The 143,065-nt window shown below is 42.9% G+C and overlaps 7 protein-coding genes and 1 long non-coding RNA gene across 13 annotated transcripts in view; 4 read left to right on the plus strand and 4 right to left on the minus strand.

Moving 5' to 3' along the window:
- The first annotated feature begins 33,366 nt into the window (after positions 1 to 33,366).
- Positions 33,367 to 47,887, plus strand: mtif2 (mitochondrial translational initiation factor 2). 2 transcript variants are annotated; one of them, XM_024443726.2, is made up of 14 exons: positions 33,367 to 33,526; positions 34,650 to 34,815; positions 36,297 to 36,411; positions 36,646 to 36,817; positions 37,144 to 37,304; positions 37,670 to 37,846; positions 39,346 to 39,485; positions 39,934 to 40,058; positions 40,317 to 40,521; positions 43,113 to 43,365; positions 43,587 to 43,727; positions 45,255 to 45,419; positions 46,265 to 46,405; positions 47,505 to 47,887. In XM_024443726.2, exons 2-14 carry the CDS (start codon positions 34,657 to 34,659, stop codon positions 47,672 to 47,674), a joined length of 2,124 nt encoding a protein of 707 aa, XP_024299494.1. In that variant the 5' UTR covers positions 33,367 to 33,526; positions 34,650 to 34,656; the 3' UTR covers positions 47,675 to 47,887. The 2 variants fall into 2 exon arrangements, with proteins under 2 accessions (XP_024299494.1, XP_024299502.1); XM_024443734.2 differs by having other exon boundaries at positions 33,369 to 33,526; positions 34,757 to 34,815.
- Positions 47,888 to 62,213: 14,326 nt separating this feature from the next.
- On the minus strand, positions 62,214 to 93,049 carry rrbp1b (ribosome binding protein 1b). Of its 3 annotated transcripts, none has more exons than XM_024443711.2 (28): positions 92,658 to 93,049; positions 83,714 to 84,402; positions 82,052 to 82,203; positions 80,576 to 80,698; positions 79,890 to 80,042; positions 79,378 to 79,496; positions 78,743 to 78,896; positions 75,789 to 75,927; positions 75,298 to 75,485; positions 72,850 to 72,887; positions 72,642 to 72,752; positions 71,700 to 71,769; positions 71,400 to 71,522; positions 71,177 to 71,217; positions 70,872 to 70,959; positions 70,688 to 70,780; positions 70,294 to 70,386; positions 69,890 to 69,988; positions 69,534 to 69,623; positions 69,141 to 69,233; positions 68,959 to 69,030; positions 68,694 to 68,786; positions 68,311 to 68,394; positions 67,561 to 67,626; positions 66,550 to 66,633; positions 65,928 to 66,008; positions 64,189 to 64,332; positions 62,214 to 62,697 (listed from the first exon to the last, which is right to left on the minus strand). In XM_024443711.2, the coding sequence occupies exons 2-28, from the start codon at positions 84,366 to 84,368 to the stop codon at positions 62,659 to 62,661; spliced, it is 3,285 nt and encodes a 1,094-aa protein (XP_024299479.1). In that variant the 5' UTR covers positions 84,369 to 84,402; positions 92,658 to 93,049; the 3' UTR covers positions 62,214 to 62,658. The 3 variants fall into 3 exon arrangements, with proteins under 3 accessions (XP_024299479.1, XP_024299470.1, XP_024299487.1); XM_024443702.2 differs by lacking the exon at positions 92,658 to 93,049 and adding an exon at positions 87,617 to 87,721; XM_024443719.2 differs by lacking the exons at positions 67,561 to 67,626; positions 92,658 to 93,049 and adding an exon at positions 87,617 to 87,721.
- Positions 93,050 to 106,246: 13,197 nt separating this feature from the next.
- Positions 106,247 to 107,515, minus strand: LOC112223002. 3 transcript variants are annotated; one of them, XR_002949224.2, is made up of 6 exons: positions 107,487 to 107,515; positions 107,224 to 107,368; positions 107,034 to 107,070; positions 106,845 to 106,903; positions 106,705 to 106,767; positions 106,247 to 106,628 (listed from the first exon to the last, which is right to left on the minus strand). It is a non-coding gene; the product is annotated as an uncharacterized LOC112223002 (long non-coding RNA). The 3 variants fall into 3 exon arrangements; XR_002949222.2 differs by lacking the exon at positions 107,487 to 107,515 and having other exon boundaries at positions 107,224 to 107,466; XR_002949223.2 differs by lacking the exons at positions 107,034 to 107,070; positions 107,487 to 107,515 and having other exon boundaries at positions 107,224 to 107,466.
- Positions 107,516 to 109,196: 1,681 nt separating this feature from the next.
- Positions 109,197 to 110,684, plus strand: LOC112266304 (protein PET117 homolog, mitochondrial). Its single transcript, XM_024443692.2, has 3 exons — positions 109,197 to 109,485; positions 109,930 to 110,082; positions 110,550 to 110,684. The coding sequence occupies exons 1-3, from the start codon at positions 109,390 to 109,392 to the stop codon at positions 110,553 to 110,555; spliced, it is 255 nt and encodes an 84-aa protein (XP_024299460.1). The 5' UTR covers positions 109,197 to 109,389; the 3' UTR covers positions 110,556 to 110,684.
- kat14 (lysine acetyltransferase 14) lies at positions 110,577 to 119,587 on the plus strand. The gene is made up of 10 exons (XM_024443684.2): positions 110,577 to 110,835; positions 111,163 to 111,284; positions 111,578 to 111,699; positions 111,940 to 112,121; positions 112,490 to 112,915; positions 113,305 to 113,891; positions 114,171 to 114,304; positions 114,834 to 115,009; positions 118,037 to 118,227; positions 119,029 to 119,587. The coding sequence occupies exons 1-10, from the start codon at positions 110,577 to 110,579 to the stop codon at positions 119,200 to 119,202; spliced, it is 2,373 nt and encodes a 790-aa protein (XP_024299452.1). The 3' UTR covers positions 119,203 to 119,587.
- A 499-nt stretch (positions 119,588 to 120,086) lies between these two features.
- dzank1 (double zinc ribbon and ankyrin repeat domains 1) lies at positions 120,087 to 135,009 on the minus strand. Its single transcript, XM_024443674.2, has 21 exons — positions 134,705 to 135,009; positions 134,481 to 134,597; positions 134,144 to 134,297; positions 133,754 to 133,883; positions 133,321 to 133,369; positions 132,720 to 132,826; positions 132,227 to 132,309; positions 131,974 to 132,091; positions 131,478 to 131,591; positions 131,133 to 131,225; positions 130,031 to 130,153; positions 129,617 to 129,781; positions 128,916 to 129,159; positions 128,165 to 128,268; positions 125,450 to 125,533; positions 125,113 to 125,230; positions 122,966 to 123,060; positions 122,453 to 122,536; positions 122,061 to 122,188; positions 121,625 to 121,699; positions 120,087 to 121,283 (listed from the first exon to the last, which is right to left on the minus strand). The coding sequence occupies exons 1-21, from the start codon at positions 134,742 to 134,744 to the stop codon at positions 121,112 to 121,114; spliced, it is 2,397 nt and encodes a 798-aa protein (XP_024299442.1). The 5' UTR covers positions 134,745 to 135,009; the 3' UTR covers positions 120,087 to 121,111.
- A 131-nt stretch (positions 135,010 to 135,140) lies between these two features.
- On the plus strand, positions 135,141 to 140,768 carry polr3f (polymerase (RNA) III (DNA directed) polypeptide F). The gene is made up of 9 exons (XM_024443669.1): positions 135,141 to 135,316; positions 135,761 to 135,878; positions 136,033 to 136,100; positions 136,209 to 136,276; positions 136,627 to 136,739; positions 136,918 to 137,061; positions 137,438 to 137,545; positions 137,956 to 138,147; positions 140,561 to 140,768. The coding sequence occupies exons 1-9, from the start codon at positions 135,261 to 135,263 to the stop codon at positions 140,636 to 140,638; spliced, it is 945 nt and encodes a 314-aa protein (XP_024299437.1). The 5' UTR covers positions 135,141 to 135,260; the 3' UTR covers positions 140,639 to 140,768.
- A 1,138-nt stretch (positions 140,769 to 141,906) lies between these two features.
- Positions 141,907 to 143,065, minus strand: part of rbbp9 (retinoblastoma binding protein 9) — a 4,055-nt gene continuing 2,896 nt past the window's right edge. The window contains exon 5 of the mRNA XM_024443670.2: positions 141,907 to 142,505. Coding sequence (XP_024299438.1) covers positions 142,282 to 142,505 — 224 coding nt within the window. The 3' untranslated portion in view covers positions 141,907 to 142,281. The remainder of the gene's footprint in view (positions 142,506 to 143,065) is intronic.

A 143,065-nucleotide genomic window follows, 5' to 3' on the forward strand; every position in this document is an offset into this window, starting at 1 on the left:
ACACTGTATATTCAATAGGCAATGACTTGAAAAACTACAAACCTCAGATTTCCCACTTCCTGGATAGATCTTTTCTCAGGTTTTTGCCTGCCATATGAGTTCTGTTATACTCACAGACATCATTCAGAGTTTTTTTCTATGCATATTCTAGCTTTTATGGCTGAGAAGCAGCTTTTCATCCAAATGCTGCTTCCCTACCCTAGAGAAGTTTTAATCATGTCACATGACCCAGATTTTTTTATTTACCCCCTTTTCTCCTCAATTTCATGGTATCCAATTGGTAGTTAGTCTTTTCTCATCGCTGCAACTCCCGTACGGACTTGTGAGAGGTGAAGATCGAGAGCCGTGCGTCCTCCGAAACAAAAACCAACCAAGCCTCACTGCTTCTTAACACAAATATATACAGTTGAGCCTCACTGCTTCTTAGCCTTTCGTTCCAGTACTCTGCTGCCTGTGACTGGAACGAATTGCAAAAATCGCTGAAGTTGGAGACTTTTATCTCCCTCACCAACTTCAAACATCAGCTATCTGAGCAGCTAACCGATCGCTGCTGCTGTACATAGTCTATTGGTAAATAGCCCACCCATTTTCACCTACCTCATCCCCATACTGTTTTTATTTATTTACTTGCTCTTTTGCACACCAATATCTCTACCTGTACATGACCATCTGATCATTTATCACTCCAGTGTTAATCTGCAAAATTGTAATTATTCGCCTACCTCCTCATGCCTTCTGCACACATTGTATATAGACTCCCCCCTTTGTTTTCTACTGTGTTATTGACTTGTTAATTGTTTATTCCATGTGTAACTCTGTGTTGTCTGCTCACACTGCTATGCTTTATCTTGGCCAGGTCGCAGTTGCAAATGAGAACTTGTTCTCAACTGGCCTACCTGGTTAAATAAAGGTGAAATAAAAAAATAAAAAAATAAAAATGCATGACATGGGTGTCAGTCCTTGCATCTAGAGCATGGTGTACATTTGAGGTGTTACAGCCATCACTCAGGGGAATTCGAGAACGGATTTAATGTCAAAATGCATCAAATGATTGCACCTTCAGTATAGAGAAAAAAATATTGCAAACACAAAGTAAAGGCATTGTTAATCTTGTGGAGAAAAAAATCCCCATTTGAGTGGGAATATAAAATAAATCAAATATCTATTGACTCATAAATTCAACAAAAAGTGATATGAAAACAAAACACGTGCAGGAAAGGTTGTTGATGAGTATGTCTGTTGCTCTGCTCCAAGGGTCCAACAGATGGAGACAATTCATTTATGTAACTGCAACAATGAGATGAGTGGCATTGCCAAGTCATCAAACCAACTATGATGCAACAGAATCTTCTGAAATATGATGCCTTGCCGTTTAGAATGCTGAGCTACAATGGACCAACCTTTTCACTGCACAGTCAGAGGTTTAGTTTATTAGGATTACCATGAACTACTGCACATGCAGCACTCTTCCTGGGGTTCACATAAAACATAAAAATACATGACCAAGTACAGAAGAGTAAGACAATAACATAAGATATTGCATTCAATTCAAAATACAAAGAGTTACATATAGGAAAGACACCAAGAGAAAACAAAAATACTTGACATTTGACACTATTCATATATACAGTACAGTTAAGTGTGTTAATTGGAAAGAGGAGAGACACTTTGATACAAGATGTTTTTTAAAGCTGAACTTGCTTTTTGCCTGTGTAACCTCTTACGGCAAAGCATTCCACGATGACATGGCTCTATGCATTAAATCTGTTTTTGGTTTGGGTACTGTGAAGAAACCCATAGGGGCATGTATGTCTGTTTGAAGTGTATGCAAATATATTATACAAGTGGTTATAACTAGAAAGACTAGAAGAGAAGTAGTAAATTTCTCCTCAACGATGTAAGTTGTGTGTGTTAAGGGCAATGTGTGCTGCTTGTTTTGAGTTTTTCAGAGTAAATAACTCATGGACACTAGAGAAGCTTAACCAAGTCGTTTACAGCTGTAATTCAGACACACAAAAAAACAGTTCACACAAGCACTGATATTTAACCCTTTCTCCTAGGCTTAGTCTCCTCCTCCACAACCTTAATGATATCTCTTCTTTCTCACTTCATCTGACCTGACCTCCACCCAAACTCAAGGCTTTCATGGTTATTGATACCAGATTGTCTCTCTTCTCCTCCCAGAGGATCCCTGATGGCTAACAATAACATATCCTGACACAATGTAAACGTTATACATTACCCCCTCTCTCCTCAGTGACATTGTTAGTTTCTAAGATCTCCACCCGTCTCCCCTTATCAATGCCTGCCACATGTAATCACTTCTCTGCACTCAACACATTCCAAGCTTAGTTGCACCCGCTATATACCTTCCTCCTATTACCCTTAACTTTTGTTGTAGACCCTCAACCTTAGGACTCCATCAGTGACACGAATAAGTAACATTTCATATTCTCAGAACCCAACACCTGACAGTAATCAAGATGGGACAAGATCAAAATCTGAACAACTAGTACAGTTGATCTTTGTGTCAAAACACACATCTTTCATAAGACATACTGTACCTCTCCGCATCTCCACGACTTGACCATAATAACTGGCCATCCAATGTTCCCTTAGATAAATTAATAAGTACGTTTTGAGTCCTTAACTATTTTGAACCCTGGACTTGATTCAATGCAATGACTGGCAGGCACATTTCTTTTTAAAGACATGGTAATTCTACAGAATTTGGAAACCTACTGTAACCCCCCAAACAACAAGCCTGATGTGGCAAGTAATAAACGGCCATTGTGTTTTTAAAAGTGGGACAACTCTCACCCTATTGACATAAATATCTGCACAAATTCCCATTTACCCTTAAGTTGCTTTATCGGTTTGCTTCTACCCTTGAGTATAGATCAAATTATGTAGGTCTATACCAAATTGCTGCTGTAATGTTTTCGTCACATAGCTACAGCACTCATGGATAATAGTTTTAAGAGAAACTATTTTGATTGCACAAATTTAATTAGACAAATGTTTTTAGAGTATATCGTGTTGTAGGCTCCCTAAAACAATGGATAGAGTTAACAGGTAATTTTTATTCAGTATTTTCCCTCTACATGTTAATATACATGACCTTGAACAGCAATCTTCTGTCCACTATACAGATAATGGAACACATATGCTCCCTTGTATGATGTATTTGTACATATTTGAGAGGCCTAAAACAGGACTAAAATATGGCCCCTGACAAACATTAATAGGCTATCTATCACCTTTCCTTACTGTGGTTATAAAATATAATTTATTTATCTGTTATTTTACCAGGTAAGTTGACTGAGAACACATTCTCATTTGCAGCAACAACCTGGGGAATAGTTACAGGGGAGAGGGGGATGAATGAGCCAATTGTAAACTGGGAATTATTAGGTGACCGTGATGGTTTGATTGGGAATAGACACCCAGGACACCAGGGTTAACACCCCTACGATAAGTGCCATGGGATCTTTAATGGCCGCAGAGAGTCAGGACACCCGTTTAATGTCCCATCCGAAAGACGGCACCCTACAAAGGGCAGTGGGATATTATTTAGACCAGAGGAAAGAGTGCCTCCTACTGGCCCTCCAACACCACTTCTAGCAGCATCTGGTCTCCCATCCAGGGACTGACCAGAAGCAAGCCAGCAGTGGTATGCAGGGTGGTATGCTGCTGGAGAAATATATTTAAAGAAACATGATTAGGAAGAACTATCAAACAGTTTAGAAACAATATATTTAGCTAGATAAGCAATTTAAGCCACCAAAGACCTAGGCAGGGCTGGATTTTGAATGACATGGTGAAGAAAAAACAAATCCGTCCAGGACTCAAACCGTAGTTCCTTCGACTTTTCCAAAAAACATTTGGCTAACAAGGTTGGTAGGGGTGGCACTAAGGTCGCTACACTTAGCCCAAAGATGTAGGCCTATAGAATATCAGAAACCTACAGCATGAATGACACACACTTATTTGCTTTCCTTCATGTTTTCCTGTCCACATCCTGCCTTTTTTATTCCAATCTTCTGACAGAAGATCTTTCTCCTATTTCCCGTTTTCGTCCTGTTTTCTTTCTTTGTGGACGTTATTTACATGCCTCACCAGATGAGCCTTCTGAGTGAATCCTTTACCACATACTGAGCAGACATGTTGTTTCTCTCCTGTGTGAGTCCGAATAGAAGCTTTTCCCACAGTCACCACAGCTAAATGGTTTCTCTCCTGTGTGGGTTCGAATATGTTCGGTTAGATCTCCCTTCTGAATGAAGCATTTCCCGCAGTCTCCACAACTAAATGGTTTTTCTCCTGTGTGAGTCCGTACATGGTTGGTGCTGCTTGCGTTTGAAGCTCTTCCCACAGTCACCACAGCTAAATGGTTTCTCTCTTGTCTCTCCTGTATGAGTAATCATGTGCCTGGACAGAACCCCTTTGTATTTGAAGGTCTTGCCACAAATGGGGCAGGGTTTCTCCACGTGACAGAGTCGGACATGGGCTTTCAGTTTACAGGTGGAATTGTAGTGTTTTTTGCAGAATCGGCATTCCCTGGGTCTCATCTTGATGAGAGTCAAATGCCTCTGCAGGTCAGCTTTCAGAGCGAATGTTTCACCACAGTCATGGCAGCATAGTTTTTCTTTTAGATGTGGTGTGGCTGGAGTCATTGTTTTGATTATTTAGGGAGGTCGCATTGCCGAAAGGTTTGAGATCCACTGGTTTAGAGTCACTCTCTCCGTTCTCCACAGTCTGGGTTTTGAGAAGAGTCAAGGACTGAAGTGGATCCTCCTGATCACATTCACTTTTCACACAAGGAGGAGTGCATTTGAACTCTATGATATCAACCTCCATCACTTGAAGCTTCTCTTTCTCCTGACTGGTCCAGAGTTCCTCCTGTTCCTCTTTAATCTGTATGGGCTCTAGATCCTCCTGCCCCCGTCTGGTGCTCCACTCCTGCTCACAGTGCTGCTGCTCAAAGGGAACATCCTCTTCAGAGACAGCGAGTTGCAGGGAGTCTGAAGGGAAGAATGGAGCAGATATTATCTATTCAGCCTTTAGACATCAGGGTTGGGGTCAATTCAGGAAGTAAACAGAAATTCAATTTTCAATTACTTCTCAAACTTGAGAAAAAAGCTGAATTCTTTGTCACTTCTTAGTCATACACACACCCCCAAATCTCCGCTCAACTCAACTTCAAAGTCCACTATCACAAGATTCAGAAACTTCAGGACCCTTCACTTGAACACATTTTTTATGTTACAGCCTTATTCTAAAACTGATTAAATTTCATCAATCTATACACAATTCCCATAATGACAAAGCAAAAACAGGTTTAGAAATGTTAGTAAATTTATGAAAAAAAAAATATATATATATATATACGCACCTTATTTACATAACTATTCAGAACCTCTGCTATGAGACTCGAAATTGAGCTCCGGTACATCCTGTTTCTACAACTTGATTGGAGTCCACCTGTGGTAATTTCAATTGATTGGACATGATTTGGAAAGGCACACACCTGTCTATATAAAAGGTATCACATTTGACAGTGCATGTCAGAGCAAAAACCAAGCCATGAGGTCGAAGGAATTGACCTTAGAGCGCCGAGACAGGATTGTGTCGAGGCACAGATCTGGGGAAGGGCACCACAAAATGTCTTTAGCATTGAAGGTACCCAAGAACACAGTGGCCTCCATCATTCTTAAATGGAAGAGGTTTGGAACCACCAAAAGTCTTCATAGAGCTGGCCGCCCAGCCAAACTGAGCATTCGGGGGAGAAGGGCCTTGGTCAGGGACTTCCTCTGTGGACATCGGAGAACCTTCCAGAAGGACAACCATCTCTGCAGCACTCAACCAATCAGGACTTTATGGTAGAGTGGCCAGACAATAGCCACTCCTCAGTAAAAAGGCACATGACAGCCTGCTTGGAGTTTGCCAAAAGGCACCTAAAGGACTCTCAGACCATGAGAAACAAGATTCTCTGGTCTGATGAAACCAGCGAAGAGCCCGGATCTCAATCCTATTGAGCACATCTGGGACTTGCTGGAACGGAGGGCTAGGGCCATTCCCCCCAGAAATGTCCGGGAACTTGCAGGTGTCTTGGTGGAAGAGTGGGATAACATCTCACAGCAAGAACTGGCAAATCTGGTGCAGTTCATGAGGAGATGCACTGCAGTACTTAATACAGCTGGTGGCCACACCAGATACTGTTACTTTTGATTTTGACCTCCCCTTTGTTCAAAAACACACTATTCCATTTTTGTTAGTCACATGTCTATGGAACTTGTTCAGTTTATGTCTCAGTTGTTGAATCTTGTTATGTTCATACAAATATTTACACATGTTAAGTTTGCTGAAAATAAATGCAGTTGACAGTGAGAGGACATTTCTTCTTTTGCTGAGTTTATTTCCATTGTTAGAGGGGTCAGTTGACCATCTTGTCAATATAATAGCTCATCTTTGGTGAAAGTGATGACCCTTCTGCTTTACCTTTATTTAACTAGACAAGTCAGTTAAGAACAAATTCTTATTTACAATGACGATCTAGGAACAGTGGGTTAACTGCCTTGTTCAGGGGCAGAACGGCAGCTTGGGGATTCGATCTAGCAACCTTGCAGTTACTGGCCCAACAATCTAACCACTAGGCTACCTGCCGCCCCATATACTTTCTCATATTGTTGTGAATGGGCTTCAAGATAACTAAATTAATGAAAATAAGCTGAAGTTATTTTAGATCAAATTATATTTTTTAATTATATTTTTTATGGATGCATTTACTTCTACCAAATGCCTTATGAAAATGTTCAATTGTGTTTTCATATGACCAAAATCTAGACGTTAAGATATTTCAACATGTCCAGGCGATAACCCGAGCTTGGGTCCCAAGTTTCTAAGTCATACCCAACCATCTTTGGTATAGTGTGATCATAGTCATTATTTTAGCGATCCGATAGTAGATGTCCTAAAATATCCCCCAAGCCTGCAGACGAGACCTAAACAGCGCACTTACACTTGATGGTTTTAGGCCAGGCTTTGACAAATATACAGTACCAGTCAAAAGTTTGGACACACCTACACATTCAATGGTTTTTCTTTATTTTGACTATTTTCTGTAATCAATGCAAAGGGTGGCTACTATGAAGAATCTCATATAAAATATAGTTTGATTTGTTGGTTAGTACATGATTCCATAGTTTGTCTTCACTAGTATTCTACAATATCGAAAAACCTGGAAATTAGTAGGTGTGTTCAAACTTTTGACTCGTACTGTATATATAGTATTTGAGTTGAAAGTCTATCCACAAATGTTTAAAAAATGTGATCAAATCGCTCCAGAAGGTATATGGCTGCCGTTTTACAGGCTGCTAACCAATTCGGCGTCTTTTCACATTGTTTCTGATACCGTCTTATGACCGAAAAGAGCTTCTGGTCATAGAAAACAATGTTTAAAAAAAAACACAAAATATCACAATTGGCCAGGAGCTCGTAAAACGGCAACCATCCCCTCCGACACCATTCTCACATTTGAGATCGTGTCTCAATGTCATCAAGGTATGAAATTATTGTTATTTTCAAATACAATCTCTTTTTGGGCTTAGTTGGTCAATGTGCAGTGTAAAAACATGACCGACATAAATTACAGATGTGGTGATTTGTGCTTGTGCACATAATTAGGCCTACATAGCCGACAGTCTAAACTCCACTCCAAGGGTGAAGGAAGTTGACTCCACCAACAGAGGGGAGCAGAGACCAGGCTTTGTGGAATCTAACTGACTACATGATTAGCCCAAGGTCAATACTTCAAAATTGTATAATTATGAAACGCCTGCCTACCTTGTACTTATGTTTGTCCTCTGTAGTTGTGTGCCTTTCTTTGCTAAAATACATACTTTTTCAATAAAGGTTAATCAAATACAACCACTAACTGTTGATTTAATTGGCACATGCGCTTTAGCGCCGAGTTTCCATCTTAGAGCAACAGGAATGAGCAAACAGTCCGTGGTTGCATTTGATTAAGCTGGTATTTTGGCAGGTTAACTAGCAACAAACTCCACAACCAAAAGTATGTGCTCATCGAACATCTCATTCCAAAATTATGGGCATTAATATGGAGTTGTCCCCACTTTGCTGCTATAACAGTCTCCACTCTTCTAGGAAGGCTTTCCACTAGATATCTGAACATTGCTGCGTGGACTTGCCTCCATTCAGCCACAAGAGCATTAGCGAGGTGAGGAACTGATGTTGGGCGATTAAGCCTGGCTCGCAGTCGGTGTTCCAATTAATCCCAAAGGTGTTCGATGGGGTTGAGGTCAGGGCTCTGTGCAGTCGAGTTCTTCTGTATGGACCTCGCCATGCTGAAACAGGAAAAGTCCTTCTCGGAACAGTTGCCACAAAGCACAGAATGCCATTGTATGCTGAAGCGTTAATATTTCCTTTCACTGGAACTAAGGGGCCTAGCCCGAACCATGAAAAACCGCCCCAGAGCATTATTCCTAATCCACCAAACTTTACAGTTGGCACTATGAGGGAAATAGTGCTGTAACTGGTATTACACTACTGTTTAGAGGTGGGCTGATATCAAGTTTTCATAACAATCGGAAATTGGTATTTTTGGACACCGATTTGGCCTATTTTGTTTTTACACCTTTATTTAATCTTTATTTAACTAGGCAAGTCAGTTAAGAACACATTCTTATTTTATATGACGGCCTAGGAACGGTGGGTTAACTGCCTTGTTCAGGGGCAGAAAGACACATTTTTACCTTGTCAGCTCGGGGATTCAACCTTACAGTTAACTAGTCTAACCACCTGCCTCTCATTGTACTCCACGAGGAGCCTGCCTGTTATGCGAATGCAGTAAGCCAAGGTAAGTTGCTAGCTAGCATTAAACTTCTCTTATAAAAAACAATCAATCATAATCACTACTACACATGGTTGATGATATTACTAGTTTATCTAGTGTCCTGCTTTGCGTATTCGCGAAAAAGGACTGTCCTTGCTCCAATGTGTACCTAACCATAAACATCAATGTCTTTCTTAAAATCAATACACAGAAGTATATATTTTTAAACCTGCATATTTAGCTAAAAGAAATCCAAGTTAGCAGGCAATATTAACCAGGTGAAATTGTTGCACGCAGAGTCATATGCAACAGTTAGGGCCGCCTAATTTGCCAGACTTTACGTAATTATGACATAACATTGAAGGTTGTGCAATGTAACAGGAATATTTAGACTTTTGGATGCCACCCGTTGGATAAAATACAGAATTGGAATTCACTGAAAGAATAAACGTCTTGTTTTCGAGATGATAGTTTCCGGATTCAACCATATTAATGACATAAGGCTCGTATTTGTGTGTTACTATGTTATAATTAAGTCTATGATTTGATAGAGCATGACTTCAAGCCTATCAACTCCCGAGATTAGGCTGGTGTAACCGATGTGAAATGGCTAGCTACAGTGCCTTGCGAAAGTATTCGGCCCCCTTGAACTTTGCGACCTTTTGCCACATTTCAGGCTTCAAACATAAAGATATAAAACTGTATTTTTTTGTGAAGAATCAACAACAAGTGGGACACAATCATGAAGTGGAACGACATTTATTGAATATTTCAAACTTTTTTAACAAATCAAAAACTGAAAAATTGGGCGTGCAAAATTATTCAGCCCCCTTAAGTTAATACTTTGTAGCGCCACCTTTTGCTGCGATTACAGCTGTAAGTCGCTTGGGGTATGTCTCTATCAGTTTTGCACATCGAGAGACTGAAATTTTTTCCCATTCCTCCTTGCAAAACAGCTCGAGCTCAGTGAGGTTGGATGGAGAGCATTTGTGAACAGCAGTTTTCAGTTCTTTCCACAGATTCTCGATTGGATTCAGGTCTGGACTTTGACTTGGCCATTCTAACACCTGGATATGTTTATTTTTGAACCATTCCATTGTAGATTTTGCTTTATGTTTTGGATCATTGTCTTGTTGGAAGACAAATCTCCGTCCCAGTCTCAGGTCTTTTGCAGACTCCATCAGGTTTTCTTCCAGAATGGTCCTGTATTTGGCGCCATCCATCTTCCCATCAATTTTAACCATCTTCCCTGTCCCTGCTGAAGAAAAGCAGGCCCAAACCATGATGCTGCCACCACCATGTTTGACAGTGGGGATGGTGTGGTCAAGGTGATGAGCTGTGTTGCTTTTACGCCAAACATAACGTTTTGCATTGTTGCCAAAATGTTCAATTTTGGTTTCATCTGAACATAGCACCTTCTTCCACATGTTTGGTGTGTCTCCCAGGTGGCTTGTGGCAAACTTTAAACGACACTTTTTATGGATATCTTTAAGAAATGGCTTTCTTCTTGCCACTCTTCCATAAAGGCCAGATTTGTGCAATATACGACTGATTGTTGTCCTATGGACAGAGTCTCCCACCTCAGCTGCAGATCTCTGCAGTTCATCCAGAGTGATCATGGGCCTCTTGGCTGCATCTCTGATCAGTCTTCTCCTTGTATGAGCTGAAAGTTTAGAGGGACGGCCAGGTCTTGGTAGATTTGCAGTGGTCTGATACTCCTTCCATTTCAATATTATCGCTTGCACAGTGCTCCTTGGGATGTTTAAAGCTTGGGAAATCTTTTTGTATCCAAATCCGGCTTTAAACTTCTTCACAACAGTATCTCGGACCTGCCTGGTGTGTTTCTTGTTCTTCATGATGCTCTCTGCGCTTTTAACGGACCTCTGAGACTATCACAGTGCAGGTGCATTTATACGGAGACTTGATTACACACAGGTGGATTGTATTTATCATCATTAGTCATTTAGGTCAACATTGGATCATTCAGAGATCCTCACTGAACTTCTGGAGAGAGTTTGCTGCACTGAAAGTAAAGGGGCTGAATAATTTTGCACGCCCAATTTTTCAGTTTTTGATTTGTTAAAAAAGTTTGAAATATCCAATAAATGTCGTTCCACTTCATGATTGTGTCCCACTTGTTGTTGATTCTTCACAAAAAAATACAGTTTTATATCTTTATGTTTGAAGCCTGAAATGTGGCAAAAGGTCACAAAGTTCAAGGGGGCCGAATACTTTCGCAAGGCACTGTAGTTAGCGGGGTGCCAGCTAATAGTGTTTCAAACGTCACTCGCTCTGAGACTTGGAGTAGTTGTTCCCCTTGCTCTGCAAGGACCGCGGCTTTTGTTGAGCGATGGGTAACACTGCTTCAAGGGTGGCTGTTGTTCCTGGTTCGAGCCCAGGAAGCTATACTGTTACACTGGCAATACTAAAGTGCCTATAAGAACAACCAGTAGTGAAACGTTAATGAAATACAAATGGTATAGAGATAAATAGTCCTAAAACTTCTTACCTGGGAATATTGAAGACTCATGTTAAAAGGAACCACCAGCTTTCATATGTTCTGAGCAAGGAATGTAAATGTTAGCTTTCTTACATGGCACAAATTGCACTTTTACTTTCTTCTCCAACACTTTGTTTTTGCATTATTTAAACCAAATTGAACATGTTTCATTATTTATTTGAGGCTAAATTGATTTTATTGATGTATTATATTAAGTTAAAAGAAGTGTTCATTCAGTATTGTTGTAATTGTCAATATTACAAATCAATTTTTAAAAATCGTCCGATTAATCAATAGGCTTTTTTTGGTCCCCCAATAATCGGTCGCCCTCTACTACTGTTAGACCCATCATTGAATATTGACGGATCATCTATCTGCTAGTCAGATTAGTATGGCCCATGTTCTTTCTATCTGCTGAGAAATCAGTATAATATGTCTTCTAACCATGGTTCAGTCTGTACTCAGCATAGCTGATGGGAGGACTTGAACTAAGTGGGAAAACTGCAGGAACGATGGACCGGTTTCCTTCAGGTCCGCTTTTTCCTGTTAGAGTGACTATGACTCCTGACTGAGAGATCAGTACAGTAGAGGTCATGTATTCTAACCTGCCCACAAGTCTATGACTATGTTCGGGCGGAAGGATGAGGGAAATAGTTCCTGTAACTATATTACAGTGCTATTATAGCTCACAGCTGTGCAAGGGGAGAGGGGTGGAGGTGCTAAGGAGTGCATTCACATACACACAATTTTTTTTTAAATATTTGTATTTTTTCTTCCTCTCTTCTAGGTCTGCTTCAGCATTATGGACATGGGTGTATCTGTGGTCCATTTGGCCTGTCCCACTGCTTCCTTGAGTGGCTCTGTTGATGAACTTCTGGCCAATGATTGACTGTCTATTGTTGATTGATGTCAGTCCAGATATGCTGATGTATCTTGGTAGTCTGTAAGCCATTTTTGCTGCCATGTTTTGGACTATCTATAGCCGATTCATCTGCTGCGGTGAAACTGTTATCCAGGCTGGCAGGGCGTATTCAAAGAGGGGTCGGATGTAGCTGATGTAGACTTTCAGCACTGTCTGAGGTGAGGCTCCATATTTTCTTCCGCACAGCGTTTTTAGGTGGTTTAGTCTTTTTCGTCCCTCACTCTCTCTCTCTATGTTCGCTATATGGGTTGTCCAGCGCATGTTCTTCTGGAAGGTGACTCCAAGGACTTTTGCTTCTTTTTCTACTTTTATTGTTTCACCGTAGAGTTTGAGATCTATTGGTTTCCTGTTTTTCTCTGGTGCTTCTTGTGAAGAGGACACATTGAGTCTTTTGTGGGTTCAATTTTACTCGCCACATGTTAGACCACGACTCGATCATTTCAATAGACTTCTGGAGTTTTTTTGCAGCAAGTTGAGGGACTTGACCTATGGTGGGTGGAGGGAAGAGGGTAGAGGGTAGTAGATATCTGATATGTAGAGTAGAAAAAGTAGCGGGCTTAGAACTGCCCCCTGTGGGACACCTGCCTCCGGGGTGAAGGGTGAGGATATTGCTGTGGAGACCTTTAATTGTACGGTTGTGGAGAAAGCTGGTGATGATGTTTCTGATGGAGAGCGGTAGTTTGAGATTGGAGTCTGCGAGCCGGTAACACAGTCCATTGTGCCACATCTTGTCAAATGCTTTCTCTATGTCAAAGAAAACCGCCAGGAGTAAGTTCTTTTTTCTTGAAGTTCCGAAGGATGTCCTCTGACAGTCTTAGAATGTTATCGGTGGTTGATCTTGCTTTCCTGAAGCCAGCTTGGTGGATTCCAAGGAGGCCCATTTCCTCAGTGTGGCCGCTCAGTCTTTGGGTGAGTACTCTCTCAAACAGCTTCCCGACATGACTGAGGAGGCTAATTGGTCTGTAACTTGTGACGTTGTATGGGTCTTTGCGACAACTGCAGATTTCCAAGGTAGGGGAAAGTAGCCTTCCGTGAGACATGCTGTGAAGAGGTTGGAAAGAAGGTGCAGGTATTCGTCAGGTGCTTGTTTGATGAGTGTGCTGTCAATGTTGTCTTCCCCTGGTGCTTTGTTTTTTGTTTTTTTGCGGATGAGGGGATGGTCTGCTGGTGTCGGATTTGAGGTGTACACTCTTTTCTGCATTTCTCTGTCCGATGGTTTTCCAGTCTTTGTCAAAGAGAGGATCATCGGGACAAGAATGAACATTTTGTAGGTGGTTTCTGAATAATGTTGCTTTTGTTTCGTTGTCTTCGATGAGTTGGTTTTGAGACTTTAGCACAGGTATGATGTTATTGGTTTTGTCTCCATTGATTGTTTTGATTTTTTGCCAGAAGGTCCGGGGGTTGGTGTCTGTATCTAGCTGGTGATAGAAGGCAGTCCACTGTTTCTGTTTGTTGAGGGTGAGTTGATGTCTGATGTGATTCTGCAACCGATTAACTTCTGTTTTCAGGTTGGGTGCTCTTGTTCTAATAAAGTCTCTCCGGATCTTTCTTTTCTGCTTGATGAGACTGAGGATATGTGGTGGGAGTTGTTGTTGTAGTGGTCTGGTGGTGGTATGTGAGATGTTCTCTTCCCGGGCCTGGATGAGGATACTCCCTATTCTCTCCGCCAGCTGGTCCAGATCTTTGGGGTTCTGCGTTGTTACTGCAATATTTGTTTTCTTGTCTGTAATGCAATTTCTGTATTTTTCCCAGTCTGCTTTCTTGTAGTTGTATCTTTGCTTTTCAGGTGCTTGTTGGAGTTGGAGAGAGAAGGAGGCAAGGACGGGAAGGTGGTCACTTCCCTCGTCGTGGCTGACAGAGAAGCTAAGAAGCTTAGCAGCCAAGTCCGGGGAGCAGAGGACAAGTTCAAGGATGTCTGCCATGGAGTTTGAAGAATAGATGTATAGATGTGTGTGGGCTCGTTGGTGTTGAGGATGGCCAGGTTTGTGCTGTCGAGGATATCCCTTAATACTCTTCCCGATGTGTTTGTAGTATTACAGATGAAGTCGATGTGTTTGGCTTTAAAATCTCCCATTATGATGGTGTGGCAGATGTTGTCTGCAAGGGTGGCGATCAATTTTTCGGAGGGTGTTGTTGCGGCTGGACAGTATATGGTGGCTACCAGAAGAGTAGTTTGTGCATTTTGGCGTATTTTCGCTGCAGTGTACTCATTGTTGTTGAGTTCTTCTTTGGTGAGGTTGAAAACGGCTTCAGAGTACTCTATTCCTTCTTTTAAAAGCAGTGCCACACCCCCTCTGCATCCCTCTAGTCGATCCTTCCTTAGAATTTTAAAGCCAGGAATACGGAATCTTGCATTAGTACTTCGGAAGGTTTCGTTGATAGAGGCAATGCTGGTTTGCTTTTCTAGAAGAAGTTGCTTCAGCTCCTGCTTGTTTCTCCTTAACCCTCTGATGTTGATATGTAGAACATTTATTGGAGTAGCCATTTGGTTTGGAGTGTAGTTAACTTGGAACTGCCTTCTACAGACTTAAGAGGGGCCATCTCTGTGTTTCCTTATGCTGTCCATAACTCTACCATTTCTTCATCTCCGCATATTCCTTTCAGATCCTCCTGCAGGTGAGTGGTGCTGGTGAGAGGCTGGGGGCCGGAGAGGCTTGGTGTTGTGGGATGGTGTGCCGCCACAGTTGGCACAGCTGGCATCATTTTTCTCTTTGAGGCACTCTTTATGGTGGTGGTTTTCAGCACATCGCAGACATTTGACCTGGTTTTTGCAGTCGGTGGATACGTGGTTGAATTCTTGACATTTGTAGCACTGTTTGATAATGGCGGGGGGTGGCCATGCTTTTTCCACCCTGAAGTGGAAGTAGTTAATGTAGAATCCCTCTAGCAGTAGGCCAGGCGCGTCGTCCAGGTTGCTGAGGTGAATACGGATGAAAGTGGTCGGTTGCTGTGTGGCTCGGCTGACGATCCTGTATACTTTAGTGGTTGTAATGCGCTGCCTCTCCAGCTCCTGCTGGATTTCGTCGCTGGTGGTTTCCATTTGGATGCCCTTGATGATAAGCTGTTTAGTGGGTTTGTTGTCTTGGGTGATTTGGTTTCCTCTCTGTGCCTACCTACACTTTATCATTGTCCCATTAAAGGCCCCTGTGGGCCAGGGGGAGAGGAGGGAGTTCAGGGAGTGGATATCCTTGACAAATACAAGGATTCCACCTCTTCTCATCTGGATGAGCTTTTGCAGCTGGATATTAGGTTTATTGCGTAGGATTTCTTTGTAGATGTCTTTGTTTGAAGGGGGTGGGAGGGCATCACTGTTCAAGGAGACAGTTTCTGCTTGTCGCTTGTGCTTTCCCTTCTGGTCTGTTTTTGTGGGTGGCTACTGTGCAGCTTCCCATATTCTGAGTGACAATATCAGAATAGGTATCTTGAGGTGGGGATTGAGGTAGAGCTTGTAGAGGGTTAGTTGCTGTGGTATCACCGTGTACAAGCGCCGTGCCCATTTCCATGAGGGTATCTTGTAGTTGGAGAGCAAAGGGGGCAAGAGGGGTTGATTGGGTATGTTTGCTGAGTTCGCTGGCAAGATATTGGAGCTGGACTAGTACTTCGTGGAGTGCTATAGGGTCCGTTTTGTCCTTGGTAGGTGGTATTTCTTCTCCGGTGGTGATGCTTGGTGGAGAAATTGAGATGGTGTCCTTGTTCGATTCAGTACACTCCTTGGGTGGCCTGGTAGCATTCATTGGTTTGCTAGGTTCTTTAGGGGTGGGTTCGGGAGAGTTAATACTCTCTTTTTGCACTATCATTTCATGCTGTGTAGAAGTGGCATAACAGTCCAGTAACAATGTATTTTTCTTGCCTGCTTGGGACTTGACATACTTGGATAGGCGGGGATCCTTTTTGGCTTGATGGGGTTTTTCCTCCACGGATGGTGTCCTAGTCATGCCTGATTTCTCATCAATAGCTTTGGTCCATATCAATTGTTGCCATTGTTGGTTTTATAGTGAGGCTTATGGTAGGTTCAGCTTTTTAATTATTATTTTGGAGTACAAACACTTTCTAATAATGGGATAGTGCCAGTGGTTAATTATAAGATATTCCCTTGAGCTAAAATGGCGGCCAGACACAGAACAAATGGGCTCAAGAAATGTAGATTTGTTAGTTAGGATGAGGGGGGAGGGGTGCAGTGCAACGTGATAGAAAACCAATGGTATGTTTGTTAAAAGCTAAAATACTACTGCATGATCAGGAAACGACAACACGTGGTGTGGATGTTTAACAGGCTAAAAAATATGCGGTTTAGAAATGCGTTTCTCTGGTGCTACAACAGAGAACTAAGTGACCTTTGCAGGGATGGGGGATGAACAGTGGGCACCCTCACATGAAGTGCAGCGCTCTCTTCCCCTTGCCCCGTCATGGCCGTCGCCTCTTCTGACTGCCTCTCGGCTGCCAGGGCGACGAAATAAACGGGGTCTCTCTCGTCGGTTTCACCGCCGCCTTCTCTGGTACTGCCGGAGGGGCTGGGCCCACTCTCGGTGCTCCAGGTGCAGCCGTTCGACGGGCTCTCCGTCTGGCCGTAGACCCTGGTCTACTGGAGACGGTGGCGCGATGGGGATCTTTCGTAGCTGTTCTAGACCCTCCTGCCAAAGGCAGGTGTCTAGCCAGCTGCTTTCTCTCCTCCTCAAGCTTCCCAAAATGTGCCGTCAGAGATGGGGGGCTATACGCCTTCACCGGCACTCTGGCCGTCAAAGGCGTTTCCCATGCACCCTCCACATATTTGGCGAGGGCATGGTCGGTGCCAAAAGTACTGCTGCCTGTCCTGGTCTGGAATAGTGGCCGCCCACCATCAAATCCACTTCCGAAACGGAGGGAATGAGGAGCAGTGTAATCTCCAGCCGCTCGCAGCCCGCTCAATGAGCCCTGTACAATCAGAGTGCATCTCCTCCTCGCCTAAGGATGAGAAAATCCCCTCACTCTCCCTAGGGAGGGGGTTCTTTTCAGCATCGGTCGGTAGACTGGATTCTTTCGGCGAAAAACCCAGACACTTCTCAACAACATCATCATATGACGCCTCAGAATCTGAGGCTATCATAGACATAGCGTCTTCTAGAGGGAAATCCTCACTGAAAAATGCCCATTGCTGTTTCCTCTCTTTTAAAGAAAGGAGTGAACAGCTAGCGCATTCCGGAGGATCTGTGAGGCCGCCCCTAGCGTGCTTTGTACCTAAGCAAACAAAACATAGTTTGTGCGGGTCCAAAGCCGCCATAGAGGTGCAGCGATACTGAGCTCTTAAAAGAGCTTTTGGGGGTGGAAAATATGTGCTCATTGAAGGACGACATCAACAACAGGATATCGACGACGGGTTCGTCCTGAGATTTATTCTCTTCTCTTCTAGGCTTCTTCAGTCCAGTCCTGTCGCTGAAGATAATGGGAGGCTGATTGAGGGGAAGCGTCCCCTTATATAGGGACACCTGTACTCCTATTGGCTGCAGGTGTGTGCATAATTTTCTCTCAGGCTATTCGCTGCCTAGGCAGCGGGGTAAACCACTAGGAGCAGAGCTCCACAATGTAGAACTGAAGTTACAACTCCGGTAAATTTCATTCCAGGTACAATGTTGTCATCTAAATTAGACTGCTGTTACTCCCGTCGCTAATGCAGAATGTACTAAAGTCGATTTAATCACATTAGTCTCCGCATTTGGTGATTGTAATTTAGGCTGTGACAACTTAAAAGCAGCAGATAGACCTACAGTATATTTTAGCATTAAGTTTTGTAGGGTGACCTGATTTGTAACTATTCAAATAATTTTTAAAAGATGGTGAACCTACGTGTTAATTTCATCCCCCAAAAATCAAAGTAATAAACTCATCGAAGCTTGAGTGTTAATGTTCAAAGCATCCTGAATACACCTCACCTATTTTTTATTTTCCACCCTGGTCATAGGCCTAAACTATGTCAAAATACATAGAATGGCAGGAAATTAGCTTTTAAAAAAGTTTAATATTCCCCAACCTAGGGGTTGTGCCAGGGGGCAATGAAATTCATGTCGCAAATCTCACTCTAAACTTCCTTCAAAAGTTGGCAGCCCTGAAAGCAAAAAAAAAAAAAAATCGGGCATCATCTGGGTATCACCCGCTCGTTGTTATGTATGTGTCCAAATGAATGTGAATAGAAAGCAGCTTAAACAAACGCAAATGTAGCAACCAGCTGCAGAGGTTGTGACTGTGTTAGCCGTAGCTAGTTGGCTAGCTAGCAAGCAAGGGGCAAGAATGTTGCCAGGGATAATGGAACATAGCTATAGAACGAACAACTGCCTGGGCAGCGTCCATAAAAATAGAACTAATCGAACGATTCGCATTTAGTAACCAAAAGATGACAAAGCATAAATTATTTTGCAAAAATAAAAGATAAAACTAGCATTTTTTTCCCGGTAACTGTACTTTAGTATTGTTTTATTTGGCAACTGTTATATAAGCGGTATAAAGACCGGAGTTCTGTACATTACCTTGGAAATATCGGTGTTTATCCCTTACATAATTACATAACCCTATTCCCGGTAGATCTCTACTAGCTACATACGAACCAATTCTACATAGTTTTATCTTAGGGGTGATCCGCAGCAATCTCCGTAGCCGATCATTCTCCTCCTGGTATTCAGACCAAGTGACTTTAAAAAAAATTCAAATACTTTACACCCTCTCTCTAAAATGTATTAAATCGTTTTTCTCCCTCATCAATCTACACACAATATCCCATAATAACAATGCAGAAACAGGTTTTTATAAAAATAAAAAAGATCAAATTTATATAAGTATTCAGACCCTTTACTCAGTACTTTGTTGAAAAATCTTTGGCAGCAATTACAGCATTGAGTCTTCTGGCTATGATGCTACAATGTTGGCACATCTGTATTTGAGGAGTTTCTCCATTCTTCTCCACAGATCCTCTCAAGCTCTGTCAGGTTGAATGGGAAGCGTTGCAGCACAGCTATTTTCAGGTCGCTCCAGAGACGTTAGATGGGGTTCAAGTCCGGGTTCTGGCTAGGCCACTCAAGGACATTCAGAGACTTGTCACGAAGCCACTCCTGCGTTGTCTTGGCTGTGTGCTTAGGGTTGTTGTCCTGTTGGAAGGTGAACCTTCGCCCCAGTCTGAGGTCCTGAGTGCTCTGGAGCAGGTTTTCATCAGGGATCTCTTTGTACTTTGCTCAGTTCATCTTTGCCTCAATCCTGACTAGTCTCCCAGTCCCTGCCGCTGAAAAACATCCCAGCAGCATGATGCTTCAACGTAGGGATGGTGCCAGGTTTCCTCCAGACATGACACTTGTCATTCAGGCCAAAGAGTTCCATCATGATTTCATCAGAGCAGAGAATCTTGTTGCTCATGGTCTGAGAGTCTTTAGGTACCTTTTGGCGTGCTGTCATGTGCCTTTTACTGAGGATTGGCTTCTGTCTGGCCAGTTACATAAAGGCCTGATTGGTGGAGTTTTGTTGGACATGGATTAAATTGAGATTTTGTGTCACAGGCAATAGCCCATAATGTTAGATTGCATCATCTGGGGATCTGTTGCGGAGGTATGCGAATTGGAGTGGGTCTACAGTGTCTGGTGTTAAGTAATAGTATTCCACGGTGTAATGGTATTCCACCTTCCTCCTATATTGTCTTTTAGACATTAAATATCAATGTAAATGTACAGACCTGATCTACAAAAAGAGCCAACAGAGACTGCACTTTCTCAAAAAGCTGGGATCTTTTAATGTAGACTGTACTATACTGACTCTGTTTTACAAATCTTTCATTGAGATTATTTGAACTTTTTGTATTGTTTGTTGGTTTGGCAATGCCACTGTCAGCCAGAGAAATATGCTGAGAAGGATTATCACCACACCATGCAAGGTACTTGGAGTCAAACAGACAGGCCTGGATGAGATCTTTAGGGCCCTCCAAGGCTCACGAAATAATTTTAGACCCAAGCCACCCCATGTACCTGGACTTTGAACTACTCCCCTCTGTGCACAGGTATAGGGCACCCCTCAGCAGGAAAAACAGAACTAGACAATAATTTGTGCCAGGTGTGATATCCCTCCTAAATAGCTCGGGCTAATGTTCCTATCGACTCAGCAAGGCCAGCAGGCTAGTCTTTTTTAAATCTGTATTTATTGGTATGTAATTTATGAAAGTTGTATTTAAACATGTACATGACACTGCAACAAAATTTCCCTATGGGGACAATAAAGTCAGTAAGTCTTGTCGGAGGTCGTAGCGTGCTTTCTTGTATGCGTCCATGTCCGTGTCCTGTTCCTTTTAAGAGGTAGCTCCAGCCTTTAGCCCAGCACGAATATTTCCTGTAATCCATGGTTTTTCGTTTGGATACGTTCTTGTAGTCACTATGGGGACGATATCATTTATGCACTTATTGATGAAGCCCATGACTGTTGTGGTAAACTCCTAAATGCAATTAGACAGCCATGATAATTATGGATGAGAAATTTCTTGGTAGATAAGTGTCTGCAGCTTACCATGAGATATTCTATACTGAACAAAAATATAAATGCAACATGTAAAGTCTTGGTGCTGTTGTGGAAATTCACAGGACACTCGAAGTCAATCTTAAATGAATCACTCTGGAGCAGGTGCCATTAATACAGGTAACAAGTGGAGGACAGAGGAGCCTCTTAAAGAAGAAGTTACAGGTCTGTGAGAGCCAGAAATCTTGCTTGTTTGTAGGTGACCAAATACTTATTTTCCACCATAATTTGCAAATAAATTCATAAAAAATCCTACAATGTAATTTTCTGGATTTTTTTTCTAATTTTGTCTGTCATAGTTGAAGTGTACCTATGATGAAAATTACAGGCCTCTCTCATCTTTTTAAGTGGGAGAACTTGCACAATTGGTGGCTGACTAAATACTTTTTTGCCCCACTGTATATTCACGCACGGCGTCTCGTAGGAGGTCAAGGACGAGCTTGCTGCTCGGGAGTTACCTACGGATCTCGATTTCTGAATTGATGGGTGACTACGGGAACGACGGAGGGAGACGAAATTCGATTTCGCTCGCACGCCCAGGCATCCCACCTTGCCTCCGAGTCAAGAACAGAATCTCCCAACGGTCTTGTTGACGAGAGGACCCGAGGCTTCCCGACCTGCCCCGAAGGCTGCTGAAGACGGCCGAGTCACTGTTTCCTGAGCCTATGCCACTAGGCAGAGCTGGGTTGTCGCCAGCGGAACGGCAATATAGGATCAACACAAAGAGTCTGTATTGCGGGACTCTTGGTCATTTCATGTCGTCTTGTTCTCTAAAGAAGCCAGGCTCACCAGTAGGAGCAAGGACTCTGGTGGGCCATATTGAGAATGTTCCTGCTTCCCCTGGTGGCACCCCTTTTCATGCCATTCTGCTGTGGGAAGCCCAGTCCAAATCTCTCCGGGTTTTCTAGTAGGAAGAGGAGCGCTACTAAGGTACACAATAGTACATTTTGGTAGACAGAAGGTGCTCTTTGGTAAAAGGGGTGAATTGGTCATCAAAAAGAAAGGAGGATCAAGGCACTCTTCATATAATTAATTAAAATGCCTTTATTTGTATGGCATGTTCAATAGAAACAAAGTTTTAAAAATCTGATGCATTTCGGCTGCATGGCCTTCGTCAGGGAGTACAAAGAAATAATACAATGTCCTCTTTTCATCAGCTTTTCCAATTAGCCCTAATTTGAAGAGGGAGTGGTTACAAAATTGATTGGACACACCTAGTAAGCAATACTGTAGCTATGTTATCATAAAAATACAACTCCAAGCTAGAAGTATCAGAACACTTAGAAAGGTAGTTCTAACCTTTAATTATGACTGGGAGAAGTGTCAATAAGAAAGCAATATATTCCATAGTACACTAGAACACAGCAAAACATGAACAACAGTCTAAACATAGCTGAGGGCACTGACTCTGGGGCCGACTAGTTTTTTTGGATGCTTTCCTGGTGTCTGAGCTGAACATCCCACTCAGCCCCTCTCCATTCACATGGACGTTAGAGCGCTGGATGGGCACCTCTATAGGGCAAGTCACCCACAACACTACTCCCATCCACCTATGGGTGTCAGAGAACCACAGCGAGTCTATCCCGTTCCTGCTCATCAAGTCCCCTCTGATTCCTGTGGTATTGGGATTCTCCTAGCTCCAACGACACAATCCCCTCATTAACTGGTCTACTGGTGCCCGGTCTGCCACGCTCAGTCAGCACAACCTGCACCGGGACATTTTGCTGAGGGCTCGGAAGGTGCCCCTCACCTCTCCGCCATTCCCGTGGAGTACCAGGATCTCCGGGAGGTGCTCAGCAAGGCCCGGGCCATGTCGCTTCCGCCACATCGACCGTATGACTGTGGGATTGACCTTCTCCCTAGCTCAACGCCACCCTGGGGACGTCTGTACTCTCTGTTGGGACCGGAGACTAAGGCTATGGATACCTACATTGGGGACTTGGGGATTTATCCATCCCTCTTCATCTCCCGCCGGCGTAGGCTTCTTCTTCGTGGAGAAAAAAGGACAAGACCCTGCGCTCGTGCATTGACTACTGAGGACTCAACAACATTACTGTTAAGAACCATTACCCGCTACCACTCATCTCCTCGGCCTTCAAGCCACTCCAGAGGGACACTGTTTTCCAAGCTGGATCTACGGAACACTTACCACCTGGTGTGGATACGAGAGGGGGACGAGTGAAAGACCGCCTTCAACACGGCCAGTGGCCACTACGAGTATCTGGTTATGCCCTTTGGCCTCACCAACACCCCTGCTGTGTTCCAGGCTCTGGTGAATGATGTTCTCCATGTCATGTTGACCTGGTTCGTCTACATTGATGACATCCTTGTCTTCATGTGCTCCACATCCGGCAGGTCCTTCAACGCATTCTGGGTTACATTATCTCTGCTGGGAGTGTCCAGATGGATCCCGGGAAGGTGACAGCAGTGATGGATTGGGCTCAGCCTACGTCCAGGTTGCAGCTGCAATGTTTCCTGGGGTTCGCCAATTTCTATTGCAGCTTTATCTGGGGTTACAGCACCCTGTCAGCACTCACCTCGCCCAAGGTTCTGTTCACATGATCCCCAGCTGCTGATTGGGCATTCCGGGACCTCAAACATCGCTTCACCACAGCTCCAATCCCGGTTCATCCGGACCCAGCATGTCAGTTCATGGTGGAAGCCGATGCTTCGGACATCAAGCTACATACTTCTTCTCTCATCGCCTCAATGCCACAGAAAGAAACTACAATGTGGGGAATGAGGAGCTTCTCACAGTGAAGATGGCGTTGGAGGAATGGAGGTACTGGCTGGAGGGGGCGGAACATCCGTTCATCGTGTTGACTGACCACAATAACCTGGAGTATCTCCGCATCGCCAAACGCCTCAACTCCAGGCAAGCCAGGTGGGTCCTGCTGTTCACACGGTTCAACTTCTCACTCTCTTACCAGGCCGGGATCCAAGAATGTCAAGCCGGATGCACTGTCCCGCCGCTATAGCCACACAACTACTACCCCAGAACCCAAGATCATCCTTCCCACCTTATGCCTGGTGACAGCACTCAGCTGGGGAATAGGGAAGCAGGTCCGTGAGGCACAACATTCCCAACCAAACCCGGGGGGGCCCTAATAACCGGATGTTCGTTCCCGACATCGGCCGCTCCGCGGTCCTGGATTGGACCCACTGCCACCTGGGTGCCCGTCGGACCCTGGCCTTTGTGCGACAGAGTTTTTGGTGGCCTACCATGGTCCCGGACGTTGCCGCATTCATCGCCGTTTGCACAGTTTGTGCACAGAACAAGACACCTCGGAAAGCTCTGGCTGGTCTCCTCCAACCTCTGCCTGTCCCCCACCGTCCCTGGACTTTGTCACGGGTCTTCCCCCGTCTGATGGTAATACCGCCATCCTGACCGTGGTGGATCAGTTCTCCAAAGCCACACACTTCATTCCTCTCACCAAACTACCCTCTGCCAAAGAAACGGCCCAGCTCATGGTGCAGCACGTCTTCCGGATCCATGGACTGCCCGTGGACATGGTCTCTGACCGGGGTCCTCATTTCTGGAAGGCGTTCTGCGTACTCATTGGGTCGTCGGCCAGCCTGTCCTCCGGGTTCCACTCCCAGTCCAAAGGCCAGTCAGAGCGAGCCAAACAGGACCTTGAGATCACCCTGCACTGCCTGGTCTCTGCCTACCCCACCACCTGGAGCTGACAGCTTGTGTGGGTCGAATACACCCGCAACACCCTTCCCTGCTCTGCCACGGGCCTATGTCCCTTTGAGTGTTCCCTGGGTTATTAGCCGCCGCTCTTCCCTGAGCAGGAAGAGCATATCTTCTACCCAGATGTTTGTCCACTGCTGTCGTTGTATCCTGGAGGAGAGCCCGGTCGGCCCTCCTCAAGACCACCTCCAGGTATCAACGACAAGCGGATCGCCATCGCAGTCCGGCTCCCCGTACCATCTCGGGCAGAAGGTATGGCTCTCCACCCGGGATCTTCCCCTCTGGGTGGAGTCTCGCAAACTGTCCCCCCGGTTTATTGGCCCTTTCCCATCTCCAAGGTCATTAGTCCCTCTGCAGTTCGTCTTCTGTTGCCCAGTACCCTTTGTATACACTCCAACTCTCGTGTGTCGCACAGTCCCTTGTCTTCCATTTCCAGGCCCACCCCTCCTCCCAGTGTTGTCTATGGTAATCCGGCGTGTTAGGTTAGACGCCTCCTGAGGGTTCGACCATGGGGCATGGGGTTCCTGTACCTGGTTGACTGGGAGGGTTATGGCTCGGAGGAGAGGTGCTGGGTCCCCGCTAGAGACATCCTGGACCCAGCCCAATCGCCGACTTCCACCGCCGGCACCTCGGTCAACCAGGTATGCGCCCAGGTAGGATGCCAGGTGGTGCCCCTAGAGGGGGGCGGTGGGGAATGTCACACCGTGATCTGTTTTACCTTTCTTTGTGCTCGTCTCCACCCCCCTCCAGGTGTTGCCCATCTTCCCCCGTGTTCTTATATAGTCCAAGATGGTGTAGCAGTAGGACGTGTGTGTTTCTTTGTCACATCCTGTGTCTTATCCCGTCTTTTTCGTATATATCTCACTTTCTATCTACGAACTAAATATACTTTCCTGGAACCCGCCTCACCCAATGTGGTACGGATCTGCTATTTTTATTCCTTATTACTGGAACTTCCATCGGGAGCTGGCCAGCTGACAAGCTACTAGTCTTTGTTAGACACGGCTAGCGGTATTCAATTTCTTTCTGTCACCAGCCAGCACGATATCAACCCAGAGCATATCGGACTGCTTCTCTCTACCACATCACCGGATTTCTGCTGCTCTGGGTCATTACACCGGATCATCGCAGCTAGCTAGCTGTGGCTACTGTTAGCTAACGCCTCTATCCCGAAGCAAGCTCGAGCTAGGCCCATATATCAACTAATTATAGGGCTACAATACCTCCTTTGGCAATTGGCCTGGACCCTTTATTGTCGACACGGAGCCCCGCCGATCCATCACGACTGGACGTGATCGCCCGATGTAGACTCAACAGGCTATTCTGTTACGATTTCGCCGAAGAACCATCTACTAGCACCGGCCCGCTAGCTTTTCTGAACCCTGTGTTCCCTGCTCGTCTAGAGTAGTAGTGACTACCGAACGGCACCCTGACTCACCTATTGCTACACAGCTGATGCCCCCTGGATTATTTCAATAACACGGTACCTGACTTTGTTTACCTGTCGGCCCCAATCTCGAACTCAGGTCATGTATGTACCTAACTGACCCCTCTGCCCATTCATCGCCATTTACCTGTTGTTGTTTTAGCTCTCCTGATCAACACCTGTTATTGCTTTATGCCTCTCTCTAATGTCAATATGCCTTGTCTACTGCTGTCTTGTCTAGTTCTTATTGTTTAAATTTCACTGTGGAGCGCCCGGTCCCGCTCAACATGCCTTAGCTCTTTTGTCCCACCCCACACACATGCGGAGACCTCACCTGGCTTAACTGGTGCCTCCAGAGACAACCTCTCTCATCATCACACAACGCCTAGGTTTACCTCCACTGTACTCACATCCTACCATACCATTGTCTGTACATTATGCCCTGAAACTATTCTACCACGCTCAGAAATCTGCTCCTTTTATTCTCTGTCCCGAACGCACTAGACGACCAGTTCTTATCCTACTCCTCCTCTGGTGATGTAGAGGTTAACCCAGGCCCTGTAGCCCACAGTTCCACTCCTATTCCCCAGGCGCTATCAATTGTTGACGTAAACGTAAAAACCTTGGTTTCATGCATGTTAACATCAAAGCCTCCTCCCTAAGTTTGTTTTATTCACTGCTTTAGCACACTCCACTCTTCAGAGTTTGTACTGTTAGGTGGGATATGCTTAACACCCCGGCAGTCCTGCAATCTAAGCTTCATGCCCTCAATCTCAAGGAACCTACCAGGTACAACCCTAAATCCGTAAACACGGGCACCCTCATAGATATCATCCTGACCAACCTGCCCTCTAAATACCCCTCTGCTGTCTTCAACCAGGATCTCAGCGATCATTGCCTGCGTCCGTAATGGGTCCGTGGTCAAACGACCACCCCTCATCACTGTCAGACTCCCTAAAACACTTCAGTGAGCAGGCCTTTCTAATCGACCTGGCCCGGGTATCCTTGAAGGATATCGACCTGGATGCCTGGTTGCTTTTTAAAAGAGCTTTCCTCGCCATCTTAAATAAGCATGCCCCATTCAAAAAATGTAAATCTAAGAACAGATATAGCCCTGGGTTCACTCTAGACTTGACTGCCCTTGAACAGCACAAAAACGTACTGCATTAGCATCGAATATCCCCCGCGAAATGCTACTTTTCAGGACAGTTAGGAACCAATTTACACAGTCAGTTAGGAAAGCTAAGGCTAGCTTTCTCAAACAGAAATTTGCATCCTGTAGCACTAATTCCAAAAAGTTATGTGACACTGTAAAGTCCGTTGGGGAATAAGAGCACCTCCTCCCAGCTGCCAACTGAGACTAGCAAACACTGTCACCAGCGATAAATCCACGATAATAGAAAATTTCAATAAGCATTTTTCTACGGCTGGCCATGCTTTCCACCTAGCTACCCCTACACAGGTCAACAGCTCTGCACCCCCCACAGCAACTTGCCCAAGCCTCGCCCATTTCTCCTTCACCCAAATTCAGATAGGTGATGTTCTGAAAGAGCTGCAAAATCTGGACCCCTACAAATCAGCTGGGCTAGACAATCTGGACCCTCTCTTTCTAAAATTATTTGCCGCAATTGTTGCAACCCCTATTACTAGCCTGTTCAACCTCTCTTTCATATCGTCTGAGATCCCTAAAGATTGGAAAGCTGCCGTGGTCATCCCCCTCTTCAAAGGGGGAAACACTCTAGACCCAAACTGTTACAGACCTATATCTATCCTACCCTGCCTTTCTAAAGTCCTAGAGAGCCAAGTTAGCAAACAGATCATCGACCATTTCGAATCCCACCGTACCTTCTCCGCAACGCAATCTGGTTTCCGAGCTGGTCATGGGTGCACCTCAGCCACGCTCAAGGTCCTAAACAATATCATAACCGCCATCGATAAAATACAATACTGTGCAGCCATCTTCATCAACCTGGCCAAGGCTTTCGACTCTGTCAATCACCACATTCTTATCGGCAGACCCAATAGCCTTGGCTTCTCAAATGACTGCCTCTCCTGGTTCACCAACAACTTCTCAGATAGAGTTCAGTGTGTCAAATCGGAGGGCCTGTTGTCGGGAATCTCTGGCAGTCTCTATGGGGGTACCACAGGGTTGAATTCTCTGTATACATCAATGATGTCTCTCTTGCTGCTGGTGATTCTCTGTTCCACCTCTACGCAAACGACACCATTCTGTATACTTCTGTGCCTTCTTTGGACACTGTGTTAACAAACCTCCAGACGAGCTTCAATGCCAAACAACACTCCTTCCATGGCCTCCAACTGCTTTTAAATGCAAGTAAAACTAAATGCATGCTCTTCAACCGATAGCTGCCCGCACCCATCCGCCCGTCCAGCATCACTACTCTGGACAGTTCTGACTTAGAACATGTGGATAACTACAAATACCTAGGTGTCTGGTTAGACTGTAAACTCTCCTTCCAGACTCACATTAAGCTTCTCCAATCCAAAATTAGATCTAGAATCGGCTTCCTATTTCGCAACAAAGCATCCTTCCCTCATGCTGCCAAACATACCCTTGTAAAACTGACTATCCGACCGATCCTTGACTTCAGCGATGTCATTTACAAATTAGCCTCCAACACTCTACACTGGATGTAGTCTATCACAGTGCCATCCGTTGAGTCACCAAAGCCCCATATACTACCCACCACTGTGACCTATAAGCTCTCGTTGGCTGGCCCTCGCTTCATATTCGTCGCCAAACCCACTGGCACCAGGTCATCTGTAAAGCCCTGCCTTATCTCAGCTCACTGGTCACCATAGCAGCACCCACCCGTAGCACTCGCTCCAGCAGGTATATTTCACTGGTCATCCCCAAAACCAACTCCTCCTTTGGCCACCTTTCCTTACAGTTCTCTGCTGCCAATGACTGAAACTAATTGCAAAAATCACTGAAGCTAGAGTCTTATCTCCCTGACTAACTTTAAGCATCAGCTGTCAGAGCAGCTTACCGATCATTGCACCTGTACACAGCCCATCTGAAAAAAGCCCAACCAACTAACTTATCCCCATATTGTTATTTATGTTTTTGCTTCTTTGCACCCCAGTATCTCTACTTGCACATTCATCTTCTGCACATCTATCACTCCAGCGTTAATTGCTAAATTGTAATTATTTTGCCACTATGGCCTATTTATTGCCTTACCATCCTAATCTTACTACATTTGCACACACTGTATATCGATTTTCCTATTGTGTTATTGACTGTACGTTTGGTTATCCCATGTGCAACTCTGTGTTTGTGTCGCACTGCTTTGCTTTATCTTGGCTAGGTCGCAGTTCTAAATGTGAACTTGTTTTTAACTGACCTACCTGGTTAAATAAAGGTGAAATGGAAAAACTTGACCCCAAAAAAACATCTGAGTCAGATGGTTTAGACCCTTTCTTATTTAAGGTTGCTGCCCCTATAATCGCCAAACATATCTCCAACCTGTCTCTCATTTCTGGGGAGGTTCCAATTGCTTGGAAGGCAGCCACAGTTCATCCTTTATTTAAAGTGGGAGACCAAGCTGATCCTAACTGTTATAGGCCTATTTCTATTTTGCCCTGTTTATCAAGTGTTGGTAAAACTTGTTAATAATCAACTGACTGGCTTTCTTGATGTATGCAATATGGTTTCCGCTCAGGTTATGGACATGTCACCTTAAATGTCCTCAATTAAGTCACCATTGCCCTTGATTCTAAGCAATATTGTGCTGCTATGTTTATACTGTTGTCACGTTCGTTTAGAGATGAATTCAGACCAAGGTGCAGCGTTGTAGGCGTACACCTTTCTTTTATTAAATGACACAGAAAAAACAACAAAATACAAAACGAACGTAAAGCTACATGCAGTGCAGAAAGCAACTAAACACAAACTGAAGGTCGAAAAAAGGCTGCCTAAGTATGATCCCCAATCAGAGACAACGATAGACAGCTGCCTCTGATTGGGAACCATACCCGGCCAACAAAGAAATAGAAAAACTAGAATGTCCACCCAAATCACACCCTGACCTAACCAAATAGAGAAATAAACAGGCTCTCTAAGGTCAGGGTGTGACAACGGTAGACCATTCCATTCTTTTGGGCCGGCTAAGGAGTATTGGTGTCTCTAAGGGGTCTTTGGGCTGGTTTGCTAACTACTTCTCTCAAAGATTACAGTGTATAAATAAAGTCAGAAAATCTGCTCTCTCAGCCACTGCCTGTCAAGGGAGTACCCCAAGGCTCGATCCTAGGCCCCACGCTCTTCTCAATTTACATCAACAACATAGCTCGGGCAGAAGGAAGCTCTCTCATACATTTATATGCCGATGATCTTGTACTCAGGTGGCCCCTCCCAAGATTTTGACGTCAAATGTTCTACAACAAAGCTTTCTTAGTGTCCAACAAGTGTTTCTCTACCCTTAACCTTGTTCTGAACACCTCCAAAACAAAGGTAATGTGTTTTGGTAAGAAGAATGTCCCTCCTCCCACAGGTGTGATTACTACCACTGAGGGTTTAGAGCTTGAGGCAGTCACCTCATACAAGTACTTGGGAGTATGGCTAAACGGTGCACTGTCTTTCTCTCAGCACATATCAAAGCTGCAGGCTAAGGTTAAATCTATCTATTGTAATCGCTCCTAATTCACCACAGCTGCCAAACTAACCCTGATTCAGATGACCATCCTACCCATGCTAGATTACGGAGACATCATTTATAGATTGGCAGGTAAGGGTGCTCTCGAGCGGCTAGATGTTCACATTTGCCACCAAAGCTCCTTATAGGACACATCACTGTAAACTGGTCATCTCTGTATACCCATTGCAAGACCCACTGGTTGATGCTTATTTATAAAACCCTCTTAGGCCTCACTCCCCACTATCTGAGATATCTACTGCAGCCCTCATCCTCAACACCCATTCTGCCAGTCACATTCTGTTAAAGGTCCCCAAAGCAAACACATCCCTGGGTCACTCCTCTTTTCAGTTCACTGCAGCTAGCGATTGGAAAGAGCTGCAACAAACACTCAAACTGGACAGTTTTATGTCAAAGACACAGTTGTGGCTGCTTTGCGTGGTGTATTGTTGTCTCTACCTTCTTGCCCCTTGTGCTGTGGTCTGTGCCCATTAATGTTTGTACCATGTTTTATGCTGCTACCATGTTGTTGTTATGTTGTGTTGCTACCATGCTATGTTGTCTTAGGTCTCTCTTTATGTAGTGTTGTCTCTTGTTGTGATGTGTGTTTTGTCATATATTTATAGGTATTGTTTTTTATTCCTAGCCCCCGTCCCTGCAGGAGGCCTTTTTGGTAGGCCGTCATTGTAAATAAGAATTTCTTCTTAACTGACTTGCCTAGTTAAAAAAAAAAAATATTAAATAGACCTTCTCTTTGTATGACTGACGCTGAAAGATAAATTCCAGATACACATATTTTAGCATTATTATACAATAGATGCGAAATGGCATTGTGCAATATCACTACACACAGTAATGTTAGCTAGCCATCTAACATCAGCTAGCTAACAGCAAGCTTTAACTTTGTCTTTTGTCTAGACATGTAGCTAACCAGCAAAACAATGAACCATCATCCCAATCCATAGAGTACTAGTAATACAAACCGATTGTCATAGCTAGCTGAAGTTAACCAATTAGGTTCAATGTTTGCCAGCTAACAATGCAAAATGGCAATCTGAGAAAACATCGCTAACATTACACAGTTCATACACAATGCTAGCTAGCTAGCCAGCCATCTTACATCAGCTAACATTAGCTAGCTAACAGGAAGCTTTAACATGGGGTCTTTTGTTGAGACATGTAACATTAACATTAGCTAGCTAAACAATGAATTTATAATCCCAAACCATAGAGTACTAGCAATACAAACCGATTGTCATAGCTAGCTCAAGTTAACCATCGAACTTCAGCTAGCTAGTTAGCTAACAGCAAGGTTTAACTTGCAATGAAAACAACTTTGACTAAATCAGAAATGTATAATAACAAACTGTAAGTAGACTCTCTTTCCCATATACATGGATGAAAGCTTCACAGCAGACTGCAACCCCTTTCATTAAATAAGACCTGTGTCGTTTCCATTTTGTATGTACAGTTTGCTTGGCCCATTGTTGTTGTATCAAGTCACTCTGGTTCACACTGACCATGTGCAATGCCACAAGAAACATCTTAAGCTTGTAGCCCCCACCAAAACTCTGACCATTTTACTCGCCCTAGCAGAGCTGGTTAGGCTGTTTTCATGTTATCCAGGAAATCTTCCACATTTTGGAAATGTCACTGTAGTTGTTATGGGTGTAAGATGGCACAGTGATGCCATCTGTTGGTAAATGTTCATTACTGCAACTCTTGTGTTTTACCGGGGTGCTTGAGATACCCGGATGCGTTGTCATGTACTGAACAAGACTGGTTACTCGCATCAATGCCTCTGTCTCGTCATTTAACATTCAAACAGTAGTCATGACAGATTACTCTGATGACGAAGTAGTGGATGTCGGCCAACATCACCAGATTGCTGCTTTCAATGTCACTTACAGCAGGTCTTTGTGCTGAATATTTTTACTTATGAGTCACTTGACCGACAACATGGTAATTACTTAATCATTTTTATTCTGAAAATATGTCTATGTACTGGTAGAAAAATGTACACACTCCAATCCAACTCATAAAAATGTACTTTTCTGACATGTTGCCGACTGTAGTTGTAATTGTATTTTTGTCAGTTATTTCAGAGATTGGCAGCACAACTGAAAAAAAAAGACGAACTGCAGACACTTGCAATTGGATCACAACCATTGAAACCATAGACCTGACACTACCGGGAAGATTGATACCAAAGATGATCTACATATTGACAAGATATTGGACAGTCTGCTCAAACAATGGGCATACATGTCCGCAAAGGCAGAAGGCGGAAGGGAAACTTCTAGCCAATGAGAGGGCATATAAGCATGTGAACAATTGGCTCAATTTATATCAGTACATTCGTAACAACCTGAACATTACGAAACTTATATTCGATCAAATACGCCTCCCTTAGCAATTACATTTTATATTGACCAAATTCGACACACTATACAAAAAATCCTCACTTGGTCTGCTTCTCGCGCAGAAAGATTTGGGACGGAGTCAGTCCTCTCGCTTCTCCCTTTCCGCCAGTCGATACCATAGAGAATGATAGAAGGCTCGAGTGTCCAAAAGGTCGTTTTAGCATGGGCGTCCACCTTGCTTCCGCCATTTTAAAGCAGTAAAAAAGTTGTCAACTGGGTGGGAATTCCTATGGGTTGTAGGCTCAATGGCGCTGCCCATTTTTGTCAAAGGCGCTCTAATAGCACAGATATAACGATGAGTCCTCTGTCTATATGTGCTGCCAATGTTGTCAATGACACTATAATAGTACAGCTATAACAATGAGTCCTTTATCTATCTCTATGGCCAATACACTGACGAAATGCTTGCTGGGATACCTGTCATGGCGGCGTCCTGTGAAGGGTTGAAATGGATGTTTGATATCGCTGAACGTGTAATGCAAATGGGATTGAAAACCACATTAACAATGTGGTGAAACGGGGTAGCCTAAATCACAAGGTGAGTTCCTCGGATTTGTGTTATTGCTAGTGGGTAGCTAGCCACATAAAATCATGGCATCTAGCTAGCTAACTCCCCAAAATGACTCCAGCTAACTTACTATGAAGTCCACTGCAGTGAACTGTGGTGTTTTGGACACTGTCGCCACAGAGTTTGACAACCATATTTGCAGTCTCTGTTAACTGCAGTGTAACAGAACAATTTTGTACGGGCGTGGCTGAAGTGCGTCAAGGTTTGGTTTGCCCGATAACCCGGTTAAAGTTTCCCATTTCCTCCATCTTTGAAGTGGGTGCAACAACACAAGCTGTGCTAAGGTCAACCACGTCTGTTGCGTTTCAGGTTCTTTTTTTCTAGTGTCTTCAGGCGTTCTACAAATCTTTGCAGCCTGACTGTAATAAAGACAATCTGGAACTCGATTTTATAATCCTAGCTCTATATTTTTTTCAAATGTAATTTGTTCCTTAAACTAAATGGGCAAATTAGCTTCCCAGAAGATACTGACCCTACCGTTACACTTGTTTACACTGAGCTGCACTGGAGTCATGAACGCAATCATGGTTACATTAAGACACAGTGGTGCCAGCGTGAGATATGTGTCAGAAAACATACCTCAATGCAGGGCTGGAATATGTCACTGTACTTCAAATTTGATCTTTATCCGCACTGCTCCACTGAGAAGTTTGAAATAATGCACATTTTCCTGGAAAACTGCCCCTTTCGTCCTCATGTTAGTTAATAGTAGCCACTGCTGCCATTTTGGAATGGCAGTGTTAGCCAGTATGCAAAGTTGATATTCATGTAATAAGGAATTCCCTTTGACCACGCCCACAAATTGGGGGAAAACAAACATTATTTCCAAATGACCCACAGTGTAAAAGAGCCAACTTTGTGTTGAGTTTTATGTTATACAGAAATAACAAAACATGGTGAAAACCTACGGTTCGTGATGCTCTCACATAGGGAAATAGAAGCACGGTGGCTTCAGGTTTTTCGATGTGGGGACCCACAGGCCCCTTTTCATAATGTTGCTAGCAAACCGCTTGGCAAATGGTAGTTAACCTACTGTACAGCACGACTGCAGATGCCAATGTGAAATGAAAATAACAATTTTGTTTTTTTTTAGCACTGAAATGAATCGGGCGACCTCCCTGATAAGGAGGGTGAGACTGATAACGCATACCGACCCTACACTGGTTGCAAACTACCTCCCTTTCCCTATCTTTGCTCCAGCTTGGACCCCTGCACCTCCACTGACCAGCCACCATGCCAGATTCCTTGCTACTAAGCAGGTGAGACATAGGGGCAAGTTTTGAGTTGAAGAAAAACATATTCAGACCCCTTGACTTCTTCCACATTTTGTTACGTTACTGCCGTATTCTATAATGTAAATTGTTTCCTCATCAATCTACACACAATCCACAATTAAAGCGAAAAATAGGTTTTGAGGAATGTTTATAAAAACAGATACCTTATTTACATAAGTATTCAGACCCTTTGCTATGACACTCAAAATTGAGATCAGGTGCATCCTGTTTCCATAGATCATCCTTGAGATGTTTATACAACACGATTGGAGTCCACCTGTGGTAAATACGATTGATTGGACATGATTTGGAAAGGTACACACCTGTCTATATAAGGTCCCACAGTTGACAGTGCATGTCAGAGCAAAACCAAGCCATGAGGTTGAAGGAATTGCCGTAGAGCTCCGAGACAGGATTGTGTCGAGGCACAGATCTGGGGCATTGAAGGTCCCCAAGAACACAGTGGTGTCCATCATTCTTAAATGCAAGAAGTTTGGAACCACCAAGACTCTTCCTATAGCTGGTCGCCTGGCCAAACAGCAATCAGGGGAGAAGGGTCTTGGTCAGGGAGGTGACCAAGAACCCAATGGTCACTGACAGAGCTCCAGTTCCTCTGTGCTGTGGCCACTCCTCAGTAAAAGGCATATGACAGCCCGCTTGGTTTGCCAAAAGACACCTAAAGGACTCTGACCATGAGAAATAATATTCTCTTGTCTGTTGAAAGCAAGATTGAACTCTTTGGCCTGAATACCAAGCGTCACTTCTGGAGGAACCCTGGCACCATCCCTACAGTGAAGCATGGTGGTGGCAGCATCGTGCTGTGGGGATGTTTATCAGCTAGGACTGGGTGACTAGTCAGGATCAATGGAAAGATGAACAGAGCAAAGTACAGAGAGGTCCTTGACGAAATCTGCTCAGGACCTCAGACTGGGGCAAAGCTTCACCTTCCAACAGGACAACAACCCTAAGCACACAACCAAGACAATGCAGGAGTGGCTTCGGGACAAGTCTCTGAATGTCCAGCCAGAACCCGGACTTCAACCTAATCTAACATCTCTGGAGAGACCTGAAAGTAGCTGAGCAGCGACGCTCCCTATCCAACCTGACCGGGTTTGAGAGGATCTGCAGAGAAGAATGGGAGAAATTCCCCAAGTAAAGTTGTGCCAAGCTTGTAGCGTCATTCCAAGAAGACTCAACAAAGTACTGAGTTAAGGGTCTGAATACTTATGTTAATGTCATATTTAAGTGTGTGGATTGATGATGGAAAAAAACAATCCATTTTAGAATAAGGTAACAATGTGGAAAAAGTCAAGGGGTCTGAATACTTTCCTAATGCACTGTAAATGCAAATGATAAGAAATGTAATAGGCCTTGATCTCTATTGAAAATAGAGATCATGTGGTTGTGGTCTTTCCTTATGCTTTTAGATCCAATAACATTTTTTTTCATGTCTTTTTTTTTTCTAGGGTAAAGGCCATAGTAAAGTTCAGAAGGTCAAACCGAAGCAGGACAAACAGGAAGTAGAAATAAAGCAGAAGATGACGGTGTCTGCACTGGCTCAAGCTATGAACAAAGACTTTGGTAAGGCTGATTAAATTTAATGTATAATCATTCAATAGTCTTTAAAGTCATTATTTATTTTACTGAATTATGGTATGAAGTATTGAATATGTTCCAAGGTGATTAAACTTGTCCAATAAGAAATGCTTGTTTTCGTTTTCCATTCCAAAACGTTTCGCTACGGTGTACACTAATGAATACAACGCAGGTCTGATATGTAGTACTGATTTGAACAGCGTACCATTTATTCCATAGATCATGTCTTTGAGGCTCTGCTCAACACCTCAGTGGACCTGGATTCCCTAGAGCCCCACTCTGTTCTGGAGGAGCAGTGGATCAAGGAGGTTGTGAAGAGGTCTGGGATGAAGTTCAAGTGGGCCAAGCTGGTGGAGTCCAAAGAGCGTGAGAACAAAGACACTCAGAGAAGGTAGAGGACCTGTCTTGTCGTCTGATTGTTAGAAGGGTGGTTAATGGAGTATTTTGGTTGACAGTTGCTCGACATTTCAAAACAAAACCTCTTGAGAATTGGTTGTTGGCCGTCTGTAGGCATTAGGGTAGAAAGGGCTCAGTACCATCCAGGTACTGACATTCCCATTCAAGCTCAAACCTGGATAAAACCCAAGTTATACCATCTGAATATGAACTTTTTTTAAAAACATTTTATTATATTTAAAGTTTTTTTATTTTCACATGAATGAACATACAAAATAGAAACAGAAGTTGCATCTGAATGTAAATCAATGTTTATTCTAGAGATCCACCAGATCCGGCCGTCCTGGTGTCTCGTCCTCCTGTCGTCACCATAATGGGCCACGTAGATCACGGAAAGACCACTCTGTTGGACAGCCTTAGGAAGAGCCAGGTGGCTGCGGGGGAAGCAGGGGGCATCACCCAGCACATTGGGGCCTTCCTGGGTAGGGAAACAACTAGACTCCACAAGAAGTGTTTTTTTCGTGGAATGTTTAGTGATCATAAAACTAGCTGCTAGTAGTAGTGATTCTTACAGAATCTAGCTGAATGAATCAAGGGAATCATATTAATATTGTATGAAAATGTTGACTAACACCGGAAGCTCCCCTCAGACTGTCCCCATATCCACTCTTTGCTTGAGACCACCTGTCGATGCAGATCATTGCAAGGCTAAACTGTAAAAGTTATTTCTCAACCTGGTGCTATGATGCCTCATAGCAATACATATTTTGAATATACCAAATTTCTCGGTGAGGTTAGATTTATCTTCACAGATTTCAGAAGGTTCCATCCTGATTTCTCTCTGCAGTTCAACTTCCTTCGGGGGAAAAGATCACCTTCTTGGACACCCCAGGGCACGCAGCCTTCTCCGCCATGAGGGCCCGTGGAGCTTTGGCCACAGACATTGTCATCCTGGTTGTTGCTGCAGATGACGGAGTCATGAAGCAGACGATTGAATCCATCCTACATGCCAAAAAAGCCCAAGGTACTGTCATATTTCATATTGGCATTTCTATGCAACTATAACACATTTTGGGTGACATCTTTGAGGGACATTAATATTTTTATAGATTAAATAACCCTAACTGTAGGGATTGATGGCATTCAATCCAAACTGCAGCTGGCGATAGCATCATGTACAACACATATTCCTGCTGTTCACTTTAAATCTATATACACTGAACAGAAATATAATCGCAACATGTAAAGTTTGACCCATGTGTCATGAGCTGAAATAAAATATCCCAAAAATGTTCCATACACACAAAAAAAAAACATTTCTCTCAACTTTTGTACACATGTGTTTACATCCCTGTTAGTGAGCTCCTTTGCCAAGATCTTCCATCCACCTGAAATGTGTGGCATATCAAGAAGCTGATTACACAGGTGCACCTTGTGCTGGGGACAATAAAAGACCACTCTGAAATATGCCATTTTGTCACACAACACAATGTTACAGATGTCTCAAATTGAGGGTGCGAGCAATTGGCATGTTGACTGCAGGAATGTCCACCAGAGCTGTTACCAGATAATTGAATGTGCATTTCTCTACCATGAGCCGCCCCCAATGTCGTTTTAGAGAATTTGACAGTACGTCCGACCGGCCTCACAACCACAGACCACGTGTATGGCTTCGTATGGGCGACGTCAACGTTGTGGATAGAGTGCCCCATGGTGGGGTTATGGTATGGGCAGGCATAAGCTACAGACAATGAACACAATTGCATTTTATCGATGGCAATTTGAATGCACAGAGATACCATGGCGATGTCCTGAGGCCCACTGTCGTCCCATTCATCCGCCACCATTACCTCATGTTTCAGTATGATAATGCACAGTCCCATGTCGCAAGGATCTGTACACAATTCCTGGAAGCTGAAAATGTCCCAGTTCTTCCATGGCCTGCATACTCACCAGACATCACCCATTGAGCATGTTTGGGATGCTCTTCATCGACGTGTACGACGGCGCGTTCCACTTCCTGCCAATATCCAGCGACTTCGCACTGCCATTGAAGAGGAGTGGGACAATATTCCACTGGCCACAATCAACAGCCTGATCAACTCTATGTGAAGGTGTCGTGCTGCATGAGGCAAATGGTGGTCACACCAGATACTGGCTTGTTTTCTGATCCATACCCCTATTTTTTCTTTTTTGGGGGGTATCTGGGACCAACAGATACATGTCTGTATTCTCACTCATGTGAAATCCATTGATTAGGACTTAATGAATTTCATTTGACTGATTTCCTTATATGAACTGTAACTCAGTAAAATCTTTGAAATTGTTGCATATTGTGTTTTTTATATTTTTGTTCAGTATAAATCATCACTGCCTTTTCATGGCTAACGAGACGTTTCAAGAGATAACATTGTTGGTCTGAACAAGGCTCCCAATGAGCTCATTTAATGACAGTTCATTATTGTATGCCTTTTATGTACCTGAATAGTAAAATTGGTGGGGGGGGGTTTGGTGTATCTGCAGTGCCAATCATTGTGGCAGTGAACAAGTGTGACAAGCATCAAGCTGACCCAGCACGTGTGAAGCAGGAACTACTATCCCATGATGTGGTATGCGAGGAGTATGGAGGAGAAGTTCAGGCTATCCACGTTTCTGCCCTGAAGGTGAGTTCCTCAACCATAGGAAGGAGGTTTACTTTTTTAATATATCATTGAATATATAAAATGGACTCATTTCTCATTTATTACAGCAGACCAGGTGGGAAACAACATGTCAGACATTTAGCAAGCCTAATGTGTGTGTGTGTGTATATATGCATATGTTTGTTAATTGGATTCTGCCCCTTGTCTCATCTTGGGGGTTAGGACTGTCTGCCAAACATGGTCCAGCCTTAATACAAACACTACTGCCCACTTAAGTCATTCCTGTAATGTGCTTATTATGCATTTGTCACGGTCTGTTTTTGTCCCTCAATAGTTGTCTAAAGTTGGTAAATGTGGATAAAAATGATTGAATTAAAACTGTCTGGCCCCAGCCTAATTCACCTATTTGTGCAAGTCGGTGCATAATGCCAAAGCCATGAAATTAAAGAACAACAATATGATTCCATAGGGGAACAATCTGCTGGAGCTGGCAGAGGCCACGGTGACCCTGGCGGAGGTGATGGAGCTGAAGGGTGACCCGACAGGCCTAGTGGAGGGCACCATTATCGAGAGCCGCTCGGATAAGGGCAAGGGGTGCGTCTCCCCATGACACAGCCACGGATGAGAGCATGAGCTTAGCATTTGGTTGTTGGAATGGTTGCACCAAGCCTTCTAGCTTGCCAACATTCACACAAAATCACAACCTAAAAGCATTATATTGTCAAATGCATATAATCCACTACAATTTGAGTGAAATTATTGGAGTAATGTTTAAACTATTTTTAAATGAATGTCAGTTCAATAAGATGCTGCTTACAAATACATTTTTACAACTGATTTCCTGTTTTGCAGGCCAGTTACGACAGCAATTGTCCAGCGAGGCACGTTAAAAAAGGGCTGCACTTTGGTTGCGGGGAAGACGTGGGCCAAGGTGCGCTTCTTGTTTGACGAGAACAACTGCACAGTGAAGGAAGCTGGGCCGAGCACTGCTGTGGAGATAGTGGGGTGGAAGGAGCTCCCCTCTGCCGGCGAGGAGATCCTGGAAGTAGAGTCTGAGGTAATCTCTCCTGGACAGACATAACATAAATGTAACGTCTATCCTAGGACAGTGAGATGAGGAACAATTGTTCCTGTGCACCTATTCACAGTGTACCTCTCCCCCAGAACCTTATCCAGTAGCCAGCGTTTCGGCAAGATTTTGATTGTGGGTTGCCGAGATTAAGTCTAGGGTGACATATTGCATTATTAGAAGAGTAGAGGAATTCTAAAGCCTGTGTGAATCAGCCAACTACGAATTTGGTAGTCATACAACCCAGCCTCAAAGCAATATCTGGATGTTTTTATTTATTTATGAGAATGAGGAGTAGTACAGTTGGAATAGGCCTTATCTGAGTCATTAATTCCATGCCGCGCTGTATTGGCGGTCACCGGTGCACTATAGATACACAGGGCGAGGCATGGCTTAGTGTGACCACGCCTCAGAGCAGAGTACGGACGTAGGGTACTCCCATGTAATTAGCCTAACTTTGCCGTCAACCTAAGCAAACTACTGACACTTTTTAGTAGTTTCAATAAACATTTTCAGTAGCTTCATTATGCTGTCACAAGTGATTTGAGTGATATTTATTCTGCCACTCTGCGTTACCTGACCTGCTAACACTGACCGTAAACCTGTCACGTTATACTTACATCACTGTTTGTTTACCCCTAGCTTTTTCGCTGGTTAGCACGCTAGCTAGCGAGAGAAGTTAATCTCAAACTAATTCGCTAGTTTTAGATCTGCCAAATAACTACTTCCAGTCTTTTTGCCTTAGTCAGTGCATTCAACTAAGTTTAGTTTATCACCGTGTAATGTTGATGTTCCCTCTGCACAAAGCAGCATAAAACATAAGGCTAGTCATCATACACTGATAAAATATTAAAATCAAATTTATTTAGAAAGCCCTTCTTACATCAGCTGATATCTCAAAGTGCTGTACAGAAACCCAGCCTAAAACCCCAAACAGCAAGCAATGCAGGTGTAGAAGCACGGTGGCTAGGAAAAACTCCCTAGAAAGGCCAGAACCTAGGAAGAAACCTAGAGAGGAACCAGGCTATGAGGGGTGGCCAGTCCTCTTCTGGCTGTGCCGGGTGGAGATTATAACAGAACATGGCCAAGATGTTCAAATGTTCATAAATGACCAGCATGGTCAAATAATAGGTCTGGGACAGGTAGCACGTGGTGAACAAGTCAGGATTCCATAGCCGCAGGCAGAACAGTTGAAACTGGAGCAGCAGCACGGCCAGGCGGACTGGGGACAGCAAGGAGTCATCAGGCCAGGTAGTCCTGAGGCATGATCCTAGGGCTCAGGTCCTCCCGAGAGAGAAAGAGAGAGCATACTTAAATTCACACAGGACACTGAATGAAATCACAGGAGAAATCCTCCAGATAAAACAGACTGACCCTAGCCCCCCGACACAAACTACTGTAGCATAAATATTGGAGGCTGAGACAGGAGGGTTCTGGAGACACTGGGGCCCCATCCCTGGACAGGGCCAAACAGGCAGGATATAACCTCACCCACTTTGCCAAAGCACAGCCCACACACCACTAGAGGGATATCTTCAACAACCAACCTACCATCCTGAGACAAAGCTGAGTATCGCCCACAAAGTTCTCCACCACGGCACAACCCGGGGGGGGGGATATCACGTCAGTGACTCAACCCATTCAAGTGACGCACTCCTCCTAGGGACGGCATGGAAGAGCACCAGTAAGCCAGTGACTCAGCCCCTGTAATAGGGTTAGAAGCAGAGAATCCCAGTGGAGAGAGGGGAACCGGCCAGGTGGAGACGGCAAGTGCCTTTCCGTTCACCCTCACACTCCTGGGCCAGATTACACTCAATCATAGGACCTACTGAAGAGATGAGTCTTCAATAAAGACTTAAAGGTTGAGACAGAGTCTGCGTCTCTCACATGGGTAGGCAGACCATTCCATAAAAATGGTGCTCTATAGGAGAAAGCCCTGCCTTCAGCTGTTTGCTTAGAAATTCTAGGGACAGTAAGGAGGCCAGAGTCTTGTGACCGTAGCGTACGTGTAGGTATGTATGGCAGGACCAAATCGGAAAGATAGGTAGGAGCAAGCCCATGTAATGGTTTGTAGGTTAGCAGTAAAACCTTGAAATCAGCCCTTGCCTTAACAGGAGGCCAGTGTAGAGAGGCTAGCACTGGTGTAATATGATCACATTTTTTGGTTCTAGTCAAGATTCTAGCAGCCGTGTTTAACACTAACTCAAGTTTATTTAGTGCTTTATCCGGGTAGCCGGAAAGTAGAGCATTGCAGTAGTCTAACATAGAAGTGACACAAGCATGGATTAATCTTTCTGCGTCATTTTTGGACAAAGTTTCAGATTTTTTGCAGTTACGTAGATGGAAGAAAGCTGTCCTTGAAACAGTCTTGATATGTTCGTCAGAAGAGAGATCATGGTCCAGAGTAACATATTGTCTTTCCTTACTTATTACTGGTAATGCCCCAATTCAGACTTACAAGCATATCTCAGAACATAGTCACTTTTGAGCTCTGAGTTATGTTTTTGTCTCGTCTGTTAATATATCTGTTGTGACACCATATTACCCCATTCTATCGATCTTTATCCACTCAACTATAGAAAAGAGCAAGGGAGGTGGTGGACTGGCGTTGCTACCAGGAGGAACAGGACAAACTGAAGGAGGACATGCAAGCCATTGAGGTAAAGCAACGGGAGCACCAAGAGAGCTATAAGAAGGAGCGAGAGCCCCTGGCCCACCTCAGCTGGAGGCAAAGGAAGTCTGCTCTGTACAAGGCCAACAAAAAGCTCATGGCCATGCGGCCCAGCGAGAAGTTGGAGTCCCAAGAGCTCTCCCTACCACTCATTGTCAAAGGTGACTAGATCAATTAATTAATCTGCATAACTCAATGACATGGCTAGACAACTCAATTACAGAACAGAATAGAAATGCTCCTAATTAAAATCATATTTCAATATTTATATTAAATGCATCATGAAATAACTAAATTAATCACAAAATATAAAAAATAATGCCATGAATAATTCTAATAAAGCATATGCCATTTCATACCGACTTGTCTTTTGCCACTGCAGGTGATGTGGATGGCTCTGTCGAGGCTATCCTGAACATCTTGGAGAGCTACGATGCGCATCACCAGTGCCAGATGGAGGTGGTCCACTTTGGCATCGGAGATGTTTCCGAGAACGATCTCAACCTGGCCGAGACCTTCTCAGGTGCATCCTCCACACATCACACCATGTCATTGAAAAGGGAGATGTTTGGTCTCAATAGAAGACTGAAATGCCGGCATCACTGCTGTAGTTAGAATGCCCCATGAGTACATTCTAACTGTCTTCAGAGTTATTATCCAATACTCAACTTAAAACACATCTGGTTTACTTTCACTTCAACAAACTTTCTTTGTAATGATTTTAACCCTTTACACTCATGGGAATTGGCCTATATGGATAGGCCTAAATGGAAGTGTTTCTTACAGAATACATTTGAATGGTATAAGCATGATAGCAATTAAAAGGGAACATTTTGGTGATTATGGGGAAATTATTAGACCAGTCTAGGACATAATAATTCACCTGACAAAAGACTGAATCCAAACATGACACTGTTGATTGTATGTGTATTTTACATTTACTGTACTTTTCACAGCATTAGCCAATAACGAAATCTGAAAATACTCTGGATACATTCAGTAACATAATAAGAATATTAATTGAAATGGTGGAGTAGGTGCAACATAAGACAATAAAATGACAAAGGTTAGAGTGAGAGGACTAACTGGTGTCTCTGACGTGACCACACACTTCTCCAAAGTAATTTCAATGCACTTCCATGACTCAAAAGAGTCTTCAACTACAAGGTCCTTTTTTTGAGCTCTCCTAGCTGTGCTGTTGAAGATCTAGAGCAAGCATACTTGTTTTGTTTGGAACACAACCCTGCATCCCCGCCGTCACACAATTACTGTTGTTTACACAATCCAAACACTGACCATTTTATAAATTGCCGAAAGCAAACATGACTAGCTAAGGTATGAAATACGATCTTACAGTGTTAGACTTTCACAAAGCAGTTCAGGGTGAGCATAGTAAGGAGTCATGAGTGCTGTCAGGTGTGTGTTCCGCAGCAAATTTTCTTCACAATAGACAAACAGGCTCATTCTGTTCAGAACAACCCAGGGTATGATGCCATGTAATCTTCTAACTACATCAAACATGGTGATCATAAATATATATGACATGAGTTTTATGATATGGAAATGTCAAGTGCACATTTGGACTCCATTGGAGGGATGGGGGCAACTTCTTGTCACGTGCAGTGCTCATGTTCAGAATGGCTGTCAGTCGAAACCAATACAGCGCTGTGAAGCCTGAGCTCTGATGTCATTTAGAATATTTTACTGAATAGCCAATTTAGGCGCTTCTGTGCCCAAATGTGCCATTTTTCAACCCGTCTACGGGTACAAGTTTAAAGGGCTATGTTTTAACCAGTTAAATATAATCTAAATATTATTTCCCTCACATTCCATTGTTTAATGTCCCTTCAAGCATGTGCTCTTGTATCCCCTCAATCTGTCTGCTTACCTGTTATATAAGTGTTTTATTATATCCCCTATATTTACACCTTTGAAAATGAAAAATAAGTCTCTTATTGGTAAACTAATGTTTTAAGATCTTTTTTATTTTATGTTGACAAATGTTTTGTTTATTGTTATAGTAACACTTGCTATTTCTTCCCATGACCAGGCACCATATACGGCTTCAATGTGGGTGTCAATAAGTCCATTCAGCAGATGGCCACTAAGAAAGGCATCATACTAAAGATGCACAAAGTTATCTACAAACTCATCGACGACCTAAAGGACGAGCTGAGCAGTAAACTCCCTCCGTCTGTGAAGGAGAATGTGATCGGTGTGTGTGTGTGGTATTTTAATTTAATAAATCAGGGTAGTCAACACAGGCAATTGTTACCGAGTTTTCTTGGGAGTCCTGGGATACATCGAATCAATAAACGTACACATGACATAGTAATTGTCAAATGACATACTGTAGTGGTCAAATAAATTGGCACTTTTGCAATGGAGCAGAATATTCAGTTTTCTCTTTCAAAACATGTCATATGGCTATTTTTACTGTGCAGGCACCTGCAATTTACACAGGTGAGGTAAATTATACCGTTAACAAGAATCACTTAAGTCTCCAACCAGATTAATTTGAATTCTGAGTAATTCAGTTCAGGACATTTTTTTTCTTCTTTGATTGAAAACATTTTCTGTAACTTTTTGGGGATCCTATGCAGTTGTAAATCAAACGCATACACGTGGGAACACAAAGTTTTCCCCATTTCAACTTATTTTAGAAGAAATAGTGACTCATGCAAGGTTATGTATTCCTGTATATCGGTAGTGTTAGTTGCTTTGTTTGCTGGTTTGCATGCAGTTTAAAAACACTGGATAACTTTCTTTTCACTAAACTGGGAATAGACTGTGCTAGAAACCCTAATGTAATTGTTTGCATCTCACACAGTTTGGGTTACTGTTTTGAATCCCAGTTCTGACGGGTGAAAAAGAGAGAGAAAATCTGGTGGTAGTGCTCTTAACTTAACCCCCTAAACTGCTCATTGGGCGCTGCATTGTGACTGCCTTCTGCTCCAGCCTCTTCAACCTAGTTTGTGTAGCGGAGGGGTTAGGTTCAGCAGAAGACCGATTTCCGTCTCGTATGGATTGAAAGTATTTTTCTTCGTCTTCTCTTTCTAGGGGAGGCATCTGTCCTGGCCATGTTTGACGTGACTGTTGGGAAGAAGAAAGTGCCTGTCGCCGGCTGTAGAGTTCAGAAGGGTCAGCTAGATAGAAAGATGAAGTTCCGACTGGTCCGAGGCCGAGACATCATCTGGGAGGGTAAGCAAGATACCATACCGAATAGCTAAAGGGAATGTCACTCATCCAGGATCCTTACTGAGGTTCAATATCTAGCTGATACTTTTAAATACATTAAAAAAGAGGAGATGCCAACACCTCCGGTTCCATGGTTGCCATGGCACTGTAGCCCAGGCAGAGAGCTCTGTAAATATTGTACATATGTTTATTATTATTTATTTTTTTGTGCATTTTGGGGGGGATTCGGCTGCTCTAGGGTTTGATCACTATATCCTGTGGACTCTCAGACTTGCAGGATTGTGATGAAAAGTCCATATTTGGGCTTGTTAGCTAGCTAGCTTGCTGTTTTGGATTAAAATAATGTGACTTTTTGTTTAATCTGTTTGGAAGTATTACACCAAGGATGGCATGCTGTGTCCAGAGATAGCTGAGGAAGTTCAGGGACTGTTCAGGGAATGCGCCTAACCACTGCCAAGATGTGGTGGCTTTTCATGCGTTTTTCAGACCTAATACTTTGTCTCCATTTCTATTTTTTTGTCTGTTTTACTTTTTATGCGCTTTGAGATTCTTTAAAGCACTATACAAGTTCCAAAATATATGAATTATTATTAGATCTGTATGCCTGGTAGGCTAGGTCTACTGTGTAGCTTATGTTTGTACATTGTTTAAGCCATTTATTTAAGAGGACCACAATGGTAATATGTTTTTTGTGTCATCCCCAATTTTAAAAGCATTATCCACATGTGTGGTTGTATTGTGTTTTAAATGATCAAATATATCTAACCTTTTCCTTTATGAAATAGGATGTTATCTAAATGAGCACCTCATTCCATAGAAGCCTTTTAGGAGCGTCTGCATATCTACACTATACTTTCAAATATATATTTATAAGTATGTGAAATTCTGTATTTACTATCAATGCTCCATACTGGTAATTAGTCAAACCGGTTGCTTAGTGTATACAGATAATGTCATGTGATAAACCTGTGGCTTATTTTGTATGTACTCTGATGACGGGTCACCCTTATTCTTGAGTCAGTTACAAATACATTTGGTGAAAGTTGGTTTCTTATTCTTGATTAGAGTGAAAACTGTGTGCGGTGTCTTGTATTACCTGCAGGCTCCTTGACAGCACTGAAGCACCACAAAGATGATGTCCAGATGGTGAAGACTGGGATGGAGTGTGGCCTCTCTGTGGATCAGGACATCGAGTTTCGACCTGGAGATGAAGTAGTGTGCTACGAAGAGACTGAGACGAGGCAAACAATTTCCTGGGATCCAGGATTTTAGGACATGCTATGGATATTGGCCTCATCAGGTGAAAAATCAATGATCTGAATTGATGGAGTATTATTTATGCTAGAGACGGTTGAGCATTCCAAGACTTCGCATTTACATGTAAAATTGTGAATGTCATGACTAATTGAATTTGAGGTGTTGTACTGACTGCTCTGCTTGATGTAATAAAATTGTTTCTAGTAAGATTTTATTTTTTTCAAGTGATATGAGCGTACAGTACTTGTATCTGTACCAGCAGTGACTTTATTTGTGTTCTACAATTGGACAGATTTTCTTTGCTTTGGGCTCACTGATTTTGAGTTAATATTCTATAAGAGGAACAGGAGCTCAAGCAGTGGAAAATTAGGTGCTGGTACTCAGCTCCAGTGAGCTCCTGCTCAAGTCAAGCACTGCATATACAGCACATAATTTTCCAAGAGACGAAGTGTAAATACGTATTACAATTTAAAAAATAATGTGCATATCGTTTAAGGTAATAAATATGCTGTTATGTTGAAAAGTTATGCACACACTACATGTAGAAGGGCCTAACTCCACTCACATCTCTCAGCTGTCTGTGCATTGCCGTGATAACTTTAGTTTCTGGCCATTTTTTTTAGCTTCTTTAAAAAATACACAACTGTAGTGTCCAAATGGGCCAGCATCCCTGTGGAACGCTCTACATTGTAGAGTCTATGCCCTGATGAATGCCCTGTTTCGCCCTTGTAAAAAAAAAAACGCAGCTCGTGAAACGCACACTAGGCACTCTGATTAGACCAGCAAGCTGTCAATCAACACAGGTCGGGTGAGCTAGCGAAGAGATTGCCGATTTGCTGTACAGCTATAGGATCGGGTGCAGCGCAAACTTCAAATTGTAGGAAGAGGGGATTGCCATAAATAAATATGCAGCTCCAGAAATTGGTCCCGGCGGGAGCGCAGGACACTGTGCTAGTTTAGCCAGCTAGTCCTAAGGAGTACTCCGTGTCCGTCGCTCCCGCCTGTCAGGAACGGATTTCTCCTGAACACAGCAGGCAGGAGCGACACTGTGTGCTAGCTAGTTAGCAAGCTATGCACATGATGTCGCTAGCTAGCTAGTTTGCTAGCACAAAGTGTTGCCCCAGCCTCCCACCTGCTGTGCTAGTGTAAGGAGGGGATGACCCATAGACTGTGTTCTTTGCCCCCCTGTCTGTTAGGCACTGTTTTCCCACAGTTCTGTTAACGACGGTGAGGGCAGGCGGGAGCGAAGGGCACTGTCTACCTGTATCGCTCCTGCTAGCTAGCAAGAATGACTGGTAGGTGGGGACGAAACAATTCAGATAATACTTTTATTGCCCGTTTCACCCACATTCAAAAGCGTCACACAAGCATTATCCAAAGATTAGGCAGAGACTCATTTAAAGGATAATAGTTGGGCCAAATTGAACCTCAAAATGTCTTGGATGAGGAGGACAAGAGATCTCTTATCATTAAGGCCTGGCTGGAAAACAGACAGTCCCTCAGAGATTTTTTAATAAGGACTCTTACCTTAGTTGTGGCCGGAGGGATGTCTGGGTCTTAGCCGAGTGAAAAGGGTCAAGAAGTAAGGTTGCTCTCATCTGGGTCACGGCACCAAATGTTGTTCACACTCATATTCGTCACGTGACCTTGTATTGAAGGCTGAGCTTCTTCAACTTACTAAGATATTGCATAATTAGAATGCTATCTGAAAGCTGCTAATAAATTACCCTGTCTTTGTTACTTTCACTAGTCTCCATATCTGTTTCCTTCAACTCAGATCCTTCTACTCTTTTCAATAGGAAAGCCCTCTCAATCACTACTGCTAATACACACAGATCACTTTCAAACAATGTTCTGCTTTTACCCCTATTGTACCAAGAGCTACAAACAAACAAAACATGATCATTTCTGTTCACTTGGATGCCACTGTCCCCTTTTCCTTTCTCCTTATTGGAAGTTATTATCTGTATTTTAGTCTACCCTAACAATGTTACTGTAGATATTTATGACCAATTTCACTTTATTCTTCACACTCATTGAAAGTCCTGGGGTTGTTTCTCAGCCAAGGGAGTGGGCTCACTCACAATTTTGCCTACTGGCAGCAATATCCTTGCCTGTGAAGCTGTTTTTGTGCAAAGCAATGATGACAGCACGTGTTTCCTTGCAGATAACCATGGTTGACAGAGGAAGAACAATGATTCCAAGCACCACCCTCCTTTTGAAGCTTCCAGTCTGTTATTTGAACTCAATCAGCATGACAGAGTGATCTCCAGCCTTGTCCTCGTCAACACTCACACCTGTGTTAACGAGAGAATCACTGACATGATGTCATCACTCTTCATAACATTCTGGAGTATATGCAAATTGCCATCATACAAACTGAGGCAGCAGATTTTGTGAAAATTAATATTTGTGTCATTCTCAACTTTTGGCCACGACTGTCCACCAGGGTACACCACAAATTAGTTTACATTTTCTAATGTTTGTTAGCTATCTACTAGCCAATATTGCTACTCTGATGTACAGCAAACGTTTATGCTTGGTGTCTGCTAAATGGCTGGGACATTTTGGAGCACACTTATCTGTTAGACATATAAATGCATTATGTATTTTCTCTGTAAACTGATTTGCATTTCTGCGGTGAGGTGGGGCTAACTAAATGAGAAATGGCAATTCAGGAGAAATGGAAGTACAGCATACTTTGTGATATGAAATGCCTTATTTTCGTACACTTTAAGATTGGGTATGCAACCAAGCTCACATGAAACCTGTGCAGGACATTCAAGTTCTTCCACACCAATCTCAAAAAACAATTTCTGGATGGACCTCGCTTTGTGGACAGGGGCATTGTCATGCTGAAACAGGAAAGGGCCTTCCCCGAACTGTTGCCAGAAAGTTGGAAACACAGAATCGTCTAGGATGTGACTGTCTACTGTAGCATTAAGATTTCCCTTCACTGGAACTAAGGGGCCTAGCCCAAACCATGAAAAACAGCCCCACACCATTATTCCTCCTCCACCAAATTTTATAGTTGGCACTATTTTATAGAAGGTAGCGTTCACCTGGCATCCGCCAAACCCAGATTCGTCCGTCGGACTGACAGATGATAAAGCGTGATTCATCACTCCAGAAAACATGTTTCCACTGCTCCAGAGGCCAATGGCGGTGAGCTGTACACCACTCCAGCCGATGCTTGACATTGCACGTGGTTAGGCTTGCGTGTAGCTGCTCTGCCATGGAAACCCATTTCATGAAGCTCACGATTAACAATTCTTGTGCTGACGTTGCTTCCAGAGGCAGTTTGGAATTTGGTAGTGAGTGTTGCAACCTGAGGACAGATGATTTTTCAGCACTTGACGGTCCCGTTCTGTGAGCTTGTGTAGCCTACCACTTCGGGGCTGAGCCGTTGTAGCTCCTTGATATTTCCACTTCACAATAACAGCCCTTACAGTTGAGCAGGGCAGCTCTAGCAGGGCAGAAATTTGACAAACTGACTTGTTGGAAAGGTGGCATCCTATGAAGGTGCCACGTTGAAAGTCACAGAGCTTTTCAATAAGGCAATTCTACTGCCAATGTTTGTCAATGGAGATTGCATGGCTGTGTGCTCGGTTTTATACATCTGTCAGCAACGGTTGTGCCTGAAATAGCCAAATCCACTCATTTGAAGGGGTTTCCACATACTTTTGTATAAAATAGTGTATGTAGGACACGACCTGCAGGACTTTTTGCCACATTCAACATAAAAAAAATATAAAGGCAAATCTATTTGTGACAGCCCTTTCACAGACCCTCCTTCACAACCAGACAACCAACCATTCCACTACTGGAGTATCCCCAGCATCATTCAGGCTGGGATAACATTCCAGTTAGGTCTCTGGTATGCAAGCTGCATCTGCTGAGTGACTATACCGAACACACTTCATTTTAACGGGGAAAAGAGGGTTGCACATACAGTTGAAGTCGGAAGTTTACACAAACTTAGGTTGGAGTCACTAAAACTCGTTTTTCAACCACTCCACAAATTTCTTGTTAACAAACTATAGTTTGGGCAAGTCAGTTAGGACATCTACTTTGTGCATGACACAAGTCATTTTTCCAACAATTGTTTACAGACAGTTTATTTAACTTATAATTCACTGTATCACAATTCCAGTGGGTCAGAAGTTTACATATACACTAAGTTGACTGTACCTTTAAACAGCTTGGAAAATTCCAGACTATTTTTTCATGGCTTTAGAAGCTTCTGATAGGCTAATTGACATAATTTGAGTCAATTGGAGGTAAACCTGTGGATATATTTCAAGGCCTACCTTCAAACTATTTGCTTGACATCATGGGAAAATCTAAATACATCAGCCAAGACCTCAGAAAAAGAATTGTAGACCTCCACAAGTCTGGTTCATCCTTGGGAGCAATTTCCAAACACCTGAAGGTACCACGATCATCTGTACAAACAATAGTGCGCAAGTATAAACACTATGGGACACGCAGCTGTCATATTGCTCAGGAAGGAGACGCGTTCTGTCTCCTAGAGATTAACATACTTTGGTGTGAAAAGTGCAGATCAATCCCAGAACAACAGCAAATGACCTTGTGAAGATGCTGGAGGAAACAGGTACAAAAGTATCTATATCCACAGTAAAACGAGTCCTATATCAACATAACCTGAAAGGCCGCTCAGCAAGGAAGAAGCCACTGCCATAAAAAAAGACAGACTATGGTTTGCAACTGCACATGGGGACAAAGATTGTACTTTTTGGAGAAATGTCCTCTGGTCTGATGAAAGAAAAATAGAACTGTTTGGAAGTTTGCAAATGGGTCTTCCAAATGGACAATGACCCCAAGCATACTTCCAAAGTTGTGGCAAAATGGCTTAATGACAACAAAGTCAAGGTATTGGAGTGACCATCACAAAGCCCTGACCTCAATCCTATAGAAAATTTGTGGGCAGAACTGAAAAAGCTTGTGCGAGCAAGGAAGCCTACAAACCTGACTCAATTATACCAGCTCTGTCAGGAGGAATGGGCCAGAATTCACCCAATTTATTGTGAGAAGCTTGTGGAAGGCTACACGAAACATTTGACCCAAGTTAAAAAATTTAAAGGCAATGCTACCAAACACTAATTGAGTGTATGTAAACTTCTGACCCACTGGGAATGTGATGAAAGAAATAAAAGCTGAAATAAATCACTCTCTCTATTATTCTGACATTTCACATTCTTAAAATAAAGTGGTGATCCTAACTGACCTAAGACATGGACTTTTTACTTGGATTAAATGTCAGGAATTGTGAAAAAACTGAGTTTAAATGTATTTGGCTAAGGTGTATGTAAACTTCCGACTTCCACTGTATACACTACTATAGTAGCTGACTGTTGAATTATGGTTGCTTTCCTGTGACTTGGTTACGCTACTGTGTGCCTGTGGTCAAGAAAGGCATGTTATTATATTTTGTGGCATTGCCCATATGCTGTAAGTGTGTGAATGAGATTAAAACATGAACACACATTGAAAACTAGTTGGCTTCGGCTGTTCAAACACAGAGGCATGGCAGTGCCACACATAGTCCTACTTCTACTGAGTGTACAAAACCTTAAGACCACCCTCCTAGTATTGAGTGAAGTTTACATTCATCATAAATATTTATAGTTGATATTTCTACATATTGTATCTTTGTGTTTACAGGTCTCTATATCCATGCTTTAAGATGTCCTTTTTGTGATCAAATTTTTATTGAGTTCACACAACAACAAATTATTTATACAAATTAAAAATAAAATCTCCATAACACACAGTCAACACCACGCAATGTTATACATGCAGCTCCAGCCCTTGAAAATTCACAGAAGTAAAATACTATTGAATGTAAAATGTGGTCAAGCCTCCCACCCATCTCTTACCACTAGCCCGTAACAAGCTTCTCAAAAAGTAGAGATGGTCAAAAACAAACAAAAGATGTAAGTAAATCCTCCGCCATAAGGGACCACTGGTAGGCTAAATTGTGCTATTATGCATTCCAAATTAACAATATTCTGCATAACATTAATCCAGTAAATTGCAAGAGCCAGCCCCAAATTCCACCATAACCATATCCTATCCCAATCAGAGGTTAATCCCATCCTCTCTGACTCTGTCTCCCATACAACCTCCATGAGTCATGTCTTCCCTGTATCTCTGCTACTAGCCCTCTTGAACTCCTATCTGGACCTATCCAGGCTGCCATTTGGGTGTTCTGACAAGGGCATATTCCAGGGTACACCATAATCTTTCATTGCTGACCTTAACTGCAGATACAGAAAGTATGAGGATCTTGGCAAGGAATAGTCTTCTTTAATATCCTGAAATGTGCGCAAGCCAATCTCACTATAAATGTCCTTCAAAACATAAACATCTTTTGAAGACCACGAGGCCTGTGTGAAAAGATACCCACCTGTCAATAAATGGAAATTGTTCCATAATGGATATAACTGATGGAATTTTGTCTGATGACCTATGACCTTTTCCACCCTCTTCCATATATTCAAGGAGTTCAGAACTATGCTGCCTAAGATATTTTCTATCATCCCCAGCAAATACTAACTCGTCTAGTCTATTCGGTTTAACCAGAGCAGATTCAATAGCTCTCCAAGGTAAAACTGATTGACGGTCCAGCCACACTCGTAATGCTCTTATTTGAAAAGCCCAATAATAGAAATTGAGATTCGGAACAGCTAATCCTCCTGTGCATTTCGACTCAGCAAAGTAGTGAGTTTGATCCTAACCCGCTTTCCACCCCATATAAAGTTATGCATGTGCTTCATTATAAACGTTGGAGGTGGCGACAAAGGGATCATGAAGAATAAAAAGTTAACCAGGGGCAAGATATTCATTTTCACTGTGATAACTCTGCCTTGTAACGATACAGTTAGATTAGACCACCTCTACAAATCCGCCTTCATTTTTTGCAAAATTCCACAGAAGTTCTCTCTAAAACATTTTTATAGAGTAGGATGTATTTTAACCCCCAAATAAGTAAAGCTGGTGCTTATTGGTACAAAAGAAGGTGACTGAGCATTCTTAGCTGCTTCATTTATAGGAAATAACATAGATTTGGTTAAAAAAATATATATACACCCAGCTCTTTAGACTCAAACAACTGAAGTACATGAGAGAGAGAGGACCCAACATTGGAGAGGAACAGAAGGATGTCATCTGCATAAAGTGTGTAGATTCATTAATTGCAATTGGAGAGAGTCATATTAAAAGCTGTGGGGACATAGGACAATCCTTGTTTAGATCCGCGTTTTAATGGAAATGGGGACAATTTACAGCTGCCAGTAGGGTCGTTATATCATGTTTTTATCATAGAGATGAAATTAGGGCCGAACAAAAACTTCTACAAAACCATCCATAAATATCCCCATTCTAACCGGTCGAATGCCTTTTCAGCATGGAGTGACAAAACAGTGCAGTCATGAGGTAAACTGTCAGCAATGTCAATAACATGCAATAACCTGCGTACATTATATGCAGCCAATCTCCCTTTAACAAAGCCAGTTTGGTCATGGTGTATTAACTTACCAAGAGATCAATACGCATGGCCAATACTTTTGCATACAACTTTGCATCCCTACAAAATCAGGGAGAAAAGGTGGTACCAATAACATTCATGCAGGTATTTTCCCTTCTTCAGTAACAGAGTAATTAAAGCAATGTTCTGGTCTCTATGGAGTGACCCAGGCTCAATAGCATAAATAACGGAGTCCAAAATCAGGGGAGCAACTTTATCCCATAGAACCAGATGTGGTTCAGGGGGGGATCCCATCAAGCCTGGGAGATTTCCCTTTTTGTAGAGTCCTGACCACATCCCCTAGCTCTTCTAAGGTTATGGGTTGTTCCAGCAGCTCACTGTCTAATAAATCAAATTTAGGTAAAGCCACATTGTGCATAAATAAATTGCACCTTTGCATATCAAGTGTAGCTTCTAAACAGTAAAGGGCACTATAAAACCGTCATTTATTGCTTTATGCTCCGTGACTACTTGCCCATCACTTGAACGTATAGCATTAATTGATGCCTTAGAGATTGCTTGCTCTGCGGCTGAAGCAAAATGAGTCTAAGGTCTGTCCCCATCAAAAATATTTTTTCTGTTTAGTTCACTGCATAATAAATTCAGCTTTTTGCAATGAGTGTGCATTGAATTTGCCTCTCAATGCAAGGAGTTTATTTGATCCGTCTGCTCTTTCTCCAACGGTCAACCTCCGCCTCAATCTCTGTGTATCACTTATTCGTGGAAGAGTTTAATGTAGAAGAAAATGCTATACAATTGCCTCAAATAAAACATTTAGTTGCTTCCCATAATGTCTAAGGACTCTCACACTGCTCCCTATTGATTACCAAAAATTTCTCCAGCTGTTGATTGATCTGCGTAGTAAATCCTGGGTTCAACAACAAATAATGATTGATTGAAAAGCCATATACGAACTCAAGGATACTTATTAAAAAGGGTTTTTGTGCACATCACAGGAGAGTGATCAGATATAAAAATGAGCAACATCTCCAATGTTGATGTATTTTCAATCAGTGAAGGTGTGACAAAACTATAGCAAATTCTAGAATATGATCGATGTCAAGAAGAGTAAAATGAGTTAGCTTTGACCTGGTCCTTATGCATCCACCATAGGTCTATTAAATTCAGTTCTGTAATAAATGTTCTCAGAGCAAGGGAGCAGGAAGAGAATCCTGACTATTTGAGGATCTTTCTGACGCTGGGTTAATCGTTGCATTAAAATCTCCCCCCACCATGAGATGACCGTCATGGAACTGAAGCAAAAAGTCGCCTATGGAAGCCAAGAACATGCTGTCATATTCAATTGGGCTGTAAATTGAAACTAAAAAAAAGTTTTGCAAGATTCACGGTCACCTATACATAAACAAATCGCCCCCACAAGAATAATTTCCTGAGAGCTCGACAGAGATCTGGAGTTTTCTATCCACCAAAATCAGTACTCCTTTTTGATTTATTTGCAGCATGTGAATGGGCAATTAGTTTATAGCGTCTATTTTGGAATCTGTGTTCATCTTTATCCAGGAAATGAGTTTCCTGAATCAATGCAATGGATACTTGCTTTGCTTACGGTGTAGATATTCGAAACATCATGTTTGATTGGTGCATTCAAACCCATTAAATTAAAGCTCACCACATTCAAATCAGTCATTGGGATATGTACATTAGATTGACATCAGTGAGATTAGCGGGCATGGCTGTGAATGTGAAACAGTAGCTGACCAAAAAGATAAAACAAAAACAACGCATGTATTGTAATGACTAACATAGGCATGAAGTGTTGACAATAACAACTACAGTATATACAACAAAAAGTGCCCAACTTGGCTCTAAGAATGGCTAGCATAGAATCTCTGAATCAATCAATTAAATTGAAAACTCAAATAATTAATTCTGAATGAAAATTCAGACAATGTTGGCTAACGTTACCTTATCAGTCCAGTATGACAGACTCTGTTAAACTAATGCCAGAAGGGCTAGACCATTTTTTTGTTGGGTGTGCTTGACACACAAAAATACTTTCTTAATAAAAACATTTAAAAGGTGAAATGGCCGGGGTGCCATGGGGCTCATAACATGAAGAAATATATATATATATATTAATTTCTTTGTCATACTAATCTTTAATGAGTTTTTGGCTGATGAGTGGGCAATGACAGAATTGCTGCAGCAAATGTCACAAAAAAAAAAACCTGCAAAATCCTGGATGGACTGACATGCACAGGCACTCATTTGCAATATAGCCTAAGTTGTTACCTTGGCTTTTATAACATATAAGGCTTAAGAAGGCAGACAGACAGGCAGAAAACAAAAAAAGCACAGAATGACAGCAGAGAAGAAGCTGAGACAGATAGACAGCACAGCAAGGAGGCAAAAACAATGGCTAGAGCAGAGGCACTGTCTTCAGGCATTTCCAGAGTTTCTTGTGTCACAGCCTGAATTTAAAATTGAGATTTTGTGTCATTGGCCTACACACAATTATGTTTTTAGACATTTTTACAAATAAATTAAAGCTGAAATGTCTTGAGTCAATACGTATTCAACCCCTGTGTTATGGCAAGCCTAAATAAGTTCAGGAGTAAACATTTGCTTAACAAGTCACATAATAAGTTGCATGGACTCACTCTGTGTGCAATAATAGTGTTTAACATGATTTTTGAAAGACTACCTCATCGCTGTACCCCACACATACAGATAATTGTAACGTCCCTCGGTCGAGCAGTGAATATCAAACAGATTTAAACTCAGTTGCCAGAGAGGAAGAAAACCACTCAGGGATTTCATGATGAAGCCAATGGTGACTTTAAAACTGTTACATAGTTTAATGGTTGTAATAGGAGAAAACTGAGGATGGATCAACAACATTGTAGTTACTCCACAATACGAACCTAAATGACAGATTTAAAAGAAGGAAGCCTGTACAGGGTAAAAAATCTATAAAAAACATGATTTATTTTGCAATTAGGCACTAAAGTGAAAACTGCAATACATGTGGCAAAGAAATATCCTGAATACAAAGCATTATGTTTGGTGCAAACACATCACTGAGTACCAATCGTCCTATTTCCATGCATGGAGATGGCCGATGGGTATGCTTGTCATCGGCAAGGATTGCAGAGTTGTTTTAGGATAAAAAGAAACAGAATAGAACTAAGCACAGACAAAATCCTAGAGGAAAACCTCAGTCTGCTTTCCAACAGACACTGGGAGACAAATTCACCTTTCAGCGGGACAATAACCTAAAACATAAGGCCAAATATACACTGGAATTGCTTCATTGAGTTAGCGACGTGTACAGTGATGTGGGCTGTTGTGGATCAAATTCCAGGGCCGAATTCTTGTCCCAGTCTGCCCCTGGGTTAAACTTTGGAACTCATCAGGGTAAAACACTAAGGTAATACTTTGGATTGCTCAAAGTGAGTATTGTGATCTGATTACTTTCACTTCAAACACCCAGATTTTTTTACATTTTTTTTTTTTTTTTTAAACGTGCACCTAATCGGATTATTTAATTTAGTTCAATTTGGAGACTAGTGAGAGCATGAAAATCCTATAGTTCACATGTTCTCTTCATGGTCTGTGTGAGAGCATACACAGGGTTGGTTCCAAACTAACTTTTTCCCATTAACTAATTTTGGTTGCACCAAAATTCACTCAATAGAAAAATTAGAAGCTTAATCGTATTATAGAGTGATTCAAAGTACTTCATTAAGAAGTGGTCCTTTGTACTTTAGCTGGTAGAGCATGGTGCTTGTAATGTTAAGGTAGTGGGTTCAATTCCCAGGATCACCCATGTAAGTATGCATGACTGTAAGTCACGTTGGATAAAAGTGTCTGCTAAATGGCATATATTAAGTGTACTAGAGTACTACAATTTTATTTATTAGGATCCCCATTAGCCTACGGCCACCAATGGCGACAGCAAGTCTTACACTGCATTCGGAAAGTATTCAGACCCCTTGACTTTTTCCACATTTTGTTACATTACAGCCTTATTCTAAAATCGATTCAATTGTTTTATTCAAACTACACACAATACCCCATAATGGCAATGCTCCGTTCATCTTTCCCTCAATCCTGACTAGTCTCTCAGTTCCTGCCGCTGAAAAATATCCCCATAGCATGATGCTGCCACCACCATAGGGATGGTGCCAGGTTTCCTCTAGATGGGACGCTTGGCATTAAGGCCAAAGAGTTCAATCTTGGTTTCATCAGACCAGAGAATCTTGTTTCTCATGGTCTGAGTCATTTAGGTGCCTTTTGGCAAATTCCAAGCGGGTTGTCATGTGCCTTTTACTGAGGAGCGGCTTCCGTCTGGCCACTCTACCATAAAGGCCTGATTGGTGGAGTGCTGCAGAGATGGTTGACCTTCTGGAAGATTCTCCCATCTCCACTTAGGAACTCTGGACCCCATCGGGTTCTTGGTCACCTCAATCAAATGTATTTATAAAACCCTTTTTACACCAGCAGATGTCACAAAGTGATATACATAAACCTAGCCTAGAACCCCAAACAGAAACCAATGCAGATGTAGAACCATGGTGGATAAGAAAAACTCCCTAGGAAGAAACCTAGAGAGGAACCAGGCTCTGAGTGGTGGCCAATCCTCTTCTGGCTGTACCTGACCAACGCCCTTCTCCCCCGATTCCTCAGTTTGGCTGGGCGACCAACTCTAGGAAGAGTCTTGGTGGTTCCAAACAACTTCCATTTAAGAATGATGGAGGCAACTGTGTTCTTGGGGGACCTCCAACACTGCATAAATATTTTGATACCCTTCCCCAGATCTGTACCTCAACACAATCCTGTATCGGAGCTCTACGGACTATTCCTTTGACCTCGTGGCTTGGTTTTTGCTGACATGCAGTGTCAACTGTGGGACGGTATATAGACAGGCGTGTGCCTTTCCAAATCATGTCCAATCAATTGAATTTACCACAGTTGGATTCCAATCAAGTTGTAGAAACATCAAGGATTATCAATGGAAAAAGGATGCACCTGAGCTCAATTTTGATTCTCATAGCAAAGGGTCTAAATACTTAGCAAATGTATGAAAAAATAAATACCTTTATTTGCATAACATTTCTAGCAAAACTTTCTAAACTTTTTCACTTTTTCATTATGGGGTAGTGTGTGTGTAGAACAAAAAAAATCTAACCCATTTTAGAATATGGCTGTAACGTAACAACATGTGGAAAAAGACAAGGGGCCTGAATATTTTCAGTATACACTGTATTTAAAGACATTAACATGTGGTGTGCATTTGTCAGTTACACATACATGTTAGTACTTACACACAAGTAGGTCACATAGGGAGAGGTGTTGCTTTAAAATGGTATGGTTCAATAAATTGTTTAATCTAACATGTTTTAGCAGGAATGCATGATTCAAGATACTTTGATGTGCAACATAAACCAGTGATTGTCATGCAATATTTGACTGTCAAAATAGGGTTTATTCATTTGGGGCTAATTCACCACCTGAGGAAGAGGTGAGCTAAATCACTAACTTTAAATTTAGCCATGTAATTGATGTCTAACAGTACATTTCATGTGTAGGCCAATGCACTCACCGTGAATGGCCTGTAGATAACTCAATGGTTCATAAATAAAATGTAGACCTACAGAAAGCTGGGACTATTCAACCGGAACAACAGTGGTTACTTTCAAAAGTGTGTTTTCCCAGTGATTGCATTGCACAATCAGAAAGCATGCTACTCAGAGCACAGAAAGTACATTGTAAACAGCAGAAACTCTGTAGGGGCCATACTTGCTTATACAATGGTTTAAACCATTGGTCTAAAATGGCTAGCTGCTATCTTTTCTCATAGGCCAAAATTAGCCATGATGCTTAGGACCGCCAGCTGATCAGAAAATTATATCCGTTAACGAATCAACCTATCAGACACCTTAAATTGTAGACCCACCATCCAATCACATTTGTTACCCATGGTCTAAGTGGTATGTGCCAATATATTTTTTACATGCTACTACGTGACAATAAAACATTACTGACGACATGCTGTTGTCAACTACAAGTCATTTAGCCTGTCGTGGTGGAATGATCCACTGAAGTGATGTTGACATGTGCGAGTTTCAATCCCCTTTGGGGAAAGATTTTAAAATGGAGAAAACCCTCCACTGCTGGTCCATGAGTGAAGTAGCAGATGATCAACACGTCATTTCACCTATATTCATCTGAGTGACTCCAAGAAGCTCCTTTCATTATTGATTTACTACAACAGGTTGCCTGCTCTTCGATCCACAATTAGTGTAGGCTACACTAAAAGGTTATAGCAAGGAGGAGACTATCTGGTGTGAATGTGTGCAATGTTCAACCTATTTAAAGACCATCTAGTAGGCTTGCCTATATCAACACCATTTTTAGATACGATAGGCTAACGTGTCCCAAAACGGTGTTATTAGCTGTGCTGGCGTATATCACGTCTATAACCATGAAGATAGCTCAATTTTGTTAGGCTAGGCCAGTCAGTCAATAGCATGTGCTACAGGAAAGCACGATCAGTTTTACAACTTGTGATGCAAGGAGGCCAGGTTGGCCAATGAGAAGAGAACAGCTAGCCATTTTAGATCCTTGTTTAAACCATTGGTCTAAGCATGGTTCACACTTTGGAAGCCTTACCTATTAATTCAACCAGTAGGACAATATAATTAGAGTTAAAAACATGTGAGGGGTCACTAAATGACAGCAATGCTGACAAAGTAATCCAATTGAGAAAATTACATTCTGGGGGGGGGAAATCTGGGTTGAACATTACAGTACTTTTTTACATAATGCCCGTTACATGTAATCCATTACTACCAATCCGTGGGAATGAGTCTCCATTATGTTAGGTGGAGAAATAACTGGAAGGCAAACATTAATGATTTCTCAAAATCACACAGAGCAGAATGCACCTCTGATGTAAAATCCTGAACTTTTCCTTCAACAGTCTATCATAAATAATTTATATAATGCATTTGTGCAATAAACAGTAACACACCCATCAACCCAAATAGATCTACAGTTTATTTGTTACAAATTCTCACATTGGTCAGCAGCCAACTACGTAAAATATAAGGCATTGCATCTGCGTACCATGTAATAACCTCCCTTTCCAATGTCATACAAAAAGGACAGGCAAAAGGAGAACAAGAAAGTGATTGCACTAGTTGCTGCACGTTTAACGCACAGACAATTCCCCTTTTCAATAACACTGAACCGCTGCATGTTCTGAGAATGTCAGGACAAATAAACAAGTTTCTGACACAGCCAGAGACTCTTCAATTGATTGTTGGTTCCAAAATAATAATAAAAAAGGGATACAATATTAAAACCCTTCTGAACTCCATCCCTTAACAAAATGATAATTTGACTACAAACTACAGTAAAAGAGGAAAAAAAATAAGTAAAATAATGATGGCATTTTGGAAAGTTGTGGGACATTCATTCGGTCTTAGACGGATGTCCCTTCCTTTGATTGCTCGGGCTCCTCCTGGTGGAGAGAAAGAACCAAAAACAAAAGGACTTAATCACTGTCCAGAAACATATAAAGACCATCTAATAAATAGTAACGGCCCTAACAAGTCTAAACCACTGACTTCTAGGGATGGGCAGTATACCAAAATATCGTGTTCTGACATGTTATTCAGCTTTTAACCACACCTCCAAAAAGCCTGTTATGCACCTTTAAAAAAAAAAAAAAAAAAAAAAAAAAAAAAAAGGTACACCACATTCCAAATTCATTTCCACTAGATGTTGGAACATTGCTGCGTGGACTTGCTTCCATTCAGCCACAAGAGCATTAGTGAGGTCGGGCACTCGCAGTCGGCGTTCCAATTCATTCCAAAGGTGTTCGATGGAGTTGGGGGCCAGGGCTCTGTGCAAGCCAGTCAAGTTCTTCCACACCGATCAAGACAAACCATTTCTGTATGGACCTCAAAATGTCATACTGAAACAAGAAAGGACCTTCCCCAAACTGTTGCCACAAAGTTGGAAGCACAGAATCTAGAATGTCATTGTGCGCTGTAGCGTTAAGATTTCCCTTCACTGGAACTAAGGGGCTTAGCTCAGACCATGATAAGCAGCCCCAGACCATTGGCACTTTACATTGGAGTCGGTTGCGTTCTCCTGGCATTCGTCAAACCCAGCTTTGTCCATTGGACTGCCAGATGGTGAAGAGTAATCATCACTTGTGTTTCCACTGCCTGGCGGTGAGCTTTACACCACTCCAGCCAACGCTTGGCATTGCGCATGGTGATCTTAGGTTTAGGCTGCCGATCTTAGACTCCCCTGACAAACAGTTCTTGGGCTAACGTTGCTTCCAGACACAGTTTGAAACTCTGTAGTGAGTGTCACAACCGAGGACAGACGATCCTGTTCTGTTAGCTTGTGTAGCCTACCAATTCGAGGCTCAGCCGTTGTTGCTCGTAGACGTTTCGACTTCACAATAACAGCACTTACAGTTGACCGGGGCAGTTCTAGCAGGGCAGACATTTGACAAACTGACTTGTTGGAAAGGTGGCACCCTATGACAGTGCCACGTTGAAAGTCACTGAGCTTTTCAGTAAGACCATTCTACTGCCAATGTTATACACCTGTCAGAAACGGGTGTGGCTGTATCCACATACGTGTGTGTGTGTGTGTGTGTGTGTAAGTAATATATATGTCTTTATACCAACTACTGAGAAGTGTGTAGGAAAGGCGTGCATAAGAAATACGTAATTTCTTAAGTCGGAATCAGGCCTTTACAGCAAAGTGCATACTTCTTGGATCTGCAGAGCATTAATAAAGGCCCATTACACTCTGTTGAATATAGCCACATACCACAAAGAGTTGAGCCCCCTACCTACACTGGAATTCAGTGGAAACCCAAACATGGGAAAGGGGTTTTCCATAAAAGACATAAGAGTCTACACCCACACAGCGTAGGTCTAGGAGCTGTGGTGAGCCTGCTAAATAAGGTGGTGCAGAATTGTTGGCCTACCTTCCCAACAAGTTGGCCCTGCAAGGTTTTGACGGTGTCCCGCTCTTTGACGAGCTGCTCCTGGGTGGCCTTGAGCATCTGCTGGAGCTTAGTGGCCGCCTGGCCAAGGTCCTTGGTTAGCTTCTTCTCTTTCTCCAGCCTCTCCTGGATCATTCAGACAACACGCAAAATAAAATTATTCTAATTTAGATATCAATGGAGAGGGGAGGTAGCCTAAAGCTTAGATAGGTAGACCAGAAGACAGAAGGTTGCATTATTAAATGGTAATTAGGTGGTATTTATTGTATAATTACCAATTGGAAATTATTTGTACTTTCAATCATTGAACCAAACTGGTAACAATTGTGACCGAGAAGTAATAATTAAGTTCTAAGTGATTACCAGGTAATAAGTGGGGCAATATCCCAATTTCTTTTTTTTTTTACTAAAAGCTACCAGACTGGACTCAAATGGCAATTATGAATTTGGGATTTGGCATAAAGCCAGTAATTTCCCACCACACAGTGGGGATCCATCACAGCCTTCAGAGAAGGCCTAGGGATCTATAAAAATGTATATTATTTTTCATCCTTACAGTATTTGTAATAATATTCTGACTTAATCTCTTCAGTTTGTGTTAGAAAGAGAAGGCTTAATAGTGAATATAATTTTTGTGGGTGTTCTCTGGGTAGAAAAATCTAGCTCAGCCAGCCATGGCTAGGCCTTTAGAAGCTGGACAGAAGGCCTTTGCCATTCAACTGTATTAGAGCAGAATTTGGAGTGACAGTGGAATGAACCAATCACATGTTGACTTGCATTTATTTTTTGAGAGAGAAGGCTTAGACATGTTACTAGTGAGAGTGCAAGAGGTAATGAATTCATAATGGTTATGGCAATACACTAATAGGTTATCGTCTGCCAGAAAAACTTAGAGAACAAGAGAAAATAACCAGTGTTGCAAGCATTAGTTTTCCCACGCCAACACTAGTAACGTTAGCTAGCAATGGGAAGTAATAGCTGGTTTATTCATTTAATTTTAGACCTGAAATGGTTGTGCTTTTGTGTTGGTATGATTTTAAATGGGGCCTACTGGAGTGAATGGGCTGCTTAATCGTTAACATTATTTGATGCTGTGTGAGACTCCTGTCGCCCGTCTATACGTTTGACCAAAATTCTCTCCTTCAGCGCCATGCAGTGCACAGGCATTTACAGCCGCTGTCCTTTCAGCATCATGAGCCTGTCACCTTTGATGTGACACTGTTGTCGCTATTGGTGATAGTGGTGTTGGCTACTATAAGTTAAGTAAACAGTGCAATATTTTACCATGTTTGTCATGTGTCCATGCCGGTTGTCGCTGTGTGTGCGGCAGCCCAAAGCACGGCCAGGCCTGTTTGATTAATTCCTAAAGTCAAAAAGTATTGCTCTTCCTTCACTAGAACAAACCGATTACAGAAGATATAATGTTGGGCGCATTAAGTGATGCTATGTTTTCTGTTACTTTCTAGATTTTTGGGGTTTGATAACGTATTGGAAGATTTTTGGTCCCTCGGAAGGCCTAGGTCCTATAGTCACGGTTCACCACTGCCACCACCACACTAGCAGGTCCAGTGGTGTGCCATTACAGAACCATGTCGGAGTCTGTTGATAGCTTAGGAAAGCTGCTGCCGACTCAAATATGCTATCTAATAGGATGACCTATGAAGTCCATGTCGGTGAGAGAGGTAGAGCGTAAAGGAATAAACGAAGACAGGGGTAAGCACCTTGAGTTCTCCTGTGGAGCAGTCTCCTGCTGCCTTCATTTGGTCCATCTGTGTCTGTAGGTCAGTCACACACTTCTGAGCCTGCAAGGGGAGAGCAAAAAGATTAGCGAAAAAAGATGAAATAAACGTTCTTAGATAGAAATAAAAATGCCATTGGCAATACATCCCAAATATAATGACGGATTGTCTCCAAAGACTGACAGCCAAAGGGTGTGGTGGTATTCGAGGAGGTTGGGAATAACATAAGGATCCAGTGATCACTGGTGCCCAACTAACGATGAAAGATGCAGCAGAAATACTGTGGGAATGCATTAAGTAATAGATTGAAACATTGAATCAATTCACGTTCATGATTTTTTTAAGGAGATAGGAATTCTAACCTTACATGTTTATTTTAAATTTTGGACAGCACAGCTGGAAATTTAGAGATGAGACAATAGAGGCATAGACAAAAGGGTGGCCGAGTCAGGGCTCCAACCCCCGTTGACAGGGCTCCACGTGGTTGGGAGTTAAAGACTTCTACACCAGTCTCCGGCACGTCTAACCTCATTCTTACCATGTCAGTTGTATGCTCACTATATCACGATTCGAACTTCAGAAGAATGTCTTGATTATGACTTACCTGGTCAAAGTCAACGGCCAGCTGCTGTCTCATCTCTTCCTCCGTTTGCAACTTGTTTACAACCTGCACCAGCTGGGTTTGGACCTGATATAACACACACACAAACAGGTCAGTCAAATCACCCCCCCAGATAGATCACATTGGGGGGTGGGGGTACTGTAGGACATAACGGGGTGGCGTATGGGCCAGCCCCACTCCACAGTGTGCAGAGGTTCTCCCAAACGGTTAGGTCAGAACAAGTAGACTCCTGAAGGGCAGTTTCTGGTTCAGGGTAAAAAAGCAAGCTGCGTTCGTCTTCCAAAGTGGTCCGTTACGCAATGTACCAAACAAGCATCAACAAAGACAACCTCTCACTACTGAGCTCTGGCATTTTGAAAAATACATTTGAAGGGTGCTAGCGTTCTGCTGCCCCCGAATGTATTACAACAGCCACTGGTGCAGCACCTCAGAGCATATCACAACTCCAATGTCAACTCAGGAAGCAAGGGACTTGCAAACACACACACGCATACAGTTTCATGCAAGACAACTAGAGTTAAAAATAGGCATTTCGTTGCTGTAAAACATTTGTTTTATAAAGCACATACAGTGTGGTTAGTGTATAGCAAAAGCTGCTGCCTTTGAGAACTCTCAGACTGAATAGATGTGGTGTGATTCTACTGCCTCTGTTTTGAATTAAGTCAAATGTGTCATAATTTAATATGATTTATTGTATATGGGCATGATTAGTGTGCCATCATGCCGCACATTATTATTTAAATACGGATCGGTCTCTAATATGTGAGTGAACGGTTTGCAAGTGAACACTACATTGGTAGGGTGCCCAAGCCAAATCCTTAAAGGGATATTACAGGCGAAAATTAAGATGAGCACCACAAATCTGAAAATTATGCGGTGCTTATCGTTTCCATTCAGGATTGCGGCTTGTAGTCAGTTCGAGGAATACATTCTGAGTCTGATAGTTCTCAGCTAGCTTGTGCAGGGTGCACCCCGTCGGTCAGGCACCCTGACCTGTGTTGACTCGGAGGCCTCCTGGCTCTGCACGTGCTCCGTCGTCTCGCTCAGCTGCTGTCTGACCTGCAACAGGAAGCAATCTGCCACTCAACACAAAGGCAATGTCGCAATGCTCCAATTATCTCTCCTTCCTCCCAAAGTGCGCACGTGTTCACTTCCCTTCAATGATTTGAAAAGAAATGACTGGTATAAGAAATATGGTGGAAACTCCCACTAGCCAATGCTTTTAGATTTGAAGGATGTAGTGAACAAATGCACCCTTCAGGAGGAAGGAAATAATATTGGGACGCACCCAAAGCCCTGGGTCTCCCTCAGTAGGGTGCTTTTACTGAACATTGCAGATAGAAATACCACAAATTGAGCTGCCATTAACTCTACACATCAGAAAGCCATGTCTGTTCTACACAATATCCTTCTATCAGAACATTTCATATAGTTGCACCCTTCTGAACTCATACTTCTGTTCAAAGGGGCCGAAGAGCTTTGTTGATCATTGCCCCCCTAAGGGCGCAATACAGTTGGTAGAAGTGACCACTAATACAAGATCAGCTATTTTTTCATAAGCATAATGGCAAAGGTTAGTGTACTCTGATCCTAGAGCTGTGGTTGAGCAAAACTTCTACTTCAAGCAGAAGGTCAAATAGTAGATTGCTCATTTACGCCTCCAAACAGCCGAGTCCATCACTGCAGGAGTGGAAATGGCATAATTTTACGGCACTAAAATGGCGACTGGCGCGTCAAACCTACCACAGAAAGTTCCTTGGCCTGCTTCTGAGCTTCCAATTGGGCCGTCTCCAGCCGACTCTGGGTCTTCGTTAACAAGGCCTTCAGCTGCAAAGGCAAACAAGCTGTAGACTGTAGCTACAAGCAATCCATGGACCACCCAAGTAGCAAAAAATGCATATAGGTGGATGTTAACAATGTAAAATCTGGGTTTAAACAACTATTTCCACAGTTGGAAGACTAGCCCCTGGTGGGCTAAAAGATCCTAATCCAAAATAAAATCTATGAAAATAAAAGCTTAACGTAGGTTGTGTCCTTGAGGCACAGACTACAACGTGACAATGAGAGAGTGAAAACATTTAACCTGAAAACATCATGACCCAGGTGTAATGGTGTGTTGTGCCTACCTGGGCGACCTCCTCGGCGTAAGTCTGGCTAAAGCTGATGGACTCCAGCTGTTTCTCCAACTGGGCCTCCAGAAGCATCACCTGCTCCTTCAGCTGCACAAAACAGGATAATAAGTCACTTTTTAATATCAAACTAAAACCAATCAAAAAAGGTCTCATAGGTTTACTTAAATCTGTGACTGGAAGTAAATCCGACATGTACTAAAGTTTAGATTGAGCTCTGTATACACCCATCCCCATCACAATACCGGTACTAAAGCTCTACCTGGTCTGTACTTTCATTGTTCATCTTCATATCCTCTGCAGCTTGCTGCAACACCTTCACCTGATCCAAAGCCTGCAGGACAAAATAGCTTTTAACTTCGTATCAAGCCATCTTACAGGAAACCATCTCGTCTGCTGCTATTCAGTAAGACCAGAGAGAGAATTTAAGAAAAAATAACTCACTGCTTGCCCTTGCTCCTCAGCCTCTACGATTTTGAGCTTCCATACGTGCTCCTCTTCCTCCACACTCTTCTGAAGGTCTTTCAGCATGCCCTCCTAAAGGAAGGGTGATAATGTGGGAATGCAGTTCTTACATCATCATACCTACGTCTAGGTGCAAAGCAGGAGTACAAGTATGTTAGTGGGGCTAGCGATTCTTGGCAGCTTACTTTAATGAAGCTTACACATTATTCATGTCACTCCACCTTCTGTATGACACATTCTATTCCATATAAAGAGCACATAGTAGGATATAGGGTGCCATTTTGGGGACACAGTTAAGCTGTGTCCCCTTCAAACGGACTGAAGTTGGATGGAAAGTCAGGCATTCACACGCAGGACCATGGATTGACTTACCGTTTCAGCCAGGACAGTTCTGTACTGCTCACACTCCGCCTGTAGTGTTTTCTGAGACTCCTCGGCTTCTCCGAGTTTTGACAAAAGCTCCTAAAGAGAAAACAAGCACACAGTCATGACTGTCTGGGGATCATCTGAAACACCGGGGCAGGAAAAGCCAAGATGCACTTTTATTGTCTGTTTCCAGAGACAAACATGTAAGTAATGGTCAGCAGTAGGCAACTAAATATATTGTTATACAACAGGTGTAGAGGAACCTCTACTGGTATTTTGAAGCTGTCCAACCTTACAATATATGTTGGTTACTTCAAAATGCAATGCATACACTATACCAGGGTAAAACACAGGGTCCTCACCTCAGAGTCTGTGGGTTGCAAATTCTCTTGCTGGACTTCTTGGCTCTGTGGAATTTCAGTAGCCTGTGCTTTCTGGATGAGTAACTCCAACCAGTTATTCTGTAATTAGTAATTGAGGCATTTTAACTACAGAGCTAGGAAAAAAAATGTCTGCTGGTGTAATCATGTTTAAGGGGAATTCTATTTACATTGGCAAGTTTCCAGAGTGATTATATTTTCCAAATCCATTCCTGACCACCCTGTTGGTAACGTTTGGGTATATAAATAAGGAATGAACTCCAATTCAGACTAGCAAAGATTATCCACACTGTACAACAAACTTTCTGGCGGGAGAATAATAATTTGAAAAACAATAAACCTTCCAACTCCAAGTCTGTCAGCGATTGCAAACCCATCTGACTTACCTGCTTAGCTTCTAAAGAGACGTCAGGGCAGATCTTCTGAAGAGCCTTTTGAGCTTCTGTCTGGAACGAGCTCAGTGCTTCCTCGGCTACGTGCTACAAATAGACGCAAAGTCACAGCATCATGAAAGCCATCCAACACAAACCGTATTCACAACAGTGTCTGTCAATGGGAGTGTAGCCAGTGTATTTAGCTAGAGTTCAAACAACCTTAGTGCCAGACATGTTGCTATCTTTGAGCATTTCATTCATGAAAACTTGAATTCTAGTTCCAATTTTAGCCATTCAGATAGCCTTTTTGGAAATTCAGAAGATCCCTCACCTATTGGCCAATATTGATCAGGATGTAGCAAGAAGCGGAGCGCATATATACAACTCGGTGTTGCATGCCACTGACCTGCGCACCCTTCGCCACAGCCAGTCTTTCCTCATTCAACTTCTCAGCAGCGGTCAAGGCTTCCATTGCCGCCCAGTTCTTTTCACGGAGATCCTGTAGGGAAGAGCAGAATTCAGCGAAGCTAACACAGTCAAGGGGCAACAAGCATACCCCTCTTTGAGCAACGCAAAAACCTCAAACTTACATTGCTTTTGTTCCTAACTTGTTCCATTTCCTCCTTTAGCCTTTGTAGCTCCTCTTCCAGAGATAGCATCTGGGAATCTTTCTCAAGGCTGAAAATACAACACTCATTAGGAGGGAAGTGGGAAAAGTCCATATCAATTCCAGTACCAGTTCAGGAATTGAAATTCATTCCTATGGGGAAATGCCATGTCCAATTCAATAGACAGAAATAGACCCCCAACCCTGCTCATTCGATTAGACAATGCATGCACTATGGGGTCAAATAATACACCTCAAGTGCTTAAAGACTTAGGAATGGACACATACCATTCAAATGGCTGTTCGGCTTCAGTCTCACTTCCGGACTCCTGTGTTAGGGAATTGAAAGAATATGCATTGTTCAAGATGCCAATGGCTATGTTTTTCATATGACAAAAGCACATATATAAAACCTACATTTTACAGAGTAAGACTAAACCTTAAACAGTAAGGCTTAACACCAAGCACCCACACACTTGTGCACATACACAGGAGAGAATAGAAGACTTACAGCGTTTGCACTCTTCCCTTGCTCCTCTCTCAGCTGTTTGAGCTCTTCCTCTAACGAGGCCACCTGGCTCTCCCTCTCCTTCAGACTGGTCTGAAGCTGCTCCGTGTCTGCTGGGCTTTCCACCTGCACAACAGATTCAATACAATTCAAATAACTGGATAATAAATTTTTCCCATGAGGGACCTTCTGGTATGGAACATATAGTACATAGACAAATATAGGATTGTAAGAGAGCAATGTTGAATTTGAACTTGAAAGTTGCCAACAGGTTTGCAAATTTACAGCAACAGTGATCTTCACCTCCATCTTGGCTCTTAATGTCTGCAGTTGCTCTTCGAGGGACGTCACGATGCTCGCCTTTTCCTTAAGGCTGACATGGAAAAACTGAGTTATTAGGTTGTGATACAGTAAGACAGACTTATTTAAAGTACTACATAGTAGACAGGGCTAATCAATTATTGTCCTAGAGGGCCAAAACTAGGCAAATGTTGTGGCAAATAGAATTGCCATGAATAGAGCGGATGTGATTTCTTATCCTTTGCGTGTACATATTGTTACTATCTGAACATTACACAACATTGTGTTCTACTGAACACTGCCCTGGTTTCATTCAGACTTGGGACACCAGGTGAGTGAACTCACTGTCTAGTCAATGATAAACTGACCAATTAACAAACACAGGCAGTACTTCGTCCCTAGAGGGCCAATAATTGAATAATAGGCTTGTCATTGGAGATTTGTGCATACCGCCTAAGTGAATAGTTCATAATAGTATTATAGCAGATTCTTCCCATACCTGTTCTGTAAGAGTTTGATCTCTGCCGTGTTGTCTATATGCACATGCTGTTCTTCAACAGGTGATTGCTCCTCTTCCTTCACACTGACCGAATGTTTTTAAACGTTTTATGGAATGATTACGACTTCAGATTCTTGACCAGATTTGATTGTTTTTGGGCAGGGATCCTTCCCATTTGTTCATTTATTGGTCTACATATGTCGATAAAGCACCAGTAATCTTTATTTCCCGAAGAGTGGGAATTCCAACTTTTGTAGAACAGAGACTGTAGTATAGTTAGAGACAGACAGCTAAGTGAGATGAGACAAGATGTGTAATAATAGCAGTGGGGAGCGGAATTGGAACACACCAGGACACGGTTGTACACATGCGCTGAGGACCGCGGCACTAACCACTTGGCTAAACCAACCCCAGGCTACATGGTGTCCCAGTAAAAGTGAACATACCCGTTGACCTGTGGATCCTCAGTCTGGGAAGATTTCACCAGCTCCAGTTCAACCTTCAGCTGTTGAAGCTCCTTTTCTAGAACAGCCACCTGACCTTCTTTGGTTATCAGACTGAAAGAGGGAGAGAAATAAATATCCCCATTCGGTAGAGAAAGTTGGATACGGAGATTCGATACATGGTATCAAACAGAAATAGGAATAAACGTACCTGTTCTTTAGCTCTTCAACCTCATCATAGTTGTCACCCTGTTTAGAAACAAGATGGATAGACTAAACCTCTGAGCATGATGTGTGGTGTAACACTAGAACCGCTGGGCCACGAGGAACCCCCCCCTTCAAGCTAACGAGCAGTCATTCTAACAATGTAATTAATACATTTCATATACAGTATATGCAACAACAAAAAGTTGAAGGCCTTATGTAACATTACAACACATTTTTATAACAAAATACCATTTTCATTTTATGTTACTGTAGGTAAGCTGTGTGTATAATTGTTTTTAAAGTCAAATCGATTTTATTTGTAGAGTGCCAACTATGAAACGGAAAGCATGTTGGAACGCGTTAACAGCTTCCTTTTATAACAAAAAAATGAAATAACCCAAACACCTAGACACACGTTGGTCAAAACTTGCTTCAAATTATAAACACATCATAGCCTAATCATTAGCGCCATGTGTGCTTGATAAAGTCAAAATCAGCAAGAAATAATGGCAAAATAATGTATAATGTTTTTTGCTTGCGATGTAAGGGATATGCCCTCAGTGTTTACATTTTTGCTGATAATCGGCCAGTAGCACTGTCGCTGGCTTGTTCTATCCAACTGGGTGTGGTCCCTTAACCTCTCCTGTCTCACCGCTTGATTTGGTGGTGGCGCGGACACCTGCTCAGCGCGCACCATTCTGGATTTTTTTACGCTTAGGCGTCTGAGGTGTAGGTTCAGGCTGAACCTCAGAATCAGAAGAATAATCAGACATGTCATGATTCATTTCTTCCACACCATTAATATTTTCAGATTTTGTAGCACTGCTAACGCAGCATGTGCAGCCATTCTTGGTCTTCTTGCCATTGTAAATTACGAACGCACTTACTGTGTACTCCAAGAAGACCAGAGGAGACCGATAAAGGCTGCTTGGATTCGGTGGACTGATATTGGATACATAGCATTTTGAGATTATAATTAGAATAGATCAATGCAATAGAATGGCCCGTCCTGTTCTTCATTCACAATTGGTGCATTGTTCACTTCCCCTCGCTCATCAACTCAATCATTCTCGCACATCATACTTTACTTCATTTATATCATCTATTATATGTTCGAAGTTAGCGTTGGTATAGTTTAGGCAGTGGAGGCTGCTGAGGGGAGGACGGCTCATAATAATGGATGGAATGGAGTCAATGGCATGGTATCAAACACAAAAATGACGTGGTTTCCATGTGGTTGATACCACTCCCTTGCAGCCATAATTATGAGCTGTCCTCCCCTCTGCAGCCTCCATTGAGTTTAGGTTCAGAAGAGGCGATTATCAACTGGGCACGGCACCTCCAACTGTCGGGGGGAAGGGAGCAGCCCTACTGCCAGGGGGGAGCAGCCCTACTGCGGGGGGTGGGGGAAGGGAGCAGCCCTACTGCCGGGGGAGCAGCCCTACTGCGGGGGGGGAGCAGCCCTACTGTCGGGGGAGGGGCAATGGGAGAAAAACAAAATGGCATGCCCTCCTAAAACTGGTTATAACTCAATTTGTTTGTGATATTAAGATTATAGCAACGACAGTGTGTTATATATACTTATTTAGGACTATCGATGACTTTACAAAATGGCAGAGTAATAAAAAGTGTTAAACAATGTAGACTGATAGGTGGTCTACAGCTTTTAGTATAAGAGTTTAGGGTCCAAGCTGCCTCATTTATGAACCGTGAGTAAATGTCTTACTAAATTCTGGCATACGTTCTAGGATTTGCGTGCGCCAAAAATGATTGGGATTTATCAAACTGTCACACGCATGTTTTCATTGATAAAAATCAGAGCAACAACACCATCAAGAAAACATTAACCTTTTAGGGTAACAAAAACACCCTCATTTGCTCTTTGATTTGGAAATGTTGGCGCTGAGCGGAATAGCAAATATGATACAATTTCTGTTGAGGTGTGGGCAGAATCTTTTAATCTTTAGCAGTGAATTTTTCAAAGAAAAAAATGCTGCGAGTTCCAAACACTGGCGGCACATTCTGCAAATTTGGTTGTCTATTGAAGAATTTTAAATGTAAATTCTGCCTACAGCTCACACTTCTATGCAAAGGACTAATTGTTTCATATTTTGTTTATCAATACATGGTGTTTCCATCTCCTGTCTTGGTATAGGCTCTTAGAATAAATATGCTATTTATATGCAGAGTCTTTTTTGTGTGCATGCACCTTTGATAAATGAGGCCCCTGAGCTTTGACAAAACATGTTGATCTGAAAGTATTGGAATTGTAAGCAATATGGGCTCAGCTCCACCTGTACTCTGACAGGTAGAATGTCTGCCATCTTGCTTGCACCAATCAAAATCATTTCCGATCTACAAGACTGCTTAGGGGTTGATTTGGAATTTGGTCTACTGCCTAAACTATTTGCAGCTGAGAGAAAGAAAAAAAAAATAGGCCCTTGGAGATTACATTGGTGGCAGTGGGGGTCTCGGTAACACCTTCCGTCACAGTCTTCTGCTCCTCGGGGGGAGGTTCTATGGGAGACTCCAGTGGGGCAACCTGCTCCTTGGCGGCCTCCTCCACAGCTGACACTACTGGCTGTTGGGCCTTCAGGTCCTTCAGCTCAGCCTCCGTGATGGCCATGCGCTCCTGGAGCTCTGTGGTGATCAAAGTTTAATTCAATTCAAAGCCAGAGCCTAGTCAGACACATTTTTATAAATCCACACAAAGGACAAAAAAATAAGAAATTTGCCAACGAGTAGAGAGTATGAATCTAAAAGCAAATCTAAATAAGGTTATCGTGAACATAGCTGTGTGGAAGGGACATCTCTCCCATTTAGTGCAAGGGTTTTCCTGTGATGGTTAGGGTTAAAATAGAGGTTAGAGTGACTGGATTAGCGAGACTAGCACGTTATCATGTGGTCAAGGTATGTAACCAGTGAGAGGTGGGGTCCACTGACCGGCGAAGGCTTTGGCCTCCTGTTGAGCCTGGTCTAGTTGGGCCTGCATGGTGTTGCTGGTGTCCTGGGACTTCTGGAGCTTCTGGCTCACCACCTCCAGCCTCTGCTGCCAGGCCTGCTCGCTCTCCGCCTGGCACGCCTGTGGATGAGCACGGCAACAGCTTATTATCATGTGCAATGCATCTATTATGCATGCATATTCCTTATCTTAGATATGGGGCTGTTCCAGAAAGCTGTATCAATGAGTTAGCCATAAACGCCTTGAAATACCTTAATCATTGAGCAATATAGTCTTAAAATACTTGACAGCAACAACCAATATACATATTTAGTTTTCTTAATCAACCAGGAATTCAAAAGTTATTTGTGGTTGCTTAGCAAAGTTAGCTGGCTAATATACCTGCTTTCTGGAATAACCTACTGTTTGACCTGGGCCCGGTTTCCCAAAAGCATCTTAAGGCTAAGTTAATCGTAACTATTCAGGGAGTGACGTGGCCGTGGCTTGCTATATAGAGCAGGCAGACATCGAGGCATTCAGTTACGATTCGATTGAATGTTAGACTGGGCAAAACGAGGGACCTAATCGACTTTGAGCGTGGTATGATCTTCGGTGCCAGGCACGCCGGATCCAGGATCCCAGAAACGTCCGTCCTCCTGGGCTTTTCACACACACAACAGTGTCTAGGGTTTCCCGAGAATGGTAAGACAAACAAAAAACGTCCTGTGGGCGAAAATAGCTCTAGTTGATGAGAGGTCAAATTGAAATAATCTTGCAAACTAACAGGCGGGTCATAAACAGACAAATAACGGTGCAGTACAACAGTGGCGCCAACCTGCCTGGTGTCAACGGTACAGACTGGTGGTGGTGTACCGCCGTCCAAACTGCAGCAACTACACGATGCCATCGCGTCAGCATGGACCAACATCCCTGTGGAACATTTCCGAATGTAGAATCCATGCCCCAAAGAACTCGGGTCTTTCTGGAGGTCAAATGTGGGTCCGACTCTGTACTAGATGGGTGTATCTAAAACTGTTCAATCATATTGACATCAATTTCATGTTCATTCAAAATCGCCTTCTATTTTGCAAATTGTAGGCTACCGTCTTTCTGCCACAACATATTTCATGGTGTAACGTGTGCAATGAGCTGTGTATTATTATAGGGTAAGCATTAGAATAAGCCACCTCAATATTTGCAGACATAGGTGGTAATACATCTATAGGAGCTAATCCATCGTCAGCATTGTGGAATCATTTGTAATGTTAAGGTAAGATGTCAAACAGAGAAAGCGGAGCCTTTCCATCCTATCATGCGCCAACGACGCACCTAGTGAAAGTTCTAGCCTAAAAGAAATGAGAGAATGTTTAGATGCTTTTTTATAGTGGAGATCAAGTTTATAAATAGCCTGGGTAGGGTGATGAGAAATTGGATTGTGCAGTCAGATGGAACAGAGCAAATATGCATTTAAACATCAGATTTAACCCGTAACAACTTGTGGAATAGACACCGGCTGAAATGCGGTTTTAACCAATCAGCATTAGACACACCCGTTGTATAATATGTCATAACAGCTGACATAACGTGCCATACTGTAATATGCTCATAACACATAGCCCTGATGTGACATACAGTACATTGCGTTATTTTATGGCTGGTTATGACACCTACATAAGAGTGTCACAACCCACAAAACCTACCGCACAAGGCAAAACATTCCATTACACCATAAGTGTGAACAGTACGTTTGTTATATATACAAATTTTAAATGTACCATACTAAATTAACATTGTAACGGCGCACATATTGATGTAGGACAAGACACCCTCTTTTTGACATAAGGGCATGTAATGTAATAGGCCTATCTGGCTTATATGATTCTGACGGTCATAATGCTTCGTCAGTGTATTTTCTTCATCCAAGTAAAGTGACAGGACGGTCATAATATTTCATGACAGTGTCATACTTTATTTTTTTAAACAAGTTGTTTAAAGTAAGAAAAAAAGTGTGACTAAAGAATTCATTACAACAACAAAAAGATTTAACAAACTTTCAAATGAAATGAAACTTCTTGGCAGAAACGTTGACACTTTATTAGGTGTCATAACCAGCCCTAAAAATAACACAATATATGCCTCAACAGGTGTAAAAATATGGGTAATGATAGTGTTATGACCGTATTTTGACAAGTTATGCCAGCTGTTAGGGCATATTATGACAAGTGTTAATGCGGAAATTGACTCTAGGGGGTTAAGTAGTTTGTAATAGTTGTAGATTAGTTGGTAGCCTGGATGTCAGTCTGTGCATGCTCAGTCAACTCAGCTGTTTGACATTACATCGACAGGAGTTGACAAAAGCACAAACAGACTAGAATCAAAGCTATACATTTTGCAACGGAGTATAGAAACACGATAAGTGAAAAATATTTTGTCTCCATTCTAAAAGACGTATGAATAAAGTTGGTAAGGCAACACTGTAGCAAAACAGAATAAAAACAAACCTATCTGTAATTATGCAACACATTTTAGGTATTACCTCCATATTTCATTCAAATTTTCTCCCTACTTGAACACGCCTCAGTTGTCCACATCTGTTCTAGATTTGAAAAACTGACTGACCTTAGTCCCAAATTAATTGCCACCCATGTAGTCCACTACTGGACAAGCAGTGCACAGATGCAGGTGAACTGAATTGACTAAAGCCAAGGTTTTCATTTTGGGCCCAAATCATGATACTGAGTTGATACATTGTCAACTTGTTTTGCACTCCGACTTTTAAATCGTACAATGCATACTTTTTCCCAACTAAACAAGATAAAACAGGAGGAATGCAAGGCCACACCTCTTGCTCAACTGTGGTCCTCCATTGTGGTTGGATCAAATCAAAGGTTGTAAGTCACTTAGGTGCAGTGGAGATTTTTTTTGGGGGGGGGCAACTTCACCCTACTCCACTCACCTTGAACTGGGCAAGTTTCTCCGCAGAAGCTGACACTTTAGCCTCCAGAGCCTTCCTGTGCTCATCGTCAGCCTGCAGGGCTTCTGTCCTCTCGCCCAGGTCCCGGTTCAGACGAACACAGTCCTGCCTCAGCTTGGCCAGCTCTGCGTTCTGCCTGGAGGGGGAAAGAGAACAGAGAGGGACTTGTCAGACTTGATAAATTTGAGTGTGGCTAGGACAGTTTTGCATATGCAGTAACTGTATGTCTCAGTTGCTGGTGTCCAAGAATGGACATAATTTAGGCTCTTTAGGCGTGTTTCATTTCTGCATTATGTTAATACTTCAAATGAAATGGCATGCTAAGCAAATTGTGATCCATATTGAAAATGCTAGATAAATCATGCTCATTTGTGGAGTCGCGTTACCATGTCTGTACAAGCAAGAATGAATTATTTATCCATCCAGCCAGCCAATACACCCACTTATACCTCATTATATTGTGTAACTACAAAGAAAATGTAATTTCTTATTGGGAAAAGTCCAGGTAGTTCCACCCCATTTTACTCAATTTGTTTACAGTGGGTGCCCACTGAACAAGACTCAGATTTTACCATAGAATAGAGAATAGGAGTTGTATTGTTAATTTCCCCATCTACCTGCTCTCGGCCTGGCTGGTGGCCTGATTGAGGGCGTCTCTCAGGATAGAGTTCTCCTGCTGCAAGCGGGCCAGCTGAGCGACAGGGCCATTGTCCAGCTGCTCCTGCAGGCTCACTATCTGTATGGAGGTGTTGGCAAAAATCATTTACATACATTTTTTTACAGACAGTTCATAGTTTCTCATCTTGTCTGCCTTGTACTGCCTTGTACTTTTATAAAAAAGTCCAACAAATCTTTATCTAAGGGTACCAATATGTTATTACTGTCAAATTCAGAGGCTGCTGTCAATATCACACAAAAAGGAAATGGTGGTAGCAGCAGCTCCATATTCAGTCAAGCACAGGAACATTGTGGAACGTTCAGATGGAAACACTGTGTAGAACAGACATGCCTCTGATGTGGAGTCAGGACTCAAGTCAGCTCTATTCATTGCATTTCTGTCAGGACTGCTCAGTACGTTTTATCACTCCACCTGAACGCGACCCTGACGTTTATGGGGTCGTGAACTGACCTTGAGGTTGAGCTGCTGGGTCTCAGCCACATGGTCCTGGTAGGAGGCCTGCATGCGAGCCTGGAGGGCAGTTATCTCCTGAGTGTGAGCACTCAGCTCTGAGCTCAGACGGGTCTCGATCTTCGCCATCTTCGATTTCTCTGCGCTCAGCTCCTGTGTGGGCATTGGGGATCGTTAGTGACATCAGCGAAAAACACTTGGTTAAAGTCGGTGTCCTGGTGTGCACATTTTTGTTCTGCCCCTTTTTTGGAGTTTGTTCATCTGTTTCTCTTCCTGAGTGTTCCAACAGGCACATTGTGAGCCAGTGGCATAAATACTCCAGAGAGATAGTTACTGTAAGCACCAGCTACCAAATCCTGGCCTACTGCACTGAGGCCAAGACCTGTTTAAGATGCTACCTAGCCCAGCACTAACACAGTTAATTAAATTCATCAACGTATCATCATGCGGTTTCATTAGTCGAATAAGGTGTATATTGTACCCTGTGCCTGGAAGTCAGTAGGATGTTTAACCAATTATCTCTCCTTCCTCCCAAACTGTGCCCTTCACTGATTTGAAATGGCATTACTGGTATAAGAAAAAAAGGTGGAAAGTACCCAGTAGCCCATCCCTCCACCAATCCAATGCTTTTAGACTTGTGTACACTTCAGGAAAAATAAGATATTATTGAACCCGTGGTCTTGTACCTTGGTGAGCTCCCTCAGTCGAGTCTTGGCGGCGGAGACGCCCTCCTGCTCGGTAGACAACTGCTTCTCCTTCTCCTCTAGCTGTTTCTTCAGGGCAGCCGTGGGATCCCCCTTCTGAGAGGCCTAACCAACAGATGCAACAAGTTGACCACCATTGATCGGCTACAGTTGATGTTAAGACAAGCCAGAGAATGACAACACCCCAAATAGCAACCTATTTGCTATATAGTGCATTACTTTTGACCAGGGGCCATAGGGCTCTGGTCAAAAGTAGTGCACTATATAGGGAATAGGGTGCCATTTGGGATACAACCCAATATCATCTCTCAGTTGGGAAATATCGGAAAAAGGTGCTTCCAAAACTACTAGGAAAATTCTACTTTAGAAGGGGGGGGCTACAGTGTTTTTACTTGAAATGTTGCTAAGCTTAATTAATTCAGGCTTCTGCAGTTTAGAAGTGTGTGTCATGACAGTTTGACAGACAAAAGATATTCCATGTACAATCATGTCTGAGTCATTTTAACCGTAGCCAAGGTCTTAAGAGTCCTTTAGGTGCCTTTTGGCAAACTCCAAGCGGATGGTCATGTGCCTTTTACTGGGGAGTGGCTTCCGTCTGGCCACTTCACCAGAAAGGCCTGGTTGGTGGAGTGCTGCAGAGATGGTTGTCCTTCTGGAAGGTCCTCCCATCTCCTCAGAGGAACTATAGAGCTCTGTCAGAGTGATCGGGTTTTTGGTCACCTACTTGCCCAAGGCCCTTCTCCCGCAATTGCTCAGTTTGGCCGGACGGCCAACTCTAGGAAGAGTCTTGGTGGTTCCAAACTTCTTCCATTTCAGAATGGAGGCCACTGTGTTCTTTGGGACCTTCAATGCTGCAGAAATGTGTTTGGTACCCTTCCTCAGATCTCAGCCTCAACACAATCCAGCAGACATTTTTTGGCTTAATTTTTGCTCCGACATGTACGGTCAACTGTGCGGCCTTAAAGGGTGGGGTGCAAAATGATTTGCTATGTGAATTTATCGAAGGAGATCAAATTCAGATGTAAAATAAGGTTAATAACACATGTGTGTGCCTTTCCAAATCATGTCCAATCAATTGAAATTACCACAGTTGGATTCCAAGTTGTAGAAACATCTCAAGGATGATCAATGGAAACCAGGTGCACCCGAGCTCAATTTCGAGTCTGTCTGAATACTTATGTACAGCTATGTTTTGGGGTTTTTTTTGCAAACATTTCTAAAAAGCTATTTTCACTTTGTCATTATGGGGTATTGTGTGTAGATTGATGAGGGAAAAAAATGTATTTAATACATTTTAGAATAAGTCTGTAAAATAACATTTGAAAAAGTCAATGGGTCTGAATACTTTCCAAATGCACTGTATGCCTGCATTTCTACTAAAGGGAATGACTTGGCCACGGGCCACTGTTTAATGCTTGCGTGTGTCAGTCAGTGTCATTCTGGAAGGGAATACTGTACCAGTTGCCAGGAGTCGAGGCCAGCCTTGTCACTGAGCACTTTGATGAGCCTTTGGGCCTCTCCCTCGCTGAATGTCATGCTGCTCACAGTAGACAGTAGAGTCTTGTATGGCAGGAGGAGGGGAGCATCAGCAGAGTCGACGGCAGCAACCACTACAAGGAGAGAGAGTGAGTTGGGTGATACGTGTGCCAGGGAGTTCCCTATGTCAGGGGTTACAGGATGTACTACTTGCCTATCATTTGGATGACTTACTAGTTCATAAATTGAATAAACACACTTTTCCATAAGGATGGTTTACTTTATTACTTGTATGAATGACCTGTTTGTAACTTTGATTAATTACTTGATTGTTTACTTGTATGAGTTACTGTAGACTAGTAGTAAACAAAATATAAGTTGGGGATGGTTAGAGGGGGAGGTCTTGGGAGAATGAAGGGCCATGTGATCTTCAATTCTATACTGAACAAAATTATTAGAACGCAACATGCAACAATTTCAAAGATTTTGCAGAGTTACAGTTCATAAGGAAATCAGTCCATTTAAGTAAATGCATTAGGCCCTAATCTATGCATTTCACATGACTGGGCAAGCTACCCCATGGGTGCCCCCCCTCTGAAGATTCCGCAGGTGAAGCCGCCAGATGCGAGTGTCCTAGGTTGGCGTAGTTACAGGTGGTCTGCGGATGTACGTACTGCCAAATTCTCTAAAACGGAGTTGGAGGCAGCTTATGGTAGATAAATGAACATTCAATTCTCTGGCAACAGATCGTGGACATTCCTGCAGTCAGCATGCCAATTGCATGCTCCCTCAACTTGAGACATCTGTGGCATTGTGTCGTGTGACAAAACTGCATATTTTAGAGTGGCCTTTTATTGTCCACAGCACAAGGTGCACCTGTGTAACAATAAGGATACAATCTTCACTGTCAGTGATGTAAACAAATTTGTGCACAAAATTTGAGAAATAAGCTTTGTGCTCATGGAACATTTCTGAGATATTTTATTTCTCCTCATGAAACATGGGACCAACACTTTACATGCTGCGTTTATATTTTTTGTTCAGCATAGATGACATAGGGTCTAATCAACAACCAGAACCCATTGCTTTCAATTGGCCTTTCATCATAATACCAATGCTTCACTAGAGACACTGAGCTAACAACTTCCTCTAGGAATGCAGAGGTTGTTAGCAGGGCTGGGGTAAATTTCTAATAAAAATAACTGAATTTCTAATTCAATAATTGAAAAAAAGTGCATTTACTTTCAATGACTTCTTGATTAACATAAAAAGGGGAATCTATTCATGTTAAGTTATTTAATTCCTAAATGTTATATTAAATTAACTTCCTGAATTGACATAATTGAATTTGGCAAGTATCCTAGTGGTAAAGAGTGTTGGGCCAGTAACCGAAAGGTTGCTGATTCAAATCCGAGCCAACTAGGTGAAAAATCTGTCGACATGCCCTGAAGGCACTTAACCCTAATTGATCTTGTAAGTTTCTTTGGTTAAGAGCATTTGCTAAATGACTAAAACAAAAAAAATGTCATTCGAATTGACCCCAAACCTCATTTATAGAGTACATGAATTGCAATAGTTTTATATTAAGAGTTACCATATAAACAAAAGTAAATATGTGATCAAAGCAAATTATTTACTACCAACCTGGCTCAGCCTTTGCTTTGGATTTTTTCTTCTTAGCAGGTGCCTCAGCCTTGAGCTCCTCTGCCTTGGCAACGGGTGCAGAAGGAGTGTCACTGGACACCGGAGTAGGTGCGACAGTCACCGGGGCAACCTCAATCGCCACAGGTGGCACGACCATGACGGGCACTTCCTTGGCGATGGTCTCCGGGACGATGGTAGGCTTGGCAGGGGCCGGAGCCACCTTAGCCACCTTCTTCTTCTTTTTCGGGGAAGGAGCGGCAGCCTCCACGGCCACTGGGGCAGCAAAAGCGACCACGACAGGATCCGGTGTAGCAATGGGCTCTGGTTCAGGCTCAAGCTCGGGGGCAGCGAGGGGCTCAGGTTCGGGTTCGGGCTCGCTAGCGGACTCTGCGACCGGTTCTGGGAGATCCCCGTTGGGCCGCTCTTCCTTCTTCTTGGCTTTGCTTTTGTTCTCCAACGCCTTCTTCTTCTTATTCTTCATAGAGAGCTGGGTCTGGGCAGACTTGCCCAGCTCATGGCGGTGCTTGGCCAGGGCTTCCTCGTACGATGTCTCCTTCATGGAGAGCGTGGAGACCAGAGCAATGCCGATGGCGGAGACTACCATGAATCCACCAAAGACCATGAAGCCGAGGGTTTGGGGGTCGTAAACGTCCATGTCTTTAAAAAAAAATCTTGTCCCTCCGCAAAGCCTAGCACAAAAGAAAGTAGAGTTCGCGATTAGCTAGGTGTCAAAGGATGCGAGCCATAATCATCAAAAGTCACAACATAATGTTTAGTAAATTGGTTCAATGACGGCCAGTTCACAATTTAGATTTCCCCCCCAATCAATATATTTATCAACCACCAGGGTGACACTTCACAGAAGGATCAATGAGTTAGCCAGTTAACTTCGGTAACCGCAAAAATATAACTCCTATTTTTCTGGTTTTCCAAGAACGCTGATCTATGGCGATATAAATTAAGAAAACATTTGTGGTTTCAGAATATTTACAAGATTTACACAAGCAAAATTAAGTTGATGCTGGTAGCAAAACTTCCAAAAATGTGCTCGCTCATGTGTAGTATTGTTTAAAAGCCTTAATTTATTTAGAAAAATGTGTTGGCTGGCTCACTGATCTAATATATTACAATGATCAGTCAAATATGAAAATCACAAGCAGGAGTAGATGGCACACATGAGTGTCTCGCAGAAGTTGAGAAGTTCATACCAGAGGCTATTCGTCCCCTGCGGTGCAGGAGATGACTGACACACGAAAGGCACTAATCACAATAAATATACATTTTACTGAATCTGTAATCCTTTGCATACTTTTCAAAATTAAGTAATTGATTATCAACCTAATCTAACAGTCACCTACCTATTCATGGATGAATTTATTGGGATTTTATAACAGTAACCAGATTCTTATAGTTTAGAGTTAGGCTTTCTTGTTTTAGTGGCTTTTTAGCTTCTTGTTTTCAGTTTTGGTAGGAATCTTCGATGAAAGGTTAACATCGAGGGAATAATGTTGAGGATGGGCAAAAATAGGGACAGGGTCTGTGTCTCACACATTCCGGTCACTACATTGGTAAAGGTGGACCAAATTTTGCTGACTAAAAACAACAATCTTTCCATAGCTATACGACCAGCTCCTGAACATCTAATAGGGTTAAAGAAAAACAGATATCCCCCCTTTTCCCCATCTACATTCATGTAAAAAAAAATGTACTTCGTCTCCAGTTTGCAGAGGATACACCTGTACGCAGTTGCACTGCACAAATTCCCTATGAGTTACTTGACCAGGAACCATTCCGAAGAAGGACTCCTTCAAGAGTGGGCTTTCAGCTACTCATAGGCATGAGAGGCAATGCTGACTCTATACAGTAGATAATGTATGTGTACCAAATGGTACCCTATTCCTTATGTAGTGCTCTATTGTTGACCAGGGCCCTCTGTTCAACAGCAGTGCACTACAAAGGGAATAGTGTGTCATTTCAGACATAAACAAGGCCTCAGGTGAAGAAAAAAAAATGCTGACTAATCGAGTGAAGACTTCCATGCTTTCTCTCTTCAATAGTCAAATACTCAATCAATTGGAAAGCAATAGTAGCAATCTTATGGAATACAAGCATTTGGGTATCCATTCTGAAACTGATACTTTGGGATAAAATGCTTTAGTGTTGAATTTAAAATGACTTGATAAGGTGATTCAGAGATATTTGATCAAACTGAAATAAACTCCTAAAGGAGCAAACTGTTGATTTACATCAACATTAGCCTATAAATAAATAGTCACTGATCAATCTATTGGTTTTGCAATAGGCAACAACTAGTCATTCTAATAATGCTATAAAACAAAACGTTGGTGTGCACTGTTCAGTGTCTAGCTACAGGTTGTTACAACAGATAATGTGATTTAAAGAAATATTTTTGGTATCCATTATTGGGAGTTGCACGGAGAATTTGACCATCCTTAACTTTGCAATACTATTTTCGTTCTCGATTCGGCTAAACGTGTATCTTCTAAAATGTCCGTGTCCAGTTGCAGATGGTGGGTTTGAATTTAGAAAACGCTCTGTTATTAAAACAAAAATGTTGCTCCATGAAGTAATCCAACAATATGTGCGCGCCATCTTGTCCATTTCAAATCTTCTCTTAGATCAAGACAGGTAAGTCTCATCATGACACTTTGGGGTGGACCCACCGGTCTCAATCAATGGTAGAAAATTATCTGTACTACACCAAACAGTACCTAACCTGTAACTCCCAGTAATGGATACCAAAAATCATTGGATAAATCACATTATCTGGTGTAACAATCTGAAGCTAATCATTCTAATGTAAAAATGCCCAATGTATCAAAACACACTACAGACATTTACCCTAACTGAAGATAATGCGGAATTCTCGAGAGTGTAGAAGGGGCTACGTGTCTCTACAAACAATTAACCCCTTGTGATGTACCCCTCTTGTTATGTAACGAGAAGAGTACAGTTGCCTTAACGTTTCTACCTATATAGTCTACTTGACCACTTGCCAGTTTCACAAAGTTTATTGGCATCATACAACTTACAGTACCTCAAATATGCTACCCATTAGTTAAACAATTAATCATTTAAAAGCGTTGTAGAGAATCTTATTGAGAACAGGTTTATGCAGTGTTAAAATGTTTCACCACAGGCCGGGCTACAATAGCCCACGTTATATACTGGTCCTTATTCTCGTTATGTAGTGTTTTACATTTTAAAACATCTAGCATCCGCTCCACACAAAATAAATGTAACTGAACAATTTGTTTTCGTCGTCTCTAGCTAAGAAAACTTAACTCGTGTCCAGTGTCCATAGCTACGTGTCCTCCAGAGACGGCCTACAACCATCATTAGAGCCCGTTGATTGATCACTCATTGACCGCAGCATCTCAATGTGTTTGATGTTGAGCCCTTTAACTCAAGAATATGAGCCAGGAGATAAGGCTATCCCGATAACATCAATACAGCCATTAAAATGAATCTCAATGCCAAACTTATGATATTTGAGACGTCACTTGGTTAGACTATGTAATATTAAAAAAATATTAGTCTGGGTCTACAGATGCAGTTAATTAAGAATAGGGCACCAAAAATGAGTAAAAAGTAGACTTAGGCTTCCACAAACATTAATCAATACTGTCTATTCTTTCAAACCGAAAAGATCAAGCAACATTGTATCATGAAAAGTAACGATAGTTCCGAAGTCAAAGTTTCGAGAACATTTTTTTTTTCTCTCAATGTGAAAAATTATCAATTCATTTTCCGACATGCATATGTCTATTCGTACGAGGCTGGGTTACAACTCTTCCTTACACTACACTCAGTTAAGACCATTTCCTATTCTTTTTAAATGATTCATACTTTTTATATATATATATTTTAAGAATCTCTTACCCCGACCACCAATGTTCACTCTTTCTGAATAGCCGCTGAGTGTGGAGTCGTGGCACTTTCTCTGAGCTGGCGAAAAGCCATCACGTTGCCCAAAAAACTAATTTCAAAGAGCGATTTCATTGGGTAGAGGGAGATCAGTCAAAGGCATTTAAACTTACCACGTCATTTTTAGGGTTTCAATTAGTTACCACAGCCACAGAGTAAATATACCGCAAAAAAAATCATGAAAAAAAATATATATTTTTTTGTGGTCTTAATTTAAGGTTAGGGTTAGACATAAGTTTAGGGTTAGGTTTAAACTCAGATTTTAAAAAGATAATGGTAGAAATTGGCGGGGGTTTATGACTTTATGGCTGTGGTAAGTAGCGAGGACAGTTTTAGGCTGCACGATACAAAGGAGGCGTGACTGTCCAATAAAGCCCGACTTTTGGGATTTGTAGTCTCAAATCTAGGTCTCCGTATCTATTTCTGTTGGACTGTTCCATCAGTATCTATTTATCTCTCTCTCTCACACACACACACACACTTCACTCTCTTCCTTCCTATTTAAGTGAACCTGAATACCCAAGTACTATGCATATCCACATAGCCCACATGTAAAAACACCTGTAACAATATACACATCGCAACACACACACACACACACGCACTTAACTTTGTTCCATCACATTTAATTGAACCTGAATTCCCAAGTTCTATGCATATCCACATAGCACACATGCAAAGACACCTGTAACAATATACACATTGCAACACACACACACACACACCTCACCTACACCCAACTGCAGACACACACCTTCAAAGCACAGCACACATCCTTGACATATGTTTGCTCCCAATTGTAAGGCAAACACAGTTAGGCAAGCAGGCCAGGTAGAACCGGGAAACTCTTGGCACCAGTTAATCATTATCATCGGTTTCCAAACACAACAAGGAGTACTGGCATTGGACCTTTCTTGCAGGGAAGAAAGTAGAGTTGTATTAAGAAAAACATGGCAACACTTTACTGGAATAGACTATCTACTGACATAATACTATATCCACAGATTCAGAGTCAGCTAATCAAGCAAGCCATACTCAATGCTCATTCTACCTAAGTCAGGCAAGAGAGACAACTGCAGGCCTACTAATGAAACACAACAACTACTTTTTGGAGTGGTAAGACATGTCTAAGATGATTGTGACATAAATTCCTGCATGTCAACAGACTTGCAGTTAGCATTTACTTTACCAATGTTGTCCCATTGCACCATAAGGAGCATAAGCGGTGGCGGATTTAGGTACAGGCGACATGGGCAGCAACCCAGGGCGGCATCTTGCCGGGGGCGGCACGGGGCGCCCGCACAAAACAGTTTGGAATGGTAACAATTGCACGATCTGTTTTCTACCTTTCATTTGCACGTCATGTTAATGATATGTCTTACTCACTTCGGCTGCGGAGAGGTTGATCACACAGTCTTCCGGAAAAGCTGGTGCTCTCATGCATGTTTCAGTGTTATTTGCCTTCAAGCGAGCATAGAAGTAGTTTAGCTCATCCAGTAGGCTCGTGTCACTGGGCAACTCTGGGCTGTGCTTCCCCTTGTATTCTGTAATGGTTTGCAAGCCCTGCGACATCCGATGAGCGTCAGAGCCAGTGTAGTATGATTCGATCTTAGTCCTGTATTGACACTTTGCCTGTTTGATGGTTCGTCGGAGTGCATAACAGGATTTCTTAAAAGCTTACGGGTTAGAGTCTCGCTCCTTGAAAGTGGCAGCTGTAGCCTTTAGCTCAGTGGGGATGCTGCCTGTAATCCATGGCTTCTGGTTGGGGTATGTACGTACGGTCACTGTGGGGACAACGTCATCGATGCACTTATTGATGAAGCAAATTACTGATGTGGTGTACTCCTCAATGCCATCGGAGGAATCCCGGAACATATTCCAGTCTGTGCTGGCAAAACAGTCCTGTAGCTTAGCATCTACTTCATCTGACCACTTTTTTATTGATCTAGCCACTGGTGCTTCCTGCTTTAATTTGAGCTTTTAAGCAGGAATCAGGAGGATAGAATGATGGACAGATTTGCCCAATGGAAGGAGAGGGAGAGCTTTGTATGTGTCTCTTTGTGTTGAGTAAAGGTGGTCCAGAGTTCTTTTTCCTCTGGTTGCACATTTAACATGCTGATAGAAATTTAGTAAAACAGATTTAAGTTTCCATGCATTAAAGTCCCCGGCTAATAGGAGCGTGTTTTCCTGTTTGCTTATGGCGGAACACAGCTCATTCATTGCTGTCTTAGTGCCAGCATCTGACTGTGGTGGTATGTAAACAGCTACAAGGAATATAGATGAAAACTCTCTTGGTAGGTAGTGTGGTCTACAGCTTATCATGAGATACTCTGCCTCAGGTGAGCAATAACTCGAGACTTCCTTAGATATTGTGCACCAGCTGTTGTTTACAAAAATACATAGGCAGCCACCTCGTCTTACCGGACTCCTCTGTTCTATCCTCCGGTACATCGTATAACCAGCCAGCTGTATGTTGATGTTGTCGTTGTTCAGCCACGACTCCATGAAGCACAAGATGTTCGTTTTTAATGTCCCGTTGGTAGTTTAATCTTTCGCTTTTATTGTCCAAAGATTACACTTTTGCTAGCAGAATGGATGGAAGTGGGAGTTTATTCGATCGCCTACAAATTCTCAGAAGGCAGCCAGACTTTTGGCCCGTCTTTCTCTGCCTCCTCTTCAAGCAGATCACGGGGATTGGAGCCTGTTCCCGAGGAAGCCGCAGGGCCAGACGGATTACCAGGATGTGTACTGCTTTCATGCGCTGACCAACTGGCAAGTGTCTTCACTTCACTTTTCTGGTTTGTGTGAAGTCGTTAAGAACAATATAAAACCAGTCTGCACACCACCAAGGTGAATTGGTTAAGTCTTGACTCTTGGTTGACAATGTTGGGGGATGGGTAATGTATTGATGCTCAAGTGCCAAATCAACACAAATTTGTTTCTATTTGTCTTTGTTAATTCTTTTTTATATTTATTAGTCTTATTTTTGTTTATAGTGACGTCACTTGCTCTGAGACCTTGTAGTAGTAGTAGTAGTACCTGTGGATGTATTTCAAGGCCTACCTTCAAACTCAGTGCCTCTTTGCTTGACATCGTGGGAAAATCAAAAGAAATCAGCCAGGACCAAGAAATGTAGACCTCTACAAGTCTGGTTCATCTTTGGGAGCAATTTCCAAATGCCTGAAGGTACCACGTTCATCTGTACAAACAATAGTACGCAAGTATAAATACCATGGGACCACGCAGCCGTCATACCGCTTAGGAAGGAGACACGTTCTGTTTCCTAGAGATGAACGTACTTTGGTGCGAAAAGTGCAAACCAATCCCAGAACAACAGCAAAGGACCCTGTGAAGATGCTGGAGGAAACAGGTACAACAGTATCTATATCCACAGTAAAAACGAGTCCTATATCGACATAACCTGAAAGGCCACTCAGCAAGGAAGAAGCCACTGCTCCAAAACCGCCATAAAAAAAGCCAGACTATGGTAATATTGTAAATGACTATTGAAGCTGGAAATGACTGATTTTTAGTAGAATATCTACATAGCGTACAGAGGCCCATTATCAGCAACCATCCCTCCTGTAATTCCAATGGCATGTTGTGTTAGCTAATCCAAGTTTATAATTTTAAAACCCTTTTGCAATTATGTTAGCACAGCTGAAAACTGTTGTTCTCATTAAAGAAGCAATAACACTGGCCTTCTTTAGACTAGTTGAGCATCTGGAGCATCAGCATTTGTTGGTTCGATTACAGGCTCAAAATGACCAGAAACAAATAACTTTCGTCTGAAACTAGTCGGTTTATTCTTGTTCTGAGAAATTAAGGCAATTCCGTGCGGGAAATGCCAAGAAACTGAATATCTCGTACAACGCTGTGTATTACTCCCCTCCCTTCATAGAACAGCGTAAACTGGCTCTAACCAGAATAGAAAGAGTGGGAGGCCACAGTGCACAACTGAGCAAGAGGACAAGTAAGTTAGTGTCTAGTTTGAGAAACAGATGCATCACAAGTCCTCAACTGGCTGCTTCATTAAATAGTACCCACAAAACACCAGTCTCAACGTCAACAGTGAAGAGGCGACTCCGGGATGCAAGCCTTCTAGGCAGAGTTGCTAAGAAAAAGCCATATCTCAGACTGGCCAATAAAAAGAAAATATTAAGATGTATATGTTTTTATAAACACTGAGTGCACAAAACATGACAGACTGCCTAGATGAATCTAGGAGAAAACTATGATCCCTTATTGATGTCACCTGTAAAATCTACTTCAAATCCATTTGTATTGGTCACATACACATGGTTAGCAGATGTTAATGCAAGTATAGCGAAACGCTTGAGCTGTCAGGCCCTGATCTGTTTCACCTGTTCCTGTGATTGTCTCCACCACCTCCAGATGTCACTTATTTCCGCCAGTGTATTTTTCCCTGTCTCTCTGTGCCAGTTCATCTTGTATGTTAGTCAAGTCAACCATTTGTTTTTCCCCGTTCTCCTTTTCGCTAGTCTTTATGGTTTTGATTCCTGCCTGTCTCTGGACTACTTTCCCGCCTGCCCTGACCTTGACTCTGCCTGCCCTTCGGTACCTTTTGGACTGGTTTTGACCCTTTTGCCTGTCCACGACCATTCTCTTGCCTTACCCTATTGGATTAATAAATATTGTAAAACCCCAACCATCTGCCTCCTGTGTCTGCAGCTGGGTCTCGCCCTGTGTCATGATAGTACGAACTGGCCATGACAGACCCAGCAGACATGGACCAGCTCTGCCAAGCTGTCTCCCTGCAGGGAGCCACCTTTGGGAGACATCAGGAGTTGCTACAGGGCCTTTTGGAAGGGCTCAGTTCTTTGACGGAACGCCACCGCCGTAGGTTAAAGGCTATTATGGAGAAAATCAGGGAGTTCGCTCAGACTGTTTGCAACACCAATCACCCAGTCATTCTTTTTCCTTATCTGTGCTGAGTTTGTACAGCCTATCCCGACTCCCTATGAACCCCACTTACCACCTCCAGAGCGATTTTCAGGGTATCCAGGTACGTGCCAGGGTTTTCTTTCTCAGTGCTTGCTTATTTTTGAGCTACAGCAATCTTCGTTTTCTACAGAGCGATCGAAGATGGCGTATATAATTACGCTAATGTCGGTAAGGGCGCTCTCCTGGGCTACGGCAGTTTGGGAACAACAATCTGCCATTTGCGGTCATTTGGAGGAATTCGTGGCAGAGGTGAGAGGTTTTTGAGTCTCCGGTATCGGGAGAAAGGCAGCCAGCAAACTGCTTGATTTACGTCAACTCCCGTAGTGTGGCAGACTACGCGGTGAAGTTTAGCATGTTGGCCGCCGAGAGTGCCTGGAATCCGGAGTCTCTTTTCGATACTTTTCTGCACAGATTATCTGAGGAGGTAAAGGATGAGCTAGCTGCTCGGGAAATGCCGGAGTACCTCGACTCTCTTATTGCCTTAACCATTCAAATAGATGGACGTCTAAGGGAACGTGAGAGGGGGCTGGTCTCGGGCACACTCGTGCACCCGATATGGAGTGTTCACCTCCTTTGAAATCCGGAAGTTTCCGAAGGCAGCCCAGCTCTCTCATGAATCTACAACGGGTGAGTTGGATACTCCTGAGCCTATGCAGTTGGGAAGAACTAGGCTATCAGTTTGGGAGCGCTCACGGAGGATGAATAATAACTGTCTGTACTATGGAGGGGCAGGACATTTTATTGCTACCTGCCATATTAAGAAACCCTTGTCTCTAGTGGGTACCAGTACTATGGTGAGTCAGACTGGGAGTTCCCTAATTCCCATCACTCGCACATCCCTTTTTGCTCTTGTGCTGTGGGGAGACCAATCTAAGTCTACCCGAGTGCTCATTGACTCTGGGGCTGATGAATGTCTTATGGATAGCTTCGATGCTTTCCCACTCAGTCTCTCTCTGTTCCAATGGATGCTAGTGCACTATATGGGAAGTCACCCATAGTACTGTGCCCATTCAAATACGGGTTTCTGGTAACCACAGTGAGACAATACAGTTCCTCCTCATTGCATCTCCCCATGTTTCGGTTGTTTTGGAATTTTCCTGTCTCCAAAAGCACAATCCTGTGATTGACTGGACCACAAGCTCCATCCTGGGTTGGAGCCCATTTTGCAATTCCCACTGCCTTCAAGCAGCACAGCCTTACCCTAGTCATCTTCCTTAGGAGGTTAGCAAGACTGTGGATGTCTCTGTAATCCTCACGGAATACCATTACCTCCTGGAAGTGTTTAGCAAGGCACATGCTACTTCCCTTCTCCCGCACTGTCCTTATGATTATGCCATTGATCTTCTCCCAGGCACTACACCACCTCGGGGTCGGTTGTACTCTCGGTCCCGACCAGAGACCATTGCTATGGAGGAGTACATATCAGAGTCTCTGGCCACTGGGGCCGTCTGTCCATCTGCTTCTCCTGCCGGTGCAGGGTCCTTTGTGAAGAAGGACAAGCCCGTCCGCCCGTGCATTGACTACTGTGGATTTAACGATATCACTGTTAAAAATCGTTACCCCCCCACCCTACCTCTCCTCGGCATTTGAACCTCTCCAGGGGCTACCATGTTTTCCAAGTTCCTACCACCTGTTTTGGATATGTGAGGGGGATGAGTGGAAGACAGCCTTCAACACAGCCAGTGGACATAATGAGTACCAGGTCATGCCATTTGGACTCACCTGTCTTCCAGGCTTTGGTTAACATGTCCCGAAGCACATCATTGTGCTAAACCGGTTTGTGTTTGTCTACTTGGACGACATCCTGTTTTTTTCCCGATCTTCCCGAGAACCTGTACTCTGTCAGACAGGTCCTTCAGCGCCTCCTGGAAAACCAATTATTTGTGAAAACCGAGAAGTGTGAGTTCCACCACTCTTCTATCACCTTTCTGGGATGTGTCATTGCTGAGGGCAGTGTTCAGATGGATCCTGGAAAGGTAAAAGCAGTGGTGGATTGGCCTCAACCAACGTCCAGGGTGCAGTTGCAACAGTTTCTTGGTTTTGCAAACTTCTACCGCCGTTCATTCGGGATTACAGCACCCTGGCGGCCCACTCTCAGCACTCCCCTCCCCCCAAGATACCGTTCAAATGGTCTCCAGCTGTCGACAAAGCCTTTGTGGACCTGAAGCATCGGTTCACAACAGCACCCATCCTCATCCTTCCGGATCCCTCGCGTCAATTTGTGGTGGAAGTGAATGCTTCGGATGTTGGAGTGGGGGCCATCCTATCCCAGCGATCTGCCCAGGACCAGAAGCTTCATCCCTGTGCTTTCCTGTCCCATCGTCTCCATCCTGCTGAGAGGAACTACAATGTTTGCAACGGTGAAAATGGCGTAGGAGGAGTGGCGACACTGGCTGGAAGGAGCAGAGTAGCCATTCCTGGTCTGGAACCGACCATAAACTTGGAATATCTCCATTCAGTCAAGCACCTCAACTCAAGGTAGGCCCGGTGGGCCCTCCTGGTTACCAGATTCAATTTGACCATTTCCTACCGTCCAGGGTCAAAAATGTGAAGCCTGATGCTCTCTCCCACCTATACAGTTCCTCTGCCACACCCTCGACCTCTGAAACCATTCTCCCTACCTCATGCCTTGCTGGCACTGTGGATTGGGGTATTGAGAATCTGGTTTGCGAAGCTCAACGCTCCTAGACTGGACCTGAAGGAGGCCCGGCTAACCGGCTGTTTGTCCCTAACCCAGTCCAGTCCCGGGTCCTGGAATGGGCTCATTCCTCCAGGTTGATGTGTCAGCCAGGGTCCCGTCGTACACTAGCCTGCTTTCGACAACCTTTCTGGTGGCCCACAATGGTCCCTGACGCCTCTGCCTTTGTCACTGCATGCACTGTGTGCTTAAAAGCAAGACTCAACGGCAAGCTCCTACTGGCCTCCTGCAGCCACTACCGGTTCCTCATCGTCCCTGGTCTCATATATCTCTGGACTTTGTCACTGGGCTCCCTCAGTCTGATGGCAACACTGTCATTCTGACGGTAGTCGACCGGTTCTCCAAGGCCGCCCATTTCATCCCTCTCCCCAAACTAACGGTCAGTCGGAGCGAGCCAACCAAGACCTGGAGACCACCTTAAGGTGCCTGGTCTCAACCAACCCCACTACCTTGAGCTGTCAACTGGTTTGGGTGGAGTATGCCCGGAACACTCTTCCCAGTTCTGCCATGGGACTCTCCCCTTTCGGGTGCTCCATTGGGTAGCAGCCTCCACTCTTTCCTGAGCAGGAGGTCAGCATACCCTCGGCCCAGATGTTTGTACGCCGCTGTCCACGTACCTGGAGAAGAGCCAGGGCGGCTAGTCTCAAGACCAACTCCAGGTATCGTTGACAAGCGGACCGTCACCGGACCCCAGCACCCCATTACCACATTGGGCTGAGGGTATGACTTTCCACTCTGGATCTGCCCCTTCGGATAGAGTCCCGCAAGCTGTCTCCACGGTTCATTGGTCCTTTTCCCATCTCTAGAGTCCTGAGTTCCACTGCTGTCCGTATTGTTACCCCGTCCCCTCCGTAGTCACCCTACCTTCCATGTGTAGGATTAAGCCTGTGTTGTCTCACTGTCCTTTTGTCTTCTGTTTCCAAGCCCATCCCTCCCCCTGGATTATCGGTGGCCAGCTAGCGTAAACGGTGAGACTCCTCCTGAAGGTTCAACCACGGGGTTATGGCCCAGAGGAGAGGTGCTGGGTCCCTGCTAAACACATCTTGAACCCGGCCCTCATCGCCGACACCCCGCTCAGCCAGGTATGTGCCCAGGTAGGACACCAGGTGGCTTCCCTAGGGGGGAATACTATCATGCCCTGATCTGTTTCACTTGTCCCTGTGATTGTTTACACCCCCTCCAGGTGTCACTTATTTTCCCAGTATATTTATCCCTGTGTTTCCTGTCTCTCTGTGCCAGTTCATCTTGTATGTTAGTCAAGTCAACCAGTGTGTTTTCCCCATTCTCCTTTTTGTTTTTCTCTTTTTGAAAGTCTTTCCGGTTTTGACCCCTGCCAGGCTCTGGACTACTTTCTCGCCTGCCTGATCATCCTGCCTGCCCTGACCTTGACTGCCTGCCATTCGGTACCTTTGGGACTCGCCTTGTGTTATGATAGTGCTTCTAGTTCCGACAGTGCAGTAATATCTAACAACTACCTAATACACACATCTAAAGGGGTGAATGAGATGGATAAGCCATAGCCGAGCGGCATAGGCAAGGTGCAGTAGATGGAATAAAATACAGTGTACACATATGATGTGACACGTTAACATTATTTAAAGTGATTAGTGATCCATTTAAAGTGGCCAGAGATGTAGGCAGCAGCCTCTGAGTTAGTGATTGCTGTTTAGCAGTCTGATGGCCTTGTGATAGAAGCTGTTTTTCATGGAGGGAAGGTAGTTTGCCCCCGGTGATGCGTTGTGCAGACCGCACCACCCTCTGGAGAGCCTTGTGGTTTAGGGCAGTGCAGTTGCCATACCAGGCTGTGATACAGCCTGACAGGATGCTCTCGATCATGCATCTGTAAAAGTTTGAGTTTTGGGTGACAAGCCAAATTTCTTCAGCCCCCTGAGGTTGAAGAGGTGCTGTTGCGCCTTCTTCACCACAATATCTGTGTGGGTGGACCATTTCAGATTGTCTGATGTGTACGCCGAGGAACTTAAAAACTTTCCACCTTCTCCACTGCTGTCCCTTCAATGTGGATAAGGGGTGCTCCCTCTGCTGTTTCCTGAAGTCCACAATCATCTGTTTTGTTGACGTTGAGTGAGAGGTTGTTTTCCTGACACCACACTCCATGTGCCCTCACCTCCTCCCTGTAGGCTGTCTTGTCATTGTTGGTAATCAAGTCCACTACTGTTGTGTCATCTGCAAACTTGATGATTGAGTTGGAGGCGTGCATAGCCACGCAGTCATGGGTGAACAGGGTGCACAGAAAGGGGCTGAGCATGCACCCTTGTGGGTCCGCAGTGTTGATGGTCAGCGAAGTGGAGATGTTGTTTCCGACCTTCACCACCTGGGGGCAGCCCGTCAAAGTCCAGGAGCCAATTGCACAGGGCGGGGTTGAGACCCAGGGCCTCCAGCTCGATGATGAGCTTGGAGGGTACTATGATGTTGAATGCGGAGCTGTAGTTAATGAACAGCATTCTTACATGGGTATTCCTTTTGTCCAGATGGGATATGGCAGTGTGATGGCGATTGCATCATCTGTGGACCTGTTGGTGCGGTATGCAAACTGAAGTGGGTCTAGGGTGGCCAGTAAGGTGTAGGTGATATGATCCTTGACTAGTGGACCTGTTGGTGCGGTATGCAAACTGGAAGTGGGTCTAGGGTGGCCAGTAATTTCCTGGTGTAGGTGATATGATCCTTGATTGATGACTAGTCTCTATAAATGCCACCATCTATCCACGCTTTCTGGTTAGGGTAGGTTTTAATAGTCACAGTGGGTACAACATCTCCAATGCACTTCTTTTTAAACTCATTCAATGAGTCAGTGTATAGGTCAATGTTGTTCTCTGAGGCTGACCAGAACATATTCCAGTCCGCATGCTCAAAACAATCTTGAAGCGTGGCTTCCGATTGGTCAGACCAGGGTTGAATGGTTCTCGTTACTGGTACATCCTGTTTGATATTCTGCCTATAAGACGGTCGGACCAAGATGGCGTCGTGGTCGTATTTGCCAAAGGGAGGGCGGGGAATGACTTTGTATGCATCGCGGAAGTTAGAGTAGCAGTGGTCGAGTGTACTACCCCTGCATGTAGTATAATCAATATGCTGACAGAATTTAGCTAGCCTTGTTCTCAAATTTGCTTTGTTAAAATCCCCTGCTTACAATAAATGCAGCCTCCGGATGAATGGTTTACATAGAGTCCAGTGAAGCTCCTTGAGGGATGTCTTGGTGTCTGCTTGAGGGGGAATGTACACAGCTGTGACTATAACTGACAAGAATTCTCTTGGTAGGTAAAATGGCCGGCCTTTGATTGTTTGGAATTCTAGGTCGGGTGAGTAGAAGGACTTGAGTCCCTGTATGTTGTTAATCATGAAGCATACAACCCCGCCCTTCCTCTTCCCAGAGAGGTGTTTAACACTGTCGGCGTGATGCATGGAGAAACCCGGTGGTTGAACCGATTCCGACAACATATCCCGAGAGTGCCATGTTTCCGTGAAACAGAGAATGTTACTTTCTCTGTCTCTCTGGAAGGCAACCCTTGCTCGAATTTTGTCTACCTTGTTGTCAAGAGACTGGAGGCCGCTCCGTTTTGCCACTTCTGCGGCACAGTTGTTTTGGGTCGGCTATGGTGATTAGATCCACTGTCCTGGATGGTGATCCGAACAAGGGATCCGCTTCGGGAAAGTCGTATTCCTGGTCGTAATGTTGGTAAGTTGCCGTTGCTCTTACATCCAATAGTTCTTCCCGGCTGCATGTAGACTTAAGATTTCCTGGGGTAACAATGTAAGAAATAATACATAAACTAAATACTGCATAGTTTCCTAAGAACTCAAAGCAAGGCAACCATCTGTCGGCACCATCTTGAAGTGGAAGAGACAGGTAAAAAAATATTTTTAAGCCTTCAGACAATTAAACATGGATTGTGTATATGTGCCATTCATAGGGGTGAATGGGCAAGAGAAAAGATGTATGCGCCTTTGAACGGGGTATGCCAGGCACACCGGTTTGAGTGTGTCAAGAATTACAACAATGCTAGCCTTTTCATGCTCAACAGTTCCCTGTGTTTATCAAGAATGGTCCACCACCCAAAGGACATCCAGCCAACTTGACACAACTAGGGGAAGCATTGGAGTGAACGTAGGGTAGCATCCCTGTGGAACGCTTTCAACACCTTGTAGAGTCTGTGCCCCGACGAATGGAGGCTGTTCTGAGTGCAAAAGGGGGTGCTTTCTGGGCACTTGTTAAACTACATTTGGGATGGAAGAGGGATAAATAATTCAAGAACTAGCTTTTCTTTTCCCCCTTAGAAGGAAAATGCACTACAAACATAGCTATGTGTACACATTTTATAACACAGGGTTAAAGTTTACACCCAAGAATGACCGGAACAGTGAAAAGCAAATCTCTTACTGTAAAAGTAATTTGCCTTTCTCAATCACACCACTGACACAGTTGTCAGTTAAGACTCTTAAAATACATTTTCTATCAGCAAAGATACAAGAGAGCATATTACCGTCCAGTGATTAAACCACTGTAATTTAGACCTAATTGAAGAAAAGGCAATGATTGACTTTGCCTCCCACACCCCCTTTGTCAAAACTCCCCAGTCATTGGGTGACCTCATTGATGGTGGCATTTCTCAGGTGTGTTTTTGCATACGTCACGGTTTAAGATAACTCCCCATATCTGACTATGATCGCAGAAGATAAATGAACAAATTTGTATAACAGGCTATGATTGTGTTATACTCAATTGGGTTAAAAAAAAATGTTTGTTGTATACTTAAACGTTTTACTATATACACTACATATACAAAAGTATGTGGACACGCCTTCAAATTGGTGGATTCGACTATTTCAGCCACACCCATTGCTTACAAATTTTTAAAACCGAGCACACAGCCATGCAATCTCCATAGACAAACATTGCCTTACTGAAGAGCTCAGTGACTTTCAACGTAGCACCGTCATAGGATGCCACCTTTACAGTTCGTAAAATGTCTATGCCTCGGTCAACTGTCCTGTCTCAGCCTCCAGTATTTATGCTGCAGTAGTTTGTGTCGGGGGGCTAGGGTCAGTTTGTTATATCTGGAGTACTTCTCCTGTCCTAATCTGTGTCCTGTGTGAATTTAAGTATGCTCTCTCTAATTCTCTTCTTTCTTTCTTTCTTTCTTTCTTTCTTTCTCTCTCTCAGAGGAACTGAGCCCTAGGACCATGCCTCAGGACTACCTGACATGATGACTCCTTGCTGTCCCCAGTCCACCTGGCCGTGCTGCTGCTCCAGTTTCAACTGTTCTGCATTATTATTATTATTATTATTATTATTGGACCATGCTGGTCATTTATGAACATTTGAACATCTTGGCCATGTTCTGTTATAATCTCCACCCGGCACAGCCAGAAGAGGACTGGCCACCCCTCATAGCCTGGTTCCTCTCTAGGTTTCTTCCTAGGTTCTGGCCTTTCTAGGGAGTTTTTCCTAGCCACCGTGCTTCTACACCTGCATTGCTTGCTGTTTGGGGTTTTAGGCTGGGTTTCTGTACAGCACTTTGAGATATCAGCTGATGTACGAAGGGCTATATAAATAAATTTGATCTGATTTGAACTGTAAGTGCTGTTATTGTGAAGTGGAAACATCTATGAGCAACAACGGATGTCGATTATGGCAGCCCCCTGCACCTCTCTGATTCAGAGGGGTTGGGTTAAATGAGGAAGACACATTTCAGTTGAATGCATTCAGTTGTACAACCGACTAGGTATCCCCCTTTCCCAATGGCAGCGAGCTTTAAACCACTTGCTTATGGTTATCTTAGGCTTGTGTGCAGCTGCTCGGCCATGGAAATCCATTTCACAAAGCTCTCAATGAACTGTTCTTCTGCTGACATTGCTTCCAGAGGCAGTTTGGCGGTCCCGTTCTGTGAGCTTGTGTGGCTTACCACTTCGAGACTGATCCATGTCTTCGGCGCCCGGGGAACAGTGGGTTAACTGCCTTGCTAAGGGGAAGAATGACAGATTTTTACCTTGTCAGCTCAGGGATTTGATCCAGCAACCTTTTGGTTACTGGCCCAACGCTCTAACCATTAGGCTACCTGCCGTTGGACTCTGGAGCAGTGGAAACATGTACTCTGGAGGGATGAATCACACTTCACAATGCATAGTGCCAACTGTAAAGTTTGATGGAGGAGGAATAATGGTCTGGGGCTATTTTTCATGGTTCGGGCTAGGCCCCTTAGTTCCAAAAAAGGGATGCTACAGCATACAATGACACTAGATGATTCTGTGCTTCCAACTTTGTGGCAACAGTTTGGGGAAGGCCCTTTCCTGTTTGAGCATGAAAATGCCCCTGTCCACAAGCGAGATCCACAAATAAATGGTTTGTCGAGATTGGTGTGGAAGAACTTGATTGGCCTGCACAGAGCCCTGACCTCAACCCCATCGTACAACTTTGGGATGAATTGGAACACCAACTGCGAGCCAGGCCTAATCGCCCAACATCAGTGCCCAACCTCACTAGAGCTCTTGTAACTGAATGGAAGCAAGTCCCCGCAGCAATGTTCCAACATTTAGTGGAAAGCCTTCCCAGAAGAGTGGAGGCTATTAAAGCAGCAAAGGGAGGACCAACTTAATATTAATGCCCATGATTTTGGAACGAGATGTTTGACAAGCAGGTGTCGACATACTTTTGGTCATGTTGTGTGTAAGAAGTTTACGTTTTTAAATAGTTAAATGTACTTTAGCAAAACATGTCTAGTGAGATCCATCTCTCTTCAACATCAGATTCACAACTTTTCTGTTCACAATCTAGATCTGTCTCTTTACACTACACAAGTACTGCTCCTGGAACTAGTTTGTGTCGTCATAGTAGTGTAAAGAGGCCATTACTATACATGGAACAGGCCTGGCATACAGACCTACCTTTGTGCCGAGTACATTGACACAGCCTAGCTCCCTCCCTGGGCCTCCCCGGGGCCATAGTGTGGATGACGTGCCAGTGCCCTACTGGGGTAGATGTGATGTTCAGGGGGGTGAAAAAACAAACATGTTTGTGGGACCTTTTCCTCCTCCCTTCAGAACTGGTAAACCTTTGCACCTCAGACTGTCATTCCACTTTAGAAGAGAATCTGTATTTACACTGACAAAGAGGTAGATTTTCATTGTTGTTAAAATGAACCTGAAGGAGAGGCAGAGTGAGAAATACACTGTATGAGGGACTGTGGGTCATCAAAAGGTTTTCAAAAGTTGTTTTACAGTAAACATCCAGGGAAAAACTTAAGAAAAACAGTTGTGTCCTGAACAAGTGTGGTCTGCAGCTAATTGAAATGTTTATGCAATAATTATGAACTGATTCGGCACATAGACCTCACATACTCAGGAATAGACCCAACACTCCACATTTCTCTGATAGAACCTGGGAAAACAGATCATTTGGAAGATCATTTCTATTTCACATTTCTGAGGAGGACAAAGGATTTATTTATTTTTTGCCCAGAGGCTACACCATGGGACATTAAATGTTTGCTTAAAAAACATATTGGAGACTCCTACTAGTTTTGATAATTGTTGGTGGGTGCAGATGGATGCCAAAAGATACACATACCAACAAAAAAAATCACATAGAAATGGATATATTGCGGATTAGTATTGAATGGAATCATGAGAAAAGAAGTAGGCCTATTTTGTAGTGTCATTATTTAAAAAGAAATATTTGCAACAGTGGAAATTTGGAGTAGGTTTATTTGCAATCAAGTTCGCCCACTCCTAAGTGATATCCTGCCAAAAGAACAGAAGTTTGCATAGTGCAAACATGTGCCAAGAACACAATGACCATATAAACTGGTGAAACGTTGATAAACCGGTGAAACGTCAGCCAGAAATCCCAAATATGAGGCAGGATTTTGATTCTGTATACAGTACACTACATGGCATGCAGACCTGGGTCATGTTCATTATGCGCCAAATGGAAGAAAACAGAAACGCTCATTTTCTGTTGCAAAACGTTTTTAAGAGCATTCCATTGCATGCCCTCATAAACATGACCCAAATCCCTGAGGCTCATGGAAAATGTGACATCTGGTAACTGCACTTTTAGGAAGTTAAATAGAAGAGAGATATAGTTGGGGGCGGTCAAATATATTTGGGAAGTCTGACTATTTGCTTTAGATGTCACAGGCGTGGATAACGCAAGGGAAAAGTTACCCCCCCCCCCACCACACAAAAGCAAAGGTGAGCAAACCTCTGGTACATAAATTGCACTAACATGCCAAAGGCTTGTCAAGACGAGAAAGTTTAAGGTCTGGTGTCATCGTAGTAAACTGTCTACATAGTTACTGCTTCGCAATCCTTTTTGAATATTAGATCAAACTTAATCTTTTACCAACGAATGCAACAATAGTGCAGAGAACAGTTCATTTAGTTTCTGTATGAAGCACTTAACAATGAGAAGCTTTCTTATTTGTTATGAACTTAAGTAGTACACTCAAAGTGTGATTCCGTGATTTCATCTATCAATTGGGCTACATCCAAAATTCCAAAAACAATATTTACCAGTCATCCTGAAGCAAAAAAATAATGATAAAACATCCATTTCTGATAAATAATTATTAGATGCTGCAACATCAGTCTTTGCAAGCAAAAAGTATACTCTTTCTGGAAAATGCTGAGTTCCTGTAGTAGTGTGATTTGTGTACTGTGCCGAAATGTCCACTTAGGGTTTTGCTCAAGACACATTGAAGGGAGGGAGAGGTATGTGGGATACATTACAGACACATTCAAGCAGAAAACTGAATTATAGGTAAAATGGGGTAAACAAAAATTGCATCTCAGACATATCCTTTCAAAATTCAGTCAGAACAGTGTTGGATATTCTGGACAGCTGAGCGCATGAATGAACATTGTTAGATAGGAGAGGGGAGCTGCTGTACATTCAACTTTTTCCCGAAAGTGAGTTGCCACTGCTGCGTTTTATGTACATTATGTAATGTTACATAATGTGCAGAAAGGGGAGCTCCTATGGTTACATGTACCACTAGAAGCTCGTGGGATAGGGGCAGTGATAGGCAAGAGCCAAATTTGAGGTCTTGTGAGCAGAAACTTGAACATTGTGAGAACTTTGTGCTTCTTTCGGGGCACGTTTCCAGTGAACACAGTAGCTAATAGGTTATTGTGGTTATTTAAGCATAATGTAGGCCTACCAACAAAACCAATGGAGCAAATCACATAACATTTTTACATGGAAATAGCTTTTATAAAAGTTTTTACATTATGAAGGGCTTTAATTAATGATTTTTACTTGGTCTGTGACACCATGGGCCAAATAGGTGACTGTAAATTGTATTGTGTTGTATGATGTAAGAAACCACTTTACAAAAAAAAAATGTTTTTATTACCATACAGAGAATTAGACAATGTACAGTAGGCTACCCCTCTGCCTATTGGTTTATTTGCATATTCAAGCCTGTTTCAAAATACAACACTGCTCCTTTAATTAAGACATGAGCGTTTTACCTGACTGGCTTTTCAAAGACATCTTGAAATGTAGCCTACACATTTTGTAGGAAGCAGTAACTCCCCATTGCTGACCTATACTTCTCTATAACTGGGATAATAACTCGCTAACTAGCCGGCTAATTTTCAACCGCAGGTTATTAAAAAAAAAAAACAATATAGACAATCATTGAGCAGTGAGCACACGCAGAGCAACATAGGACAAGCAAGACGTAGCATACAGACAGAGGACAAAAAGCAGCAAGACAAAATTCATAAAATCAAAGTATTTCCACACCTCACAAGCTACAGACAACATGGATCATTCATCTGAACAATATTATCAGCCCTCATATCGTTCATATGACACATCGTGGACATGCTCTCAGGTCGGAACAAATTCTCTGTGTTGCACTTCGGTTTTTTTTTGCCAATGGGAGTTTAGAAAACATCTGTGACGCTGAGCATATGTCCAAGGCAACGGTCTGTCGGGGCTGTCAGAAATGAGACTCTTGCACTGAAACGTTTACTGTGCACCTTTGTGGTGTTCCCAAGTCACAGACCCACAAGACTCAAAGAAGAATTCCAGGTATCCGTCTACTCAATTATTTTAGTATGAAGCACTAATCCGTTAATTTTATATATTTTAGGGCTTCCATGTGTGATTCGCTGCATAGATGGCACTCTTATTCCCATCATAGCTCCTTCAGTAAATGAAGGAGATTATGAGAATAAGAAGTCTTTCCACAGCATTAATGTGCAGGTAGGCCTAAGTAGTAGCCTTTAGCATTCCAAATTAAAGATACTTCACAATACAGCTACTGCAACTAATTACTGTTCTGCACTGTGAAGATTATATGTGATGCAACCCACATCAGCAGCAATGCGGAAGCAAAGTGACTTGGGTCTGTGTATGACTCGCAAATTTTCTGAGTGTACACTGAGCGCTAGATTTGCCCATGGTCAGTTTATATATAGCTATATCCTATTATGATCATTATTTTCTTTCCACCTATTACAACTGAAAATGTAAACCGTATACTCATATTATCATAGGGGAGTTCGATGGTTACCTGATCGGTGACAGAGGGTACCCCTGCCAGCCCTATTTGCTGACCCCTTACCCTGATCCTGGCCCGCAGCAACATAACTTGGCTCACTGCAGGACATGAGCCGTGGTAGAGATGACCATTGGGATGCTCAAGGCCCAGTTCCAGTGCCTTCGTAACCTCAGGGTCACTCCAGAAAGGGCATGTGACATTAGTGTGGCATGTGTGATTATCCACAACATTGCCACAATTATAGAGAACAATGTCCTATTCAACCAGTGAACGATCCTGATAATGAGCCTGACCACCCCGCTGATGCACCAGATGGAAGAGACACAATATGCTACCATCATTTCTGACTGACCCATCACCTCCCCAGTTTCAAACAAAGACAATGCCTTTCTTTTTATGAAGGAGTCTTTATTTCCTGCCAGTGCACATGCAGTACAGTAGTTAATATTTATGTTGTTCAACCAAGTAAAATCATCCACCTGTGGGCACCTCACCCACCTTTAACTGATGTTCCAGCTGTTGCATTTCTATGTTCTTGCATCTGCAGCCTTGTGGTCAATTTCTAAATTACATTTTTAAATGTGTTTCTCTAAGTATAGCTGTTTCACAGGGAACTATAGGAACACAAAAAAATTAGATTGAATTTCACAGTGCCAGGTCTACTTAGTTTCATTGTAAATCATGGGCCAATGCTGAATAACATCTTACTGAGGTAAGTTGAGGAGGAGTTGTGGAGGTGGATGGACCCTCTTCCTCATTGTATTTTCCAGCATTGCTGTTAGAGAAAAAGGTGCATGTTTTATTATGGTACAACACTATCATCAACTGTTAGCTGTTATTTTTTTTTTTACCTCAATAGGCCTCTCTGTAGCTTCCCTCTCTGTGGCAGCTAACAAGGTGTCTTCATCATTCTCCTGTAATGAAAATGAACAATGTTGGCGTTCTACTCTAACCCATTATGAAAAATCTGTGGAGTACTAAGAGTACTTACAACTGCATGGAGGTCTGTTATGGCAGAAGGCCCCACCAGACAGATTACACCATCAGTAGCTGGTAGAGGATGAAGATTAGACAGTTAAATAATGACTTAACCCAGAAAAGTGCCCCAAATAGTTTGAATTTTGTTTTTACAACAGTGTGCAGGCCACATCCCAATTTCAAATAAATAACTCAGAGTTACCTTAAAATAGATTGATGTCTGAAGGACAACTAAGAATCTGAAAAAGTAACAGCAGTCAATTACAAAGAATTGTATCGCTGCAAGAAAATCAGTGTGCCAAGTAGTGTCTAAAATGGATGGGTGGGAATCACTGAGGTAACACTGTGGCAAAAGGATGAATGTACATAGATTATTCATTTGAATAAGTAACCTCTTATGTAGGCCCACCCTTGGGGTGGTTGGGTCAGATGAGGTTCCTCCAGAGATGCCTTTAGCAATAGGTCTCCCACTGTTTTGACTGAGTGCCATCCCTTTAGCCTCCGGAGTGGTGGTGGACCCCCACCTTTTCTTCAGTTCTGTTAGAAATTAGATATGTAGACGGGCGAGTCGGTCAAGGATCGATTCAGACAAGGTGGTAAATTGTATGACAAGCGACAGTTTATTCAGTGAAGATATCTAGAACAGCGTAATTACGGCTTCTCCGCTGGTTCGTACGGAACTGCAGGCAAAGAGACCGTTACAATCAGTACACCACTTATATATAGAACAGAAAGTAGGTTGATTCTGGAAGATCGGATCTTTGGATTGGTTCAGCTGGGGTGTAGTCTGTAGTCTTCCGCCATTGGCTCAGTTGTCTGTCCGTCATCGTAGAATCCTCTTCGGGCACACAATGTTCAGCTACAAAGGAGATTATGTGTGTGTGCGCTGGTTTTGGCAATTAGTGTAATGCGGGAGCTATCCTGTAGGGGACCCCACAGGCTTTACTTTAAGTTGTATCCCTGTATTAGTAATAGGTTGGTCACCTGCATAAGAAATAGCATTTCTCTACAGCCCTCAGCCTTTTTTCTATTGGCTATAATGGAGGTCAAATTTGAACATGTCCAGTAAGCACAACATTTGGAGACTTGTATGCATGAAGGAATTTAGGCATTACTTTCAAATAGACAATATGAAATACTGGCAGTGTTGGGAATGACTGCAAAATCTAACTTTTTTTGCTTAAAACATTTCACTAACTACTTAAATATATCACATGTTGAATTTAGCCACTGAATGATGTTAATTAGGTAGGGTAGGGTAAAACCATCACAATTGCTTGTAATGAAATTATACCTTACCCGTTTGAAGTATATTTTTTATATTTCATCTTCAGTTGATGCCAAGTACGTTTTCTGAATGTTGGGTTGCACCTGCACAAATATTTAACACGCACACACTATATATATACATTTTGAATAAGTGGAACCGTATAAAACGTATTTTTTTCAATTAATACAGCAATTTTCTGCCACGCCAGCTCACGTTATTTTGCTGTTGCTACTTTTTTTCTTAAATATTTTGTAATGAAACAGCAGGGAGCAGGTCACCCCCGACCTTCGAGCCCGAGGTCCGGCGCGCTATCGACTGTGCCGCAAAAGCATGCTCGTGCGACAGAGTCGATGTCCGCGTTTATAAACCCAGGGTCGTTACAATATATTCATAATCTGTATACGCATTCATTAATATATCTAACTCCACTAGGGAGAGGTAGGAGGTTGGATAATTGTTTTCTCCTGTTGTGATGATGAATCGTGTTATCTGCGTTCCATTGATGAGGGCTTTTTATCTCCTCATGCACGTGCTTTACTCAGGGTTAATTTAACAGAGTTGATTGAACTAATTGTTATCAGCTGTTCTGAAAAGAAAACTCAGAGTTTGACAGTTCAGAGTTCAGGTTTAAACTCAGAGTTTGTTAAACCTGCTTTCTGAAACGGCCCAGGAGCGACAAAACCAGGGCCTGTAGGACCTACCTTGTTGATCGTGTTGTTCAGAAGGCAGAGCAGTGCTTTATTATGGACAGACTTCTCCCCATTTTAGCTACTGTTGTATCAATATGTTTTGACTAATCCATGGTTACGCCAAGCAGTTTAGTCACCTCAACTTGCTCAATTTCATTACGACTTGTCCCAAATACAATGTTTTTTTTTCTAACTGCAGCTTTTTGTTAAGTGTTGCAGTAATTTCAGTCCCTGTAGTGGCTGACGTGATGAGTTATCCGCGTAATATAGACATACTGGCCTTACTCAAAGCCAGTGTGGATCACATTTAGCCACTTGTGCAACTTATATTGAAGACTTTAAACACATTTTATATATTTATTTTGCATGGCTTAATTCGTGTCATATGTCCCGAATATTTGCAAATTATTATTAATTGTATAAATGTTTAGAAAGTCTAAATCGATTTGTTCGACTGTCTCCTGATTCGGTACTCCACTATACAGCCTAAACTCGTCGACCTCGACACATAACTGAGATGTCCTGTGCTAATGTTATCCAAGTCTTAGTTTAGCCATTCCCTTTGTCTTCAAACTACATGCAATACTAGATAGCTAGCTATGTCTACAAGCTCTAAAGTTGTACTGGGTGTTTCTGTGATACTTACGGTGAGCACCGTTGCAGGAGTGCATCTCAAGCAAAACTGGGATCAAGAGGTAACCAATTAACGTTAGCTAGCTAGCTAGCCTACGGACCAGCTCAATTACTGTACACTCCAATTCATAGATAACGTTAGCTAGCTAACTAGCAAGAAGTCATAGTAGGGTACAATGTGTCCCATTCAAAAGTCCGTTGCAACTTAGCTAGGTACATTGAGAGAGTTGTAAGCAGAAACATTACTTTTAGCCAATGTTAGCTAACTAGAGTTAGCATCTTCATACTTTTCTGCTAGCAGACAGCTAACGGTAGATGGCTACATGCAATACTAGATAGCTAGCTATGTCTACAACCTCTAAAGTTGTACTGGGCATTTCTGTGATACTTACGGTGAGCACCGTTGCAGGAGTGCATCTCAAGCAAAACTGGGACCATGAGGTAAACACCTCTAGCCATAATTTTAGATAGCTTTTACAGTGGTCTTTTTGTTTGTTCTTCATCAGAGACTTCATGCGGGAGTACTTAGAGACATTGAACGTTTGGAGAGGAAGAGAGAGAACCTGCGAGTGCTCGAGCAACAAAGAAGTCTGACCAAGGAGCTCAAGGCAGAGCGCGACAGGAGAGAATCGGGGCAGCAGGGCTCCGACCAACCCCAGGCATAACAACAACTTATTTGACAGCCTTCACAATTGTTATGTAGCCACGTGTAGTATGGCTATTGTACGTGTTAAAATATTGATAAAGCAATGTAGTAAACCATAGATTGTTTTCGAACTAGGCTGGGCTGTCTTTATGCAAATTGCCTTTTACAATAGACATCTTTGTAGATTCTCTGGTCAATGATTTATCAATTAAGGGTTTGGAGGAAAAGTAAACTAGCTGACACTGCAGAAGCCGTTGCCACCCTTCTGAATAGCTATTGATTGTCACTGGTTTTGAAAAACATATAGGGCAATGTGTGGCATGCAGTTTGATCCCTAAAGGTAGGCTATACATAGTGTTAGGTAGTAGGCAACGTTATGATTTCTCTCATAGAATAGGGAATCCCAGAATTATACTGCTTTTATTTGAAAATGTCCTTACCCAATTGTGGCTGGTAAAACTCTTCACTCTTTCTACCCAGGAGTAGACTGTCTGACTCCACCTGGTTATGATGGAAAGAGGTGTTGAGCAGAGGAGCCAAGTGGAAGATGAGGCCATGTGCACCTCTGCCTCGGAGGGGCTGGAGGAGGGTGAGGTGGAGGGCGAGACGCTGCTCATCGTGGAGTCGGAAGACCAGGCCTCGGTGGACCTCTCGCACGACCAGAGCGGTGACTCGCTCAACAGCGATCTGGGGGAGGATGCCGAGGGTGGCTGGAATGAAGACATGGCCTTCTATTGCGACAAGTGCCACAAGTGGATCCCCATCGGTGAGAGGAGGGCCAGGCAGCCCCTGAGGGGGAGATCGACCTTTCCCTGCGACGAGGCATCGTTCTTTCTCAATATCACTTAACAATTGCAAATTTGTCACTACAATTTGGACAGAGTATATTTTACGCTGTTATTTCCTCTGTAATTTCACTGGGATTTGCCTTATCTGTCCATTCATACGTATTCTAAAGGGCTGCTGTTCAATATTTGGATGTCATGTCGTGTCCTGTTGCACCGTACATGCTTTTCAAATAAAGAATGAGAATGAAATGAACAGAATGCCTTGTCTCTTAGCAGTCTTTTTTATTCTCATCCCCACCATTCAGCACAGCTGCACGGAGAGCAACCCAGCTACCTGAAAGGAGACAACTTCTTCAAGTTCACCTGCTATGACTGTACAGAAGATGTCAAGGAGACCTTTGAGAGGATGAGACTCACCTGGCAACAGGTACATGTGCCACAATGAAGCACTATAAAGAACTGATTTGCAGTGCAGCTTACGTAAGATAATAAGAACATGAACAGGGTCAAAAGAGGAACACCTTAATACAAATATATGGGACAAGCTCCTTATCTAATGTATGAACAAGTATAATTGCAGAGTACTATATATTGTATATTGCTGTAGACTTAATTCATTGATTATATTTGTCCTGGGCAACCTCCCTCTAATACTGAATGAATGTCATATTATTTTCCTGGTTTTCACTGCAGTCCGGTGTGTTTTCTGTTTTATTTCAGGTTGTTATGTTGGCCATGTATAATCTTTCATTGGAGGGCATGGGGCGTCAAGGCTACTTTAGATGGAAGGAGGACATCTGTGCCTTTATTGGGAGACACTGGACCTTCCTACTGGGCACCAGGTTAGAAAGAAAACAACCTTAATTTGGTTGTCAGTTGGTAAGGTTTTGATAACAGTTTGCATACAACCCTAAAAATGTAAACAGAAAACCTGATAATTGTTCAGTCAATTATCAGAATATCAAGGGTGGACATATTTGGAACTTGATCCAACCTTTGTGGAAAGAAGAGCTATGTTTGAGTTATTCTTTACAAGTCTAGTATTTTGTAAATGGATCGAGTTTTTGATGCTTCACCTGCAGAAAGAAGACTTCCACGTGGTGGAGCACGGTGGCGGGCTGTTTGTCGGTGGGGAGCCCCACGTTCTTTCGCTCAGGGGCCCAGGAGTTTGGTGAGCCAGGCTGGTGGAAGCTGGTGCAGAACCGTCCACCCACTCTGCGCCCAGATGGGGACAAGTCCTCTGTGGCCTCCCTAAAGTCTAAAGGTGAACTGCGGAACACTCATAAATAACATTAAGTTTTCACATTTTCAGACACAACCAAAGGATTATTTTGTGTGTTAAATAGACTTATTTAGGAAAAGTCAAGGGGGGACATGACTTTAAAAATGACAGGGATATTACAAATGTTAAATTATTGTTAGAGGTAGTTAACCCTAAGCAGTTTGCAGAATTGTGCAAAGTCTGTTGTACGAATCAATTACATATTTTTGAGGGATAACCAGCTACTGTTGAAGTGTAGTCCAAATAAATTCACCCCTCCAGGCGACTGTACATGCATGTGTTTTTGATTGAGCATTTAGAGCCCTTTTTGTTAACCATTTTTGCTTAGCTGGCGTTTGTTACTTTCTCAGCTGCCTCCAAGCCAACCCTGGAGCCCATCATCACGGTGGAAGGCTTACGGAAGCGCGCGGGCCGTAATCCGGTGGAGTGTGCCATGCAGCTGAAAGAAAAGCGCTCACGGACCCACGAGGCCAAGGACATCCGGCGGGCGCAGAAGGAGGCGGCGGGGTACATGGATCGCAGCGCCTCCTCCACGCCTGTCAAGTTCAGCGGCCGTGGCGGTGGGAGGCGACCCGACTTTGTCCTGGAGAAAGGCGAGGTGGTGGACTTCTCCTCAATGAGCTCCTCGGACCGAACGCCACTCACCAGCCCCTCGCCGTCACCCTCTCCAGACTTCTCTGCACCCGGCACCCCCGCCTCCCACTCAGCCACGCCCAGCCTGCTGTCGGAGGCTGATCTCATCCCTGACGTCATGCCACCAATGGCACTCTTTCACGGTAAGAAGTCGGGGTCCCCTTGATCTTGGAATTTTTAGTCTAGATAGAAAATGAAAGGAACCATTCAGAATACAGTTACTATTTTAGTGGTGAGCAGTCCAAATTTGGCCCACAGGGGCAAGATGAGAAATGGTGTCAGATAGCATTTAATACCACAATGTAAGATTCGTGGGTGGGCCAACCAACAAGAAAAAGTCAACAATGGAGCAATATTCCAAGGTGCATTCCATGCCAATATCAATTTATTTCTAGGATATACAGTACAACATTTCATAAATCATATTCCTCAAAAACTAAGTGGTATTTAATTAGTTGAAATAATCAGCGAATGTCTGGAAATCTCACAGAATGTATTGTTTATATTTCCCATTTCTGACTTGAAACTCCAGATGACGAGGAGCTGAACGGCGAAGGCTTCATCGATCCCGGCATTGAGTATATCCCCTCATCCAGCATGTCCCTGGGCACTGGCACCCTTGTCGTTCGCAAGAAGCTGCGACCAGGGGCGCACATCAAGCAGGAAGCAGAGAGTGATGAAGAGGAGGGCCGTGGCCGGAACGATGAAGACGACGAGAGAAGGGGGCACGGCAAAGGCCAATCCAACGTGGCCAGGGGGGCGTGGGGTGGCGGGGAGAGGAGGAGGGGAGTCCTAACAGAGAAGGGGGAGGGTTTGCCTCCCTCAGAGCCCCGGTTTGCCCCCCTCAGCCTTTATGAAGAGCGCGTGCTGCTGCGGCGCCTGGAGGCCTGTCCACAGGCGCTGGCAGTGACTGCGCAGGCCAAGCGGCTGCACAGGAAGCTACTGGTGAGGCAGGCCAAACGCCAGAGAGGGCTCCCCCTGTTGGACATCGATCAGGCGGTCAGTGCCACCCTCAGTCTGGTGGGAGGGGTGTACGGGGGACAGGGCCGCTACGGGGGCTCCGGCACGGGGAAGTACCGCACCACCAGCCAGGACCTCCGAATCCTCGACCGCTTCCAGGTACACCTTCACTACCATGAGCACAGATGGCAAATTTGTTCACAGGTCACACACGCACACAAATGTATGCACTCTCTGTACTCTTGGTCGCTTTCGATAAAAAGTCTGCTTTGTGGCATTTATTATTACGATTAAATTCCGATTTGTTATGAGCGGTCACGAACTAGGTGAACGAAAACGAGAGGAATGGATGGAATATATCCAAACACATTACATCACATGCGTGATACATCTTTTGCTTCGATCACATGTCTATGGAATGCATTTGATCCCTTTTAGACAACGGTGTCCAGCAGAAGAGGGTACCACCAGCCCACAGTTTCCTTCTGGCACCGGATCATGGGCTTGGACGCCAGCGTAGACCAGGGCATCAAAAGCCCGTACACCTCCCGCACTCTCAAACCCTTCATAAGGTATGACACACGTCCTTACCTCCTTCATGAGGCACACCACATGCAGCCTTATACCCCTAATATGGTAAGAGACATTTGTGACCACCTGACCTATGACATTAACCCATAATTAAACCCTGATACTCAAGGTGAGGTATAACAATCACAGCATGGAAGGAATCAATATTATTGTCATTATTATTATTCATGACGCTTTTCTCTGTTACGTGCAGTATGTAGCCCTCCTGAACGTGCCTCTGGATGTGCCCAATATCTTTATTACATTCAGATTGAGATGCATTGTGAAGAACAGTCATTCCTCTCTGACACACAAATAAAAAGATCATGTTGCCTCTTCATGGCATTTGTTTTCTACCCAATCTCCTGGGTCATATTCACTAGACACCAAATCGAGAGAAAAAAATGGACTGAAACTGAGAGTGACAATTTGAATATTTGAATTTCTCCAATAAGAAACTTGTTTTTGTTGCGAAATGTTTTCCATTGCAAAACGTTTTGCTACGGTGTGCACTAATGAATCCATCACCAGGAGGGACTACGAGAATAAGCCTATGAAGCTGAAGCTGTTGGCGGAGATCCGTGCCTACCCACACAGGAAGGACCCCCTCTGGGACCCAGATCCAGAGGCCCCCATCGACTACTGTTACGTCCGGCCCAACCACATCCCCTCCATTAACTCCATGTGCCACGACATCTTCTGGCCAGGTAGGAGACTGAACAGGGCCATACTATCATGTTTGGATTTTTATTTTACTTGATCATTTTTACATTTCAGACTAGGGCTGGGTGGTATACCGTATTTTACTAGATAACGGTATTTATGCACATACCGGTTGGGGTTTTTACTTTACCTTGTATAACGGTATTTGAATGTTTAGTTTGTTAAATGTGATACGCTGTGTGTAACGTCCATTTTTATAGTTTACTCCGCTACTTGAGTCATCCCTCTCCTCTCTCTCCATGCTGCTTTCCACACAGACCTAGTCCCACCAGTGATGCCAATTTAGCAATTTTGTTGCTATATCTATCAACTTTTCAGACTACTCTGTCAACTTTTTTTATTTAAAGCACCTAGCAACAAATGTAGCTACTTTAAAAAAAATGTTTTTAACTTTTAGCAACTTTTGAAAAGTGACTCAAATGCTAAAATGCACACATTTTCCCTCTAAATGACACAAAAACGATTTTCTCTGTCACACTCAGTCACAACACACGTGCCTGGCTGCAATAGTGCATTGTGAGTGACGGCAGCAGCAGGCAAGCAGCAATTTCAGCAAATTGCAAATCATTGTTGGCTGACTGCAGCAGCATTAGTACGGGTTCGACGAGCCAAACCCAATGAATATAGTTGGTCACGAATGTTTGATCTTGAACAGAACTTACATCAATCAATATATCTCAATCAAAAGTGTACAGCCAGAAGTACAGAAAAGAGTGGGAGTCTGTACCTGAACAAATGTCAAATCATATTTTTTGCCGAGATGGCCAGTCAATTTGAGTAACGTTATTATGTATTCTACGTAATGGCGCAGCTATGGTGAGCAGAGAAGGTGGGACTTTACCTAGCAGGGTCTTGTAGGTGACCTGGAGCCAGTGGGTTTGGCGACGAGTATGAAGCGAGGGCCAGCCAACGAGAGCGTACAGGTCGCAGTGGTGGGTAGTATATGGAGCTTTGGTGACAAAACGGATGGCACTGTGATAGACTGCATCCAATTTGTTGAGTAGGGTGTTGGGGATCGGTAAGATGGTCAGTTTTACGAGGGTATGTTTGGCAGCATGAGTGAAGGATGTTTTGTTGCAAAATAGGAAGCCAATTCTAGATTTAACTTTGGAATGGAGATGTTTTATGTCAATCTGGAAGGAGAGTTTACAGTCTAACCAGACACCTATGTATTTGTAGTTGTCCACATATTCTAAGTCAGAACCGTGCAGAGTAGTGATGCTGGAAGGGCGGGTAGGTTCAGGCAGCGATCGGTTGAAGAGCATGCATTTAGTTTTACTTGTATTTAAGAACAGTTGGAGGCCACGGAAGGAGAGTTGTATGGCATTAAAACTCAATCTGGAGGGTTGTTAACACAGTGTCCAAAGAAGGGCCAGAAGTATACAGAATGGTGTCGTCTGCGTAGAAGTGGATCAGAGACTCACCAGCAGCAAGAGCGACATCATTGATAGATACAGAGAAGAGTCGGCCCAAGAATTGAACCTTGTGGCACCCCCATAGAGACTGCCAGAGGCCCGGACAACAGGCCCTCAGATTTGACACACTGAACTATGTCGGAGAAGTAGTTGGTGAACCAGGCGAGGCAATCATTTGAGAAACCAAGGCTGTTGAGTCTGCCGATGAGGATGTGGTGATTGACAGAGTCGAAAGCCTTGGCCAGGTCAACGAATACGGCTGCACAGTATTGTTTCTTATCATGGCGGTTAAGATATCCTTTAGAACCTTGAGCGTGGCTGAGGTGCACCCATGACCAGCTCTGAAACCAGATTGCATAGCGGAGAATGTACGGTGAGATTCAAAATGGTCGGTGATCTGTTTGTTAACTTGGCTTTCGAAAACCTTAGAAAGGCAGGGTAGGATAGATATAGGTCTGTAGCAGTTTGGGTCAAGAGTGTCCCCCCCTTTGAAGAGGGGGATGACCGCAGCTGCTTTCCAATCTTTGGGAATCTCAGACGACACGAAAGAGAGGTTGAACAGGCTAGTAATAGGGGTTGCAACAATTTCGGCAGATAATTTTAGAAAGAAAGGGTCCAGACTGTCTAGCCCGGCTGATTTGTAGGGGTCGAGATTTTGCAGCTCTTTTAGAACATCAGCTGACTGGATTTGGGAGAAGGAGAAACGGGGAAGGCATGGGCGAGTTGCTGTGGGGGGTGCAGTGCTGTTGACCGGGGTAGGGGTGGCCAGGTGGAAAGCATGGCCAGCTGTAGAAAAATGCTTATTGAAATTCTCAATTATAGTGGATTTATCGGTGGTGACAGAGTTTCCTATCCACAGTGCAGTGGGTAGGGTAAGATGAGGGTAGGAAATGCAGAAATTGATGGAAATGCAGTAAATTATTTTAGGTTGAAGTTGAATTGAACAGTATAAAACAATCCGAATGGAGATAGACCCATTGAAATAATTTAGAATATATGTGTTGCCACACACTACTTATGAAGCAAATCTAGAACTTTTATTAATCAATAACATATAATACTGTCCAAATTTTTTAAAATACCTTGATATGATATTTTGGCCATGTCTCCCTGCCCTATTTCAGACTGGGAACTTAAAAGGGACATTTTAATTTTTTAAAATTAAGTCTGTCAGATGTTTACAGATTTCAAGTTGGCTAGTGTCGAGTTATGTTCCAGGCCATCGGTTGTGTAGATCCAGCTATATGCCTCAATGCCAAATGAATGGAAAAGCTGAGCACAGTCTATTTTCCTGAGTTTAGTCAGTGCTTATCTTTTCCATTCATTTGGGGTTGAGGCATATTGCTGGATCTTCACAACCCATGTTGTGGAACATGGAGTCATCTTGACATTAGACTACTTATAAAACATCTGACAAACATTTATTTAAAGTGTAATATTCCTTTAAATATGTTCATGTGAATGCCGATGGAAACATTGTCCTTGTAAAATAAATCACATGGAAGCATACAACAATGTGCATATTTATTCTACTTTAAACTATGTCCCTCAAAGTTTTAGATTGACGGCTGATTTTCTCTCTGGCTCTCTTATCAGGCGTGGATCTCTCCGAGTGTCTCCAGTACCCAGACTTCAGCGTCGTGGTCCTTTATAAGAAGGTGGTGATCGGCTTTGGGTTCATGGTGCCGGACGTGAAGTACAACGAGGCCTACATCTCCTTCCTGCTGGTGCATCCCGAGTGGAGGAGGGCTGGAATCGCTACGTTCATGATCTACCATCTCATTCAGGTATGGTAACAAAATCATAATAATAATTAAAAACAACAATACTCAAGTTGCAAGCAGAAATTAAATAATTAAATTGTCTACATAAAAAGTGGTTAAGTGCAACTTTTATAGAGACTCTAAGCCACATTGTATAAAGCCATACTGCCATCATCTGGTGGCACAGCTAGCACTGTGATGCAGTGCCTTAGACCACTGCGCCACCAGGGAGGCCGAAAGGAGGATTTTTAAGCCTTGAGACATGGATTGTGTATGTGTGCCATTGAGGGTGAATGGGCAAGATTTAAGTGCCTTTGAACAGGGTATAGTCGTAGGTGCCAGGTGCATCGGTTTGAGTGTGTCAAGAACTGCAACGCTGCTGGGTTTTTCATGCTCAACAGTTTCCCATGTGTATCAAAGATGGTCCACCACCTTAAGGACATTCAGCCAACTTGACACAACATTGAAGCATTGCAGTCAACATGGGCCAGCATCCCTGTGGAACACTTTTGAGACCTCGAAGAGTCCATGCCCCAACGAATTGAGGCTGTTCTGAGGCCAAAAGGGGGTGCAACTCAATATTAGGAAGATGTTTTGTACACTCGATGTAAAGTTGCTGTACTGGCGCTTAGTGCTTTTTAGACCAGAACTAACTTGACCCTACGGCTACATTAGATTTAGTCAAGTTATAGTCATCAAGAAATGACTATAAATAAATAACCGTAAAATGCACTTAAATGGTTTGGATTGATCTACAACAGCACATGTTAAGTGGTTGAAAAGAGGGAAGATATCTTTTCAGGCAAGGTTCTCTTTCCCCCACAGACCTGCATGGGAAAAGATGTCACTCTACATGTCTCGGCCAGTAACCCCGCCATGCTCCTATACCAGAAGTTTGGCTTCAAGACTGAGGAGTACATCTTGGACTTTTATGACAAATACTACCCGCTGGACAGCAAGGAGTGCCGACATGCCTTCTTCCTGCGGCTACGGCGGTGAGACAGGAAACGGGACAGGCCAGTATTCGGGCCATAGAAATACAATTACTAGAATGGACAATCCCATGTAAATTAACGTTCCATTGGTGAACTGGTAGCCATATTGAGTGTACTAGTCAAATTGTCGTTGTCTGTTGTAGAGTTTGTTTTTCTATACAGGCAACCAGTCAGAAGGAGGAAAAAATACATCTGGAAGTGCCTGTGCTATTCAGTTTAGCCATTGTATGTTACACTGTTTCTTTGGTCATTATATTTGTGAGAACCTATGGTGAGCTATTTTTGTTGATCGACTGAAGGACGATATTTTATTGTAATTTTGTACACTCGCATTTCTGAATAATTCTACAGCCCAAGTGGAAATTATATAAAGAACAAAATCACTCACATTCTGAATTCTGTCTTCATTTGCTTGCTGGAATATATACTGTACAGTGAGATCCAAAAGTATTTGGACAGTGACAAATGTTTTGGTTATGTATTCTAGCACTTTGGATTTGAAATGATACAATGACAGGTTAAAGTGTAGACTGTCAGCTTTAATTTGAGGGTATTGTCATCCATATCGGGTGAACTGTTAAGAAATTACAGTACTTTTACTCCGTAATACTAACATAATTGACAGTGAAAAGGATGCCTGTACAGAATAAAAAAGTACACAGCAAAAAATGTGGCAAAGCAATACATTTTCTGTCCTGAATACAAAGTATTATGTTTGGGGCAAATACAACACATGAGTACCACTCTCCATATTTTTAAGAATAGTGGTGGCTGCATCATGTTATGGGTATGCTCGTTATCATTACGGACTGGGGATTTTCAAGATAAATAAAAAATGGAATGAAGTTAAGCACAGGTAAAATCAGTTCAATCTGCTTTCTGCCAGACACTGGGAGATGAATTTACCTTTCAGCAGGACAATAACCTAAAACACAAGGCCAAATCTACACTGGAGTTGCTTACCAAGAAGTCAGTGAATGTTCCTGAATGGTAGTTACAGTTTTGACTTCAATATGCTTAAATCTTTGGCAAGCCTTAAATGGTTGTCTAGCAACAACCAATTTAACAGAGCTTGAAGACTTGTATAAAGAATAATGGGAAAATATTGTACAATGCAGGTGTTCAAAGCTCTTAGAGACTTACCCAGAAAGACACTCGGGTATGATGTAAATGAGAGACTTCTGTGTTTATTTTTCAATCAATTTGCAACCATTTCTAAAAACATGTTTTCACTTTGTAATTATGAGGTTTGTTTACAGATGGGTAAGAGGAAATTATGTCATATATTTAAAATTCCGAGTGTAACAAAATTTGGAATGAGTCAACCGGTATGAATACTTTCTGATTAAGTGAATTTGTCCAAATACTTTTGACTATCCTAAAATTAAAGCTGACCGTCTGCACTTAAACATCAGTTATTGTTTTATTTCAAAGCGCTGGAGTACAGAGCCAAAACAACAAAAAATGGGTCACTGTCAATACTTTTGGACCTCAGTGTACATGCCTCTTAGAACTGGTGTTAGTTACTATAGCTAGTAGTATGTGTACCATTTATTATTATCAAGTACTATATTGCGCATATGTATTCAAATCGAATGTTTTGTTAGTATTAACAAATTAGCCATTTACCTGAAATGGGTGTTTTTCCTCAAACGGTTGTAGATGTTTGTAGCACTACAGTACATAAGGTTGGGGTAAATTCCTTATCAATCCCATTTCTGGAAATTATAATTGATTAACAGATTCAAGATAATTGATGAATGGTCAATTCAGAAAATAAGGCCACCATGGAGAAAAGGTTGCATCCCAAATGGGACCTGTTGCCTATTTAGTGCACTACTGTTGAGCAGGGCCCATAGCAGTGCACTATAGGGAATAGGGTGCCATTTGGGGGCCGCACACAATTCTCTCTGTCATCGGAATGCATCTAGGTTTGGGTGAGTCCTGGGTTTGACCAGTCTGTCTAGCATGCCCTGACCCATCTTAGCAGCTAGTAGAGACACCAAAGGGCTGCAATCTGAAGTGACTGCCAAGTCATAGGCCGTCAGACCTCTGTCGTTCTTCTTCCGAATGCTGGCGTTGCATCTGGAAGGATTGGGATGGGATAAATGAATTGACCCTGGTTATGTACAGCAGGGTTTCCCAAACTCGGTCCAGGGGCCCAACCTGGGGGCACATTTAGTTTTTTGCCCTAGCACTACACAGCTGATTCAAATAACCAACTCATCATCAAGCTTAGATTATTTGAATCAGCTGTGTAGTGTTAGGGCAAAAAAACTAAATGTGGCCCCAGGGAAACCCTGATGTACAGTATTTTGGAAATAGTAAATTCCTGATATGGGCTATGCAATGGATTGGGGCTGTCCTACGTGCGTGCACTAAACCGGAGCATGCAGATATAAAGTATATAGCTGGTAGTCTCTTACCCTAATAGTGTCTCTGCACACCGTAAACCCTTACTCCCAAGAGCAGCAGCCTCATGCAGAGCGGTGTTATTCACCCTATGAAAGAAGAAAGAGAGAAACTTAACCTTTTTTAAAGTGGAAAGACACAGGAATGACAATCCCCAGGTCCAACATTTCAGAGTATTTTCAGCATTGAAATTCATACCCGTGTCGATTAATGGTTGGATGCAGCTCATGCACATGTAAAGGCTGCTACACACTACGCAGACGGAGCTTAGTTTGCATAGAGTTTTTGTGCCGCTGAATTTTTTTAGAATGGACATTATACGGCACTCCGTTCGCGTAGTGTGTAGCAGGCTTAAAGTAATAGCACTTCGGGAGACAACTTCCGACAAGATTCTCCGGGGGAATCTGAATAAAAATCTGAATGACTTTAATCCGTTAGCACTGTACTTACGGCCCAGACTGCCGGTTGACGTCAGCTCCCCTTTGTACCAGCACAGGCAGGACCTCGTGGTGCTCGTGCAGCACAGCAACAACCAGGGCAGGGTGCCCGGCGCACCCCTGGCATGAGGGATCTGCACCCTGGCACAACATCGCAATACAAGCAGGGAAAATTAGATTTTTTTTTTTACCATGCTGACCCGAAAGCTGCAGTGCTGGCTCTGATATTCCTTTCACATGGATGTAACAAGATTCCAGCAACTCTGGAATCTGTGCAACCAGGTCAGCGTAGTACAGTTCGGTTCGGCTATATCAGTCGGTGTAGTTATTTCATGGTCCTTCGAGACAGAATCTTAACTAGCATCTCAATATGAACATTCCTTTTACCAGCTTTGATTAAGTTACCTCATCAAGCAGTTGCTGGACCACAGAGATCTCCCCCCTCCCGTCTGGGCCAACTTCCCTCAGAAGCAGACTGTCTTTGGATGGCTTGGAAATAGAAATAAATTGTCATAAAAAATTAAGGTCATTGGACAATAACACCATTCACTTACAGTTAGATATGCAGTGACCTAGCACCATCGTGAATGTGTGCATTGAAACAGATCATGCCCCTGAAATAATGCAGTTGGATTCAACTGAACTGCACTGCGGAAAGTTTGCACTTTTCCAAGGGCACAAACGACTGAAAACAGAAGTATAAAGCTATGGCTCGGTCCAGAAACAACCCCAATCCCTTAAACCCTCGGTACCTGTGGAGATCTGAAAGGATTTGACAGGCAAAAGCAATATGCCTAAAGTCCTACCAAGCCTATTGGAGAGCCGGGTGGACCATATGTGATCCTCTCAGATCTCCACCAGGGCTTGGGGTTGTTCCAAGTCCGAGCCAAAGCCTCAGCTAAGAAAAGTCCAACTCACAGGCGGTTTCTGTGCAACATCAGAGGTCCAGCTCTGACTGAGGTTTTTCACTGTTCTCCTGGAAGCTGCAGACTTTGAGGTAGCGTTCTCACTCTCTAACAGCAACATCACAGCCAGACAACATGAATACACAGTGGGGCAAAAAAGTATTTAGTCAGCCACCAATTGTGCAAGTTCTCTCACTTAAAAAGATGAGAGAGGCCTGTAATTTTCATCATAGGTACACTTCAACTATGACAGACAAAATGAGAAAAAAAATCCAGAAAATCACATTGTAGGATTTTTAATGAATTTATTTGCAAATTATGGTGGAAAATAAGTATTTGGTCACCTACAAACAAGCAAGATTTCTGGCTCTCACAGACCTGTAACTTCTTCTTTAAGAGGCTCCTCTGTCCTCCACTCGTTACCTGTATTAATGGCACCTGTTTGAACTTGTTATCGGTATAAAAGACACCTGTCCACAACCTCAAACAGTCACACTCCAAACTCCACTATGGCCAAGACCAAAAGCTGTCAAAGGACACCAGAAACAAAATTGTAGACCTGCACCAGGCTGGGAAGACTGAATCTGCAATAGGTAAGCAGCTTGGTTTGAAGAAATCAACTGTGGGAGTAATTATTAGGAAATGGAAGACATACAAGACCACTGATAATCTCCCCCGATCTGGGGCTCCACGCAAGATCTCACCCCGTGGGGTCAAAATGATCACAAGAACGGTGAGCAAAAATCCCAGAACCACACGGGGGGACCTAGTGAATGACCTGCAGAGAGCTGGGACCAAAGTAACAAAGCCTACCATCAGTAACACACTACACCGCCAGGGACTCAAATCCTGCAGTGCCAGACGTGCCCCCTGCTTAAGCCAGTACATGTCCAGGCCCGTCTGAAGTTTGCTGGAGAGCATTTGGATGATCCAGAAGAAGATTGGGAGAATGTCATATGGTCAGATGAAACCAAAATATAACTTTTTGGTAAAAACTCAACTCGTCGTGTTTGGAGGGCAAAGAATGCTGAGTTGCATCCAAAGAACACCATACCTACTGTGAAGCATGGGGGTGGAAACATCATGCTTTGGGGCTGTTTTTCTGCAAAGGGACCAGGACGACTGATCCGTGTAAAGGAAAGAATGAATGGGGCCATGTATCATGAGATTTTGAGTGAAAACCAAGGGCATTGAAGATGAAACGTGGCTGGGTCTTTCAGCATGACAATGATCCCAAACACACCGCCCGGGCAACGAAGGAGTGGCTTTGTAAGAAGCATTTCAAGGTCCTGGAGTGGCCGAGCCAGTCTCCAGATCTCAACCCCATAGAAAATCTTTGAAGGGAGTTGAAAGTCTGTGTTGCCCAGCAACAGCCCCAAAACATCACTGCTCTAGAGGAGATCTGCATGGAGGAATGGGCCAAAATACCAGCAACAGTGTGTGAAAACCTTGTGAAGACTTACAGAAAACGTTTGACCTCTGTCATTGCCAACAAAGAGTATATAACAAAGTATTGAGATAAACTTTTGTTATTGACCAAATACTTATTTTCCACCATAATTTGCAAATAAATTCATTACAAATCCTACAATGTGATTTTCTGGATTTTTTTTTCTCATTTTGTCTGTCATAGTTGAAGTGTGCCTATGATGAAAATTACAGGCCTCTCTCATCTTTTTAAGTGGGAGAACTTGCACAATTGGTGGCTGACTAAATACTTTTTTGCTTCCACTGTACATAAAACTGTACCTAAAATAAATTCACATGAATATAAAGAATGATCTAAAACAAATAATAAACCAATACTTCTGAGACGTCAATGAATAATTAAGGTTAGTATTCTGGCTTAAGAGTCAAGCATGTAGTGTCGGATTCTGGTGTATTGGTCTACACATGCCCCATGGCGACGGGGGTCAGGCATGTACATTTAGTAAATCTCTCGTTAAAAAAAAATCCTCTAAAGTAGAATAAATAAAATATTGCGTAATTGCGTCAAGATGCTCAATTAGGGTCTGGCAGGAGAGGTTGAGAGAAAGATACTAGCGAAGTCTCCACCCCCCTAAACAGAAATGTAGTCTGTCCCCGAGTGATAAGTATAAGATAGACAGTAGCTTGTATTAATGTCTCAATCAAGTAGAAGTAAAAAGTAGGTAGGTTTACCTTTCTCACCCAGGCTGGTCTGTCTGGCTGATAGGCCGCTCATGCCTTCCGTCACACTGCTGAGGTTCTGGTTCTCTGATAGGATAAGGGGCTTCTCAGTCCCGTCTACCTGACAGGACTAAGAAAATATTTGTTGTGGGCCTTATGTTTGGCCTGAAATATGCTCCAGACAAGACAAAGAAGAATTTACTAAAGGAAGATTTTACACAGGACAAGGAATCCCACAATATTTAGCAAATGAAAAGTGATTGACGGGTGACATATTACAATGTATAACAGAAATGTCCATTTAAATGTGTCCATTTCAAAGTGTCATAGCATAGCAAAAATGAAAGACCTTAGTTTTTTCAAGTCCGGCGGAGACAAAGTTGATCCTCAAACTGACTTCATAGTTGTCCTCCTGAATCACAGCTGAAACCATCTTGAACCGAGAAAAAAAAAAAACAAGAAGCACATGAACATACATCAAAGATCATTTTTCCCCCATTGTCCTGGGGATAAGGAATATTTTTATGAATACCTTCTTAGGGACATTTGCATGAATTGGAACCAATGCTACAGATAGTGTTTGGTTCCAGATAATGATAACACCTTACAGATATAATGTGTTTTAAGACTTATCATAAACTTCTATGACACCCCCCACACAATTTTGTCATATCCAATTGGTAGTTAGTCTTTTTATTTTTTTATTTTATTAAAAAAACATATATTTCTTAATTGAATATTCGAAACATACAATATACTTGCAGTGAAGCTGCTCAATAACTACATCATACCAGTCATCCAACAGATTCCCATTCAGAGCGATACACAGAAGCATCCAGGGTCAAAACCCTGCTCAAGGGCATGTTGACCAATCTACCACCATGCCAAAAAACGTGAACCCGAACCCTCCAAGATCCCCCCACAGTTCCCCAATAGCTGTCCCTCAACCATTCGAGACCCCTCCCACAGTCCCTCCCCAGGAAGAAAAATCAATAAAAAAGTACAATTAATTCCATTCCCCACCCCCCAATGCACCAATTACAGTCCAATTACAGTCTTGTCCCATCGCTGCAACTCCCGTACGGACTCGGGAGAGGCAAAGGTCGAGAGCCGTGCGTCCTCCGAAACACAACCCCGTCAAGTCGTGCTGCTTGACACAATGCACGCTTAAGCCTGAAGCCAGCCGCACCAATGTGTCGGCGGAAACGCTGTACACTGCAACACAGCCCTGTATCGAACCAGGATCTGCAGTAATGCAGCAAGTACTTCGAAGCAGTGCCTTAGATGGCTGCGCCACTCTGGAGGCCAACGCCCTTTTTAATGTCTTAGTGACACTAATGATCTTACGATGACCCTGTCTAACTTACAGTTATAGAAATACAGTTGATGTCGGAAGTTTACATACACTTAGGTTGGAGTCATTAAAACTTGTTTTGGAACCACTCAACAAATTTCTTGTTAACAAACTATAGTTTTGGCAAGTCGGTTAGGACATCTACTTTGTGCATGACACAAGTAATTTTTCCAACAACTGTTTACAGACTATTTCACTTATAATGTCACAATTCCAGTGGGTCAGAAGTTTACATACACTAAGTTGACTGTGCCTTTATACAGCTTGGAAAATTCCAGGAAATTATGTCATGGCTTTAGAAGCTTCTGATAGGCTAATTGACATCATTTGAGTCAATTGGAGGTGTACCTGTGGATGTATTTCAAGGCCTACCTTCAAACTCAATGCCTCTTTGCTTGACATCATTGGAAAATCAAAAGAAATCAGCCAAGACCTTAGAAAAAAATTGTAGACCTTCACAAGTCTGGTTCAGCCTTGGGAGCAATTTCCAAACGCCTGAAGCTACCACGTTTATCTGTAGAAACAATAAGTCGCAAATATAAACACAATGGGACCACACAGCCGCCATACCACTCAGGAAGGAGACGTGTTCTGTCTCCTAGAGATGAACGTACTTTGGTGCGAAAAGTGCAAATCAATCCCAGAACAACAGCAAAGGACCATGTGAAGATTCTGGAGGAAACAGGTACAAAAGTATCTATATCCACAGTAAAACGTGTCCTATGTCGATAACCTGAAAGGCCGCTCAGCAAGGAAGAAGCCACTGCTCCAAAACCGCCACAAAAAAAGCCAGACTGCGGTTTGCAACTGCACATGGCGACATTTGGAGAAATGTCCTCTGGTCTGATGAAACAAAAATAGAACTGTTTGGCCATAATGGCCATTGTTATGTTTGGAGGAAAAAGGGGGAGGCTTGCAAGCCAAAGAACACCATCCCAACCGTGAAGCACGGGGGTGGCAGCGTCATGTTGTGGGGGTGCTTTGCTGCTGGAGGGACTGGTGCACTTCACAAAATAGGAAGGAAAATTATGTGGATATATTGAAGCAACATCTCAAGACATCAGTTAAAGCTTGGTCGCAAATGGGTCTTCCAAATGGACAAGGACCCCAAGCATACTTTCAAAGCTTTCAAAGCAAAATGGCTTAAGGACAACAAAGTCAATGTATTGGAATGGCCATCACAATGCCCTGACTTCAATCCTATAGAAAATGTGTGGGCAGAACTGAAAAAGTGTGTGCGAGCAAGGAGGCCTACAAACCTGACTAAGGTACACCAGCTCTGTCAGGAGGAGTGGCCCAAATTCACCCAACTTATTGTGGGAAGATTGTGGAAGGCTACCCGAAACAATTTAGGCAATGCTACCAAATACTAATTGAGTGTATGTAAACTTCTGACCCACTGGGAATGTGATGAAAGAAATAAAAGCTGAAATAAATCCTTCTCTCTACTATTATTCTGACGTTTCACATTCTTAAAATAAAGTGGTGATCCTAACTGGCCTAAGGACAGGGAATTTTTACTAGGATTAAATGTCAGGAATTGTGAAAAACTGAGTTTAAATGTATTTGGCTAAGGTGTTATGTAAACTTCCGACTTCAACTGTACATAAAGGTTCATACAAGCTAATAAAACATTCTGTATCTGTTTGTTTTCAGTAAAGTATTACCAAGATTATAGCCCGGATTAGTTATGAGAGAGGCTGGTCATACCCGGCCCATGCGAGGCTCCCCTATGAGAGCTCGAAACTCAGTGTTGTTCTGAGTGTAGCTGCGCAGGTGAGCACACACATGGTCCAGCTGCTTCCTCCAGTACCCTAGAGAAGAGTGAGAGAGCGATAAAAGGGAGAAGAAAAGTGTCAGAGACAGTTTCTAAAAAAAGAGTCCCTAGCATTTAATTTACTACTTCGTGGTGCAAGCAATAAAATAGTCGGAGGTTCCTGCCTTTCCAGGGAGTTTTTCCTAGCCACCGTGCTTCTGCATCTGCTTTGCTTGCTCGTTGGGGTTTTAGGTTGGGTATCTGTATAGCACGTTGTGACAACTGCTGATGTGAAAATGGCTTTATAAAATAAATGTGATTGATTGAGAAAATGGTCAGCTCTGTAGCGTTGGTTAGTGCTTGTACTGTTTAACCTCCGTCTATGCAGGTGTCTTATTAACTCTGCCGGGAGGCCTGGGCTTTTGGGGCACAAAAAAAATGCCCTCGCCCTGTGCTTTTGCCCTGTAACCACATGGTCGCCAGTTCAGGCTTCACTGTGGATTTTCTCCCTCTATCGCTCCATTAGGGTTAGTAGTGCTCTGGGATAACGTTCCCCCTAGGAACAGATCTAGGATCAACTTCCTCTCTCCCAATCCTAACCTTAACCAATAGTGGGGAAAATGCTAAATTGACCCAAGATCAGCATCTAGGGGCAACTTCACCCTACACTAGTTAGCAGTTATTTAGGCCCTGGCAAGTGGTCACCTCTGCCTGGGCTTATAGCTGTTAGCAGTGGTCTGCGGTCCCTCATCTGCTCCTGTCTCCTCAGCTCCAGCGCCACCTGCTGGCCCTTCCTGTGGACTTCAGTGCCCGACGGGTAGAACAAGCCCACCGTCTGAGTCTGCTGGTCCGCCCGTGCTGGAGCCGGGGCCAACGCCACACCGGGGGAAACGGAGGAGGGCACAGCCTGCCAGGTGGCAGTGGCACCGTCAGAGGTGTGAGTGGACATCTGTTGAGAGAGGGAGAAAGAAAGAGAGAAAGAGAGAAAGAAAGAAAGAAAGAAAGAAAGAAAGAAAGAAAGAAAGAAAGAAAGAAAGAAAGAAAGAAAGAAAGAAAGAAAGAGAGAAGGAGGAAGAGTGATAGACAGAGAGAGGAGGGGGGTGAGAAATAAGGAGATATTGAGAAAGATAGAAATGGAGAGAAATTTTTATTTATTTAATTGTGGGAAGCGTGGCTCTAACAAAACACTCAGAGAATGTACCACTGTACCACATTTGGTCAGGATGGGGCTCAATATCATTTCAATTCAGGAAGTAAACTGAAATTCCAATTTTCCTCAATGATTCTCTGTGAGCAGAATATGGAATTGGAATTTAAGTTTACTTCCTGAATAGACTGAATTGAAATGAAATTGACCCCCCAACCCTGTTTAGATATGAGTAAATATGGCAAGGTGAGGGACGTACTCGCTCCAACTCCAGTTTCCCCCCCATGGAATAGGCAAGGCTGGCACGTGACTCCCCCCTAGGTGGCCCCTCCAGAAACACCCCACAGGAGCCACAGAATTTGGCATAGGGGTGGCTGCTCGCTCCGCACCGGGAGCAGATCAAACAGCTGACTGAATGGCCAGGCTGGCAGGGATGGGCACCAGTTTATAACAGAGAATGAAAAGGTCAGATGATAAAAGGTACACTTTGTGCGTGCTTGCTTCAGCTTTCTAAAAGTATGTTTATGGTAGTGAAAGAAGTTTAAATTGCTAGAGGCTAATGTTAACCTGGTGGAACCAGCCTCATTGCTGCTTTCAACATTCTGTTTTAGTGAAATGGATGGAAGGTTGAATGGATGGAGGAACAGATGGTTGGGGCAAGTAGTATGCTTACCTTGGAACCGCACCAGTCACAGAAGCGCGCATCCGAGTGGTTGACCCGGCTGCACTTAGAACAGGACATCATCTTGCCTGCTCCAGATGGAAGTGGCGGGGCACTCTGACCACCCAAAACAGCCTAGACAGAAAAATGTCAAAAAGCCTATGGTAGCACCTTGACTTCTCAAGAAATGAAATCTAATGTGTACAATCACAACATGTAGGGCAACATCTGATAATGCACAAGAGTCACAACGTCTCTCACAAGGTGGGTGCTGGAGAGCTAGTGGATGTGCAGGCTTTCGTTCCAGCCCATCACTAACACCACTGATACCACTAGTCCAAACTGAAACCACGACTAGATCATTATTTGAAACAGGTGTTTTAGTGATGGGATGGAACAAAAGCCTGCAGACCCAGTGGCTACGTACTAGTAATAGTAGCAGCGGAATGGGAGAAACCTGGTTGTATAAACTCCTCATGGTAGTTCACGCTCTCAATATGTTGAGAGAGATACTTCTCAGAAGGTAAGCTTGATATTCAACTATAAAATATTCGGAGTGTAGATACATTAAACTGGCTGTCTGGAGCATATTATACAATAACTAAAGTATATGTGTACAGTATATATGTTTTATTGTCACATACACTGGATAGGTGCAGTGATGTGTGATGTTTTATAGGGTCAGCCATAGTACAACAGTGACCCTGGAGCAAATTAGGGTTAAGTGCCTTGCTCAAGGGCACATCGACAGATTTTTCACCTTGTTGGCTCAGATATTTAAACCAGGCAGCAACTTTTCGGTTACTGGTCCAACGCTCTAACCACTAGCCTATGACGAAAATCTTATGTCTCACAAACTAATGTGACCGCCCTCTTGAAACGCCCTCATGAAACGCTAGCTGTGCCCTTGAAAGGCTAGTAATTATATGCTGCGGGTGGAGGTTTTTCAACTTGAGAAGTGAGTTTACCCAATTCAACTTGGTTACATTTTTTTGTAGTTTGCTTGCTTTCTGACTAATTTCATACTACAACAAAAACCTAGGCATTTATACAAGTCTAAAGTAAGCCTAATAAGGATAATTAGGCTACTATAATACAATTAATGAGCTCTTACAGTGGGTGGCTGCAGTAATTTAGTTTCACAGGTGACACAAGTTGAGATATGCGGAGGGTTTCCGGTTCCACATGACGGACAGATCACCTTGTTCTACAGCACAGGAAAAGAAAGCGAGTGAACAAAAGGAAGCGAGTGGACACACACACACACACACACACACACACACACACACACACACACACAGAGTGCAAGTGAAAAAACCAACCATTTACACTGCTTTGTATTGAAAAGGTAAATGTTAACACACCTGCAAATAAAGTATTCTATATTCAAACGTGTACATGTGCAAAGTCACAAGGTGTTTGAAAGCGGAGTGTTTGTGGCAGTAAACTTGATATTTACCTGGAGTCTTAAGCTGGCCTGAGGCTGGAGCTGGGGGCTCATGGGGGCCTCACATACCACACATGTGGGGGTGTTGACAGGCACCATTGTTTTACAGTGGACACACAAGCCCATCTAAATACAAAGGAGAACCCAAACCTGGGCTGGTAAACATTGAATTGAAATGCCAGAATGAACATACAGACATTTTATCCTTGGGTGACTTAAGGGAGGAAAACTACTTAAAACACTGAATAACACTAAACTGCATTTAAATTTTGAGGCTATATACTGCAATATTCAAAAGTATATCCAAATCCTTTTTGTGATTTTCCCTGAAATCATATTATTTTGTGGTGGCATTTTTCTGCATCTTAAAACTAACACAGTAAAATTAACCTAATGTTAAATGCCACACTGTGAAATGTGCACACAATCAAAGAGTAGGCCATCAACAAAATGTTAACAATAGTAGCAGTATCAATAGTAGAAGTTGGTTTTAGGACTGGGGTGATACCTGTCCACCCTCTGTGGGTGGCAGCCTCTGGCCTGGCACAGGCAGCACAGCGGTGCCGCACTGCAGACAAAAGCGGGCAAAGGGGTCTGAGGGGCGATGGCTCAAGCACTTCGCACACCTGGGGAAAGGTAGAAGTCGCGAGAGATCATTCGCTTCTCCATTAGAAACAATCTCTCTGCATCTTTGTCTCTTGCTTTTTCTCTTTCTTTCTCTCTCTCTCTCTCTCTCTCTCTCTCGCTTTCTGTTCACTCACCTCAGAAAGTCTGTCTCCCTTTGGATCCTTGACATTTGAGTGCTGGTTAGGTTTTTGAAAGGACTGTCTTCCAAGCTTGCATTCTGAAAGACCATTTAACACCAAATAATGAATGTTCTGTGGCGTTCTAAGTAAGGAGCTGTATTTGCTCTTATGATTTGATAATCTATGCATGGTATGACAATGACCATAGGCTAACTTGGAACACCAGGGTTGTGGGTTTGATTCCCGCATGGGTCACAATGTATTTGTTAACTCTTAGCAGATTCTGATAATTGACCAAAGTACAACCAGTCACCATCATCACCGTAATAATGATATAATATAATTGATCATATAAATATAATTATAAACCGGGTGGTTCGAGCCCTAAGGGCTCTGCGTTGGGTCGTGCCTAAGAACAGCCCTTAGCCGTGATATATTGGCCATATAACACACCCCCTCGGGCCTTACTGCTTAAATAATATTCACAATATATTTTTGGTGAATGTACCAGTGTTTGAGAACGATGTGAAGACATGGGCTCCAGAGCAGGGGACACAGGCCCTAGACGGCTGCTGAGGAACCGTGGACCTTTAGGGGGCCGGAAGGTCTTTGGCACTAAAGAGGACACACAACTATTACCAAAACTTACACGCTCTTACACTGCATAACATTCATAAACTATCGGGAATCCCCTTCACATTATAAAGGGTATTATTGATAGGTTATGAAAGTTATAAAGTTTATAAGAATTAAATGAATCTCCATATATATAGTACATGTCCGTTTGACAGTGTTCGCACCATAGAGATCCTATTCTAATTCTATGGTATGCACTGACACAGCAGCTTGCACTTATTGAGACAAGCATTTATAAATGCTGATATTGAGTTTATAACAGTGTTTCACATTGCACATGAATATGATATTTAGTACTTACATTACAGTATGACAGTTGTATGGTCAAGTGTACACAAATATTTTTGTGACACTAATATTTTTATAGGGGAGGGGGAAATAGCCCTTTAGGGAAATTGGTATTGAGCTATCTTTGGGATGTTGTTTGGGCAGTGTAAATTGCTCATCAGTAAAAGTTATTCAATTAGACATACCTTGAAGCTTCAGTGAGGCATCTCCAGAACCGTTCGCTGTCCCCATCTCCTGTGAGAAACAGTACAATGCAATAGACCCACAGTAACAGTATACTCAGCTTCCCCTCAGCTTGTTCAGAACAAATATTGATGCAGATGACAACACATTTGTTTGAATGCTCCTTCATTGTAATGCATACAGTTTTCATGAGAATGCCTTAGCGCTTGATGTAGCCTAACATGCAATAACAGTTGTGTCAGTTATGTCACGTCATTGCTAGACTTCCCCAGAAAATCTGTGAAGAAGCATGACGTTTTAGTAAAGTTTTAGAGATTCATAGCAAATTTATTGCAGACTGGCAATGTGACATATCTTGTCATAAGCTGTCGTTACATGTCAAACTTCATACAACATTGAAATGAAGTGTTGGCATGCAAATATGCCTGACTATACCTGTCTAGAGAGGTCTCGTTCATACTCCTTCAGAAAGTTATCATCCTTGTCCTCAATGGAAGGTGGCTCGTTTGAGGGCACATACTCCACCAGAAATAGCTTGGTGACAATGGCACTCTCTCGACCATCCCTAAGGCAGATAAACATAAGGTCAGTTTCAGTCATCAATTATCCATAATAGCAATTATTATAACATAACAGCACCAGACCTCAGTCAAATAAGCATTTAGGGTACCCTTGATTTTGCTTGGAGTTTGCACTTTTGGGACTATTATGTTGATTCAATTGTACAGGGAAAACTAAATATATATTTGACCCAAGACTGAATGGCAATGAAACAATAAATGTCTTTGAGTGATATATTTTTGTAGAATCCTTTCACAATCCAACCTGGTGATAGCCAGAGCTTTGACTGACACTTTGCCCTCAGGTAAGCGTATTGGTCCGCTATACTTCAAAGTGTTGTTCTCTCCAAACCCGGGTCTCTTCGCCACCTCTGGTTTAGTACCATCCAGAGTGTAGTAGATAGTGACATCTTGGGTATCTAGGCAGCAATATATGTTGTTTGTCAAAAAACCTTGGAATCTAGGGCAGATGTTGTCTATCAGTGCATTGTGGATCTCATTTTTAACAATGAAACAATGTTCAAACATAAAAGTGGTAGATTATATATATTAATGTTTACTCTAGCAACATCCACACATTATGGATACATGCTTGTTTTCACCTGATTTGAGCTCCACAGGAGTTGTGGTGTCTATCTCATGCTTGGCTTTACCAGGAGGGGGAATTCGAATCGGTATGATGAGAGGCACCACAATGCAACCGGCTGCCATATTCGGTCCTATAATAAAAAATGCATTCGGCTATAAAAAACCTTTTCATCAGTCCATTGTAAAAGTGACATGTCTTATTATAAAATGTTTAAGCGGGATAAAGGCGTTGTTCTACCTGATATAGATGCGATGATCAGTGACCGCTGATGTTTCATTGCCTATTCGACGCAGCAACGGAGAAACATACTCCTTAGCAACCACCATAGCCAATGGCAGGATTCACAATGTTTTCATGGTTTATTCTCAACTTTCATTATATTAATTATCATTTTGCAATTCCTGAAATACTTTGAACTTTGAATGCTCGCGCCATAGAAATGAAATTCACTGCGTTCTATGCATGTCTTGCAGGCTCTTTCATTATATTCAAGTCAACCATTATCTAAGCATCTTTGTTATTGTTACAAAATGCACCGACTGCTTTGCTATCACTCACTAAATACAAAAATACTGATGACAATAGACGGAGGAAAGAAATCTAATTATAAATTAATTTAACTACAGTGAAAAGTATTTTCTACAGGCAATTTCCGACCTTCTATATAGCCAACCAAATGCGACTTGGACCCAAAGTCGCATGTTCAAATGTTGATTAATTGCATTGCTAGCTAGCTAGCTACCTACCTAACTAACTAAACAAACATTCATACAATATTTTACAATTCTCCGCGATGGCGGATGTGAAAGTAAAGAAAGAATCTTCTGATCCTGTAGACATTGAAAACAGGTTTGTCGCTGTCAAGAAGGTCCTAGCATAGGCTAGCTCGCAACCTAGTTAGCTGTCTATTTTTCACTTGCTCAAATGGGCTACATTTGACCAACTATAGTAGCTAGCAAGACTTAGACCAAGGGACTTAACATTAGCTACTTTTAAATATGCCTTATACAACTTAAAGCTGAAAAATAAGGCGTTTCAATTAATTCAGCCATGTTTTCAATCCTAAACTAGACCCACAAGTTTGACAATGACGGTTTGATTCATGTAGCTAGCTAGCTAACTACTGTATAATAGATGAGCTAGCTACTGTAATGCTCGTAATCTACTAGCTATCTAGCTACGTAAATCATTATTTCTGAGTAATCAGTAAGACATTTATTGTTGAATTTATAGTAAATCTGATGTCCCGACTACCTAGGTTCCTAACTAACGTTAATGTTCTCTATTATAAAGGATAAAGGCACTCTGTCAACAGTTCCCTCATGGAATAACAGACCAGGTGATCCAGAATGACATGCCTCATTTGGAGGCTCAACAGAGAGCCATGGCCATCAACAGACTACTGTCATTGGTAAGTGGCACAGGTGTAGCCGTGGTGCCAGTCCGTTTCTGATCTCTTAACGACTCCTTATGGAATTGTCATGCCAATAGGCTCAATAGTTCTGGTTGATAGCGCAATGCTGAGGATAAGAATATTGTTAACAAGTTTGATTTTGTGCACACAGGGTCAGTTGGACCTTCTACGAAACAGCTCAGGACTTCTATACCGCATGAAGGATGCCCAGACAGCAAGGTAAATGTCAGCATCGTCATTTAACAATGTTTTTTTAAGGAAGCCTTTAGGAAGGACTTTTATTTTTGGATGATTGGTGACTAACTGTGTTTTTATTATGTCCCAAAGCAAAATGAAAGGCTCCGACAATCAAGAGAAGCTGGTTTATCAGGTCATTGAGGATGCAGGAAACAAAGGTAGGAATTTCAGAGGGGTCCTGTCCAGACAACCCATAGCCCCTGTCCCCTTAGGTAGCCTACTTGGGTAGATCAGACGGAATTGGATAGGTATAAGCTAGGCTAAGTGATATTTTCCCCATATTGTTTACATCTATCCAATCCTCTCAGATCTACCCAAGTGCTATGGGGTAAGAGATGGGTGTTGTCTTTGGATGGGGCCATCAAGTCCATTCAAACCTGGCCAACTCACCCAGTTCCCACTTGACACTTCACTGTATCCACAACCACATTATTCTCCATTAGTGTATTTCTTTGTGAAATGTTCTTTAAATTTGTATATTTATGAACTGTCCTCTTGTTTTACACAGGGATCTGGAGCAGGGACATTAGATATAAGAGCAACCTTCCTCTGACAGAGATCAACAAGATCCTCAAGAACCTAGAGAGCAAGAAGCTGATCAAGGCTGTGAAATCAGTGGCTGTGAGTCGAGCTTCAAACACTAAAATATTCTGAAATGCACATTTTAAAAAGCAGCGAAAAATAATTGAATCAAGAAAAGCACCACTTAATAATATGAATGCATCAGCAGACATGCTATCCAAACTCTATATAATTGTTTAGTCTCCCTTATAATGAGTTATTGTTGTTGTTTGTCCAGGCGTCAAAAAAGAAGGTTTACATGCTATACAACCTGCAGCCAGACCGCTCGGTGACTGGGGGAGCCTGGTACAGTGACCAGGACTTTGAGTCTGAGTTTGTGGAGGTTCTCAATCAGCAGTGTTTCAAATTCCTTCAGAGTAAGGTGAGGGGTCCACTGAATGGGAGTGGGACAAATGTCTTACAATGGCCAAGTCACAGAAATGAAAAGGGTGTGTTCTGTACTGTAAATGTTTGAAAATAAGCTACTAATTACACTGATTTTATATGAGCACATCAACGTTGGGAACAGTGTGTAGCAAGCTTCAATCTAATATATTATGCCATGAAGAAAAACTTTCCGGCTTCTGGGGCATTTGCATTTGTTTTGGAATGCACCCTACAATTCTTCCAATTCTAAATGCAGGGCTGGTTGACAAAGCCAGAAATGACTCTGGCTCCTAGTTATAGGCTCTCTGGTAACCAAGAGTTTACTAAGACATAATTTCTTCGGTCATGTTGGTTTGTTTGTCACCCTCTAGGCCGAGGTGGCGAGGGACAGCAAGCAGAACCCCATGGTGCAAAGAAACAGTTCCTTTGCCACCTCTCACGAAGTGTGGAAGTATATTTGTGAACTCGGTATCAGCAAGGTGAGACTGTTGCTGGCTACATTCTGTTTGGTTTTGACTGCAGATTTTTCACGTTTTGACAGGTAACGTGCAAAGTTGTCAAGACCAGGGTGGAATCCTCCACTGGTTGGTCAGGACCGGGCATATTTGTCCATACTTAGTACTATTATCACACTATTGGCCAAACAGAGCTGTACTGTCTGTACTGGATTGGTTATGAATCTGCCATAGTTGCAGGAAACGGTCTGGAAAGGTCCATGCAAAAAGAAAATATCAGAGCCAACAAAGTATGGTTGGTACACTGTACAAATAATGTGAAAAGGGTACAATGTGAGGGGGTCAAATGTAACAACTGTCTCACTTTTTTAGCATACAGTTGCTATGTATTTCCTATGGAGGTTGTAAGTCTGAATATTGCACTTTGTGTACAGGTGGACCTGTCTATGGAAGACATTGAGACTATTCTGAACACACTCATCTACGACGGCAAGGTGGAGATGACCATCATCGCGGCCAAGGAGGGCACTGTGGGCAGTGTGGACGGCCAGATGAAGCTGTACAGAGGGGTCAACCCCATCATCCAGCCCACGGGCCTGGTCAAAGCGCCCTGTGGCCTCTGTCCGGTGAGCCCCCCTTCACAGGCAACAGGAGCCAAGTGGCTCCGTTTCAATACCCATACCAGCATATCACTTGGTATTAAACATTGCATTGGGGATATATACTGAGTGTACAAAATATTAGGAACACCTCTTTCTGTGACCGACTGACCAGGTGAAAGCTATGATCCTTATTGATGTGGCTTGTTAAATCCACTTCAATCAGTATAAATGAAGGGGTGGAGACAGGTTAAAGAAGGATTTTTAAGCCTTTAAGAAAATTGAGACATGGATTGTGTGTGTGCCATTCAGAAGGTGAATGGCAAGACACAAATATTTAAGTGCCTTTGAACAGGGTATGGTAATAGGTGCCAGACGCACCGGTTTGTGTCAAAAGAACTACAACGCTGCTAGGTTTTACACGCTCAACAGTTTCCTGTGTGTATCAAGAAGGGTCCGCCACCCAAAGGACATCCAGCCAACTTGACACAACTGTGGGAAGCATTGTAATCAACATGGGCCTCTGTGGAATGCTCTTGATACCTTGTCGAGTCCATGCCCAGATGAATTGAGGCTGTTCTGAGGGCACAAGGGGGGTGCATCGATATTACGGTGTTCCTAATATTTTGTACACTGTATATACCAGTGGTCGCCAACCGGTCGATCTTCACGGCATTCCTAGTTGATAGCCAAATATTTCTGTAGAAAAGCCAACAAACAATAAAGGCTTGCGCTCCTTTTTAAAAAATTGTGTTGAGCTGTTGCCGGCTGGTGCACTTGATTCAAAAGTCCTGTGCACCGGGTAGCAAAGTGTTCCAATGAGACAAACTCCGCCTACCCGGCAGTCCGGCAAATTTGTGACTAAATCGAGTGCACCTACTGTGCTGCTCAAATCACTGGCTAGAGTTTCCATGACCCTGGCCACAAGTTTAATAGGCTACTAGCCTACGTAAGATTGGATCACTTTTAAAACCATGACCACAGAGAGACTGTCAATGAATTCAGCAAAGAGCTGCTGTTTTTATGAGGGAGTTCATGTTTCAGTTTTATATTCAGCACTGTCACTGTTTTTATTCAACACTATTACAAAACGTGCTTCTCGGTACTTCCGCTCGGGCTGCAGCTGCAATGAATGAGAAGCCAAGTATCGACAGCCCTGCATTTTATTATTATTAACAGCTCGTCGTGACGATTTTAAGATTAGGGAATATTTAACTTTCTCTGGTCATAGGAACAACAATGCATTTGTGCATGAGGCAGATGCGGTGCAACTTGAGTTTTGCCATCAGATGGAAGACTGTGTCCCCTCTCTCTGGTCAGTTTCACCGGAGGAAAGGAATGAGAGAGCAGGGACCGTGAGAGGCGGTTGGGAAAAATCGTTTTGAACGGTCATCCAACTCGGAATTCCAAGTCGGAAACTCGGGTGTCTTTCTTGAGCCCAGACTTTGACCTGAAGATCACTGACGTCGTGATTTGATGTCGTTGACCATCAGGTGCAGGTACCATCAGTCCAGTAAAAAAAAAAGGAAACTATTTCAATTCATGCTCCACGGTGCCTCACAAGTGCTAAACCAACTGATCTATTTTGTCATCAAAGCTCGAGTTTTGAAATATAATATAGTCTGATTAACAGTATTGGCAGGCCAATCATATAGCCAATATGCTGTGATAATGTATTAGGCCTACAGCCCAAACCTCATTCTTACAAAACTGTTTGTGTGAGGTTAATGTAAAAAAAGAAAAAAACATCTGAGGAGTAGATCTCAGCTTGCTTTTTGACTGCAAAAGTGATCTTGACTCAGGTTGGTGACCACTGGTGTAGACGACATCACTGGTGTTGCGTTTTCCTTCATTAGCGTTGTTTATAGTTTGCTACACCAAAAGCAGCAAACGGAGGCACAAATCAAAATCAAAGCGCCAGCCACTTTATCAGTTGAGAATGCTTCAGAGACACGTGTAGGAAACACACATGCCCTGTATAGTTTGGCCGTAAGTGGTATGCTAGTGTGGACATTGGCGTGCCCAGTCACTCGTCAAACACTAGAAAGGCATGTTTTGACCTTGGGCTGGGCAGACAGAAAGCAGACCTGCAAAGTTTTGATCCTAAATGTTTTACTATTTCTATTCAAAGTACTTCACCTGTAGCCAGATAGCCAGCAGGAAATGCTAGAAAAAGGTAAAGTAAGTATGGTGATGCAGGAGAGTACTTTTGTTTATTTAACTAGGCAAGTCAGTTAAGAACAAAATCGTATTTACAATGATGGCCTATCTGGGAACAGTGAGTGGATTAACTGCCTTGTTCAGGGGCAGAATGATAGATTTGTACCTTGTCAGCTCGGGGATTCGATCCCGCAACCTTTCGCTTACTGGCCCAACGCTCTACTAGGCTACCTGCTGCCCATAATCTCCACTAAATGTATTTCTCTCTTTCTTCTCTTAGGTGTTTGATGATTGTCATGAAGGAGGTGAAATATCCCCCTCTAACTGTGTGTATATGGCAGAGTGGCTGGACTTTTGATCAGTGACTTGGCATGTTTAGTTTTTTTTTTCCCTCTGAAAAAGTTTCATGTATACTTTTTTTTTTTCTAGCAACCTTTGATGCATCTATTTTTATTTATACAGGGCTTAATAAATATTTTAAGACTGACTGAGAACGTCTACTCTCCTTGGGAATGTAACAAGCTCAATTGTGTCCTGCCGCTACATTTTCATCTATTCTTAAAAAAAAAAAAATGTATTTAACCTTTTATTTATCTAGCACTCATGAAAGTGTTGAAGATGAACAAGTTTTGCAAAAGCATTCCTTTTGCTCTGGAAATAAACATAGAAATTGTTTAACTTCTTCAGCACACATGATATAACACAGCATTGTTATATTATAAAAAAGCCTAAAGCTTTTTGTCAGACACGTTTTTAACCCCCTTGTGCCAATGTGAATATTACCTGTAGCAATAGCAATCATACAGCTGCCTACATTGCAGTTATGTAGATATCAGATTGCTAAATCATGTTGATGATGAGCCTTAGCTTCAAAGGGGAAGTCAGTAATTTAGTAGACACTATATATAGCAACTATAGGGCATTTAATTCAAACTAAATCACAATTGCAGGTAAAACTTGTAATTATCTGCAAAATCTTGAGTAATTGTGTCAGATGCTCGATTAGATTCTGGGGAGAGATGTAAGAGAAAAGCCACTAGCAAAGTCTCCACCCCATTAAACGGAAACTCTCAGCCAAACTAAAGCTGTCAGTGTAATGTATTTGCAATCAAAATGTGTCTGCAAGAACAGATCACTCGAGGCAACTCTTAAATACACTGAGCGTTATGGCTTTGCTACAAAGCCCTTGCTTACAGTGCTTCAGACAATCCCACACTTGTAATCTTGGAAGATTGTTGGGAATATGAAGTATCTCAGAGGGGTTTTGGCTCGGTGATTGGAAAAAGGGTAGAGGGGTATGCGATCAGCGATCTAGTAAGGCTGACTGGTATGTTCATGCCTGAAGGCCTTAGGTAGATCTCAATCTGATTGAAGAAAATGAGTGGTATGATGTAGATCATTTGGGTACACTAGATCACTGTAATCAGTTTTATTCCTGTTTGGCAATGTTGGATTGATGGGTCCCAATAGCATGTGTTTTTATACCGGAGTTCAATGTTAGCCTGTGCAAGCGATTACCCTAATGTTTGTCTGTAAATTCTGTTTGGGGGCAAGCACCAAGACCACAGTTTGTCGCAGGCTTTTTGTGCCAAAACCATCAACATAGTTAAGGGATGGAAACACATATTCTGTCTTTTCTCACAGCATTTTATTTGCAAGAAGCCAGTTTGATGGAAACTCACGGCTGTCAGTAAAATGTGCATTTGTGGGTGAATCTTAATATATGCTGAACTCTTTCAACAAACTGCTGGAAACACAGGTGAATCAAAACTGGCGAGTCTTCCGAAGAGCACTCAAAGTAATGGAGCAAAAGATGAGCACATTGATGACATTGTGAACTACACTTGATAAATTGGAATCTCCATCATATTGTAATCATAAGGGTCCACATGAGGATTCCCCAGAGGGACACAGAGGGAAGGGAGCAACTGAACAGATATTCTTAATTGGGCTATACTCCTCATTGCGTGTCATATTCCAATGGCGGACAACTGCTGCTTTTTAAGCTGCTGCCCTCAGCTTTCGCATTGCGTCAATGAGCTCAGGGAATTGTGTGTTCTGGAAGTGTCCTCGGTCTGTGTACTTGTGCAGCACCGCGCCCAGGCCCTCGGCCACAGCTTGCTGCTCCTCCCAAGGCAGGAAGGGGTCATCCGTGGAGCCAAACTGAACGATGTGCCCAACGTTTCTTCTCATTTGCTCCCACTCCCATGGCCGGCTAAAATATCCTGAGTGAAGAGATGCACAGGGAGACATAACGGCGTGTTCCAAGCTGCCTACATTGCAGTCACATACTATCAGATCATTAAATTATATTGATGGGGTCTCTGCAATGTCAAGCACTACTTCCACATTTGCAGGGATCGGATACAGATCTGAATTGGTCTCATATCTCTACAAATGAGGAAATGGAGTTGTACATTTAAACCAATTACTTTACGATATGATAATCTGTACATCCCGACTGCAATATAGGCATACTGGGATGCAGCCACTGTTTCAGTGACTTGTGGGGGATGGATAAACGAGTGATCATTTACATTAAACTGGATTTAGGGACACTTGACTGCAGCTTTTCTGTGGAGCTCTTGTATCACAATTCAGAAATGAACACTAGGCTAGTCTAAACACCTGGGCCCAGTTTTTCAGAATCAGAATGATCTGGATTCTGTAACTCCCTATTTTGCTTTCCAGGATCAACCTGGGTGATTTGGAGCCAGAAAATGGTTGGATATGTGTTATTCTGATCCAGACATTAAAGGCTCAACCTCACATAATCTGTATTTTC

This window comes from Oncorhynchus tshawytscha, linkage group LG02 (genome assembly GCF_018296145.1).
Source record: "Oncorhynchus tshawytscha isolate Ot180627B linkage group LG02, Otsh_v2.0, whole genome shotgun sequence".
Classification (NCBI taxonomy): domain Eukaryota; kingdom Metazoa; phylum Chordata; class Actinopteri; order Salmoniformes; family Salmonidae; genus Oncorhynchus; species Oncorhynchus tshawytscha.

What these genes read in the sequence shown, in the direction of transcription:
- kat14 (XM_024443684.2), top strand. Translation starts at nt 110,577, where the DNA reads ATGATGGAAAGAGGTGTTGAGCAGAGGAGCCAAGTGGAAGATGAGGCC. An exon ending in ACCAATGGCACTCTTTCACG is followed by an intron (nt 112,916 to 113,304) that starts GTAAGAAGTCGG and finishes TTGAAACTCCAG; the next exon opens with ATGACGAGGAGCTGAACGGC. An exon ending in ACTCTCAAACCCTTCATAAG is followed by an intron (nt 114,305 to 114,833) that starts GTATGACACACG and finishes ATCCATCACCAG; the next exon opens with GAGGGACTACGAGAATAAGC.
- polr3f (XM_024443669.1), top strand. Translation starts at nt 135,261, where the DNA reads ATGGCGGATGTGAAAGTAAAGAAAGAATCTTCTGATCCTGTAGACATT. An exon ending in GTGAACTCGGTATCAGCAAG is followed by an intron (nt 137,546 to 137,955) that starts GTGAGACTGTTG and finishes CTTTGTGTACAG; the next exon opens with GTGGACCTGTCTATGGAAGA. An exon ending in CGCCCTGTGGCCTCTGTCCG is followed by an intron (nt 138,148 to 140,560) that starts GTGAGCCCCCCT and finishes TTCTTCTCTTAG; the next exon opens with GTGTTTGATGATTGTCATGA.
- dzank1 (XM_024443674.2), bottom strand. Translation starts at nt 134,744, where the DNA reads ATGAAACATCAGCGGTCACTGATCATCGCATCTATATCAG. An exon ending in CACATCGTTCTCAAACACTG is followed by an intron (nt 132,310 to 132,719) that starts GTACATTCACCA and finishes ATGGTCTTTCAG; the next exon opens with AATGCAAGCTTGGAAGACAG. An exon ending in TGTGCAGAGACACTATTAGG is followed by an intron (nt 121,284 to 121,624) that starts GTAAGAGACTAC and finishes CAATCCTTCCAG; the next exon opens with ATGCAACGCCAGCATTCGGA.
- mtif2 (XM_024443726.2), top strand. Translation starts at nt 34,657, where the DNA reads ATGAATCGGGCGACCTCCCTGATAAGGAGGGTGAGACTGATAACGCAT. An exon ending in AACAAAGACACTCAGAGAAG is followed by an intron (nt 36,818 to 37,143) that starts GTAGAGGACCTG and finishes TGTTTATTCTAG; the next exon opens with AGATCCACCAGATCCGGCCG. An exon ending in TCCACGTTTCTGCCCTGAAG is followed by an intron (nt 39,486 to 39,933) that starts GTGAGTTCCTCA and finishes ATGATTCCATAG; the next exon opens with GGGAACAATCTGCTGGAGCT.
- rrbp1b (XM_024443711.2), bottom strand. Translation starts at nt 84,368, where the DNA reads ATGGACGTTTACGACCCCCAAACCCTCGGCTTCATGGTCTTTGGTGGA. An exon ending in AAGGGAAGAGTGCAAACGCT is followed by an intron (nt 71,218 to 71,399) that starts GTAAGTCTTCTA and finishes TCCCTAACACAG; the next exon opens with GAGTCCGGAAGTGAGACTGA. An exon ending in CTGAGGAGCAAGGGCAAGCA is followed by an intron (nt 69,031 to 69,140) that starts GTGAGTTATTTT and finishes TTTGTCCTGCAG; the next exon opens with GCTTTGGATCAGGTGAAGGT.
- LOC112266304 (XM_024443692.2), top strand. Translation starts at nt 109,390, where the DNA reads ATGTCTACAAGCTCTAAAGTTGTACTGGGTGTTTCTGTGATACTTACG. An exon ending in AGCAAAACTGGGATCAAGAG is followed by an intron (nt 109,486 to 109,929) that starts GTAACCAATTAA and finishes GTTCTTCATCAG; the next exon opens with AGACTTCATGCGGGAGTACT.